Source organism: Emys orbicularis, chromosome 16, assembly GCF_028017835.1.
Source record: "Emys orbicularis isolate rEmyOrb1 chromosome 16, rEmyOrb1.hap1, whole genome shotgun sequence".
Taxonomy (NCBI): domain Eukaryota; kingdom Metazoa; phylum Chordata; order Testudines; family Emydidae; genus Emys; species Emys orbicularis.
Window position 1 is genome coordinate 8,847,000 of NC_088698.1, and position 121,896 is coordinate 8,968,895.

Sequence of the window (121,896 nt, forward strand, 5' to 3'; positions counted from 1 at the left end):
CTGGCTTATATTCCTTCCTCCTTGTTGTTAATATTGTGTTGAGTATTTGGAAACCATTAACCTTTTTAATGAGGGCTGAAACAAAATAGACATTAAACACCTCAGCCTTCTTGATATCATCAGTTATTAGCTCTCCTTCCCCACTCAGTAGACGACCTTTACTTTCCTTCATCTTTCTCTTGCTCCTAATGTATTTGACGAACCTCTTCTCATTGCCTTTTATGTCCCTTGGTAGGTTTAACTCATTTTGTGCCTCAGCCTTTCTGATTGTGTCCCTGCTTGTGCTATTCTTTTGTACTCCTTAGCAGCTCATCCATGTTTCCACTTTTTGTAGGATTCCTTTTTGATTTTCAGATCATTGAATTGGCCCCCTTTAATTTCACATGATAAACAAGAGAGCCAAAGACACAATGAAAAACATTTAAAGATTTTAAATCAAAGCCAGTGAGATTTTCAAAGATAGTGGACTGGACAGTTAATTCCTATTGATTTTAATAGGATTTGGGCATCCAAACCCCTAGCCGGCTTTGAAAATCTCACTCATAAATCCTTCAGTCTTATCCACAGCATCACTCTACTCTGGGCATTGCTTGGCTAGATGGCGTTTCTACCAGATAGGAAAATTGCTCTGCTGAAGAAGCTAACCTCACAGTAAAGGGATTTAATCGCTCAGGGAGGACGTCACTCACCCTTATTCAGCACTTCTTTGGCTTGCCTTTATTCAGAGACACAGAATCAAGCCAGAGCTGGGTACTCAGTTCTAGTACTGATGAAGTCACGGAAGAAGCTGACTTTTTACTTATCTTGTAAAGCACTGCATAAATGGAGCCCAATTCACTGCTAACATGGAATTACACCTGCTTACACCAATGATTAATTTTGCATATAGTCAGAGCTTAATACATAAAATAATAATTATAAATAATTCATGTCAAGGGAAAATATCGGGGCAGTTGGATTGTCTGGGGAAAGGACATTGACGGGCAGAATGATGCAGAATACCCGGGATTCCAGCCTGATGCACAGGGCCGGCGCAACCCTTAGGTGACCTAGGCAGTCGCCTAGGGCGCTACAATTTGGGGGGTGGCGACCACGGCGGTATTTCGGCAGTGGGACCTTCCGCTGCCTCTGTGGGGGGTGGCATTTCGGGGCGGGACCTTCCGCCGCCTAGGGCGGCAGAAAAGCTGGTGGCACTCCTGCTGATGCAGCAGTGAGCTAGTGCGAAACCAAAGGCCTTTCTGAGCCCTGGCATAAGTGAGTGAGACTTCCATTGAGTTCCAGGGGAGATGCATCCACTTGCATCAGGGCTTTTTGAATTTGCTTGTGCTGGAGGTGGAAGGGATAGTTGGGAAAGGAAGATCAAGGAGTAGGTTTGAGGGTGGTGGCAACAGGAAAGAAGCGTCGATCCATTGGAGAGAGGCTCAGAGGAACAGCCAATTTGGGAGGTTTGGAGATGGCAAGATCAAGGAGGCCAGAGGCTAAAGAGGAAAGTTGTTGGGGTGACTCCGAAGTTCCAGAGGATATGGGTCCTGTTTAGCCTTAATCCACTCCTAGAAAGAGGTATTTTGTGGCTGCTGTTTCTCTTTAACAATAATATGCTTCTTTGCTACTGGCTTATTAGGGGTTTAGTGATGAGGATTTTCTCTTGTGCAGGTTTAGCAGCGAGGGGCTTTGGGGTTTATGAATGGGGAGCATAAGATGGTGGATTTCTCCATCCTTAGTTTTTCAGGAAAATAAGCGGCAAAGCTTTTTTCCTAGTGTCAGACTCAGGAAGGCACACAGAATACACAGGATGTAACAGGTTGAATATTCGGTTTGTTGTTCATGATACAAAACTGTAGCCTACTGCTGCGTCAGCCAGCCTCATCCCATATCTGCAGTTCCGCCTCTGGTCCTTACTCTTTTTTGGACTTCTGCACAGCTCAGTGTGAGATCTCCAAAAATCCTATCAACTCCATTTTAATACAGCTAATTAACTACACTGAGACGTTTGACAGAGCAGCTCTGCGTGAACCTAGCAGCAGACAGTGGGGGAAATTATTGGCAACACAGTGAGCATAGAACCAGGCTGGTGTTGCTGGCAGGAAGAGAGAGGGTTTAATTTAATACACTGCCACTTCTAGACTAATAGAGCAAAATACAAATGACACTGCATGCCAAATTGGCACATGCTAACTACACTTCATGCACTGGCTGGGTGTTGAAAGGTGATGTCAGATTATATATTACAAAGCTGCCACTTGCCGAGCACTTTTCATCCAAAGATCCAAAGTGTCCAACAGACATTACAAACTGGTTCCATCCCTTGGGCCCAGCCCTGCTTCCATTGAGGATACATGGGCCGAGATTTTTAGAAGTATTTAGGTATTGCTCCGCTCAGTGCTACAAGGCCTAAGCGATTTAGATGGCTAAGTGCCATTTTCAAAAGTGACTTAGGCCTGGTCTACACTGGGGGTTGGGGGGGGATGTTGATCTAAGTTTCGCAACTTCAGCTATGTGAATAACGTAGCTGAAGTCAACGTACTTAGACCTACTCACCGTGGTGTCTTCACCGCGGTGAGTCGACTGCTGCCGCTCCCCCATCGACTCTGCTTGCACCTCTCGTGGCGTTGGAGTACAGGAGTTGACGGGAGAGCGCTCGGGGATCGATTTATCGCGTCGAGACTAGACGTGATAAATTGATCCCCGCTGGATCGATCGCTGCCCAATGATCCGGTGGGTAGTGTAGACATACACGTAGGCACTTAGCATCCCAAGTCCCATTGAGACTTAGGGCCCTAAATGCCTATGCCATTTTTGAACATGGGACATAGATACCTAAATCACGTAAGCCTTGCAGTGCTGAGTGAGCCAATGCCCAAATACCCTTTAAAACCTGATTCTTGGGAGAAGTGGGAGCAGGCCCCCAATACAGAGAGATCATTTCCTAGTCTAAACTGCTGTATAAAGTTACTATGCATTATTAAACAGCTACCTTGTTCCACTCTAGGGATAGCTGGGCATCATAGGATATAGATAGATACACGCACATATACTTACTAGGTGTAGAGAGAGCGAGATGGTGACGAATTCCATGCCCATTTGACACTCCAGGGGGAATTTAGAGAGGCAATAAGCAATTAGCCAAGCTGGAATTTGCCCTTGTTCTGACTACTGTTCCACTTCTCTAACCACTAGACCATAAGACCAATACTGACTCATCCAGAGATTGGGCCGAGCAGTATTAAGTGGTACAAGCTAACTCCCCTATTCTTATTAACTGTGCCATGAAATCCCTAATGAACATGAGTGGTCAGGACCTGGGGTTTACATCTTACTGTATAAGGAGTTTATCACTGAAGAGTTTCTCTGTAGATGTACGGGGGGAGGGGCCGATACATATTTTGTTCAAAAACAAACATCCTACAGAGCTTGCAAAGTACTGCTCGTCACATATTTCTTCTATTCTAAGTTCTAGAACCATGCTCATCACTACAACATCATAGAAATATAGGACTGGAAGGGACTTTGATAGGTCATCTAGGCCAGTCCCCTGCACTAAAGCAGGACTAAGTATTATCTAGGCTGTCCCGGACAGGTGTTTGTCTAACCTGTTCTTATAAACCTCCAATAACAGAGATTCCACAACATTCCTAGGTAATTTGTTTCAGTGCTTAAATACCCTTATAGTTAGGGCATTTTTACTAATGTCTAACCTAAATCTCCATTGCTGCAATTTAAGCCCACTACTTCTTGTCCTGTCCTGAGTGGTTAAAGAGAACCCCCCTCTTTATAACAACGTTTTACATACTTGAAGTCTGTTATCATGTCCCACCAAGTCTTCTCTTCTCCAGATTAAACAAACCCATTTTTTTCAATCTTTCCTCATAGGTCATGTTTTCTAGACTTTTAATCATTTTTGTTGCTCTCCTCTGGACTTTCTCCTGTTTGTCCACATCTTCCCGAAGTGTGGTGCCCAGAACTGGACATAATACTCCAGTTGAGGCCTTATCAGTGCTGAGTAGAGTGGAAGAATTACTTCTCATATCTTGCTTACAACATTCCTGCTAATATGTCAAAGAATTATGTTCGGGTTTTTTGCAACAATATTACATTGTTTACTCATATTTAGTTTGTGATATGCTATAACCCCCAGATGCATTTCTGCAGTACCCTTCCTAGGCATTCGTTTCCCATTTTGTATTTGTGTAATTGATTATTCCTTCCTACATGGAATACTTTGCATTTGTCCTTATTGAATTTCATCCTATTTATTTCAAACCATTTCTCCAGTTTGTCAACATCCTTTTGAATTCTAATCCTGTCCTCCAAAGCACTTGCAACCCCTCCCAGCTTGGTGTTCTCCGCAAACTTCATAAGTGTACTCTCTATGCCATTATCCAAACCATTTATGAATATATGAATCGGACCCAGGACCAGGGCCGCCCGGGGGGGGGGGGGGGGCAAATGGGGCAATTTGCCCCAGGCCCCAAAGGGGCCCCCATGAGAGTTTTTCGGGGCCCCTGGAGCGGGGTCCTTCACTCGCTCTGGGGGCCCCGGAAAACTCTCACGGGGCCCGGGCCCCCAGAGCTTTTTCCGCTCCAGGTCTTCGGTGGCAGGGGGTCCTTCCGCTCCGGGAGCCTCCGCCAAAGACCCACGGCAGGGGGTCCTTCCGCCCCGGTACCCACCGCCGAAGTGCCCTGAAGACCTGCGGCGGGGGGTCCTTCCACCCTGGGACCCGCCGCCGAAGTGCCCTGAAGACCTGCAGCGGGGGGTCCTTCCGTCACGGGACCCGCCGCCGAAGTGCCGGGTCTTCAGCGGCAATTCTGCGGCAGGGCCCCCCTGCCGCCGAAGACCCCAGGCCCCCTGAATCCTCTGGGCTGCCCTGCCCAGGACAGATCTCTGCAAGACCCCACTCGATATGCCCTTCCATCTTGACTGTGAAACACTGATAACTGCTCTCTGAGTAAGGAGTCTGATGACACCTTAAAGACTAACAGATTTATTTGGGCATAAGCTTTCGTGGGTAAAAACCTCACTTCTTCAGATGTACGTACATCTGAAGAAGTGAGGTTTTTACCCACGAAAGCTTATGCCCAAATAAATCTGTTAGTCTTTAAGGTGCCACCAGACTCCTTGTTGTTTTTGTAGATACAGACTAACACGGCTACCCCCGATACTCTCTGAGTACACTTTTCCAACCAGTTGTGCACCCACCTTGCAATACGTTTGTCTCTAGTTTGTCTCTTTGTCTACTATATTTCCCTAGTTTGTTAATGAGCAGGGTCATGTGAGGCAGTATCCATGTGGCTTTGAGATACATTTTTTCAGATATTGCATACAGCATAAATTAGTGTGAGCAAAATCCTTTTCAGCCAAAACTGAGAGAGAGAGAGAAAGAAAGACATGGAAGGTATGACAATAAAAGATGGTGTACCAAAAAAAAGGTATAAATTAAACCCTGAAAGTGAGCTGCTGCTGGTATATTTAATTATCCCTGTGTGTGGATGTATTTGTGTCCACAGCTCATCACGTGACTTGGAAGCTCACCAGGGGAGTTGGATGGCTCCCCTGTACATGTGGCTGCCAGGAGATTGTGTTATTAGCCAGGATGGCCCCCCACATCTGGACTCTCAACATCATCCCTGTTGTTATTTCAAAGCACAAAGAAAAGTCTTTTTTCTAAGACCAGCATTTGTATTTTTGTCCTTGAAGCCAGGGGAGTCATGGATTCAGCTGCACCCACTGAAATCATGAAACCAAGGATGGAAAAATACCCCATGGGGGGGGGGGGAGGGAGGGAACCCTGTTCGCTCCTTTGCATGAGAACCTCACGTGGCTCCATAGCCCAGGCTCTGTGTCATGGTGACTCTGCTCCCGGCCATATCGCTGTGCAATGATGTCAGAATTGTGTGCTGCTATGGAGGCCCAAAGGGCAAAATCTGCCAGAAGGTGCACTGGGGGGCGGGGAGCGGGAGGGGCAATACCTCTGTGTGTCCCAGTCTCCAGGCAGCAGGGATGCAGGAGCAGTATAGTTATAAACTGAGGTTACCCACTTTTCATTTGGGCAATATGAAGTTTAGGTTAGGTTACTGTACCCACCTCTTTTTTTAACACTACACCACTGTCAGGGCACTGGGCTCACGGCCGGGCCTCTCTCCACTATGAGTAGCTGGGTCCAGATGTTGAGTGGAACAGCCTCCCCCCACTGCGTCCCGGCTGGGGTCTGTCTCGCCATGGTGAGTAATCAGGACTGGCCCCAGAGCAGCTGCGCGGAGCGGACTGGGCCCTCACTGGAACACACATTCCCACCCCCGGGTGCTCCGACTGTGTCATGCTTTCTTTGTATTTATTGTTCTGTTTTGTGTCATGCTGCAATTACACTAGAGTTTAGTATGGTGCACTATGGTGCACCCATTGAAGCAGGAGGCTATATCTGCCACTGCTTGCAGCATACGAGCACTTCGAGTGAGCACAGAACCCCTGTCCTTGTAAGCCTTAAGGACATGGACAGTATAGAGAGGGAATGTGCACAATGAAGATGGAGCTTGCATCCGCTCGACTGAAAATAATACTTTGCATTTCTATAGCATGTTACCTCAGAGAATCTCAAAGCACTTTACAAACAGTTAAGCTTCACAACACCCCATGCAGTAGGTAAGTATCATTAGACCTATTTTATAGATGGGGAAATTGAGGCCAGGGTCACACAGTAAATCAATGGCAGAGCCGAGTGGGAACAGAACTCAGGTTGCCCAACTAAGCTATGCAAATAGTTGCAATTAACTTCAAACTCAGTTGAACTGAGCCTTGGATCTGAGGTTTGGTGGGATTTCTGCACCTCAGTCTGGTGAGCTTGGACTGAGTTTTGTTCAGACAGCTAAGAGGCTGGTAAATATTCCCTATGTCCCAGCCAGCGTCACCAGCTCCATCCCTTCCTATTCCCAGCATTTCCACACCCTAAGAAAAGAAGTGAGTTCCTACATCTTGTTGAAAATGAGGGGACAAATGAGTGGCTAACATAAAGGAGTCAGTTGTAATGTTCCCCTTGGAGGTTTGAGTTTGTTGAGCTCAAACCTACAAGTGAATCTCGGGGAAATTCATTTCCAAAAACTGTGAACCAAACCACACAACTTGGTTCATGAACCTCTTCACAAATTGAACCCTGGAGGAGACAGTATCAGTAGTGGTTAGAGAAGGGGAATGGAAGTAAGGAGGAGAGCTGACTACAATCTCATCCAGACAACTCCCACCTGTTCATGCTCTCTGTATGTGTGTATATATATCTCCTCAATATATGTTTCACTCTATATGCATCCGAAGAAGTGGGTTGTAGCCCACGAAAGCTTATGCTCTAATAAATTTGTTAGTCTCTAAGGTGCCACAAGTACTCCTGTTCTTTTTGCGGATACAGACTAACACGGCTGCTACTCTGATAGCTGCATCCAGTCACACACCATTCCAGCACCTCTCTGAGGGACACTGCCATTGTGTAGAATTTAAAGTTTCAGTTAAAAAAACATTTTGTAGTCCTGTTTGCCAAGAAAACTTTCTGAATGTGACCTGACTGAATCTGCAGACAGACAGAATAGCTGTATATCACTCACATAATCGATAATAATATGACACAAACACACACACACAGTGTAAACATACATCTATCTATCTATCTATCTATCTATCTATCTATCTAAAACCCTACTTTAAAACACTCTGATACAGAGGTCTCCCGAGTAATCACATTTTTATTTATTATTGTTCAGACACCTAAAAATGTGCCAGGCACCTTGCAAACAAGTAAAGATATGATTCCTGCCTCAAAAATCAGTCTTGATTTGACATGACACTGCAACTGAGGGTCACAAACAAACAAGGGGATTAGGAGAAAGGAGGGAAAGGACAATAATATTTTCTTCTTCTTTGGCCTTCCCTTCTGCTGGCCTCTGTGTTGTCATCTCATCCTGTTTTGTCACTAAGGCAAGGCATTGTTTACAAAATCACATGCGAGTAACTTGAGGTCAGTGGAACATAAACACATGCATTTAAGTGCTTTCCTGAATATGGATAGAGTTAAATATTTGCTTAACTGTTGTCCTGAGACAAGGCCTTAGGGTATGTCTACACTGCGAAGTTGTCAACAGCACTTTTGTCTTTCACGGGTACTTAAAAAAGCCCCCCGCCCCCCTCTCCCGTGAAAAACAAAAATGTTGCCAATGCAAGTGGCAGTGTGAACAAGGCTTTGTCCGCAGGAGAGCGAAGCTAACGCTGGTCGTGGAGCTGGAAGTATTTTGTCAGCAAAAGTGCCAAAAAAGTACGGCTTTGTCGCTAAAAGCTGTGTGGTTTAGACAAGCCCTTAGGTTTTAAACTCCGATGGGCAAGAACTAAAATTTCCTTTATTGGAATTGTAAAACATCTATCGTATCTATGGTGCTATATAAATAACAATTCTAATACTAGGTTTCAGAGTAGCAGAAACCAGTTTCTTTAGGTAATCCTCAGTGGGATCAGAGGATAATGGCCTGTAGAATACTATTATCTCTGGCCTTGGCTACACTTGGGAATTCACAGTGCTGCCGCAGCAGTGCTGTGAAGCGCGAGTGTAGTCGTGCCGCCAGCGCTGCAAGAGCTCTCTCGCAGCGCTGCAAGTACTCCACCTCTCCAAGGGGAATAGCTTGCAGCGCTGCGAGCGAGCGTGCAGCACTGCAGGCACTGATTACACTGGCGCTTCACAGCGCTGCACTCGCTGCGCTCGGGGGGAACGTTTTCACACCCCTGAGCGCAGCAAGTTGCAGCGCTGTACAGCGCCAGTGTAGCCAAGGCCTCTGAGTGAGAATAGCGCCAGTCATCTCAATAGGAAGTTAACTCTGAAGAATAATTATGAGGATTTAAATGGCAACGCTATTGATTGTTTCACTGCTGATAATTTTAGCAGAACCATCCAGAATTTAGGTAGTACAAACTCACACAAAGCACAAATCAGGGATTAAGAAACCAGTAGTTTAGCAGGGGGGCTGGGAGGAACAGAAACTGGCTTCTTTTGTTTGATGGGGGGAAAAGATCACAACCAAAGAGCAATGTGGTATTAGTAATTTTTTTAAATAATTAGTTGTGGTTTATTTAATAGAAAAAAAATGTATACATCGATGAACATAGGAGTTACAAAAATCAAGACCAGCCTGATGAAATTGTAGGGCTAGATTCACACAGGGACTCAGGCATTGTGACACTGAGCATAGCAACACCTAACTTTTAGGTGCCTAGAAAATCCCAGGAACCAGGCTAGGATTCACAATGTCTGAGTGAGGCACCTTGGCTCCCTATGCAATGAATGGGGGGAGAGAGGTGCCTAAGCCTGCGATATACGAAAGCTGGCCTACTAGGCGGGAAGCCAATTAAACTAGCCAGTGGGAGATGTCAACAGCTGGGGTATGTCCTAAGGCCCGCTCCTCTCAATGAGATAGGTGCCCAGGAACTGGGAACCCTCCCCTGGAGTCCCGTGGATTAGAAGCCTACGGTGTTTCTTGTGAGAATGTGCTAGGCAGGTGCCTAACTCCACACCCAATGAGCCAGCCAAAGGAGGAGGACGCAGTGGTTGTGGTGGTGCTCGCTTTATAACTTTCAGCCCAGTGGTTAGAGCACTCACTTGGGGTGTGGGACACACTGGTTCAATTCCCCCCTCTGCCAGAGGGAGAAAGGATTTGAACAGGGGTCTCCCAAATCTCAGGAGAGAGCTCTAACCATGGGGCTAAAAGTTGTAAGGGGGTCACCACCACTCCAGCCAGACCCAATCTGGTAGCCAGCCGCTAAGCATGCCTACTTGTGATTCTAGATTGTGAGATAGGTATCTGAACGCCTGTCTTCCCCCAGTTGGTGAATCACTGTAGGGCTTAGGCAGGAGATAAGCATTCAGATGCCTATAGGGAGGCAGCAGGGTGCTTGCTCAAAGGCAGAAACTGAGGTGCCTAGGGAACTTTTATGGCAAAAAAAATTAGGGGCTGAGTGAATTTAGGCACCTACAGGGTGGGGCTGGAGCTTGTGAATCACAGTGGAGCCTAAAACTGGAACTTAGGCTCCTGAACCCCCATCTTAGGTGCCCAAATCTGGGGTTTAGATGCCTAAGTACCTTTGTGAATCCCACTGGCAGTCGTTCAAGAAATAGATAAACTCAAGTGCTAGGACTGAGAGAGCTTTCTACACAGCTGGCTTAGTCTACAGGGACAATCCATATATTCTGGAGGGGGTGGGGAAGAGAATATGGTTATCACAGAACTCTTTAGTGTGACCAGCTGAGAAAGCAGCTTTCCACTGAATCAGTTTTAGGCGTTTTCCCCAGTGAACACCCCAAAAATATTTCTTCTAAGAAAGCATCAGCCTGCCTGGCACTGGGTGGGCATAGGAAGGAATGGAGAGAAGAAACCAGGCAGCAACTTCCACGGATTGACAGCCCTGAAGCTAGTGGGGCTGGGATCTCTTGTGTACTCCGACTGGACAGGGCTCTGGAATCAGGAGACATCCTACACCCATAACCCCAGCCCCAGATTCCGGCGGGGGAGGGGTGGTGGTGAGAGAATAGAATCGTTCTAGAGACCACCCAGTCCCACTCCAGCCCTGCACGGCCCAAGGAAGCAGAGAACCAAAACTTGCACACGTGCCATTCAATTAAATCAGAGGTGCTCAAACTGGGTCCGCGGACCATCTCCATTCAGGTGTGCGCCTGGGTGGCTGCACAGGAAAGAATGAAGGGCCACCCATCGCTAGTGTGGCTCCACTAATTAGGTGCCTGGACCCTGGAGAAGATGCACATGTAAGGTGAGGTGGTGGCCTTGGGGGGATAGAGGGTAGGTGGGAGGGGGCAGTGGGGTGAGAAGAGGGGCTGGAGGGAATTTGAGACATGCAGGGCTGCGGCAGCCAGAGAAAGAGGTGACTTTCCCCAGCTCGGGGGCTGCTGCAGCAGGGGACAGAGGGACAGACCCCCCCCTCCTTCCCAGCCCCAGCTTAGGGGCTGCCGTGGCGGGGGAGGGGAAGATGGAGAGACACCCCCCCTCCTTCCCAGACATCCATCGCACTAGATAGGTAAGACTACTAATATTAAAATATGACTTGTGTGCTTTTATTTGTAGAACAAAAAAACCTTCATTATTATGAAGGTTTTTTTATATAGCGCTTTTATCCAAAGCACTTTACAAGAGTTAGCTAAGGGTACAAACAACATTTGGAAAGATCATTAAGTGGTCCACCGAGACCCTCAGCAATGTTCAAGTGGTCCGTGGAAAAAAAGTTTGAGAACCACTGAGTTAAATCATTCCATGAAAACAAATCCACGTGGGCTATTGTGGCTTGGCAGGTAAAGTGATCCTGACGGTGGCCTGCTGGGACTAAACCTCTCTGCTAGGGGCAGGCAGCAGCCCTGATCCCAGCCCCGCTCCAGCTCTGGGCTTGGACAGCCTAGGAGGCAGGATGAAGCAGGTGAAGTTTCCTCCCTTGCACAAGGGACACAGACAGCGAGGTACTAACCTCCTGCAGTGCTCCCTGCCGTTTTGTCGCTGTGACGAGACACCGTGAGCGGTGGGCGCAGGGGGCTGCCTCCAAGGAACCTGCTCATGCTCCCGTATCTTCAGGGGACTTCAGAGGAGACAGGGCCACCCGATAGCATGGTGCATGTGTGTTGTGTGGCGCGCTTGGCCACAACCCGGGAGCCCCCTCGGTCCCTGATTCTGTCGAATGGACTCTACACGGTCTCAGCTCTTGGCAGCAGCTCTGCGATACTCATCACCCTCTTTTGGGGCTGTTGCAAAGACCGTGAAAAACTGTGTGTCAAACACCTTCCGTTTGGCAGAGCAGCTTAAATGAGTGGCACTGTCCCGTCCCGTGAGCACACACCCACTTCAGAGGGAGCTGCCCTTTGGTTCCAAGCATCTGCACCTGCGTTTTTAACCTGCCCTGGAGTGTACAGCGACCACACAGCAACTCACTCTGCATTGTACTGGGGAGAGGGTGCGAGGTTTCAAGCCAAGGGGTCACCACCGGGTTTATAAAAGGGAAGAGAAACTTTCAGACTAATAACCAAAAACAGCAACAAACTGGAAGCGCCAGGGCGGCTCTTAAAAACAGGGTCACCACAGCCAGTTGCTGGTGGGAATCTGGATCCCTAAAGAGACCTCACCGAATCGCAGCTTGCCCCTCGGAACTTTCCAACAGGGCTGCCCAGAAAGGGGGGGGGGCAAGTGGGGCAATTTGCCCCAGGCCCCGCAGGGGCCCCCACGAGAATATAGTATTCTATAGTATTGTAACTTTTTTTTATGGAAGGGGCCCCTGAAATTGCTTTGCCCCAGGCCCCCTGAATCCTCTGGGCGGCCCTGCTTTCCAAGGCAAAGAGTGAAAGTGGGCTCATGTCTGTACAGGGGGAGCTGGGGACTTGCCGTCCCGGATCGGCGGCGTTCCGGGGAGAAGGAGCAGACCGGTCTGGGGATTTGCTCAGTACAAGGTTTGCTACATTACAAGACAACCTCCCGCCACCTCCACTATCCTACGAGGAGACTGATCGATAACTGATGACACACCTGCCTGTGTCTCCCTGTGGGACAACACAGCCCATGCTGGTGTGTGGCCGTGGAGCAGCTGGAGCCGTCCCCGCCTGCAGAGGCCTGGGTACCCAACTCCATGCCCACCCCCTTCCCGCTCCAGCGTCTACCAACTGTAATTAACAGCGCGGAACGTGCTGCTGGATCCCGTTGCTGGCTGCGGATCAGGCGGACGGTGAGTTTGGCTGCCGTGCCAAGCGCTGACAGAGAGTCCCTTACATCAGCTTCATAAAACACTCCGCTCCGGATTGCAGCGTGCGCACCCGGGACTGGTTCCCAGCCCCCCACCCCGCTCCCGGACTGATAGACGGTGTGTGTTGGGGGGGAGAGGGGTAAAGTTTCCAACCAGATTCTGCCCCGAGGCACGGTGTGGTTTGGGGCCGAGCCTCTCGCCCTATCTGTGCCTCAGTCTCCTCCTCTGTACAATGGGGATAAGGACCCTGCCCCTCTGATCTCCTCGGCTAGTTACCCCACTCTCCTGCGCTGTCAACCGCCCTGGCATCAGCCCCCCTTTTATAAGTGCCCCCGGGCCAGGCGAAGGGCGCGGGTCTCTCCCGGACTAGCCTCCCCCAGCCTGGGGCACCAGCCAGCCCTGCGCTGCGGGGCAGACGGGGACGGTGAAGGAGGAGAAGCGGACGGCAGCGGCTGCAGACTCCAGCCTTTGTCCCTGGACATCACCCCAAGGCTCCCTCCTCCCCCAATAGCTGTTACCGGCCCCGGTTATTTTGCAAAGCGCCCCCCGACGCCCCCCGCCCGGGTGGCTGATTTCGCGCGAGCTGGGTCCCTACCTGTTGCTCTTCCCGGTTGCTCTCAGCTCCTGCCCGAGCCCTTGTCCCTACCAGCTCCTCTTGCGGATCAGCCAGACCAGCGCGGCCACCTGCGTGGCGGCGCACAGCAGACACAGGTAGGTGGCCAGGCTTCTCCCGGCCGCAGCCCGCCTGCTGCTCGCCCTCCGCCACGCGGTCCGCTCCTGCAGCTCATCCCCGACCAGCTTCAGGCGGGCCGCCACCAGCTGCGCCCCGGAGAAGCGCTCCCCGCGCCGGGCGGAGCTGCAGAGGCAAGCGGCGGGGGGCCCGCCGTGCAGCGCGCAGGGGCACATCGCGGCGCTGCGCTGCGCCCGGCCTGTCCAGCCCAGACCCCAGGAGCGGCCGGCGTGGCGGGAACGTGCGCTGTGCTGTTGTTGTGCTGAGCGCGATTATTAATTAAAGTGTCACATGGTGAGGAGGGGGTTACATCATCCTTCCCCATCGGGGCTGCGGGCAGGAGACAGGAAAGGTAACTTTTAACTCTTGCAGCGCCGCGGAGCCGACACAAACCCGACTGTCCTGCCGCTGCCTCCAACTTCGGCAGGAGGGACAGCCCAGGCCATGAGGCGCGGGGATGTTTGATCTCCCCCCTTGGGGGTATTTTATACCCCTGGCTTGGGGATGTTTTATTACTCCACCCCCCCCCTTCGGCTAGGGGATATTTTATAACCTCTCCCTGGGGATATTTTATACCCCTGGTTTGGGGATGTTTTATACCCCCCCTGGCTTGGGGATGTTTTATTACCCCACTCCCCTTCGGCTTGGGGATATTTTATACCCATTTTCTGGAGGCTCGGGGATTTTAAAAGACCCTTCCTGTGACCTGATCTTTATTTCAGATTTTGCACCATCTGATTTCCCTCCAAGCTTTGACTTTGTGCTTAAATACTAGGTTCTCTCCCGCGGCTCCCCTAGAATGTCACGTTGGGCGGTATTGTTTAGTTCTGGGCTCACTCTTTATCCTTGCTGGGATGGGAAGGAGACGCACAAAGCCCAGTATTGTGCGGTGCGGATAAGGAGATGCGGAGGTCCTGGGCATGCCCGTGTATGCCCCTGTTAGACTCCGAATCCACGATGGAAACCAAGACCCGGGTGGAATATTGTGAGCGGGATGAACATACTCCTGCTTTAAACAGCAAGCAGGTGAGTTTAAACGAAGGAGAAAACGAAGCGTTTCCTCTGTTCTGCTTCTCTTTGAGAATCAGCTAAAGCGAAAAGCAAAGAAACAAAAACTCTAAATAGTTTCCCCAGAAATTACTGCTCGGGGCGAGAGGGGATCTTAAGGGCACCCGAGCTCTAGTTTAAAAAAGAAACATGATATGTGAAAATCAGCCACAAATGTTATTATCCTTGATTAAGAAGCTTTGCGGGGGGGGGGGGTCTCTCGGGACAGGAGCTGGGGATCCGGGAGGTGTTTAAAGAAGAGAGAAACCCGACCCTGTAGCAGGCCAGGTAAACCCTCTCGCACCAATTCCCACTGGCTTGTGACACTGTGAACAAGTCACTTCTCTCAACACAGAGCGGTGAGCAAAGAGGCTGGGCTCGATCCATAGAGAGACACGGGAAAACTTCCGCTGACCTGGGAGCAGGATCGGGTCCATCCAGGGGGCCTAGAAACAGTTACTGTCACTGGGGTTTTGTTGTTCTCTTGGGGAGATCGGTGGCCTGCTCCTAACATAGCTCGCACTCTGGGTATTACCCAAACTCTCACCCCCCCTGTTCCTGGGTTCAGCGTTATCCTAATCCCATTGGCCCCAGAAAACAAGCTCTCACTGGATGGCCAGCTCCTTACAGGACCGAGGAAATCTCTGCTTATTCTTGGGCAGCCTTAAAACCGGTGAGTAAGTGGGTTCTCTTTTCCCCACTGGATACACTCGATTGGAAGATGTAACTTTTTTGTTGGTTTTGGTCCCGCTGTAAAATGCAGCTCACGCCTCTTCAGAGACGTCTCCTCTCCTCCTGCATTGCGAGTAGGGTCCTATTCCCAGGAATAAAATACAAGGGGCTTTCCTTTACATTACCCAAAAGGGAACAATTTCCCCTTCACCTGCCAGTTTGCAATGGGTTGTCTGAGTGGATATAACGGGGCTATCCTTGCCCTGTTTTGAAGAATGCCCCTTAATGTAGCTCCAGCCTTTCTCGGGGACTTTTGAAAGAACAAACTGCTCCATTTCCCTGCAGCCTGAGGGCAGCTCCATCCCTGGTGTAAATCTATTGATTTCAGTGGGATTAGGCCAGGGGTGAATTGGTGATCTAGGCTCTGGGCTGTTTCAGATGCAGAAGAATAATTCAGGCTCATCCTTAACTAAAATCTCCCTCTTCTATTCTTTAGTAAGAGCATCCTTCTGTTACAGGGGCAGCTTTGTAATCTCAGAGACTGTCCCTGTGCAAACCCTTCATTTGCATCAGTTTGTAACTACAAGACACATTTTCTGTAGGCTGTAACTTGCCGGAGTAGCTCTCAACCTGAACATGGGAGCCAGGGTAAGTTCAATCGCTTGTGGGGTTTCTGAGTCACAGGAGTCCCTCAAAATGAGGGCTTGGAATCCAAACGGCTTCTTCGAGGTTTGTTCATTATCTTTTAATTGGGTTTTGTAAAAAGCATAGAAAGCAGCGTGCTGCAAAGAAAAAAGCAGCGAGTAATTGCTTCAGCTGCCAATAGAGCAGAACTAAGCAGCAGCAACTGCAGCTGACCAGTGGCGAACAAATGAAGGAAATATTGGAGTATCCCACTCCATAGAGAGAGAATGGTTGGTACCACCCCATCTATACACCCTTGTAACACACAACTTTGCCAACAATTAGTCCTCAGTGAAGATCCATTGTTTTACCAATTTCAACAAATATTATAATTTTGCTAAATTAAAAAAAGATTATTTTGCCTTAAAAGTAAAAGGTTAATTTGAAATCGATTTACTGAGGATTTTTTGTTGTTTGATTTTATTTTCATCTGGTTTCAGAGGACATGTGCAATGGTCAGATTTACGCTAGTCCATACAGCTGCACGTCCTGAAGCAAATGGTAAATGCCTGGGCCATATTTCAGTGCTAGTTTTCAGTCTGCAACTGAAGAATGTCATCTTTAAAAAGCAAATGAAGTATGGATTATTAATCACACACACACAGCACATTTTTTTCCTGCGAAAAAACTCAATTACAGATGTATTCAAATTGGAGCTGGGGAGTTCCCAGGGTTCCCAGTGCAGAGTTCGGGCCCCGTGGGATTCTCTGATATTTCCACCCATTCTCAGTTGGGTGGTGTGGGAGACATTTCCTGATTCTAGGTCCATATAGTGGTTTGCAAAAGGAAAATATATTTTAGAGTCAGGAAACTCATTGATTACTCTGTGGCTTGTGTGGCATCTTTCTGACCAGCTGATGAGTTCAAAACTAAACCTTTTATTAAGACTGGAAACTATGTACAGAAGTCAAGTAATTAAACTTCCTATTATTCTCTGGCTGCAGCCTAGGACTTCCCTTTCCTGGGCTTCTTTGTTTCTGCTCCCAGCAGAAAGTTTATCCCAGGAAATCCCAAGACTGCATGAAGAGTATCCAAGGAATTGTGGCATCTCTACACTTCCTGGAGGACCCACTCTAAAGCACAGGGTGAAAGATTGTCTCCTCCAAAAACCTGCAGGTGATTTAGAATGCACAAGGAGATCTCAAGGATCTTGGTGAATCTGTGCAAGGCAAGGGCCTTTGTGAAGAGTCACAGTGGCTCTGCACTGCTCCCCAGGCCACATCTTCCTTGGCTGAGGTATAGTCAGGGGAGTCCTGGATGTACTGTTGAAGCAGGCACCTTCTTGCAAGCTGGAACCACGCCCCTCATGGCTAGTAAAATGAATCAGGTACCCAATCTGATGCTGGCTGAGATAGTTAATGTCAGTTTCCTTCAAAAGAGAATTAATTAGGACCCCGCTCAAGAAAATGTTTCCTGGAGTACAAAATATACATGGCTGTGGTCCCATCAGTGTGCAGAGGACAGCAGCTCTATGCCTATTTTAAATAAAACCCAGACGATGCAATGTCTTTCCCAGTTGCCTGGCCATGACAGGAAGTGGATGAGAGGAAACTAGCTGACACTTCCCCTAGGCAAGATAGAGGTGATTGGGAAAAGCATCTACAGCAGGGGTAGGCAACCTATGGCACGTGTGCCGAAGGCGGCATGCGAGCTGATTTTCAGTGGCACTCGCACTGCCCGGGTCCTGGCCACCGGTCTGGGAGGCTCTGCATTTTAATTTAATTTTAAATGAAGCTTCATAAACACTTTAAAAACCTTATTTACTTTACATACAACAATAGTTTAGTTATATATTATAGACTTATAGAAAGAGACCTTCTAAAAACATTAAAATGTATTAGTGGCACATGAAACCTTAAATGGGAGTGAATAAATGAAGACTCGGCACACCACTTCTGAAAGGTTGCCGACCCCTGATCTACAGTGTATGACATGGTTGGTTTCTGTCCCTGTGACTGTACATTTATGAACTCCTGATTAGATTATTAGACTGTACTCTATGCACTGAAGACCACTCCTCAAAATCTCTGCTGATGTAAATGGGGAAAAATTCCAATTAAGTCAATGCAGGTGCACCCATTTACACCAGCAGAGAATTTGTCCCCATTATGGCAATGTGCAGGCTACCCTTGGAGATCATTTGGAAGAAATCTGAGGACCGCTGCTTAGCAGGAGTGGCTACCAGGAGCACATTACACCACTGTTTCAACTATTGGATGGGCTTCCAAATGCAATTCAGCACACTAATATTCTGTCTATTTAGGTACTTATATAGCCCCCATCACTGAAGTATATGAATGCTTCCCATGTATGTCAAACCAGAACTAGTAACAATCTCCATCTGTATTTGTTTACAGTTTTACATTCACATGTGTAAGTGCGGGTGTTGTGTTGAGTCTGTGTGTGTGAGGGAGAAGAAAGTGCAGAAGAGCTAAGATGAAGAAACCAGTTTTACATTTAGTTCTGAAAGTGGCAAGACTGATGGTCATCGTTATCTCTGGCAGCAGATAGGCTGTATCTGAATGTCCTCTCTCCTGCATGGAGGAGTCTGCCCTGACTGGCTGATGGTTTTATTGTTCTGGTGGGACGCAGCTGTCTTAGGATGTCACCATGGTCATGGAGGGAGAGGCGTTTCTCAGGTAGTTGGAGCCAACCCCATGCAGTTCTTTGAATATGAGGACAGAGAGTTTGAGCTGCACTATATATTCAGTGGGGAACTAATTCAGAGGGTAGAACATTGAGGTAATGTGCTCATCGCATCCTGTGTTGCTAAACATGCAGGCTGCTGTTTGTACCATTTGGAGCTTTTTCAGGATGTGTGGCTTCATTCCTAGAGATAATGAGTTGTAATAATCAAGGCTGGAAATCATGAATGCATCCATCACCATGGCCTCATCTGTGTCCAATAGGATGAAGAGCAATGTTTTGGCCAGTTGCATTTGGAACTGGGTGTTCTTTGCCATCACGGCTATTTGGGCATGCAGCGTCCTAAAAGACCCCACCGCCACAGACTGACACATCATCCTGGTGCTCTGCTGTCAGCACTGGCTCCTCTTGTAAAAATCAGTATTATAGTTGGCTTATTTGAATATAGTGTATGACCCTTTGCCTGGTTATTGCTGAAATATGGGACAAAGAGCCTCTTGTATTAACTTGATACTGGATGGGGGAGATAAGGAACTGAATAAGGGTTGTCTCTTAAGACAAGGGGCAGTAGTCACCCTATTACAAGCAATTATTTATATTTTTATCTTTTTTAGCACAGTAGCCTCTCCTGGAATCAGGGTCAGGCCCTCATGGTGGGGGGCTCTATAGAGATATAATAAATGCAGCCCCTGCCCCCAAAGAGCTTGCAGTGTAGAGTCCTGATTCTTGCAAGTTGGTATCCTTGGGGCTTCCCAGGCACACATGTTGTGGGTCAAATTGCAGGATCAGGACCGAAGGCTCCCAAGGTACGGATCCTGCAAACACCTAATCCAATATAACTTTACTCAGGGGAGTATGAGCAAAGTTACCCACGTGTCTGCAGGATCAGGGCGATACTAACTACGCGAGGACATCCGGCTCTTACAGAACGTGGAGCAAGAAACGCGCCGTGGGTATTGCGGGCAACAATGGAACGCACCGATAGCCGGAGGCCAGCGATCGGGGGCCCAGCCCGGGGGCGATTTGCCTGGCACGGGCTGGCGTTTGTAAGTGGGCTTCGGGGATCAAATACACGTGGCGCCTGTTGTCAGTTTCATTTGCGGCCGAAGGGCCAAATCCCGAGAGGAGCCGAGCTCCTGCTGACACCAGCGGCCGCTCAGCGCCTCCCGGGACTAGCCACTGGCGCTGTCGAGGGCTCGGCTGCCGTGAGAAGAGGGGAGGGGAGTGGGGCGGAACCTTTGTGCGGCGGAACTGAGTTGCAGCAGCCGCAGTTTCCTGCCCGGCCTGGAATCCCGTGCGCTCCGCAGCGGGGCCGGGGTTGCCGGGACGGGCCTTGCTGCGCGGCGGCTCTGAGGGGCCCGGGCCGCGATGTCGAACGAGCTGGAGCTCTTTCGCCGCCGCTGGCGGGCCGAGCTGGCCGGAGCCCGCCAGGGGAAGAAGCGGCGGCGGGCGGCCGAGCCCGGGGGGAGCCCGAGCTGCCGGGAGCCCGTCTCCGGCTGGAGCAGCTGCGGGGGGGTCCCGCTGGCCGCGCCCCGGGATGGCGGCGGCGAGGAGGAGCGGCGGGAGGCCGGGTACTTCGCACTGGCCCGGAGCCTGCTGGACGGGAAGGCTCCGGGGGTCCGCAGCCGCCGCCACCACCGTCAGCCCCGCTCGGGCCCCCCGCCGCCGCCCGTCCAACCCGCCGCCGAGCCCGAGGGCGGCGGAGACAACGACCTGCTGGGGCAGCTCATCCGGGACCTGGTACGGGACACACACACCCTCGGCCCCCCCTCCCGGCCTCCTGCCTGTCCGTCCCCCCCGCTTCCTGCCCCGCCATCTGCGCCTTCATCCCCCTGCAGCTCCTGGTCTCTTTCGGACCCTCGATCTGCCCCGTGTCTCCCCAGCTCCTCATTCACTTTCCCTTAGTCCCTGTTCTCTGCGTGTCCCTCCAGCTCCTCACTGCCCACCCATGGCCTCTTCCTAACCCTCTAACTGCCCCCTCCCCCGGCCTCTTCCTGACCCTCTGCCCCATCCCCTCGAGCGTCTCATTATAGTAACCCCCCCCCCCACCCCTTCTCTCTTGTGGTTTCAGCAGGGGCTGGGTACCTCCTTGTCTTGTCCCAGGACTCCCTGTGCAGGGTGTGATGCCAGGGGCCTCTGGCACACTCACTGCTCTGGCTTCCGCTGGAGCTATCCAGGCTCCTTCCCTCTCATTTCTTCTCCCTCCTACTGCCAACCAAAACACCAAGATCCTCTCAACTCCAGGAGCTCTCATGGCTGAGTGTGGGCCAGACTGGTCCTGGGGAAACAAGAGGATTTGCTCTTTCTTTCTATGCCAGAAACGTTTGTAAAATGTCATGTGATAACACTAATTTAAAAAGAACAGGAGTACTTATGGCACCTTAGAGACTAACAAATTTATTTGAGCATAAGCTTTCGTGGGCTACATCCGAAGAAGTGGGCTGTAGCCCACGAAAGCTTATGCTCAGATAAATTTGTTAGTCTCTAAGGTGCCTCAAGTACTCCTGTTCTTTTTGCGGATACAGACTAACACGGCTGCTACTCTGAAACTAATTTAAAAGTAGCTTGTTGTTTTGAGGCACCTCATTTTGCCTTCTGACTTGATAAAAGGCCTGCTATATATTTTAAATTTGCCCCCAGTGTACAAAATAGCTCAATTCTGTACCTATCTTCAGAAATTAATAATTCACAAGAAGTAGAATTATAGAATTCTGTTTTTCTTCTTATTGATTTGGTTTAGGTCGTGCGGGGGTTAGTTTACGTCGGTCGAAAAATCTGTAGTTACATTGGACCATAACCAGACTGGACTTGCTGTGTCTGGTGTTGCTTGTTGGCAATTTTGTGATCAATAGCCTATGAAAGTTTATTTTAAAAAATGTAATCTTTAACTTTAAGGTATGTTCAACTTCATGAAAGTGGTAAGGATATGGGATAGGATACACATACATGGAAAAAAAATCACCTCTGGTCATTATCGTGTAGTTGGAGCTGTGCAAGTGGACCCTTGTATCTTTGTTGATGTTCCATTGACTTTAGAGGGACTGCGCACGAGTGCACTTGTAAGATCAAGGCCTAAATCTTTAAATTAGATTCTGAAATGATAACCCCCTTCACCATAATGTTGGATCCATAGTCAGGGGGTGGGGAAAAGGAAGAACAATAACAAGAAATATTCTCTTCTGAACCCCTTGTTGCTCCAGTCAAAGGGGTAAAAGATTACTTTTTGGTACAGGACTGACTTCATACCCCAGATCAAAATTCTAGTCACTTGGGAATTGTGTGTTCCTTTCATGCACACACACACACACACACTCTCTCTCTCTCTCTCTCTCCTCTCAACGAATCATAGAAGCACTTAGGAAGGCTAGTGTGTAAATACTTTTGATTGTAACTACTGAGTTTTTATTTACTCTAAGCCTGTTTTACCATGGCTTCGGACAGGGCCGGCTCTAGGTTTTTTGCTGCCCCAAGCAAAAAAATTTTGGGCTGCCCCCCACCCCAGCCCTGGGCTTTTCCTCCCCCCCCCCCAACTGCACCCTCCTGCCGCCCCAGCCCTGGGTCACTGGTAACTCGCTCCCAGGGCGGGTCATTCAGCAGGAATTTTGGATGTGCACAGAACACAGAACAGGATTGGTTCCCATATGGTTACAGAACTGCAGTAAAGTGGAACAATTTTCAGCTTGTGTGACTGGAGGATATCTGGATGCATATTATAAGACTGTCCTACATAAATGAGGAAAAGTTGAGGTGCCTTGATTATTCTTTTGTTCCATTCTTTGTTTCTATGGGGAATGCACTATCACGATCTTCCTTTTAAACAAATAAAACTAAAACTTAAAAAAAAAAAAAAAACAAGCAATGGCTGTTGAAAATAGCAATTCCAGTCCTAATAACCACTGGGAAGCATTTCTTGCTCAATTTATTCTACTTTTTCTACAGCAAGTTACAGTGGATCAGTATATTTGATTTGGGGGAAATGAAGTAACAGCTGCCCAAATTGAGCTTGAGCACTCCTGAATTTTGAGGGTGTTCAAATCTGGAAGGCAGGTGCTAGATTCCCTTTCTGAATATTAGCTATATCTGGAAAGGAAAAGTCAATTTCTGCTTCCATGGCTCAGAAGTGGAAATCCTCCTAAGTGCCTGGTACTGTATCTAAAGCTGCCCAGGTCCAGAGCCTCCCCTCCCTTACTTTTCATTTTAAATTCTAGTGAGATCCACATACCTCCCTTGCTAGGCTTCAGATAGAGAGGTGCACCGTCCATTTAGTCCCCCCAATTCCTTCTTTGGGGGAGAGCCCAGGGCTGGGGCGGCAGGGGGTGCGGGTGGGGGGAGAGCCCAGGGCTGGGGGAGCAGGGGAGTGCAGGTGAGGGCCAGAGCTGGGGCTGCAGGGGGTGTGGGTGGGGGAGAGCCCAGAGCTGGGGTGGCAGGAGGTGCGGATGGGGGCCAGAGCTGGGGCAGGTGGGGTGACAGCCCAGAGCTGGGGCGGCAGGGGGTGCGGGTCTGGGGGGAGAGCCCAGGGCTGGGGTGGCAGGGGGTGCGGGGGAGGGGGGGGGAAGAGCCTAGGACTCGGGAGGCAGGGGAGTGAAGGTGGGGGCCAGAGCTGAGGTGGCAGGGGGTGTGGGCGGGGGAGAGCCCAGGGCTGGGGCAGCAGGGGAGTGAAGGTGGGGGCCAGAGCTGAGGTGGCAGGGGGTGTGGGCGGGGGAGAGCCCAGGGCTGGGGCAGCAGGAGGGTGCAGGTGGGGGCCAGAGCTGGGGCAGTAGGGGGTGTGGGCGGGGGAGAGTCCAGGGCTGGGGCAGCAGGTGGGGGCCAGAGCTGGGGCAGCAGGGGGTGTGGGCAGGGGAGAGTCCAGGGCTGGGGCAATACAGGGGTGCAGGGTGGGGGGGCGGCAAAAAACCTAGAGCTGGCTCTGTTCCTACCATTCACAGCAAGCTGCAGATTTCAGTACCATATTCTTTCCCCACCCTTTCCTGTTGCTAGTGGCCAAGGGAATGCTGGGAAATGTAGTTCTTTCCCTGCTCCAGGGCTGGCTCTATAGGCAGGGAGCTAACCAAGGAACTACAGCTCCCAGGGCCCCCTGTTGGTTCTCAGCTCCCATGCTGGATTCTTGCGCCCCTTGCAAATCTGCTGCCCCAAGCAACTGCTTGCTTTGCTGGTGCCTAGAGCCGGCCCTGGCTTCGGAATACATGGTCTCTTTATAGCAGCTTTTCTTTAACACCAAAAAGTTTGCTCCTCAGTGTTATGATGAGGTTGCAGTTTACCCATTTTCTGTTAAATAAAATCTAATCTTTTCACCCAAGATAGTGTGTGCTTAATTAGTTTGCCTGCACTAAGTATCTTGCTAAACTGTATCTCAGTGGAGAAGCTTTCCTGTCACCAAGAAACCAATATTAATTGTATAAATGAAGCAGTTAATTTGAAAGTAGTCCTAATTACAGCTCTGAACAAGTTAAAAGCTAGTTTGATAAATCCTTCTTGTGCTCTATCTGCATTACAGATTTTTTTTTTTACAGTGTTGGAGAAATTAGGGGGGAAAGCCTTTGCTTCTTTCTAATTTAACTATGACTAATTATTCTTTTCTTTAAAAAAATAAAAATAAAAAGAGCAGATTATACTTCTGACAGCTAGGCACAAATTAATCTATTTACAGAATTAGTGCTCCATTAGCACACAGGAGTGCAAATCCCTCTCAGAAGGGATGGCAGTATTAGAGTTTTGGATTCATTCCAGTAGACTTTTAGACAGACCAGTGCTGACTTAACATTACACTGTTCCTTTATGGGTTTTGCTTCATGTGCGATGTTGAGCACTCTCCTAGTGACAGATTATTTGGGGATTTTGACCATATGTACTGTTGAACCTGCACTCCGCTTGGCACCAGATATTAGGAGCTAACATTTGTGCTATTTGTCACTGTAAAGGTGATTTTTCCCCCTTGCATTGCAGTAACTAAGTCCCTGTCTGATCTCTGACTCTGTTACAATGTGGCCATAAATACACACTTTAGACCTAGAAATTTTTTGGCTGTTCTCAGTTTGACTTCATTGGGGTGGGAGGTGGGAAGCACTACTCTAAGAAAGCCCAACATTACCCATTTGACTACTTTTTTTGTTCTGTATTTCCTTTGTCAGGGGTGCAGAGGGCATGGACTTGAATGAGGAATTGGCAAGGATGGGGTGATCTAGTATGAAGTAGAGGTGGTGAGGCAAGCTGTGCGCTGCAGCAGTACTATAGAGCAGACGTAGCTGAAGAATCAGAATATGCCTGACTTTGGCAGAGATGATGAATAAATGGGATGTATTGTTAGTTACACTTCAGTAGTTATTTTAAGTGTGAGATGTTATGAAGATGTGTGAGAATCTTGAAGTGTTTGAGGTGAAGGCATTATAGGAACTCAAAAAAATCAGATCAAAATTTCAGAAGGAGTAGGTTTTCTTGAATGTTACGAACGTGCCAAGGCTGCCATTATAACAACATGAAAAATATCTGGAAATTTCAGTTTCAGCTTGTGTGTTAAGCATGAAGTCTGAAGTCGAGAGTTGTGATTGGAAATAAAGCAATTTAATCTTGCTTTAGCCGCAAATCTCAATGCAACCTAATGTGTAGAATTATGCCTTCATAATACAGTAGCTGCAGCATGTAGAGGGATTTTTATTGTTTGCTTATACAGGAAGTAACTGATACTAGAAAATCCTCTTTTTTTCTTTAACAGGATCTGATTTGTGGTATTTACTCAAATTTAAAAGAATTATTGTTTTAACATATTTCTTCTGATAGGAATTGGATACTTTCAGACATACAGGAAACGATAGAGCAGCAGTTCTCAACCAGGGGTTTGAGGCCCCTGGGGGGCCATGAGCAGGCTTCAGAGGGCTGGGCTGGCATTAGACTCACTGGGGCCCAGGGCAGAAAGCTGAAGCCCCGCTGCCCTGAGCCCCGCCATCTAGGACTGAAGCCGAAGGTTGAACAGCTTAGTGGCATGGGGCCCTAGGCAATTGCCCGGCTTGCTACCCCCTAATGCCGACCCTGTCTTTTATATGCAGAAAAACAGTTGTAGCACAGGTGGGCCATGGAGTTTTTATAGCATATTGGGAGTGAGGAGGCAGGTGCAAAAAGAAAAAGGTTGAGAATCCCTGCCATAGAGTATAATCTCATTTTGATCTATTAAGTAAATAAAGATGTTAGGACACTACATTTTTTGCACACACTAGTTAAAACTCTTAAGTGAATGAATGTGTAGCGGGTATATGTTTTTAAAGTGCATTCATTTTAGACTTGTTGACAGTGAAGTTTTGAAGGTTTTTTTGTTAGTAACTTAAACGTCCTGTCTTCAAGACCCCTCTGTTTTAAAACGAGTGTACATGAACGTCAGCTGTCTGTTATTTCATGGCTTTTATTATTCCTTGCAACCAGTATAATCATATGAGTACAAAAAGGAAGTGTTGATCAGGTAAACTAAGATTTGTGTTTTGTTCATGTTTACAACCCTTTCTACTGACTAAAAACTCCCAGTGAATCATCTAGATAGCCCTTCTTTCCCTCTTGCTTGAGAGAGATGTTCCCAAATGGAGCTAAAGTGACTTACCTGATCTGACTGCTAGGATGAGAATAGCTCTGCACCTTCATGCAGGAGTGGCTGCCCGACATTTTGGTATAGCAGGATTGTAGGATGGAAGAGCAGAGAAGGTCGGACTGATTTTAGTTACAACACCAAGAGTACATATGATCTCTCCTTGATTTTACTATGATGATCAGGGCCGGCTCCAGGCACCAGCTTCTCAAGCAGGTGCTTGGGGCGGCGGCTCCGGAGAGGGGCGGCACGTCCAGGTATTCGGCGGCAATTTGGCGGACGGTCCCTCACTCCACCTGGGAGCGAAGGACCTCCCGCCGAATTGCCGCCGCAGATCACGGTCGCGATCGCAGCTTTTTTTTGGCTGCTTGGGGCGGCCAAAACCCTGGAGCCGGCCCTGATGACGATATTACTGCCTTGCCACTAACAATGTGCAATTTATTCATGTATTAGAAAAAGTAACAGTTTCTTTTTCTTTTTCTTCTCAGAATGAAATAAATGAGGTTCCTTTCTTTGATATCCAGCTGCCTTATGAACTGGCATTAAAAATTTTTCAGTACCTGGGAAGGACTGAGCTGGGCAAATGTGCTCAGGTAAGCACTATCCAAGATTTGTTTGTCTCATCCCATGTAAGATCAGCATGGGTGCTCAGCTACTACACTGTGCAGTAGCCCTAAATGACATTTTCCTCCACCAGAGACTTATTTTATAATTCTTTACATGTTAAGACATACTCCAAAAGCTGAAAATTGAAAGCAGTATTAAATGAACTTGATTCATAGTTTGCTTCAGTGTAGTTAACTGAAATGTTAAAGGATTGATAACAGCTCTAAAGGGACAGCATGAAAACTTAAGACCAAAATAAATGTTTGCTTGGATTTTCATTTCCAGTCAATATAGTTGTTTATAAACAAATGAGCATTTTCTTGCAGTGTTTGAAACCCAAACAATGTAGCACTGAGAACCTGGAAATGAAACTGACTTAAAATTGATTTCCTTGTTGAAGCTGATACATAGAAAGTAAACAAACAGGATAGTGAAAAATGGAATCTTAACAATTCTGTCACTTTTAGTAATTTAGTAACCTAACCTAGGGTGAAGTTATTTGTTTAATTTTTTTCCCCCTTCAAATTTACCCTGTTCCTTTTGAGGGATTGTAAACAGGTACTGTTACCAGCCTATTCTCAGGGAGAGCCCATATACTATGTATATAGTAATTCAAATTCATCTGCTTCCTGAGGTTTGGTTTTATTAACCCAGAAATTAAAGAATAGTACTACATAAAGTTACCTTGGCTGCCCCTAGGGTTTCCACCCTAAGACTATTCAGTCCACACCCTTGATCCTCTCTCCAGGGAACCAGTGTTGCCTCCTTTCCACCTAGATTGAATAATGAGCCACCTGCTTCACTGAATCACCAGAATCCACTTAGCAAATGCCAATTATCTTGGGGAATGTTAATAGGGTGGGGTGTTTCGGGCATTCACTCCCAACCTATTTCATGGACACTGTGGGATGTTTTTGGGCCCGGCATTTAGGATTTCTTTCCCAACGTCATGTAGTCACACAAAAGCCAATAAAAACAGCCTTTGGGGGTGGACTTAAACATCCTCTGAAGTGTTTGCAATAGCAATAACAAAGCCTTATATTAGTACACAACTACCAAAGAGTAAAACTGGCTAGTTGAATTAAATGCAAATAGTTATCAACTAGCATGAATGATTAAATTAGACCTTTAACATTTTTTCAGTTTGAATAATCTATGATGTTACACAAGTAAGGATAGCTATTATTTAAAAGTTTTAACTTGACAGTGTCCCTTAAAAACAACAAAAAAGTACCATTAGAAGAAAACGATTTCCTCTTGCAAGCGTTCTGCAAGAAAAGTTTCGGAGGCATTACTTTGTACTAATGTGCTCTGGAGAAGGCCATGAAGCTTTCCCATCTGCTCCTGTTTCTGTCAGCCATCCTATAAAAATGAAACAGGGCTGCATTTCAGAGTGGATTGCAAGTAGGCTAGAATAATTTTTCTGCAGCCGTGACTAATTTACTTTGCAGCATACTAGTACTTGGTAGTGTTAACTACCAAAAGGGCTATCTTTTTAGCGAATCTTCATTTTTTTCCCTTTTATTCAAAGCCCATTTTTATGCTGTTTATCACCTAGACAGAAGGTAAGTGTGAGATGTGCAAAACGTTCTTAGAAAAAGACTGTGGATATTATGTAGTGGCTAACAGCTGAGCAAAGGCCCAGTATTTTTCAAGGATTTCAGAATGAGATGAATATCCAATGCTTTAGTGCAGACCTGGCTTCTTTTAAGTGTTCAACTAAAAAGCAAAGCAATAAAAATAAATACCATTTTCATTTTTCTCTTGGTAATTGTTGTTTTGAAAAAACTCCACCCTCTTCTGTATAATGGAATGTCCTGCTGCTTTACTGTGTTTTGTAGAAAGGTTGTTTTTTTTTTATTAAGGTGCCTTGGGAGTTTAGTGAAATTGGGCCAGTTAGTGGAAATGGCATCATGAACTATGCAAGTGCCTTTGGAGAACACCTGTTTGCTTAATTGTTTATGCCAAATTGGTAACTGACTAATAGTAAAGTAGCCTGACTGCTGAGTCTCTTTGAGATTTAATCACACCACAGACTGCTTGGGAGAACTTGAATTTTATCCTGATTTCCCCTTCCTCCCCCATCCGTCTTTCTTTCCCACAGCTGTTCTTTGATTTCTTAGAATTAATGCTGTGAAAGGCAAAGGTGTCTGTATGATATTTTAGACATCGTAAGGTCATGTGCATCATGTAAATTAATGGTGTCATCGGTTCCTGAACTCTTATGGGTTCACTGAGGTTGTGAAGTATCCATATTGGCATATGCTGGACAGCTGTTCTTTTCTGGTACACGGTGGCAGCTGCATTTTGAGAAGTCACAAAACTTGCCTGTTTTTCCTCATATTGGTAGTGGATAGGAATGAGAAGAGTGAGGCACTTGGGAAGCTACACATGTGGCAGAATTTTAAACAGTTTTTTAGAAAGTGTAATATGGAAGGCCTGATTCTACAGATGTTTGTGAGTACCGTAACTCATGCAATATTTCCCACTGACTTCCCTGCATTTGCAGGATCAGACATTGTCTGAAAACTGTGGGAGTGTGTGTCTTGTCTGTGTTCTATAAAATGCTGTGTGAACTTTGGTACTATCTAAATGTTTTATAGTTACTAATAAGACAGCATTAGTCACTTGCATTTTGTGCTGGAAATGCTCCTATGTGATGTGTATTAAAAGCTGTAGCTAGAGTAAGGTTGAGTTTTGTTTGTAAATATGTTGGTGGGTGATTTGATCTAAGTATGTTTATCACTAATGTCATGCTTTTCATCTTCAGAGTGACTTAGAAATACTAATTAATCAAACTGTGTATATTTAAGGCTCTCACTGGAGAAATTGACTTGTATTTCAAGAATGATAGATCCTGTAAGACAAGAATTTTCAGTTGCATGGTTCTGTCACTTATGGAGTTATTAACCTGAATAATTGAGAACCATCTCAAGTTGTTTAATAATGCTTTGTGTATAGGATATATAAAAAGCCACACGTGGTTTGATGTTGTCTCTTAGCTTTTTCACATACAGTTCTGAAGCATGGATGGATGGGGCTTACCTCTTTTCTTATGTTCAATGAGCTAAATTCAAGCCAGTCAATAGGATGAGAGAGGAAGTAGACAAGCAGATGGACAGAGATTTCCTGAACTTGGTGTTTGGAGGGAACTGATAACTCTTTGGTTAATAACAAAAGCAGTCTTAGTGGCTCTTGATGAAATTATTAGCATTTAGGCCAAATTCTGCAGCCTATACTTCCCCATTAAAGTCCCTGGGATTCATGCTGGGGTGTACATTTGTAATGACTGTGTGCAGTTTGGTGGTGGAAGGGCGGAAACTTAGTGAAAGGGAGGAACAGGTATTTGTTCAACTGGATTTTGGTCAGTCAGAACAAGAAAATAAAGTCTGGAATCTGATGGAAGGAGTCCTATAGATCTTATTAAAATATGCAAATAGCTTTAAATTAGGTAAAATTTCCAAATATATGAACACCACTTTCATGCTTGGCTGTATGTAAGTAAGATGTAGTGAATGCCCCTGTGTGGAGCTGAGGGGAAACAGTATGGAGAGTGACAAGAAGTCTGATGTAATGTGATAAAAAGATAATGGTGACATTAAAGGCAAAATAAAAAAAAATAGTTTCTAGATTCAGGGTAAGCCATGCAAGATATTATTGTTGATAAGCTTTGGAGATTTACATAATTCAGACTTGGAAAATAATTATGGTCCCACTTTAGTTTTTAACGAGAGTTTTGGGGGATTTCGACTGAGCTCTTTGACTAGCCGTTAGCAAGCAGGTTGTGAGCGCATGTACGTGTACACAAATAAAGCCATGATTTTTTGGCTGTCGAGGCCTCACCTGAAATTCTAATTCAAGCTGCGCTAATAAATCTGATTTCAGCCAATAGCTGGTTTTTAATGCTGCAGCTCGCCGTGGTGTTGTGAAGTGAAATGCTTGAGACACTTTTATTAGAGACTTCTTGCAGCTGAGGCTCGCTCAGTGGGGCTTTTACTAGGGATTGTCGTGCCAGTTTTGGTGCATTAAGGAAAGGCTATGTTAGACATCCTTTGGAAATCCATGCTTGTAAACTGGCAAGACTCAATGTAATTTGATTAAAAAAATCATACGATAGGATTTCTTCCCCCCTTTGAATGTTTGTTCATGAAAGGTAAAATGATACTGTAATTAGTTCTAATATTTTTTACTCTGTTGTTTAAAACCAACTTGAAACTGGAAACGTCTCAACAAATTTTGCCCATTTTGGCAACACATAGGGTTTTTTTTCTTCTTCTTCCATATATTGGTAAGAGGGCAGAAGTTGGCATGGCTTGGTTTTGTTTACTTCTCTGTTTGTGCACAAGCCTGCCTCATCAATGTCAGCAGAAATGCGTTCCAGCTAAAGAGACAGAGAGGTTCGTTTCCTATCCGCAGTGTTTGCCCAGAGTTTTTAACTTCTGCAGAACAGCTGCTTTTTTGTCTGTGCCAGCAAAAAATGGTAGCTTTTGTCTTTGTCTAGGCAACAGTGTGTAGATTTGTATTACTGTCAAATAACTGGAATTGAAAGGAGATCCCACTGGATTAGAACATTTTTTTTTTTTTTTTTTAAGTTTTGGCATCAGTTTGATTCTCCTGAACTACATGACCGTGTCCCTTTAGGGATGGAAGTGGTGATGGTCATTGAAGTCCTTGGTTTTTTTTAGTTTTAAGACCGATCTAGTCAGGGAAGGCACACTACATGTTTCCTCACTTCTAAGTGAATAACTGTAATCCAGATCGCTGTCTTGTCTAGTGATGAAAACTAATTCAACCTCTGTGGTCCGTTTGGACTGAGGTCTACAGTCACTAAATAGAATAGTAGCTGTGCTAGAGGTGGGTGCCCAGTCCAAGCAAGAGCAGCTTTCACAGCTACTGACCCTGAAAAGCTCTGCGGGCTATGCAGCCATAGAGACTGGTCTCTCTTCCCAGGGCTTACTCCCCACTCAGTCATGGTTGCATAACTCTTCAAATGTCATGACGCAGCTATTCCTTTTCCAGTACTCTAGCCAAATTGCAGTCTGCTTGTCCCAGAGGGGTTCATGTTAAACTCTCTTCCCCTTAGAGAAATTATGTCCCCATCTTGTAATACACATACAATTTTCTCTTAATGGGATTTCTGTTTGAAAAGGCCTTTTTTTAAAAAAAGAGAGACAGACTAAGAAGCAAGTTACAATAAAGCTGCTAGGATTTTGTGGCCACAGCAGAATTTGTTGATTGATCCTACTTCTCTGCACTTCAGTGCAAGCCACACATAGCAGCAGTTAATATTATTCACCATTGCAACATGTGCCAGTCTGGCTATTCATGTTTTGCAGTGGAGACTTGGTGACTGCATTTTTGCCACCAAATATGTAGTTAATGTCTCAAACAAACTGCAATTTGGTGTTTCTGGCTGTTTGATTCTTATGAGCAAAAATATAACTGCATTTCTATGAAGCATATTTGTTTTCAGTCTGGACATCCTCGTTCTTATCTGGTATATTTGTTGATTGGCAGTGCTCTGAACTGGTGTGGACTGCATGCTATACGTTCTGGGTTACTTGGTATATGACACTTAGAAGTGAGACACAACCTTAGGATTGAAAACAGGCTTATCACTGATCTCATTGACAATAGCATCTCTCACATGGAGCTATTTCACTGTTCTCTTTCATGCAAGAATTGTAGCGCAATCACTGCTTAACGTGGTTTTTTCCTTTGAATCTTTAAAATGGTAATTCTAGGCACACGGTTCATTGTGGTGAAGCAATTCCTTCTGAAATAGACAGCAACTTGAGGCTATTTTAAAATTTTAGTTTAATACTTCATTCTTATTGATGCACATTGTAATACAATATTTTATAAAAAGAACGAGGAGTACTTGTGGCACTGTAGAAATTAACACATTTATTTGGGCATAAGCTTTCGTGGGCTAAAACCCACTTCAACAGATGCATGGAGTGGAAAATACAGTAGGGGTGTGTGTGTGTGTGTGTGTGTGTGTGTGTGTGTGTGTGTATATATATATATATATATATATATATATATATATATATATATAAAATACAGTGAACATGAAAAGATGGGGGTTCCCATACCAACTCTAATGAGACAAATCAATTAAGGTGGGATATTATCAGCAGGAGAAAAAAAAACTTTTGTAGTGATAATCAGGATGGCCCATTTCAAACAGTTGACAAGAAGGTGTGAGTAACAGTAGGGGGAAAAATTAGCATAGGGAAATAGTTTTTAGTTTGTGTAATGACCCATCCACTCCCAGTCTTTATTTAAGCCTAATTTAATGGTGTCAAGTTTGCAAATTAATTTCAGTTCTGCAGTGTCTCGTTGGAGTCTGTTTTTGAAGTTTTTTTGTTGAAGAATTATGACTTTTAGGTCTGTAATTGAGTGTCCAGGGAGGTTGAAGTGTTCTCTGACTGGTTTTTGAATGTTATAATTCTTGACGTCTGATTTGTGTCCATTTATTCTTTTGCGTAGAGCCTGTCCGGTTTGGCCAATGTACATGGCAGAGGGGCATTGCTGGCACACGATGGCATATGTCACATTGGTAGATGTGCAGGTGAATGAGCCCCTGATGGTGTGGCTGATGTGATTAGGTCCTATGATGGTGTCCCTTGAATAGATATGTGGACAGAGTTGGCAATAGGCTTTGTTGCAAGGATAGGTTCCTGGGTTAGTGTTTTTGTTGTGTGGTTGCTGGTGAGTATAACATGGCTACCACTCTGAAACCTGTCACAATATTTTATATCTCACTGCTGTCACATTCCTAATCAGTCATTGTCAGCTTGGCTTTAGAGGGGTGATGCTGACATCAGAGTTATCTTTAGCCTATAAATGTGAAAATATAATTGTGAACATGAATTTATGTTTAATCTTTAATGTGACCTACCTCCTCTCTTCCCACTAGAATTTTAAAAGGGCATGTTGTCACAAAAGTAGGGCAAAATAAATGCATTGATTTGGATGACAATTGGGCCTTGATAATTACCTGATCTGATATTTATTTCATGTCTGTCTGCTTTTAGGTGAGCAGGACATGGAAAGTACTTGCAGAAGATGAAGTGCTTTGGTACAAATTGTGCCAACAGGAAGGGTACCTGCCTGATGCCAGCATCTCTGATTGTTCCGGCTGGAAACTTGCCCTTCAAGACTGCCGTGCCAAAGAGCGCACTTTAAGAACCAATTGGAAGGTAAAATGAAAGGCGTTTTAATAATAGTACTCCGTGATGACCATGTAGAACGCTATAACACAGCTCAAACCAGTCATTCTACTGCTAGTGAAATGTGAGCCTCTTATTGCAGTCTTTTTTGCCAATAAGAAGGTGAAGGCAGCGCAGGGTTTAATGAGCCCTCCTCTCAGATGTTGGTGGCTTGCTTGCCTGTCTTGCTTTCACTTTGAAAATGTGCTCTGACGCTGGACCATAGCTCCTATGCCCTCTATTCATGTAATCACCACTTAAAGCCCTGGTCCTTCAGTCTTTGCTCTTAGGAAGAGTCCCCACTGGAATCAGTCTGTGCATGTGGTTCTGTAACCTTCATCCCATCCCAATTTACCTCTTAATTTGATGAGTGAGAGATGCTTTTAGTCTGTAGCAGTCTACAACTGTCTCTTGCATAGTACAGCAGTGTCATTCTTCTTCTTAAGAGAATACATGGGGAAGTAGAGACTCTGAAACGTATAGGAGATGAGCAGATACTGGATGGCTGTTCTTTCCTCTGACCTCCACTCCAATGGGCAGTGTAACCCATACAAAAGTATTAGGAAGGCCTGGGCTTCTAGGAGAATCTGGTGTTAGATGGACCTATTACAAAAACAGTGTGTCCCTGTATTTCTGTGCAGAACCGCGTCGGTGCTGTGAGCCAGCTGCAGTATGAGTTGGGTAAAGTTTTGTGTGATGTGCATTCTTGTGATGGAGTTGCCATTGCTGGGTAAGTATGAAATTGTTTAATGTTTGTATAGTCTTCCTCATTGTGAGCTCTTGCGTGCTGTATCTTGACTAATTCACGAGCAAATCCAGACTGACATAATAGGGAGAAGTTACGTTTTCCAGCAGGAGCTCTTTTCCAGTTGAGATCTACTGTCACCAAGACGAAAGACTGTTGTAATTCTCTACTGCAAGTCCTCTTAGAAGTGACACTTACATTTAAAAAGTTGACAGTTAAAAATTTCCCACCTGAAGGAGTTTGCAATCTGAGATGGGTAAGACTGACTAAGGCTTTGCTTTTGCTGTTTTTGTGTGTGTTTGTTTGTAGCTCCAATATAAATACATAGTGTAGATGAGTTGCACTGATGTAAAAAGAACAGGAGTACTTGTGGCACCTTAGAGACTAACAAATTTATTTGAGCATAAGCTTTCATGGGCTACAGCCCACTTCTTCGGATGCTGTAGCCCACGCAAGCTTATGCTCAAATAAATTTGTTAGTCTCTAAGGTGCCACAAGTACTCCTGTTCTTTTTGCGGATACAGACTAACACGGCTGCTACTCTGAAACTGATGTAAAAAGTTACTTAGGGGTAAGCTGCACCAAAAGTCACTTTTTACATCAGCGCAGCTTTCCGTGTGTGTGTGTGTGTGTGTGTGTGTGTGTGTGTGTGTGACTTTTTACACCAGTGCATCTACATTAGTGCAGCTACACCATTGCTAAAAACAACAACCCTAAAATACCCCAGGTTCTCCCCCCGCCCTTCCCCCCCCCCCCCCCACACACACACAACAGTGTTGGCAAGCTCAGATATGAGGCAGTGTGGGACCACAAGCGAAGGAAGAGAGTGGAAGGAGATTACACATGCGCATAGGGTCTGAAAGATTCCTGGGTTTTAAGGAGAGACAATAAGTGTAGGAGACTTTTACTTGCAGCGGGGTGCATGATAGTCAATAATAATTAAAAAAAAAAAAAAAGTACCCAATATTGAGAGAAGGAAATAAAGAAAGGAGAGACGGTTGGGAGGAGTGTTGGGAACAAGATAGATTTAGTTAAATCAAACTAATGAAACCAGTGCGATCCCCTAATGCAGATACACTAGGGTGACTTTTCTAGTATAGATAAGGCATAAGAGACAGATTTAAGGATGCGTAAGGCCTTGAAGGTGAGAACAAATGTTTAGTTGGACGTAGTAAAAAACGGTCAATGGATTCAAGGGAGAATGATGTAATGTAAGTGGTGAGAAAGGAAGATAACTGCAGCTGTGATTTTTTGAATAAATTGCAGTGGAGAGAGTTGTGAATGAAGTGGGAGGCCAGAGAGGAAGGGGTCACGGTGACTAAGATATGGACAAGGCTTTCAGTAATGAGGGTAGAAACAAACTGACTGAAATTAAAAGAATGGACTGGCATCTTAATATTCAACAGGAAGAAGCAACATGATTTAGCAGGAGCTGGGATGTTGAGGGAGGAAAGGACTTACCTTCCTTGTTTATTATTGTTGTGCCTATTTTGAAATAGTCACTGCAATACTTAGATACATTGAAAGGTTGTCTAGTTTCATTGTAATTTCTGTATATACCTTTGCATCTTCTGATTAAATACAACTATTTATATTGCAGTAGCACCTGGAATGTGTAAAGTGCAGAACAGACCTATATGAAAATAGTACTGCAGTTTTTGTTACTTCCCCAAAACAACTCTTCCTGAATTACAGGAGAGATTCCTGTGTTTCCTACAGGAAAGAGTATTCCAGCGGGACTATTTTTCTTTACTTCTGGATGCACTTCATGTTATGATGTGACTTGATTTAAGATGCAGACCTAAAGACTTAGTTTTCAGGAATTTCATTAATATTTGATTCTTCCATCTTTATTGGCACCCCTGTTTATTTCTGCTATGATTATTCATCTGTACAGTACTCTGAAAGTGTTTCTGATTCTTAGAACATCCCAGACTTGCTGGTGAGATTACCCTGACTATCCCAATGGATGTATGATTTTAAATTTACACTTGTTATATTTCACAGGTTTCGTAATTATTGTCCCTTTAGAAGAAGTCACACTAGTAAATAGAAATGATGTCGTAGGAATAGTTAGAGGACACCATCAAACTGTCTTAGTCCCGTAGCACATCAGCGTATGATGTTTTATGGCAACACTTCATGTTAATGGTACATTTATGTGCGGTGGGACTAGAGAAAACTGCCTATAAAAATGACACCCCACATGCCAAATACTTCAACTGGTTATAATAAAGGTTGCTCCAGATCAGCTGAGTATGGAGGACTCTTACAAGCTTCCCATGCAAGATGAATTGTATGGCTGTGCGTGTGAGCTGAGATCTAAATCATAAGGCAATGAGTGGAAAGGGGATGTTACGCGAACGCTTATCAGGTCCCTCTTCTGCTTGGGGTTGTCTGTCTTTTCATGGATTTAAAGCCCTCCCCACTCCAGTTTCTATTTGTATGTTCCCTTTTGTAGCCTATTCCTTTTCTTAAACTTCCTTCGTTTTTCTTCTTTTCTCAACTTAGTAATTTTTATTTAATGTCATGATGTCTGTTTCTTTGCAGTTACTTCAACGGTTGTGAGTCTGTCAGTAGCAAAGTAGCTGTGCTCCTATTAGCAGGCCCAATATATTTTGTGATCCCACAGTTGCAGAATTTGCTGTGAACCCACTGCTTGCTGTGCTACTGTGTTCCAAAGTTTATGCTTTGTTGTTGTTGTTTGTTTTTACATGCCTGTTTGAAAGGTTTTCTTCACAACCATAAGCAATAGAAACTGAGTGTAAACTGATGTAGTTACAGCCTCTGCAAACAACCTGTTTACTACTTGCACTTCACTCTTATTTGGAATGTAACCTACCAGAGAACATCGCTTTAAATCAGGGGTGGGCAAACTTTTTGGCCCGAGGGCCACATCGGGGTTGCGCAACTGTATGGAGGGCTGGGACAGCCTGGCCTCAGCCCCCTCCCACTTCCCGCCCCCTGACTGCCCCCCTAAGAACTCCCAACCAACCCCCCCCCCCCCGCTCCTTGTCCCCTGACTGCCCTCTGCCGGGACCCCCGCCCCATCCAACCTCCCTGCTCCCTGTCCCCTGACTGCCCCGACCCCTATCCACACCCCCACCCCCTGACAGCCCCCTGGGATTCCCACCCCCTATCCAACCGCCCTCTGCTCCTTGTCCCCTGACCGCCCCCCACGGGACCCCACCCCCATCCAACCCCCCCTGCTCCCTGTCCCCTGACTGCCCGACCCCTATCCACAGCCCCCCCCCGGGACTCCCACCCCCTATCCAACCACCCTCTGCTCCTCGTCCCCTGACCACCCCCTGCCCCAACTGCCCCCCGGGATCCCTGTCCCCTGACTGCCCTCCTGACCCCTATCCACATCCCCACCCCTTGACAGGCTCCCTGGGACTCCCACTCCCAACCCTCCCTGTTCCCCATCCCCTGACCACCACCCCCAGAACCTCCGCCCCATCCAACCGCTCCCCTCCTCCCTGACTGCCCCCCAGCACCTCCCACTCCCTTACCCAACCCCCCCGCTCCCTGCCCCCTTACCAGCAGCAGGAGCTCACAGCCGCGACACCCGGCCAGAGCCAGCTGCACTCCCCATGCTGCCCAGCGGGACCGGCGGGCCAGAGCGCGGCCCATGCGGTGGCATGGCTGCGGGGGAGGGGCCGGGGGCTAGATGCTCAGGGGCCGGACAGGACGGTCACGCGGGCCGGGTGTGGCCCGCGGGCCATAGTTTGCTTTAAATCGCCACGCACACAACTGTATTCCAGATATCTAATACCATTTTCCAAAAGAGAAGATGCATCTGGCATTCTACCAATGACATTCAAGACCTGATTCTTTCAAGATAGCACAAAATTTCATACCATCCCAGATCTGCCCAGCTGTTTTTAAGAATTGTTGTTGTTTAAATGAGACTACTGGTACTGCTTTCACAACTTGTAATCATGTTTGCCATTTATGCGGTGTCTTCAGCTTCAAGTGTGTGGCATTTTTTCCCCAAGTATCTTGCCTTTTGTGCTCTCCTGCTCTTTTAAAGCAGAGGGTCTGTGGAGCCTACAGTTCCCAGTTCCTTCTGTCTGAGTTTTAAGAAGTTTTATTTCAGAAGGTCTTTGGCCTGGTATATTGATATTTTCAGATTTTGTTTTTCTTTTTTAATAGCAGTGTTTCTATTTAAATGTTTAGACAGACAAGGTGGGTGAGGTAGTCTTTATTGGACCATCTTCTGCTCATGGAAGAGACAAGCTTTCAAGCTTAGACACCATCGTCTTCAGTAATAGTAGGAATAAAAACAAGACAGATCTACAGAAAAGTAGCTGAAACTTACAAGTTGCTAACTATATAAGTAAATAACTTACCATCCTCACATGATGAACAGAAGTACCTAAATATGCAGCTTTAATTGAAATAGGTGGTTCTTGGATTCCAAACATTAAAAAACCTCAAAAAACTTTATAGTATTGTGGCTAATGGCGTCACATCTTTCAGATTTATAAGTCATAAAACTATAATGAATCCAGTGATCAATATTTAGCTGTTGCATCCTAGTAGTAAATGTGTAATTTAATAGCTGAGGTTAACAAAAGTCAATTTACTTCTGGGTGTAAATATCAGTAATCTTTTACATTTAGTGATCGTGTCTCCAGCCCTGCAAACACTTATGCTTAGATTTACACATGTGAATTGAATGGGACTCCTCATGTCCCTAAGGTTCAGCATGTGAGTGTCCACAAGATTGTGACATTAAAGATTATTTTTATAATCTTAAAGCTAATTTTGTTATTAGTGGCATTTGAATCAATATTTTATTGCTTTGAAAACAGTGGCACTTGGTGTGCTAAATGTTATAGCGTCATTTTGTGGCTCAGCATCACCCCTCTGGAAGAAATAAATATAAACTCTAGATGCTTTACTGTACTTTCTCTTGCATGGCAGAAACATGGAATAGTACATCTTTCATTTGCCATAGAGGGTTTTTTAATTTGTCTGAAAAGGAATCTGAAAAAGCTATAGACCGCCAATTCTAAGAGGGTGACTTACCACTATTACCCTGAATTGTGTTTTGCGAACTTTATTGTTAACCTACCTAAACTAGTTCAGGAGTATGCAGTCATTTTGAGCCAAGTAGGTTGAGACATTGTCTTCCTGCTTCCTGTAAGGAAGCAAAACATGAACAGATTGGAACTCACTCTTGTATAGGGAAACCTGTAATTTGTCTCCCTGCCTTCCACATTCTCTCCGTCCTGCTGCCAATACCTAAACCAGAAGATGGCAGAATATCAAGGATTGATTTAGCGCAGCTTGAGCTGTGGGTTGAAGGAGGCTGCTAAGATTTCTTCTTTCTAAAAGAACCTTGCATTTATGGCTTTGACATCAGATAATTCAGTCTGGCCTGTGTGTGGAGCATCTTGTGTTTATCATTAAAATTTTATCTAGTGGTTACGATGCTTGTTTTCTGGGTCAGACCTTGAATTCCTTTTCATTTGAGACAGTGATGTTTGTGGTTACCTCACTCCCAATCAATGTTGTATAGACCAGCCTTTCTACAGTTACTCGTCTCAAAGGATCCACTTAAAGAGACGCCGGCCTTTCAGCCACCCCCAGTGTCTCTCTTGAACATAATTGGAGTTTTTGTTAAAATGTAAAGGTCAAAACTGACCTAAGCAGTAGCTTATCTGTATATGTGTAACTTATAAATTGGCATGGAAAATGTGTTTCACAATTTCTGAATACGTTAGTTTTCAATATATGTTTGACTGTTATGCAGTAAATATCTGTAGCACACCTGAGTTCTACAGCATTTCTTTCCTCCATCATTACAGTATTCTAAAAATATCCATCACAATCATCTAAGCTAATGTATACCTGCACAGTAATCTCTGCATTAATCTCCTTTGCTAGTATTGCTATACCCTCTTTGACATTGTAGTCAGTTGTTAATCACTCCATTTTGCTAGCACAATGAATCCCTGAAGCACAAAAAGTCAAAGCCCTACTTGACAAGTTATTTGGAGTTCATTAGACTGTGGGCTGTTTCTAGGTAAAGGATCCTGCCACTATCACAGAGCACTGCTCTGGTAGTACAACAGCAGTTGTTTTATTGCTGCCTGATAGGCTATATGTGGGATGCTTAGGTGCAGGCATCCTTGAACTGTGTTGCAGGCTCCTTTCAACTTTTACATTTACGTTAATACTCACTTTGCTGTGGTGTCTGCCTCCCCTGTCTTTCCCCGCAAAAAAAAAAAAAACCCCACCAACAAAGAAAACTCCCTGATCTTCCTCTTACTAAGGATTTTTTTTCTCTCTGTGCAGCCTGACACCATGTGTCTGTGGAAATAGTACTTTCTTTGCCATTGCATTTACTGCTGTTGTACATATTTTTGAAAACTCTACAGAACACTCTTCCAACAACTGGGAAGTGAAGAGATGAGGCCTCTGATGTTTAAATTTCTTTGTGTTGGAGAAGGGGTTGTAGAAATGTTTTATCTTGTGAGGGTTACACATACTTGTGTGTGGAGAGTTAAAGACATTACTTCACGTTGCGTGTCACAAAGTTTAACCAGGAGCGTGAGGCATGGAGTCCCTGCATTACATGCAGCACAGGCTGGGTTAGTGTCCAAACGCCACCCAACATCCTGGAGTCGTTCTTTATTTTTAGTTATGAGCAACAAACATAAATCTTAGCCTGAGCTGGTTATTTCTAGGGTTTGTTCCTGCAGGACATCTTGTCTCACCTCCTAGCTTGTTTGTTGCATTAAAGATGCTCTCTTTTTATCCTATCTGCTCTGCTCTAATTTTTGGTTTTGCTGGAAGGTTCAATAGATGCCTCTCAGAATGCATATTGGTAGCTTGTCGCACCTGAACTGAAGGGGCAGATATGTTTGAAAACATAACAAAGATGTTTCTCCAAAATACTTAGTCATTACATTTGAATACACATTAACAAACAAAAGTTTTAAACTCACTAAAATCCCGCCTCCTTTTAATTGCTCAACTTTCACTCTCTATTCTTGTGATGTCACCATTTCAGTAATTCTTTTTCAGGTGGGGCAGGGTCTGAATGCAAACCCCCCCCCCCCCCCAAAAAAAACCAAACAAACAAAAACATAAAGGAGACATTTAATAGACCAAAAAAACTTTCATGTCTTTAGGAACAGGAGTACTTATGGCACCTTAGAGATTAACAAATTTATTAGAGCATAAGCTTTCGTGGGCTACAGCCCACTTCTTCGGATGCATATAGAATGGAACATATATTGAGGAGATATAAGGTGCCACAAGGACTCCTGTTCTTTTTGCGGATACAGACTAACACGGCTGCTACTCTGAAACCTTTCACGTCTTTGTCACTAATTATAAAGAAACAAAAATGGCCCAAGCTTAATATTGTTTCCTTTTGCGGGTCACCTTTCAGAGGGTTGAAAACAAATGACATCACAAGTGCAGATAGGATTACAAAACGTGTGAGAGAGTTCAGGTTACAGGTGTATTCACTTCACTGCCACCTAGTGAAAAAGAGGCTTTCAGGTGAAACTGGCAGGAGAAACCTGAGACTGGCTCTTTGTAGAAGCTCCCACTCACTCCATTTTGCCTGACCATTAAGCTGCTGCTTTACCCAAAGCTTTTATCAGATTCCAAGGAGAGCATGGCTGTTTTGAACAGCTGTGATGTCTAATATTCCCAAATCTGCAACAGTTTACTTCATTTTGTAAAGCACAATTTTCTCCTGGGGCTAGATTAGTTTGTCCTTGCTTTAAAATTATGTTTAATAAAAGAAGCAAATTCATGTATTTCATTTTAAAGTTATAATAACCTTATACCTTCTGGGCTGTTACACATATAGCCTTTTCAATTAGCACTTTCTCCTCTGACATCAGCAAGATATGCAAATTTTAACACACTAGGTAAGAACACATTACTTCATATCTTCTTAAACCGAGCTATCATGTCTCTCTTGTCCCCAACTGAAGTCTGAGCAATTACTGTATGTTTCTTACATTGTATTTTTGTCCCCTTTTGAAACTATTATGCAGAAGTACCAACAGCCCTGCTTAGTGATACTGTGGCAGTGAGGTAAATACCAGCTATGGTTTCAGTGGCTGTGTGGCAGTCCAGCACTATTAATTAAATTGGTTGTCAGGGTACTTTCTTATTCATACCAAGCAAAGATTATACTGCAGTAGAAAACTCACATGCTACAGAAGCCTACTACCTCATTAAAAAAAAATCCTGTTTCTCCTTGGATTTAAAGGAGGAATTATAATCAAATTTTAGAATCAAATTTGCTGTAAAATATTTTTTAAGGGCAGGTTGCTGGCTTTGAACAAGAAATGTCCTGGATGCTATTTAATACTTCTGTTTGTTCCAACTGCCTTGGAATAGGAGCTGCGTGCACTTAATAAATTGATTGAAAAGTTGTTTAATAGTAGCTTTTGTAAATATTTCTGCATGCTCTTTTGAAATGCTATTTTGTTACATCCAGTACAGATTCTCAACAAAAGAACTCTGTGCCTTCTCCAACAGCATGTCATCGGGTGCTATTAATCCCTGTTTTCTAGGGATTGGAGCAAAGTGATGCCCACAATTAATTTGCTGGGTACAAAGTCGCACACACTCTGACGCCAAAATGGTCCGCACTTACCATTTGGCCATACACCGAGACATCTGTCTTGAATAATAAGCCACTCAAAATTAAGTGTGGGATGGAATTGTGGACATTAAAAATGAAAAAGATAATTCAACTTACTCTTTTACCAGTTGCAGGGTTTGCTCCATGCGCTGTTCACCTCCCATCCCCAAGTTTATCTAGCGTTCTTTTAAGTGATGGGACTTACACCATTCCCCTTTCCTGATATTCAGTTTAAGTTTCCTTTTCTTATTTTCATCCTATTCTAGTTATACTCTCTTGTGCCTTCCTAAATAATTCCTTCCCATCCCTGGTGTTTACATCCTTTAAATATCTGTAGACCATTTTTGCATCTCCTTCCTCTTAGTTATCATTTAGCCAAGCTGTTTGTCTGTCTCTCTCTCTCTCTCTCTCTCTGTAGGTATATATGTAATAAACTATGTTTACAGTGGCAAAATCAGTATCCAAAAGTAACTGCTAGTAGAGAAAGCTGGAGCATAGGTAAGGATTGGGCATTGTTATCCCTCTGTCATCTAACCTTACTCTGCGCAGGGTCAGAAGACACTGGTACACAGACCCAAGCTATGCCTAAGCTACAGCTTCCACTGTTTCTGATAGCAGTGAAGATTTCATGGTTTTAACTGTCTAAATATAGACAAGGCCATAGAATGTTTAATCACTGTGTGTGTGTGTGTGTGTGTGTTGCTTTTTGATGGACTCCTAACTTGTCATAATTTTGATGAGGTATTTGGAACTGAGTATATAATCTGTCACCTTATTATATGGGCCTTGTGGAAGGTAATTGTCTTTAGCAGATTGGGCAAGCACTTTAGTCTGTGTATGCCTAATTTATCTATCTGTAAAATGGGTATAACAGCACTGCCCTACATCGTGGGTCTTGAGGATAAATACATTAAAGACTACGAGGCACTCATCTACTACAATATTGGTGCCATATAAATAGCTAAGAAGACATAGAGCAATTTAAGTGAGCAAGGCTGGGGATTTTGTGGACTGGATTTGCATGTTTAATGGAGTCTTGTTCTCAAAAAGAAATCCCTCCCCCCAACCAAAACCGCCTCCACAAAAAACCAAATGCTATGACAGAAGCCACAGAAGCTTCATTAACTTCACGAAGGACTGGTTTAATTACTGTTAGTAGAATAAAGATGAAAGATTTGAGATGTTCAGTGCAGCACGACAATACAAAGTGCTCATTATTATTTAACTTGCTTATCAACAGGCACCTGTTTAAACTCGGTGCTATGACTGGTGGATCATTACTTGAGCAAAATTCCCACTGACTTCAGTAAGAGTTGTGACTTAATAAGGATTTCATAATCAGATCTTTTGAGTATTAACAGATGGTCACTGACTGCCTGAAACAAAGTTGTTGGGGTTGTTTTGTTTTGTTTTGTTGATCACCACAGGTATCTGGAAACAGAACAGACTTTGCCTTCTGGAAATTAAACCTAACTGTGAGGCAATTTTTCCTCCCTTTTTTCTTGCTACATATTCTTTAGAGGAATTATGAGAATAGTAAATTGATTTGTGAGCCTGCTTATCAGAGTTCTGTGGTGTTAAACCATTCAAGGGTAGCTGGTTGCTGTGGAATGATGTACTTGGGGTAGCTCAAATCGAGGATCTATACCAGTATCCTAGAGAAACAGAAAACAAGTGATGGCCTATATGACCTATTTGTTTGGAGTGAAAATCTGTCCTGCCAGCACTGAGAACATTAAGAAGGAAACAGTTTGCCTGCACTGTTGCCATGGCCTGAATGAATAAATTCACTACTGTTTTGAAAATGCTTCTGGTAACAGTTATTCTTTTGTGTATTTGTTAGCTTATGTATTAGTTGCAGTTGTACTTTGCACAAACACTAATTAGACAGCCATCAACACTGAGGGCCAAAGGCTTACTAACAATGCAACTGTGATAGCAGTGTCTTAATTGCTTGAAGGTAATTGTCATTAGGCAACCATAAAGACATCTGGGGCTCTGGAGAGAGATCAGTCTTCCTCCCCCTTCCCCAAATTTGTTCTGGCTCTTGCTATCCAATATAGTTAAGCTTTTTCAGATCTGATTTTGTTTTTGTCCAGTTTCCCAGTTTTTGCCCTTATGAAATTCTCTGCTTCTTCAGTTCCACTTCATTGGAATGGTGTCCAACTCCCACACCTCCACTTCCTTCCACATGTGCTGCATTTCAGTGCCCACTGCTGAGTAAGCATGGAATACCAGCTGAAGCAGGGGTTTTTTTTCTAACCACCTGTCTTCCACTTTCACCACTGTAAAAGAGAAAAAGGAAACTATTGCTTACCTTCTTGTAAAGTTGCTGCCAGTAAAAAGCAGTTAAATTATTGTTTTCTTAAGTAAGCAGATGGGGGGGGGGACACCCTCATTCGTATGGTGTGCATTCAACTTTGACTGTAACACTTTTTGTCTTGGGCTAGTAAGTTAGGCCTAGAGTTTTAAAGGTATTTAGGCTTTGCTGCACTGATCGTCTCAATGCCTAACTGATTTAGGAACCTAAATCCCATTTTCAAAAGAGATTAAATGGAATTTAAACTTCTGAGTGCTTGACTCTTTCATGACAATGAGATTTAGGCTCCTTAATTAGTTAAGCATTACAGTGCTGATCACAGCAATTCCTAAATACCTTTACAAATCTGAGCCTTAACTTCTCTGCCTCTGTTTCCCCATCTATAAAATATGGATGATACCCCTTATCTGCCTCAAAGGGGTGTTTCAAGGATTAATTAATGTTTTGTAAAGTATTTGGATGTAAAGAACATGTTAAATGGCACATGTTCACTGTTAGATTAAAAATAGGTTTAGTTAACACAAGCAAATCAAGCTAGGGTGGTTCTTATATGGTAACTTCCTTGGAGGTGTATTACAGACTGCTTTTCAGAATTATGTAATAGCAGTACCAAACATAATATCAGAATAAATAATATAGTTATGGAAGGTTATGTTCACTATATTCTACAATAAGGAGAAGTAGTAGGAGAAAGGCATTAACACATTCAAAGGGAGAAAAGATTGGTTTTTTAGAGGTATTAAGTGATGAGGTAGGAAAGGGCTCTTCTGGTTAGCAGGAGTTTCAAAAGCAAAGGCTGTATCACCACCATTGGCAAAGTAGTAGACCGGGACACAGGAAGTGGGTGCTTGTTGAGTGCTAGGTGTGGCTGGGAATTAGCTAGAGGAAAGGTCCTTAGAAGTTTCAACAAGACCACAGAGAGTGAATAAAGTATTTGTGATCTGGAACTGGATCTTGAAATGCATTGTGATGTTCAAGGATGGGGAGCAAATACAGAATGTTCTGCCACTCTTTAACATAGGATGCCTTGTAGAATAAACTATTTTCAATGGAGTAGGTGTTTAAATGTCTCTGTTTCATGGAAAGTGAGTATGAATTTGCTACTGAATTCAACAAAACAGCAAGGGTAAAATAGAAAACAGGTGAATGATACCCATACCATAGAAAATAGCACCTATTTATTGCTCTATTAAAAATAAATTAGATTTTTTTCCTGGCATAAAGAAGTCCAGATGAGCTTTAATTGTCATCCTTGTTGGCAATCTCAGCAGAGAAGCCAACGTGTGAATGGGCTTAAGACTTTCTGTACCTAGTCTGTGTCTAAAGGACTTCATTTTGTGGTGCTCTCTGTTTAGCATAAATCATCAAGAAAATTTGCATTAGAACCCTAAAAATTATTGGGGGGGGGGGGAAGAATCTTTAATTATAGCATTCCTATCATCTAGGAGCAGATTATTTACTGTGCAGTTTACTGTTTTGCTGAGCTAACCTATGGTAGGCGAAACAGCCACATGAACATCAGAGGGGTAGCCGTGTTAATCTGAATCTGTAAAAAGCAACAGAGGATCCTGTGGCACCTTTAAGACTAACAGAAGTATTGGGAGCATAAGCTTTCGTGGGTAAGCATAACCTCACTTCTTCAGATGCAAGTCACTTGCATCTGAAGAAGTGAGGTTCTTACCCACGAAAGCTTATGCTCCCAATACTTCTGTTAGTCTTAAAGGTGCCACAGGACCCTCTGTTGCTTTCCACATGAACATGAAACTTTGCCTTGTGCAACAAATCCCTTGATGTAAAAATGAATTGCTTTAAGTAGAAAAGCTGCTTTTCTTTTCTTCTAATACTTGAACAATGTTTATGGAGCTAACATTGAGACTGTATTGTCCTTTAGAATAGCATTAAAGGAAAATTGTTTTAAAAACTCCTTTTCACACTGGAATCTCTGCAGTTTCACTGTTAAGGAATCCAACACCAATCAGCTATTTTTATTCTCTCGTATGTGGTAGCATGTTTTAAGTCCCAGAGTGCTTATCTTGCAGGCTGTGTAGAGAAGTTCGGCATAGTGCTTATAGGAATATCAAATTCTGGTTTTTTTTTTCCTCCTCTGATTTTGCTTAAACCTTCAGCCTCCCACTCCAGTCTCCTGCACTTTCTCTTTACATTCACACATCTGAATAAGTGCCAACCAGTATGCATTTGTGAGGGAGAGATGCTACTGTTTTTCCTTCTGTTAAGCATGGAGGTAAATATTCTGCTGCTCAGTGCTGTCAGCTCTAGCAATATGTGGTATCTCTTAAAGCTCCAGCTCCTGGAGTAATGTGATTACAGGAGAATCATACCTTTCATTTAAAAAATAAGATACGTTTTTAACCCTCATGTTTGGGAGGTGAGGGAGGCTTGGAAACATGAATCCCTAGTGCTCAGACAATAGAAGGGAAATTAAAGACAATGAAGACTTCATTACTTTTCAGATCTCATGATTTGGGGGTCCTGACTTATAATTTTTTAATGCTTGGGGCTGTGAATACTGGCTGCTGCCTGCTTCTCTCATGCAATGGATGAAGATTTACACACAACTCCAGTGCCTCTTTCTGAGGAGTTAGGATTCTGCTGCTGAAAGAAAAACACTGTAGCATCTGTCGTTTGCTGCTTCTGAGTGGGGAAATTCCATTAGCAGGAGTTTCTGTTAGGAGGCATAGGCCAATTATTCTGGGTGCCTTGATTTTTGGGTGCCCAACTCGAGGCCTGTTGTGCATGATTACATTCAGGGATGCTGAGCACCCACAACTCCAGTTCAAGACCATGAGAGCTGCAGATTCTCAGTACCTCTGAAAATCCAGCCCAAGGTGACTCGATTTGGACACTTAAGATCAGTGGACAATTTTGAAAGCTTTGGCCTTGGTGTCTTGGGTCATGGAGACAAGAGAGTCATTTTACCACCCCTCCACCTCCATTCATGGATTTGCTGTCTTCATATCTTCAAGGGGTATCTACTGGAGACGTTCCCCCGCACACATAGTCTGTCTTGGTCATTTGGCTTCAAGTCTTCTGGCAGAAATGGGGGCAGTGGCTCAAGGAGAGGGTGTGTGTAGGGGTGCTGCCAGTTTTTCTCTGGTGGTGGGAGAAAGCTGCTTGAGCCATGATCTCGGTGGAGACCATGTGGGAGAGGAAGAGAAGCATTTGCTTTCTGTTGATTTATATCCAATCACTTGAGTTGTGTGGAACTAGAACAATTTCCAGAAAAAGGAAAAGCCATCACTTGGTCAGTGCCATAGCCCCAAATGGTCTGTCTGATTAAGCTAGAACTTTCAAAAATATTATATTCTGGGCGGGGACTCTTAATGTTACTTACAAATTAATAATAGTAGAAAAATATTTTTTACAATAGCACATAGTGGCTTAAATTGAGATGGGTGCCCCATTCTGCTTGGTGCTGTACAAACACATAATAAGTCATAGTTTCTGTCCCGAAGAGCTCATAATCTGTACAGACAGGGTGGGAGAAGGGAAACTATATTAACCCCATTTTGCACTGAGAGATTAAATGAGTTGCCCAAGTTCACGCAGTAAATCTGTGGCACAGCTGGGAATTCCCCAGATCTCACGAGTCTTAGGCCATGTCTACACTTACAAGCTTACAGTGGCACAGCTGTACTGTTGCAGCTGTGCTACTGTAAGAGCATTTGTGTAGCCGCGTTATGCCGACGGGAGAGCGCTCTCCCATCAACATAATCAAACCAGCTCAACAAGGGGTGGTAGCTATGTTAGCGGGAGACGCTGTCCCGTTGACATAGCACTGTGCACACAGGCACTTATGCTGGCAAAATTTATGTTGCTCGGTGTGTTTTTTTTTTTTCTTTTTTTCTTTTTCACACCCCGGAGATACAAAAGATTTGCTGACATAAGTGCTAGTGTAGACCTGTCCAGTGCCTTAACCACAAGACCATCCTTCCTCTCATTTATCAGTAGTAGTAGTAGTATTTATGTTTCTTAATTATATAGCAGGAAAAGTGTGTCATGCACTTTATAAACAAGGAGAAGCCAAGTCCTCTGCCCTGAAGAGCTTTCAATCTAATGAAAAATTTTATTCTAAAAGAAACTCCTCTGCAAAAAATTAGGGTGGATGTCAAAATTGATGAGAAAGGGGATTGTCTTTTATTTGTAAAACACTATCTGCATCTAAATAAACTTTTTAGAGCTTTCACTGTTGCAGTCCTACTGTGATTCCATATTTAACACTAAAATGCACCGTTCCTTTATTTTTTCCATTCCAGTTTGATACTGTTCTTTGACCAGTAGTAAGGGAGCTGGTGTGTGGGATAGTCCTCTTACATCCTTTCTGCAGACTGTTCCATTCTGCATACAGCATCCATTACTCTCTTCCTCCACACCCCCAGTTTTATGGTTAGTGCCTTAGAACACACCCTATAAAGTCAGGTTCTGTGCCACTCTCAGTTTTGTGGCCTTAATGCATCTATTAGGTATGGCCGGTGTAATCTGAGAGGCCTGTTTGGTTTTTCTGTATTCTTAAATGGAGTAAAACTAGAGATTGGCACGTGTTTCAGCAAGAGAGCTTTCCATGAGAAGGCAGCACTGCCTGGATTCTAAAGGCAGGACTTAATTGTATGAACAAATCAATTAGCCTTCAGGGACTTTACTTGGGCAACTTTGATGCATGGATGAGGCATTGGAAAGCTTGTGCCTACAAAAAGCATTAGTTTTCAGTGTCAGTCCTTTGTGTGTATAAAAATACTGCTGTTGATTAAAAATTTCTGTACATGGCCTTTGCAGTGAAGGCAGGACTTAAGGACAAAAGAGGGTTGATTCATAAGCTACAATACAGGTTTTGCCATTTATAGTGTGATATAATGAGCACTGATTCATTTGTTTCCCCCCCCCCCTGTGCTCATCTCCCTTTACACCCCTTCTAGAAAGTTAATGTATGTTGTTGCCATATTTCTATAACTACAATGGGGATAACTTTAATAGATTTATTTCTAGACTGTTTGAAAGTTGTAATGGACCTGATTCTGTATTGAACAGTGGTGTAAATTAGGAATAACTCCATTGAAATCAGTGGAATTATGCCAGCATAAAACCAGAGAAAGTGAGAGGAGAATCAGACTCAGTATCTAAGTTGTCTTAGTGATGTTGCCATGCAGTGGACTTAAACAGAATGAGTCCCATTGCTGTGGGGTTTGGTTATAAGGCTCTTTTTGTTTCTTCTCTCCTACTCCCATCTCTCTTTCCCCAAATCTTTTCAAATATTTTTGGAATGAATAACATCCTGCTCTTCCAGATATACATCGGGAGATGTGAGGTTGTGGGACACCCGCACCTGGGACTACACGGCCCCCATCCTGGAACCAGTGCATGGCTCTGCTGATCCTGGACCCCAGCCACATGTCTCCTTTGTGAGGATAAACAGCTCTCTGGCTGTAGCGGCTTATGAGGATGGTAAGTAACCACAACTCCCCTCCCTATTTTTTTTTTTTTTTTTTAACAAAAGCTTTACAAAAATGAAGCAGCTGTGCTCAGCTTTTTGTGTGCCTATAATCCTCTGTATACACACACGCTTGCACACACGCTTGCTTTTATGTGAAAAAGTTGGCCAATAACCATAAATGCATTAGGAGGCATTGGAACATAGCACCCATTAAAACTGATGTGTAATTCCTACTGGAACTGCTGCACAGGGTTTGAATGCCAGGCGGAGATCCAACCAAGCCGTCTTAAGCAAATAAATTGTTTGCTGTAAAATATTCTTTCTGCAGCCTTGTTTTTCTTAGAGCACCCTGAGGCATGTTTATGGGAATATGGCTAAACTTTCAGTGCCTGGTTAATCAGAATTCTGCATCTTCACTCTTAATTCCCTGGATAGAATATACATAGGGTATATGTAAAGAACATTTCCTTTACTGATACCGTAATTTTCACTGATGTTGGGTTACAATATGTGGCTAAGAAGGAAAGTTTCTTTTTGTAAGCAATACCAGTTGCTTATTTTATCATGTACACTTACTTGTAAAATAAAACAAAAATTGCCTAATAGTGTGTTTAATGGGAATATATAATCTTAACAATCTATTCCTATTTAGGATATATCAGATGTGTGTGAGTGATATGGAGTTGAGGCAAAGAGTGACTAGACCAAAGACACATGGTGGCAGGTCATGAAAAAAAGAAGGCTCGGATAAGGTGGATTCAAGTAATTGGGATTCTGCCGTAGGAGTATTCCAAGCAAAGCTAACCACCATTGTATCCTCCATTCTCCATGTAACTTGTGATGTGATTTGACATCAAAAAGACCTATTCCTCTCATCTTGTCAGAACCAAAACCTGTTAAAGTTACAGAGCTCTGTGGTATTAGTGCTGATTTTGATGCACTGTAATGTCACCAGCTGGCAGATGGGAACAAAAACGAAGTATGACAGCCAAATCAAATCTATATATTTATTTTTAATTTTTTTTTAAGAACAAACAAGCAAAACCTCTGATAGAAACAAAGTATTTTGATTATAGTATTTGTTGCAGTGTGAACTCTGTCATTGTTTATTGTCACCAGAAACTGTTAATGGAATATTTCCTCACAGCAGCCATTCTGTTGTGATTAACATCTATAAATTGAGCTTGGTCATTTAAGTCACTGGATATTATAGCATAAGGTGGTTTGATCTCTGGCTTTCTATCCAGTTTGTGCAAGCAGTGAAGAGAGCAGAGTTCTCTGGTTTTATATTAGTTTGTGTTTTAGTCTTTCCAGTGACTAAAAGTCTAATTATCTGCTTGTCTCATGGTCGTTGTGTTGAACTGAGTGTTACAATGAGAGAATAAGTTACTGTCATGAGTAAACCTGTATGTCTTAACTCTGCTGGGCATATTGCTTAATGGATTTTGTGACAGGTCAGTGATTATTCTGATTTGAGAGCCTCAGTCAAAATAGCTTAGTTTCCATATGCACTAGCATGTTTTATTGTTTTGCAGTTGTTTACTAACATGAATGAAAATTACAGTTTAGTGGAGAGAATTATTTTTTTATCTAAATGATAAAAACTTCCTGAATTAGTGTGTGCCTTTTGTTGTTGTACTTTTCCAGCTTTTTCTTCCTTTCGTTTTGTACGTTTGACTAATATAGAGAAAACAAACACCATAGTGTTGGAGGTGGTGTTGTCAGGCAAAGAATCCATGGCTAGCAGACTTCTTGAGATAACATCAGTTTCTCCCAGTTCAACAGAACTCAAGCAGTGATGTCCCTGACATCTGATTGCATGGAAGAACTAACAGGCAGATTCTGCTCATTCAACATCTGCTGATAGCACTATGTATTAGTGACCTGGGGGGAGGAATAGCTCCGTGGTTTGAGCATTGGCCTGCTAAACCAAGGGTTGTGAGTTCAATCCTTGAGGGGGCCACTTAGGGATCTGGGGCAAAATCAGTACTTGGTCCTGTTAGTGAAGGCAGGGGGCTGGACTCAATGACCTTACAAGGTCCCGTCCAGTTCTATGAGATAGGTATATCTCCATATATATTTTTTTTATTACAGTTCAGCAGTTGCTAATAGTTCCTAAGGCATACGAAATATAGCAAGCAAAGGGTTCATCTTGTATGGAGGCTGTCAGTAATTTGTGCCTGCATGCTGTGGTATACTCTGGCTGTGACTGCACTGAAGAAAAGTTGAATTGAGAGTCCTGGTGACTGCACCCCTGGGGTATTCAATGGGAGTCAACCACAGAGGAACCAGATGCAAGGAAAGGTAGATGGAAAAACTGTAGTGGGAGAAAATGTAAGTTCTATCCTCCACTCTCTGTACCCAGTAGGCACACTATATGTACACCTGGGGCAATGAGATTTGGCAACTTGATCCACAGTTGTGGTTTTTGAATTCCAACCCACTGGCCTCGTATTTCTTCTTCCTTGTTTCCTATTGTCAGCATTGGCAGTCCTCCAATTTGATTTTACCGCTAATTGTGTTGCACGTTACCGTACTGAAATGAATCAAATCAAAATGCTTTTCCTGGAGCATTAGATAAAGCAGGCGAGGGTTCTGGGTAATGAGCAGATGCTGCTAATGCAGGGACAGTAGCGGCCTTGCCAGGACTCCATCTGCTCCATGCTTGCCTGACTTTGGCCGTAAGCCACAGCTTTTGGGGAACTGAAGTCTACTTAAACTGCCCCCTTTCCCCCAGATTCTCGTAGTTTGACTTGGAAACTTTCTATGGTGTAAAATGAGAACATCCTTTTTGTACCACCTTTAAGACATAAGCTGTTGTGTTTGTCTATGGGTATAGAAGGGAAATAATGTTGCCCCCATTTATGTTAATATTTTGAAACCTAATCAGCAGTAGCTAATAGTACTTGTCATAGGTTGGTATAGAACAAACGAAAGTGACTTCTGCAGTGACCAGAATGCACTTGCTTATACGCATGCTCTGTTATTAGGAATTGAGGCAGCGCTGCTTTTGAACTGAAAACCTGATATCTCAGTAGGCAAGATGGTGAGTGAGAGGCTCTCAGAGCCATTCCCTCCTCCACCAAGCACCCTGTGTTTATAACATCAGAAATGGAGTGTTCTGGTGAACAGGTCTATGTGTAGCACACTTTTAAGTTCCCAAACATGCCACAAAATAGTTACAACACCAAATAGTGTAGCTTGCAGACGCTTTAAGGAAGAAGGATGCCTGCGTAAATGTTGCTGTGAATTTACTGTACCTCTTCATTGGTAAAAGGTATGTAAATTGAACTTTGATTTTACACTTTACAAATAAGACACACGTTTTGATGATTTGAAATTAACTGAAATTTCAAGTTTTCTCTGCTGAACATTTGGCCAAGGTCACTTCTATTTTGCAGTTGCCAAGTAAAGGGGTAAGTATAATTATAACCATTTTACAAATGGGAAAAAGGAGATAAGGAATAGTTTATTGACTCCAACGAGTCACAGAGCTGGGAACGGAATCCAAGTTTTCTTACTTCTAGTTCTATGCCTTATTCACTGAGCCATGATGAGAATCTTAACTTTCCAATTGTATTCAATGTTAATTTCTAGCCCTAGTAGTCTGAATGATATCTGATCTTGCTGTTTATCATTTCAGGCTACGAGTGTTTTTTGGCAAAAGTCTAGGATTCAAGATAACAAGTTTGAGACTTCAGGCCAGTTCTGTTTTTAAAAAAAACCCATGTTTCATTAATGGTTTATTTCCCTATAATTTCAGGCAATATCATACTTGTAGATAGTATAGCTAGTATTCCAGATAATAACATGAGTTTTCAGTTTGTATTTTTTCCTGTTTTCTCCTATTGAAAATAAAATATAGTGTTTAAAAATGAGAAGTTTTACATTAAATTAACTTGGATCAGGATAGGAAAGGTGGGAGTTGGGCTCCTAAACAGAATAGATGAGAATTAACAGGAACAATTGCATTTAAAACCTCTCCCTCCAGCCTCCCCAAAAAAACCACCCTGTAAATCACATTGGCTCCGGCAGTCCCACATGGCTGCGTTGCTTTGAAGCTGAAGTGAGAGAATAAGATCCCCACCACCGCAATGTCCAGGTTCCCTGTTCTAAAATGGAATCATATGGATGATTTTCTTGCTTTGATCCTTGCAGATAATGTACATTTAGACTGGCCTTACCAGCAACCACTAGCTGCGCAGTATTGTCTTAATGAGGAAGAGCTGATTAAGTGAACCCCCAGCATGGGTCATCAAGCAGTATTTCAACCCGGTATCATCAGATTTAATCACAGTCCATTTCCACTTAAACTAATGTGTTAACTATTAGCTGGTAGCAGTAGTAGGCAGTTATCCCCTATTTTGATTAGCTACTAACAAGGAGATGCAACACACACTGGTTTCAGCTGAGTTTACGCTACAAAGTTTTGCTGGCATAGCTATATCAGCTACGACTGTGGAAAAAAATCAGTCTCTAGCCAACATAGCTATGCCAGCAAAGCCCTTTGTGAAGATAAAACTGTGCCAACAACAGAGCGCTTTTGTAAGCTTCGCTAATGTCATTTGGGGAGGTGGTGTAGCTATGTCGGCAGAACTGCTATCAGCTTATGCTGCATCTCCACTAGGGGGCTCTGCCGGCATAGACAAGCCCACACTGGCAGATAGTTGCAATGTAACACGTAAAAATGTAGCTAAGCATTTTGCATGTCTGCTTATGCAGGCCTACCATGTCATGAAATTAGAGCATTGATATGAAAACAGTTCAGATTAATATGGTGGTAAAGCATCGTACTTGGCACCAGAGACACATATATGTGAAACTAAATATAAAACTAGTTGCGTGGGAAGCTTCCATTGCTAATGGGGAGCATCTCACTCAAATTCTTACTCAGGGAAAAACCTATGTAGTTGTCTGGTTCAATCAGGGCTGCATCGTGTGAGGCCCTGTACAGACACAGAGTAAAAGACAGTCTGTGCCCCAAATAGCTTACAGTCTGAGGCATAATGCTGCAAGTGGATGTTAATACTAAGTGATCATCGGGAAGTGCAAGTGCAGTGATTGTAATATCACAAATCAACAGCTACGCTATCTTGCTCTTAACTGACTACTCGCACTTAGACAATCCAACTGAACATCTGTCTCCTTAAGCCAAAAAGGAAAGTAAGTATGCAGTAGTTTCTCAGTCAGTCTGAGAATACTGAACTGTCACAGCTCCACTGGAGCAGAGTTAAGGTTGTGGTGTGACTCTGGCTTGCTGTGGAAGTGCCATTCTTACTCACAATTTTGTGTATTTCTAACATTTGATGGATTTTTATTTTTTAAACTGTAATGTTCTTGGAAGTTAATATGTGCTCAAACACTGCTATGTGCTTGCAACCTTAACTTCACCTTAGCAAAGCTTTTTGTGTGGGAATGAAATATTGGCCACTACTGGAGGCAGGAAGACAGACTGGGTAGATCAATGATCTCATCCAACCTGGCAAATCCTATGCTTTAATATTTTTTTTAAAAAAATATTTCTTTACAATGTGTATCATCTCAGCAGATATAATTTCAACTATAAAAATGGCTTTTCCCCATTTTGTCCTATCAAATACAATGTGAGTGAATAAAGCAAAGGCTGACTTGCCCATTAATTAATAAATTTTCTGGTGCTTTGGAGTGGAAGGACCTGCGCTCCCATTTCTTTGCTTCATAGCAACGCCTGTTTAGAGCTTGTATAATCCATACCTGTTGGTGCCCCTGAGGGAAGCGTTTTCTAACTGTTCCCTGGAACCAAGCAAGCCCTATACATGTTTCTCAGACATCACACACACAGATGATATTCAATTCACTCCTAATGAAAGAAAATACTAGTCAGCTCTTGCTCCCTATATTATTCTGCATTCATCCTCCGAACTGCTGCCTCTGTCATCTTCTGTTCTTGGCTTGACAGTTTAAAGCAAACCTGGAATCCCGTATCTTCACAAAACCTTCATTCTCTGATCTTACCAATGATGTCTGCATATCTCCTTGTGCTGGAACTGGTATTCTGTGCATTTTATTTTTCTGACTTGAAATGTAAGTGTCTTGGGGCAGGGACTTTGTCTTTTAAATATTTGGTAAAATGCTATGTACATTGATGATTAGTTACATGAGATTGTTTTTATACTATGTATGTTTAATTGCAGCTCATAATCCGAGCTCCTTTTCCGGTTTTAATGGATACCATGTGCCATACACATTTTAATGAAATGGTTTTTGCTTCTCAAACTCTGAGACCAAAACACTGAATCCCAGAGTTCTCCATTTTATTCATGGGATAGAACAGGCTTCTGTGTGGTGGGCTTACTTCACGCTGTCTTGCAGAAACCCCCAAGTTTAAGGCAAAACATTTATTTTATGGAGTGAGAAGCAATTCACTCTCTTTCTGTTTTATACTCTTCTCTGACTAGTATTTCAGTGCTCTTGTTTGTAGAGTGCTAAAAGTGGAGTAGGTTTTCAGCAGAAAAATATGAACACAGGGCCCTGCCTAGATAAGTTTACAAATGAAACCGATTAGATCTAATTAAAGGTCTAATTTGGATACTCAGAAATATGTACCTCTTCCTTTCTTGAAAACTTAACTAAGCACAATATTGGTGTACTCAGTAGCTGATCTAAAGTGCCTGAGATCAGACTTCAGCCCAGTTGGGAGATGTGGACCTGCTGTCCACTATAGAGTGAGGTAACCAAAAATCACAAAAGCCTTAAGTGTCTATGATGCACAAGCTACAGTCCCCAAAGCAAACAATAGTCTACACCATCCATTTAAACCTGTTAACTTGTTTTAAGCATGGGTGTGCATGTGGCATGTGCTAACGTTCTATTCTTCAAAACCAGTTCAGCAGTTATTTACCTTTCAAGCAATTAACATAATTACCATTAGGCTAAGAAGTAGTTTTGGAAAGTTCTGCTCTGAGCCCTTACGACTCCACCGGGACAGTTTTAGTTGGGACTTATTTTTTTAATGGAAGCCTAATTGCAGTTTTGGCTTTGGGCACACAAACAGAGGCTGCTAACTATTTAGGCAAATAGCAGATTAATTTAAATATGCATCCCTAATAAAACAAAAATGGTCTCCATTATGGTTCTCATTCCCATGACGAAGAATATAAATATTCTCCGGGAGTGCCATTAGACAGAGGCCTTAAGGATTGTCTGCATTATTTTATAGTGGTAGCACTTTCAAGATACCAAATAATCTTTACAAAAGCAAACATAAATCAATTTAAACTCATTTAGATACCATTTCCACTATGAGCAGTTTCATTACCACACTCTCGCTTTGCCTCCTTTGGGACGCAGGAGAGGCGTTTGCAAACTGGCATGGGTGCCTGTCCACAGCTGCTTGTCAGAGCTTTTATGTCTCCTTTTGAAGTAGTAGCCACCATTAATCATTTCATCATTAATGGCCATGCTCAAGTAGAGGGAAGGCTTCTCCAGCTCTGATCCTGTCTGTCAGGCTGAAGAATTGCTGCTCCGTTTCAATGCAGGGGTAGCTTGGGAGTGAGCTCTAACTCACTTTGTGTGTTCAGCCCTGCTGATCTGTAGTACGCTAATAACTCCAGTTTACTCTTGTAAATTGAAATCAAAGCGCTTGACTTTATGTACTTTACTTTTTAAGTGGAATTCTTTTGATTTATGCCACAAGCCAGTGCAATTGCCAACCTGTTACCCACTGATCTGTACCACTGAAAGGAGCAACATTCCTTTTCCCTAGCCTGGGATACTGTGCTCTTTAGCTTTCAAAAAATGATAATCTTCTCTGCATTTCCCCCATTCTCTGAAACATCAAGATTTGGAATTTACGTGTTGGTTGCAAGCTATATGTAACTGCCCTGCTAGGATCAGACCCTCGATTCCACTTTTTGAAGGGCACTGAAATCTCCCATCCTGTCCCTTTGTGCACAGTCCAAAACTATGCAAAGACACTTTGAGTGAGAGAATGTGAGGGGGAGGTCATTTGAAGCATTTAACCTGGCTTCTCCTTAATAGTTCCTTGCCATTAAGTGAGGGTAAGTGTACAGTAGATAAGTCTTATATTCGCAACTCTTTTTTGGAACTCCTTGTGTTCTTGCGCATGGTTTGTTCCATCCCTGGTGCATTGAGAGGAGCAGGGTTAAAGCACATTCCAATGTTCTCTGAAAGTCACAATGTAAGACTTGATCAGGGAAAGAACAGTTATTACCCACACTAGAGCCCACTCTGCACTACGTTGCAGTGTGCTGGAGCTCTAGTGGCCGTAGGGAGTGAGTCCTGAAGGTGCTCCAGAACCTGCCTCCTGTGTACCAACCTAATTCACTAATACACAGACACTGCCATCCTCAAGCTACTTTTGTTTATGAAATAGGGTAACACAGAATCATTTGTTTTGCCTTTTATATGCAGGGACTATTAATGTTTGGAGTCTCATGATAGGGCGTGAACCTATCCATCATTACCAGCACAATCAAAGGATACAGGCTTTGGCCCTTGGCTTGGAGGGAGCAGCCATAGCAACTGCATCTGGCTTCCAGGTCAAGGTGGAAAGCCCTGATGACAGGGGATACTGGCAAACTACTGCACAGTTTGAAATCCAGAAATTGGTGAGTATTTTCCGGCTGGTCAGTTTGGTTCCAGGTGTTCCAGATCTCCTAATTCTTCCTGGCCAAGCGGGATCTTACAATGACCTTAAAAGGATGTTGCATGAACTATGTGAGAGCATTAGCAGCTAGCTGGTATTGCAGTGAGTTAATGCAGGTCTTTCATCCCTGAAGAGCTAGGATGAAATCCTGGCCTAAACCACAAGTGAAAATGAAGCTGAGCCCATATGGTGTGGGAGGTTTTGTTGTTTTTTAATTATTTTTTGTCAACATTAAACTAAGTTGGCTCATTTGTAGATCAAGGTTTTCTCACATAGAATTTCAGATCAACACTAGCTGATTAGTTCTGAGGCAGGATATCACAAGCTAGCTAATGCTGTCACTTGCGAAGCTGTAACTGGTTGCACAGCTTCTTTAGATTACACCTTCTGTCTATGGAGTGCTGAGGCTATTTTCTCTTTTTTTAAAAATCCAAAGTTTATTATGGGCCAAGTCTGTTAAATGGTGTGAGGGAGGAAGTGAGCGTATTAAAGTATAAATCTTCTGATATCTGATCAGTACAAGAAAACTCACTGTACAACGAATGGCTGTAGAGCTCTGATTAAACAAACCCTAATACGACTTCCCCATCTTCTAAATGGAAATATCCGTAGAATACTTAAAAACAGAACAAAGAAGCCAACAATTTTGACACGTTTTCTAGTAAAATATTAAAACATCAAAGAAAGAACTCCATTGGAACTGGGTCACCCTGTCATGTAGTTGTGAAGTGCTCCATCATGTTTATTTCTGTGGATATACAGAAAGATATCCATCTTCAGTATTCTTTCCCCTTCCTCTGTATGTAATACCAGCAACCCCTCTCCCATTTAGCAGTATAGGAAAAGCAGAGTGACCATGATCCCCCACACCTGAGCGTGACCCCCAGGTTGAGAACCCCTCACCAGTTTCACCAGCACATTACTTTAACCTAGCAAAGTTTCTGTGGTCTTAGTGGTTCTAGCAGGGAACTGAAAGTCAGGGCTCCGTTCCTGGCTCTTCCATTGACTTACTGTGACCTTGTGCAGGTCACCTGATGTAACCTCGTGTTGCTTCAGTTTCCCCATCTGTAAAATGACTCTGTTAATATGTGGTGATAGTTCTTGAGGTGCCCAGAACTGAGAGTCACCTCTTTACCCCCTTGCCTCCAGCAGGAAAGAGACTCGCTTGTGCTTACCTGGGTAACTCCCTGACACCTCCAGTCTGTTAGCCACCCAAACAATCTCCGCTGGGCTCTGCCAGCCCTGACTTTGCCTTGCAGGGTAATAGTAGGTGCAACACAGTTCCTGAGGCCGTTTGAAGCGTTCCCCTGCAGTATCCAGCCCCTTATCCACTGAACACTGACAGAAATACCAGGTCAGCTGTCCCCAGAGGAACTGTGTACTTATCAGTCTTTTTGGTTCAATTCAGGATCAGCTCCTTTGTAACATCACAGTACTGAGATAGATTTATAGTGAAACCAATCGTAAGTTTATTATCAAAGGTTAAGATTTAAGAGATGGTGAGTAAGGATAATGGAAGCGGAAAGGTAACACATAAAACAAAATCATAACACTGATCTTAGAGACTAAACTTAACTTTAACAGGCTAATCATCTGTCTAAAGAAACTTCTCTCACCCTAAATGTCTTTTGCAACATTTCAGCTGAGCTTGGTTAAGAGCTTGTTTTCATGAATGTAAAAGTGCTGTCCATTTAATTCCCCAGGTGCAGGGAAAAAAAATATCTTTTTGCCTTTCTCTTATGTTCCCCAAAGTTCTTTGTCTGACCCCAGAGACAAGGCAACCCCCTGTGGTTCAGTCTTCAGTCTTGTCTCCCAGTTGATTTCCCATCCCCTTGTTGACTTCACATGTAAATGGGGCTTCCATTGTAGTAGCTTACAATGGTTAATTTACATTTTGACAGATACATGTTTTACCTACTGTCTAGAAGAAACCTGTTTTTCTCTTTGGTTGATGACAGACTTTAAAACCTTTCGGTGTCATCCATCCATACATCTCAAATGATTATGAGGATCAGTATGACATAAGCTTTTATTAGAGACCTCACTTGACATCATTTATGGATAAACACTGTGAAAGTGGTGTGCTAGGTGAAGTGAGTTTTTCAGACCCGGTAGGAGTTGCTGTTACACAACAGTGAACCTGTTGGCACCAGTGGGCTTTTGTGTCACATGTGTACCTATTTCCTAGGCCTGTTATGAGACTTAATGAATAATTCTTTAATGAATAATTCTTCTTCTTTAATAAATGTGCACATCCTGAGAGTCTTAGATGAAAGGTGTTATGTGTAATAGTATTCTGTTGTAGGAGTCAAACCTCCAAAATTCAAATAGACCAAAAATCAAACACCATTAAAAAAATAAATAAATAAATAAATCTTGGTTCCAAGAAGGTGGTTTTAGATAGTAGCCACCTATGGAGCTGTGTGTTAATTCATTTTTTTAAAGAGCCCTGTTTAGCATATGGCCATGCTGTGTATTTCTGATGACAATGTAAAGGAATTTTCAACTAAAGTGTAAAAAACTAAGAAATGTCTGTGCTGTTTTAGGTCAACTTTCTCCACCTGGTTCCAGATGTTGTTGGGAGTCCAGTGACTATAGCAGCTGCTGAAGATATGGTCTACCTCCTGAAAGCAGAAGAGTCGGGCAAAGTTCTCCATTCTGTATATGGCCAGCCTGTCACATGTCTAGATGTATCTGCCAGTGAGGCAGCCTTTGGAGTAAAAGGCTTTGGCTGGCTGTTGAATGAGACCAACAAGGTATTTAAGTAGCAAGCAAGGTATTTGAGTCATATAACAGTAAATTTCTTTGTCGCTTCCCCGGGGTACTCAAGGTTGTGAGGCACCTGATCACTACCTCACCTTAGCGTGTAACAGTCTGGTGTGGTTCAGCTTGCTGAAACCAGCGGTCTCTGGCCCCACAAGCACTGACTTGCAGGTTTCCACAGACCTCACCGTCATGGTACAGGCTATTGCTAGGTACACTCTAACCCCCGTGTCCTCGGAGCGCTCCCTGCAGTCTCCAGCCCATCACTGGATACTCATAGTAATTACCAGGTAAGCTGCCCCCAACAAGACAGTGTACACACAGCTTGACTGGCACAACTTGGATCGGGTCCTTTATAATAGCACTGTAATCTACTTGTAGTGAAAACAAATGCTTTTTATTAATAAAGATTAAGATTTAAGAGATACCGAGAAAGAATAATGAGTGGAAGCAGAACCGGTATTGTCACGCTGTGAGGAGTGGCTCATGACTATGAGTGCCTGCCTCAGGGCAGATGGTCAGAAAACAGGGCAGACACCCCAAACTGGTGGTATGTTCTATAATTAGATTTCACCAAGCCAGTGACAAATGTGAACTCCTGGACCACTATACCAGTTTTATCGTGGAGTCATAGACCATCCCCTTAGACTCTCTATTCTATCTTGCCACCCAAACAAACTGGACTTTGTGATAAAAGGTAACTTAAACCAAAAATCACACTACATCAGGTTACTCCCAGTCCCAAGAGACCAGTCGCTCATCCAGGTCAAGTTGCATGCTAGATCTCACACCAAAGACAACACTGGTAGCCAATTCTGTCGTAAACTAACTAAAGGTTTATTAGCGAAGAAAAGGAAATGAGAGTTATTGAGAGGTTAAAGCAGGTAAAATAGATGCACAGGTGAGTCACAGTTTGTAATTCCAAATGGTGGCAGTGATGCAATAAACTGCCAGTTTCCCCAAAGTTTTTTCAGTGTACCCAGATTGTCTCTGGAGATCTCCGCTTTGCATCTGGTATACACATTAAAAAACCCATACCTTTCCTATTTTATAAAGTAGATTCTCTCCTAAGAATTCAATCCTTTGAGAGCTACTGGTTTTCAGTCAGTACCAGGATCCAAGTTTTCAGGAATATCCCCACACCCTACAGAGGGTATCCTCAGTAAATGGATACCAAAATGGTTTTTGCTTCTCCTTATATTTCTCCAAACTCATAGTTTTGACCCCAGAGTTTGTTCTCCGGTATGCTGGCTCCGAGTTGTTGTCATATCTTTCTGTTGACCTGAAATGCAAATATAGGTCCTATTGTGTTTGGCTTACAGTGCTTTATCTACATATGAACCTTGGCAGACATAGAAACATACATCCCTTTGTCTGGCAAAATCAGTTCTTCACCTCTGGTGGGAAATCATATCTTGATAGAGACTATAAGGACACATTTTCAGTATACAGATATAACTTTTAAATATAATCAATATGTACATTTTACAATTATATTAATGACCAGCATGATCCTGGCTTTCATTTAAGATCTCACATGACAGTCTTTATAGATAAATACTATGACAGCAGTGTGTTAGATGTAGTGAGTTTATCGGGCTTAGTAGGAGTTGCTGTTACAGAACATTGAACTCTTTGCCAGTTGGCACTGAGTGGTTCTTAGTCAGAACTTCAAATGGGAAAACCCAGGTCCCTTTGTACAATTAACAAAAGCCAAAAGAATTCTTTATTTTTTTTTGCTCTGTGTGGATGGAGTGGGAGGTCAGTTTCTTAACACACTGCTCTGAGGCTTACGTGAACTGTCAGTATTTCTTTCAGTGAGCATAAAATGAGGAAATGCCAGCACTTTGGTAATTTAAGTACCCTCCTGAGCGACGTAAGTTACACCGACATAAGCACCGGTTTGGACAGCGCTATGTCGGCGGGAGAGCTTCTCCTGCCAACATAGCTACCGCCGCTCGCGGAGGTGGTTTTATTATGCCAACGGGAGAGCTCTCTCCCATCGGCATAGAGCATCAGTGCAGCTGCACTGCTGTATGTGTAGACATGCCCTTGGTCAAAAGGCTCATGCTAGCTTCTGTAAGTATTCTATTTGCTACTCCCCAGCTGCAAGAGAGAGATTTGTATCTTCTACTGCTTCAGTCATCTAGGTGGAATTGTTTTCTTTTCCAAAATAAATCTACCTGAGGCATCCTAAGTAATGAGTCAAACCCTGTTTGTGCAATCCTTGGAGAATGCTATTATTTTTCACTTCAGTATTTGAGCTAAGTTACTTCCAAGCCTGTAAGAATGGTGAGATGTTGCTTTAGGGGGATGGATAAATAATCTTCATATGTCTGAAGCCTTCTGCATTTTGCTACCTTCATAAGCGTCTTTTGGCAGTGGCAGAGTTGATAAGCTGCAGATTCCGTTTTTGCAACTGTACTGAATCTATGCTTAAAAAGCTGATGGCTCAGGCAAGCTCTACAGCTTTTAAAATTATTGAGATTTAACAGGGCAAGCTTTTAATTTTTCAGTGAGATTGACATGTGTCATTCGCTACATCATAAAATATTGATTTTTTTTTCTTGACCTAGTGTCTAGATTAGTCCACTGGACATACGCACCACAGAAACGTTGTGTTGCAGTGTGGGCATAATATGTCAAATATTTTACTGTAGAATTTAAACTTTCACTGGGAAAAAAGCTTCTAGTTCTTCTGATGGTATTTTTTTTTCCAAATGTGAATCAGAACAGGGGCTGTCTTCCAGAGTCTGCAGACAGACTGAAACAGTAGCTCTGAATAGTGTGAATTGCCTCATTCATCTCAATGGAGTGTTAATTCTGAAACTGCACGAAGACCAATTAAATGTTTTAAATTATTTTAATGCTGATGTCTTTATTGGAAACATCCAGCTACTGTGTGTGTTCATTGTGGTTGAATATCACAGAAGTTAGATTGAAAAGACCTATTAGGTATTAATTCCATCTCACTGGCAGTGTACAGATTATACCTTACATAGCCTAGTGTCTAGGGCTTTTCCCAGTACCGTTTTAAATGACTCAGGCAATGGGGTTTCTGTCACTTCCCCATGGATGTTGTTCCTCAGTTAATAGATCTCATTGTTAAGAAATCTTTCCTGGTTCTTTTTCCTGTCTAAATTTTCCACAGATTAATTTCATCGCATTACTCCTACTCAGGTTTGTAGTGAGCTGTAGGAAAGGGGAAAAGGGGAACAGCAACCCCTGGGGGAAGGGAAGGTGGGGCATGGAGCAAAGGGGTTGTTGCTGGGATGGGAACTGTGGCAAGTGGTGCACAAGTGCAGTTCTATCACTTTTCCCCATTTGACAACCAAATAGAATGGGGCAGCTTTCTTTCGGTCTAGTTCCACTGTTGATGTAAATCTGCATCTAAACTCCCCTTAAAGTTCCCTTTTCACACATGAAACACTGAAAGAGCCATAAATACCTCTAGGGGTGAGAGATGCTATGAGGCCGTACTGTCCTTATTAAATCCTTTGCCATCCTAATCCAATATTTTTCCCTGCAGAGGTGGGGGGTTAGAGGATAGAATTGCCTCATTCAAGACCATTACATTGGCTATCGCCTTTGTGCCTCATAAAGGAATAGAGAAATCCACTTAGAGTCCTTAGCATCATTCTGTGGAGTCGGACATATTTCCTAATTTAGTTCTGAAGTATTTGGCATTTGATGGCAGATTGTATTAAGCAGTGCATCAGCGCGCATCCTAATCAGGGCAATGTGACTGAAGTAGTCCAGACGGCAGGGGTATGTTTGACAAGGACGCTTGCTTGGCATTGCTACACCAGCTGACATCACGCCGGAAATTAATTACTAATGTCTATTATGATAATTATTCCCCACACACAGACGTGAAGGGACTTTGCATCGGTTGATTACTTGAGTCACAAGTTGATGGTCTGCGTCTAGAAGAGCTTTAGATCTCAGAAACACATTGATAGTGAATTCCAGTGCTGTTTTCTAATAGCTACAGCATTCCAATGTAAAAGCTGCATCCCATTTTGTTTCATGTGCAGTATACTATAAATTATTAGCTAGTGGCAATTTTTGTTAGTGGAGTATTTTTGGCCACACACTAGTTGCTCAATGTTAAAAAAAAATTTAATATTGAACCTTTTGGCACTAACAGGCCAATGCAGAATGTACTGCTTTCCAGAAATACTGTATCCTTGAAATATCGAGACACGGCCAGAGTGCTCCACAGTCCATGGAATTCAGAGGTGTGAGTAATGGTTTTAAGCATAATGGGTCAAATTCATCCCTGCTGTAACTCCATTAATGTCAGTAGACTTAAACCAGGGGTGGCTTTGGTTCTGTGCATATGGGGGGGAGGGCCATTCTTTAAAAAGATGTTTGACCAAAATTCACTTCCTTTCTTATTTGATTAGCTTTCAGTCTCTCTTCTGGTGTCAGTTTCACTAGGCCTTTGGTTACCAGGTCTTCTAGGGTGAGCAAGTCCTGAAGTTCTAATGTTTTTTTTAAAAGGTAGAAAAAATACTTTGTTTGCCTAAAACCTCTTAGGCCTTCTTTATCCATTATTAAAAAGCAAAGAAACACAAGCCCATTGTTTTTTCTTTACATGTCAGCTTTAAAATCAGCGTACTAATAAACTGGCCTGTTTTTAATCCCCCTGTTTCTGCTCCTTTTCAATGATGGCATTGGAGCTGGCATCCTGAGGCCTGCTGGCCAGCTTTATAAAGCTACTGTTTTAGCTTTTACTATACATTTACTTTTGCCGTTGGCTACCTAAGTACTCCATGCAGTTTCACTTGCGTAAGGTCCGTGTTAACCTGTTGTTAAACAGCTGCTGTTTCACCCTGGAAGTGATTGCATTTCAGTCATGGATGAAAGGTCCTGCAAGTGGATCCACATGAGCACAGGTGTCTGCCCAAGTGGGTCCAGTTGCAGGAGCTGGGCCTTATATTGTAAAGTGTCGGGGTAACTTTGGGGATGAAAAGCACTATTAAAATAGTCTTGTTCTTTTTTGTTATTTAGTATTGATTCCTATGTATAATTGTCTTTCCTTCCTTTTCAAGATACTGCCTTCTAAACCTTGTAATTGTCTTTCTAATTCAAACCTTTAGTAACATCCTAGTACTGCTAAGATGAATGACTTAAGTCAGGAAAACCTTAGTGTGCACACACAGACACACAGACACACAGACACACAGACACACAGACACACAGACACACAGACACACAGACACACAGACACACAGACACACAGACAGACACACACAGACACACACACACACACGTAATTAATCAGTATCTTGCCCAAGAATAATTGAATCTGCCTCCATGATTTTCCATTGAAAACTTGTAAATTGTTTACTAAATTGAAAGAGCCATTCATTTTTGCAACTTTTAATAAAAATTATGCAAAATATTTTTACCTATGTTTCCTAATGAAAACGACAAGCCGCTTTTTATATGGCTGCATTGAGACTTGGCACAACGCTTAGACAAGTATCTGAGATTTTGAAAATGTTGCCCTTAGGATGCATCATGAATATTTAAGGAGATTATCTGCAAAGCCAGGCAAATAATTCATTCCATTTTGAGGACTAACTTGCCTTCATATTACCCATCCTAATTTTATCAGGCAGGAAGGGGGATAAAATAGTGGTTTTTTTCTATAGGGTAGATGGTTTAGTGGACAAACAAAATCCTTTCACCTCTGGCTCCCTGAACTTGTACATCAGTCTTCAGCCACAAGTTAAATGAGTTTTGCTGACCTCATTCCAGTCCCTAGCAGACATCTGTCCACATCACAGAACCATCAAATTTGGCACAATGCTGGATGATTGGCAGTCCCTGCTCAGGAAGGGTCCAGTACTGGAACAGCAGGGGTTGCAGGTGCATTGGCAGAGTTGTGTTGCTGAAGCTCGTACACTGCCTGCCTGCACAATGTCTGGCTCTACTTAGTGTTACCAGCTTTGACTCTATTCAAATAAAAACTTAGAAGGAAAAATAAACCTACATTTAATTGTTTATAGCTTCATAGATAATTTATATGGCAGGCCGTAAGTGTTTGGAGGATTCTGTAAAGAGCATTGTGCAAGAGACCTGACTCTTGCACTGCTGGGAACGCTGCAGACTTTTTAGGTGAATCATAACAATGCTTTCATGGATTCTCTGAGCTGGCCCTTTGAGCACTACTTAGGGTTGGGGAGCACAGCTAAGTGCACCTGAGATAAAAGTTTTTGTTTGCCAGCATAAAGTCACCTTTGGGATGGCAGGAAAGTCAGTTTTCCACATGCTCACAGACATGGTTGTGTTACCACTTCTGCACAATGACTTATATCTGGCAAAGACTTGCAAAATAGTCTCTCTGGCTGATTGTCAAAAATTACATCATATTGGAGTAAACTGCTTTTAAATCAAACATCCATTATTCATGTATATTAACCACTTTTTTTTTTTTAACTGGCTGTTTTGTGTATGATTTACTCTTTTTATCTCTGGGTCTCTTTCTGATTTTTTTCTCCCCTCTCTTTCTCACTCTCTCTCTCTCTCTCTCTCTCTCTCTCTCTCTCTCTCATCTGCTCTTCTTAAATCTTAGCTCATCTTTAAATTTATGGAGCCAGTACACTTGTCTCTGTACGAGTATCAATATGCTGACCTGGCATTTGTTAATAGTCAAATTTCTGATGTTGCAATACTGTGTGTTGTGTTTACAGTAACCACTATAACCGTTCGGTACAATTTACACCAGCAAACTGTCCCCCTAAGGCTTGTAAACTTTTTATATTTTTTCCCACATACTTCTTAGAAATAAAATTCAGAACTTGCAGTAGCGACCACCAGGGGCGAAGCGTAACTTGAGGAGGAGATCTGAATCAAGCATATGTGATAGAGCTGTGTCCACTGTTGTAGATGGCATGTAGGTTGAATGCCTCTTGACCCATGGATTTAAAAAAAAAAAAAAAAAAATCCTCACAAGTTCTGTTCTTTTCTTAAAGGAAGCCCTGACTGACTAGCAATTCCATGAACTTCCTTATTGCTGAGAGAATATTGGTGTATGCAGGCAATGTGTGCAGCAAAATCCAGTGGATAGGTCACAGAACTGAAAACAAAATGATGTATATTCTGTTCCCAACCCTGACACTGAGTCCTTTTGTGACTTTGGGCAAGTCGTGTAATTTTTCTCTGTTCCTCAGTTTCCCGCTCGGTAAAATAGGGTAATGTCATGTGTCTTGTGTAAAGCACTTTGAGACCTTAGCACAGCTCTGTAAGTGCTAAGTATCATTATTCTTAGATATGTCCATTCAAATGAATGGAAAGTTAAGATGTTCCAGGAACATGTGTGCCCAGTATGTTATTCCGTAGTGAAGGGGCCAATGATTTCAGTACATCATTGACCATTGTTATACCTTTTCCTTATTATTCGTATTAATTATTATTTATTTACGGTTACATAGTGCCTCTTATATGTAACCACTGCTGAAAAGAAGCCACTTCTTGGGGTGTTACTGGCAACAAAACACAACAGCTTAGGGCAAGAAGAAAAAACATAGCTGGATTTGCTCTGTAGGGAGTTATTTCACAATGCAATTGCCTGAATTGGCCGTTAGCCAGGACACTGGGATGAATACCCCTGCTCTTGTGAAAAGTACTGCCGGCTCTTTGATAACAAGTGCTTGGGGACTCTGTTTTATGTTCTGTCCAAAAACGGCATCTCCAGCAGCATAGTATCCCTAGCCCCATGCTGGGCTGTTGGATGTGCATGGAAGAGTTCCATCAACACCATTTCCTTCAGCACCTGCGTTGGGGTTTTTTTGTTTTGGTTTTTTTGGAAGTGTCTCATCCAAAGTATTTATGCCATGCTGGACCTTGCTAAGCTATAAGATCTAACAAAGCTCACAGCAGAAGTTGGTCTGGCTGCAGAAGCTGTAATTTTGTTATTTGGTATTCTCTCTGTTAGGTTCTTGGACTGCATTTGTTAAAATTTCCACACACCTGCTGATTTCAAGTTTCCTAACTACAGTAAGTTTTCCATTCTCTCTTTCTCCCACCCCCCCCTTCATTCCTTCTAATAAGTCTGTGAGCCTGTTTCTCAGCACATCTCTCTGAGAACAGTGGCCACAGGCTGAGACTCGCCCAGCTCGTGCAACAAAGAGGGAAATTAGTCTAATGCACCGCCTTAACAAAAGGGAGAGTAGGAGCATGAATAATTAATATCACTAGTCTGTGGCAGTCAGATAAAATGAAGTCCCATTTGCTCAGCCTTATTAAAAGAGAGAGAGCGCGCGAGGGAGAGATGGTAAAGGTCGTTAAGGGACTTGTAACATGGAAAGAATCGCCTCTGAGATGGATAATGTGTTTTCTAATCTCTGTGGTCTTTAACTAAACATAATGGTAAAGGTACTCTTTGGATATTTCTGCCTTGCTGAATTATTAAACATTCTGGAAGATCACTTGACTCTCATCCAGTAACTTAGACTTTTGCATTTGAAAACTGTTAGTAGGTAAAGATTTTGATTTTTGTGGTTTTTTTTAGGTCATTGTACATATATATATATATAGAGAGAGAGAGAGAGAGAGAGAGTCTGCTTAGATATAATGCCGTTCACCCCTCTTGCCCAAAAGTTCTGTTGGAAGAAGGGGGTACCTCAGTAGAGTATTACCTTAGGGTACCCTATTTCACACCCAGATGCTCTAGGTTCACTTACCTTTACCAGATTTATACCCATTAGGTCACTAGTCTTGTGTGTCCATTATAGGATTATAAGTGTCTTTAAAAGGATAATCCGTTTGCAGGGTGCATTATAAGATTATAAACCTCCTAGAGACCTTATGCTTTGTTTGCCCTTTAACATGGAGACCCTTATTTTAACTCCCAAGTGACCAGATATTTTTATGCTTTATCCTTGGCCTTTATAAAGAAAATCCTAGTTACTTTAGGGTATTACAGCAGAGCTCCCCAGAAGTGTTACAGCAACTTCAAAATTGTGTTGTCATTTCATTTATAACCTCCCTATTTTTAAGGATCTTTAATTCAGGTATAAAATTGTATTCTGGTTTGAAGCTTGGTAGACAGAGAAAGCAGTAAAAGCAAAAGGGGTGGGTTTAAAAAAAATTAAATCTTATGAGCAAAGAAAAGGTGAAAATATGTACTAATAACACTGAAGAGTATCTTTTTGCAGACGAAGAGCCACTAGGGCAGAAAAACATATATACGTAACATAAACAAATCCCTAAAAAAAGAGGGGAGATAGAGAGTGGAAAGAGACACAGACGTTATCCTGTCATGAATGTCAGTAGATATGGAAAGTCTGGTGGATCAGATTTTTTTTTATAGTTTTGTTACAGATAAAAAGGTTAAAGCGTTGGGCAATCTGTAAACTACATGAGTGTAAATAAGTGAATATGTTAATTTAAAAAATGCCTTTTGCCCACTTACTACAGAACTGGAAAATTGTTCTGATTTTGAAAATGAAACTTGGCAAGCAATTAGGACAATAATTGTGTTCAGTGTTTGCTAAGAAAAGTTCAAGGTATTTAAATGCCTGCACATTAACAGGTTTTCGTAGATGGCATTCCTGTTCATAATGATACATATTTGAAAACTGCGTTCCAGTTTTATGTTGACAGGATAGATTGGAGCTAAGATCTATTAGGTGAATTAATAGTCTATAGACACTCAAAGTAGCAGCTGCAGGGAGTTTCTCGAGCAACAAGAGGCACTGCCTTATCTCCAGGGGCTAAGTGTGCAACCAGAAAGAGATGGTCTAGATTCTTTGGAACTACAGGAATCTTGATAGGTCAACTCAGTCGCTAATCTTTCTCAAGGTAGATAAACTGAACTCAGTGGAGATTATTGCCTGTGTCTTTCAAATGAGACCTTCAAAACAGAAGTCTGGTCTGCCAAGCATGGCCATTAGTTTCTTCTACAATTTTAATACAAAAAATGGTTTGCCACAGTGTCTTGGCCAAAACGTCTTCTTCTCCGGTGTTGTGTGCAGAGTGCTGATTGGTTGCTGTGCTTTACTTCAGAAAGGGATGCGTTTCAGTGGTGATATATGTGAAATATTAGTGATGTTTGCATTGTTGTTGTAGCCATGTAGGTCCCAGGGTATGAGAGACAAGGTGGGTGATATTACTTCACCCCCCTGTCTCTCTATTATCTATGAAACAGTTTACGTTTATAACCCCCTTTTCACAGGTTCAGATTTTCAAATAAATTCACCTTTTTGGATGATATTTTCCATGCTAGGCCTTTGTCTAAGAATGAATTACTTTAAAAAGTTTAAATAAAAGTTCTTCAGGTACATTTGAGTTCTGTGATGATGAAAAAAATACACACTAAAAATGGCTTAATTCTGAGACATGGCACATCAGTAATATGATTATGGAAGCTGACAGAGGAACGTAGCCCTCACTAAGGAGATCGTCCAGGACCAAGATGGGGAGGTGGTGGGGAGGAGGAGAAGAACTGGTTGGGTAATGATAAACATTACAAACAATTGAAGAAAAATCACTTATGGATCCTTACTGGGTTGCTGCTAATATTTTTAGTAGAGCCTGATGAAAACCCTGTCCTTTTTACTACATCACCCTAATGCATGTTCTTTGTGCCTGGCCTGAGAGGAAAAGGGTTGGGTCAAGCCATTGGCTGTTACTAGGACAATTTGCATGAGAGAAATCTGTAAAACTTGCAGTGATACATGCAAAGTTCACCCTACAAACACTATTGCCTTCTCCTCAGCAACAGGAGAAATGTAGAAAAACGTCAGTCTTTCTGCAATTTTTGCTGTATTCCTCACATTTTCTAAACTTTAATTATTTAAAAAAAACCCTTTCTGTTGCCAAGAGACAGCCATCACAAAAGATGTGCTACTGCTGTACTTCAACCTTGCAGAAAACTATCTTGAGGCAAAATTAGGAGCTCTTCTTGGTAGGGTGTGAACTTGAAAGTCTAGTGAAAGCTGTCCAAATGCTTATCTGCATTAAGCACAGGTAACTTTTTTCCTACCTACCTACCTTCCTTTTTTTTAAAAAAAAAAGCTGTTAATATAACATCAAGGTTGCTCAGTTAAAATTTGAAAGTCAGACAATGCAGGTGTTAAGGTTCTTACAGAAGAGCTAACTTGGCTATGTTGCATATATTGTATATTTCCTGTTTGTTATAAGAAATGATGTAACATTTATTAAGCAACACAGGTTATAACAAGAAAAATCATTGAAAATACTACACGTGTACCACATGGTCATGTTAATGTTGCTATAGAAACCTTTATTTTCCCTTTTGCTTGACATTAACTATGCAACCTCATAGATTTTTGCATTTAAAGGGGACAAACTTGAAATCTAGTTAACTACACAAAATGACTTAAATGCATGTTTAGGCTCTACACCTGTTGCTGAGCCTCCTTGCCAATTTGTATAATTTGACAATCGCATTTTCCTATTTTTGAACATACTTTGTCTCCTGTTGCTATGTGAAAGTCCCGCATAAACAGCTGAAGCTGACTGGGCAGGAGAAACAGTCAAGTTGATTATAAACATAGTGCTTTCAAAAGCAGAAAGTACACAAACAGGAAAAATATATATTTTTTCTAATCTTTGTAACAGTGATCTTGTGAGTTACTTGTAATAGTAGGTTAAAAAATAATCAGACAGAATTGTGATTTAAGTTGAATGATCCTTTAGTCCAGTGGTCCCCAACCTTTTTCATCTGGCAGGCGGCGGACGAGCATCCACCGAAATGCTGCCGACAAGCAACAACGTCAATAGGCGTCGCCGCCGAAATCGGCTGCATTTCGGCGGCGACGCCTCTGGATGACGCTGCTTCTCGGCGGCATTTCAGCGGATGCTTGTCCATTGGCCAGTAAGCGGGCGCACTTAGACGCCCCGGCGGGCGCCATGGCGCCCACGGGCACCGTGTTGGGGACCCCTGCTTTAGTCTGTCTAGTTGACCATCTATGCAAGGGTCTTCTGCAGTGCTCATTGCTGTCGGATCTAAGCAAATTATGTTCCTTTATTTTTCTCCTTTACCATAGTTTGTAGAATCTTTCTCTTGCTGTTTTTCCTTAGATACTCTTTTAAAAGCAGATTTGCTTAGCTTCCAGTACTATTTCAAATACAATCCAAAGTCTGTTCATGAGGAGATTTGCTTTTCAATCTGGACTTCAGTATGACCTGAGCAAACACAATGTAGCTTCCTTTGAACTCCCAAAGTTTGTACCTATCCCACCATGGTTGCCCAGAGCTAGTGTTCAGGCTACATATCCCTAATTCATGACAGTCTATTACAGTGCCAGTCTGGTTGCCTGCCACCCCTGTATGCATTTTATTGCTGCTGTCCTCAGTAGTCCAAGTCTCTGTATCCTGATTACATGCTAGAAGGTTGAGAAGGAGGCCTGTAAACCATCTCTTTAATAAAATCTGAGTGGTAATGACCATGCTCTGGTTTATGCTACAGGAAAATGCACTCAACGTGGCCCTGTTATATTTCACCTTGTGCGTTTTTGTTTTTTCCCCTCCTTCTGCCAGATACTTCTCTACAACCTGGAAACAGGTCAGTGTCTAACAAAGCTAGGCAGCTCGTTGGGTGACTTCACGTGTGTCAACCTCCAGAATAGTCCTCCGTGGATGCTTGTCACAGGCAATAAAGACAGGAGGTATGTACAAGCAAGAGCAATATCTTATCTAGAGCTAGAGTTCACGTTCTGTCCCTCATTCCCTGCTGGCCAATAACTGGATCTGCGAGAGTTCGGTTCTCCCCCGTATACTGTAAGTACAGCCTGCATGAACTTCAGGAACAAAGTATTAGGTAATAGTTGGATGTGGCTGCCGTTTTGCTTTGTTTCTGAAAGCACCATGGGAAGACTTTCTTTTTAAGCCATTTGGTGGACGCAGTTGGTGTACAGCCCAGCGAGACTACTTGGAATATCTTCCATTTCCCCCCTCCCCCCATCACCCACAAAATTAGTTTGGCATTTAAAAGCTCACTTTCTGATATTAAAAAAATAACCTAAGGGATGAATCATGTAGGACGAGATGGGTCCGCCTGCCAAATGATGTCAAGAGTGTATTTCGGAACACTGCAGAGTCCCTCAGGTGACAGAAAAGAGACTTTCATGTGAACAGATTCCAGCTTCTATTTAGCTGATTAACAGCCTTCTCTTTAACTCCTTGGCTTGGCGAGTCGGATTTTCCCTGCATGATATCCGGTGCCAGAAACGGACGCAGTGGGAACAGTCAGTGTGAAAGGATTAAAGTGCTTAAAAAGACCCTTTGAGTCCAATTTTTAGGTTTTCTTTTTTGGCTGGTTATCTGCAGGGTCACTCCACTGCACCAAAGAGATGTGGGATGGCGAGAGGCCAGTCTCTAATGGCTCTCCACTCCATCCCTCCTCCCCTCAGTGCTGGGCATGGGGCTGCAGGTGGTGGTCTGGTTCGGTGGTGGGTATCAGATTGTGAGGCGGATACTTTCCATTGCCAAATCCCAGACCTCTGTCCTGCCAGTGCAGCAGCTTGCAAAAATGATTATTTTGTCAAACAATTTTTTTCTTTTCGGCAAAGAGGCAATGTGAGCAAACTGCCGGCTTTGTCAGCAAAGAAAATACAAGAAGCAGCTTAAGTTTGATGCATGTAACTGAATTCTTGGGATTTTTTTCTTAAATTAGCAGATACGAATTTCTCCCATGTATGCTAGGGTCCTGCGAATCCCAACAAATCTGCTTGTAGTTTTATTCTCTTGTGTAATGTTGTGTCAGTTGTGCAGGGAGAGACAGAAGAGCACGTGCAAATTTGATATCCCTGTTCATGTAAGGAATTGAAAGTAACTCCCCTTATATGAGAATAAATGCTGAAATCCTCTCCTCTCAGAATATGAATACGATAAGCTTTATGATTCTGAATTTTACAGCCCAGGTATCTAGGGGAGAGGCTTGGCTGGAGCTAAACTAACAGGAAAGCAGAAATCCAGTGGTTCAGCAGTTAAATAGGGCCCTGAAAAGAGACCCTCCGCCACCCAAAACAAAGTCAAATTACTCATGAAAGTTTGTTTGAAGGGCATTAGGAGCAGTATAATGTTTTCTCAGCTGGACCCCCCCCCCCCCCCATCTGTATCAAGTGGACTTAGTATCCCCGGATTCCTATTGTAGAACAAGTATTCCCGTTGAGGGATTCACAATATGAATGTTAAGTAATAATGGCCAGTGGGGGAGCCTACTGCTGGATTTAAAATGGATATTCTCAGGATTTCTGGGCCCAAAATTTGACCTCATTGTTATGCGATAGAGAAAGTCCTGTATTCAACATCATCTGTTAAAAAAACCAAAACCCAAACTCCCCAACTCCCTTCCATTGAGGAAAGGAATGATTCTTTTGGGAGCAACCATAGAGCTCAGTCTAGGTGCACTTCAAACACCATCACAAGAATGAGGAGCGCACACTGTGACACACTCCACAGCAGCTACCTTGCTTTCCTTGAAGGCACCTAAAATGGTGAATAGCATCGGAAAACTAAATATCAGGGGAAACTAGCACCTGCCAATGCTGGAAAGCCTTCTGAGGAGATATTGGTTTACATCTACCCCTAAACCTGGCTAGGCTTATTTCTGGAGCAATCAAATATCAGAAACAAAGGCTTGCTCCTGACTCATTTGGACTAGTATAGAACTGAGGCATTCCCACTGAGCATAGCTGTCATGGCAGAGCATGGAGGAGAATGGCAGCCTCTGCGATAGCCGAGGCTCCGATTATTTAGAGCCTCATCTCAGGTTTGTAAAACTCCTTTTCTTTTTAAAACAAACGTAAACAACTCAAGTGTTCTTTTTAATTTTCTGAGGGCATGCAGGATGGAAATGTGCCTGAAAGCTGGACCCTTGCTGATGTATCAACTGGGATGCAGTCAGTTTCATTTCCAGCTGTGCTTACTAATAGAAGAAACCTTAATTATCGTACAGGGCACTTGCAGCCAAAGATGGGAAGAGTGCTGTGAATGAGAGAGTTTCAGAAATATTATACCCTTACACAACGTTCTAATGCACACCAGATGCTCTTTGTCACTGTTGAAGTGGGAGAAAGCTAGGAGCTGTTTTCCCTCTGTCTGTAAGTGTTCTGATGAGTTGTGCCATAGGTGTTGCTACAGAACCATCCTCAGCGTACTCCCATCTCTGTTCCAGCATGTTTTCTTGCCTGTCAGATGGATGCTACCCTGTTGGAGTCTTTGGACGGTTCTGTCTTCTTTTGTTTTAATTGTTGGAATAGAGTTATTTGCAAGCTCCTATGGTGTGGTTTTCATTAGAACAGGGAAAGGGGGAGCGCTTCTTGGAACAGCACAAGGATCAAACCATGAATATTGAACATAGTACAATTTGGACTTCAGTCTGCTTGATTGTTCCATTTCTGACATTTATCAGATTCAGAGGGTCATCTTGCAGCTTCTTTTCAACTGTGGGATCAGTGATTTTCCTTTATTTTCATTTCCATTCACTATATTGTTCTGTTTCCTGAAGCTCTACATTTTATTTTTTTAATCTTGAAATACTAAGTTTTAAAAAACACACACCCTTTTTTCTACTGTGTGCTGGATTTTAATATGGAATGATGATTTCCTAGGCATACCAGGCAGTGATATAGCTTTGTATTCAGCTGAGCTCAGAGGCAAATTTGAATGGGTGTAAGTAACCCTTACCTCACACACAGACACCCGTTCTTACTGGCTCTGTAAATAAGGAAAGAAGCAGCTAATAAACTCAGTTCTTTATCTCAAAATGAGACTTGATGGAGGTTTCTCCCTCTCTAACTAGCGCTTTTCCCTTGGATGGGTTGGAAGCTTTTCTCTCTCCTACTCACTTGGATATTCCAGTCACTATGTATCTAGGTCCTGATTCAGGAGAGCGTCCTTAATTCAAGAATGCACCTAAGCATTGCTTACATTTCCTGAATCGGGGCCCTAGTATTGTAATAGAATTTTCCTCCCAGTCATACGTGATGGTATCCAAACAAAAATCAATAGAGGATTGTAAAGCAGAAGAAAAGGAGCTCTATTCGAAGACCACTAGGATTTTAATGATCCCTTATTAACAAGAAGCTTTAGCGTACAAATTGACTTGTAAAAAATATTATATGCAGTGTTGTTGTTGCCATGTTGGTCCCAGGATATTAGAGAGACAAGGTGGATGAGATAAAATAAAAGATCCAAAAAAAGATATTACCTCATCCACTTTGTCTCTTGTAAAAAATATTGAATTTAATGGGCCTGATTCTGATCTCATTTATACCATTATAAAATAGGAGGAACTCCATGGAAATCAGATGATTTACATGTGTGTAAAATTGGTTTAAGATCAGAATTGGCCCCAGGCAAAAGTGTGTGTGTGGGGGGGAAAGAATAATATAGATACTACCTATCAGCCATTCCCCAGCATTTAAAGCTCTTGTAGTAATAGTGTGGGACAGGATACTGAAATTGCAAAGAAGGCAAAATCTGGAGTGAAATATTACGTGCAACCTTTTTTTGCTAATGCTGATGGTAATGGAAACTTTATGGAATGATGGCCACGGATATGCCTTAGATAGAAAACATGGAGTATTTTGGTTAATTGATCCAGCAGTTGCAATCTCAGGTGTTCATCAAAAGCTCTGCTGCGCTGAATGTTGTTGATGTCTGGTGTACTAAATTGAGGGGATGGCTTATTTGGGTGCTCAGTACTTTCTGAAAATCAGGACTTTTTAAGGTGTCTTAAGTTGGGCAACCAACATCACTAGTCGTTTTTGAAAATCTAGGCCAAAGATATTTAAAGAAGGCAGCTGTTTGGATGCTTGCAGATGGCTTTGTTTCAGTGTTAATGACTCTTTTGCATGTTAATCTACGATTCCCTTGATTTTTCTCTTGGTTGGTGTAACACTTGGTTCCTTGTCCTTTAGCTGTGTCTTTGCTATTGTTCTGGGGTTTTTATGGACAGTGCTTAGATACCAAGGAGACAGGTGCCATAGCAATACCCCAAATAGATTGTCATTTATGACTAACTGCTTGATAGCAGTTCATGAGGCAAACAAATTATCTTCTGGACCGAAATTCTCCTTATATTTCATTGTAATATTCACTTTACATAGTACATGCAAAGAAGCCAAGTTCCTAAAAGCTGGAAAGAGCCCTGATGCAAAATCTTTCAACTGACAGTGGATCTTGCACTGGGAAAATCCAGTGGTGCAAAAAGACCTACAGAAGATCTGTTACTGATTCTATCATTCATGTGTATGGCTGTGTGCTGGTTAAGGGACACTGAACTGGAGTAATTTTAAACACTGCGTAGAAGAGAATTTCATGTTTGATGCTCGCTTTGCCATGAGAGGGGTATTTGCATGCCGGAGGAATTGCAAGGCAAAAATTAGCAATTTTTGTAGCCCAAGTTGGGAATGCATTGACTAGTGTTTAGTATTATATTAATTACTAATCCTTATAGAACAAATCTCCATTCTCAACAGTAGTATATAATCTGTATTATAGTAATTGAAAAGTAAGGCACATGTCTAACATGTTGCATAGTTTTCCAGTGAAGAAACCCTAACAGTCCCAATGGAATCACACCTTGGGGTAGATGCCAAAAGTCCTTTTGGAAAACAGATATAGTATTGGGCCTGGTCTGCTCTTAGAACTTGGGTTAATAATCTGTGGCGTTCAGGGGTGTAAAAAAAATCGACACCCCTGAGCGACACAGCTATGCCAACCTAACCCCAGGTGCAGATGCAACTAGGATGACAGAAGAATGCTTCCGTCGATCTAGTTACTGTTGCTCAGGGAGTTCCTCTCGTGATGCAAAAATTCCTTCTGTTGCTATAGTCTGCATCTGCACTATGGGGTTACCATGGCATAGCTATGGTATATGTGCCCATAGTGTAGACATGGCCTTAGACAGCCAATAGAGCGATGGGCTTAGCTGGCAGTTTTTAGCTGCTGATTTTATTGGATTTCTGCCTTTGCCAGTGAATTGCAGGCTCTTTAAAAGTATTGTGGTGTTTTGTAAGTGTAATGCAACTGTAATCAACGTGCTAACAGTCCAAACAGTGTTTGCATTCTCAGGAGCTGCAGACAGGAGTGTAACAGCTGCCTCTCTCTGTTCTTGATTTCCATTTGTTCAGGGTCAGGGTATACGACCTCCGCAGAAGCAAATCTTTGTGCTCCCTCTATGCCCACCATTTAGGAGTGTCTGCCGTGCAGATGGATGACTGGAAAATTGTCAGTGGAGGAGAGGAGGGTCTGGTCTGCGTGTGGGATCAGCGAATGGGCACCAAGCTATGGGAAATGCACGCCAGGTAACTTCATCTGCTCGAGGGGCTTTACAGCCATGACATTTCCAGATCCAGTGGACAGACTGAGCTGGCATGTTTTCACTTTGGTCCTGAATATCCTATGCCTAAATTTTCGGAGGACAGCATGATAGTTCTGTTAGTTTTCAGTCTCTGAAAACTGAAATCTGGAATCTGTGGTCTGTTCAGTTGGACTCAGATTAAAGAGGATTCCAAATGGTTAATGGTGTGTGTGTGTGTTCTCCATAATTTTCATGGGTGTTGTTGCTAATTTAATTTAAAGGAGCACTGATAAAACAAACTTTTAAGAGACTGGGGTCCTTTAAATAGGCTACTTCTAACACATCATTACTGCAATGAAGGTAACTTTTATAAATCTGATTTATTTTTCATGGTTTATTTTTTGCATTTCTCTCAGATTTTACAATAAATTGTAAATTCATGTGCTCCTCCTCCATAAAAACAGTGTTGGTCCCAGTGAAATTTCTTATACTGGTGTGTGGTGTTGAATTCTGGGAAAGTTGCTTTTGTCTTAGCTTTTGTCAAATCTCACTTTACAAACCCTGAATTTTGGGCAGTTTTGGTTTACCAGTCTTTTGTCTGTTTTACTCTTGTGTTAACTGTTTGTACAGCATTGTCCTATGCCTTTGAGTGGACAAAAGGGAGGACATCATTTAAAAAAAAATTATCAGACTACAGAGATTGTTCCACATTCAAGCACACACACACTCCCTCCAACATATTCACATCCCTTTAAAAAGCAATAATCAGAGGGCCAAAAATGATGCTTCTGCACCAGCAGACTGACCTACCCATCGCTGTTTATGCTGACAGTACACAATGTTTTAATATCTTGGAGATGAAGACAGACCCCTTAGTTGCATGCACCAAACCTTAACGATTTCCTTAGGCAGTTCTTATTCAGGCAAAATTCCCATTTGATTAAAGTTCTGCCGAAGCAAAGACCTCAAGGTTTAGCCTTTGGTAAGTCTGAGAGTGATACCCTACTATTATAAAATGGACAGATATATCCTAAATGTAATGACCCTTTCCCAAGGCTGAGGTGGATGAGACGAGGTATTTACTGTCTGGAGAGTTCAAGTTAGGTCATTGATTAAAACTAGGTGGTCCCCTTCTCTTTTGACCCCGTGAGTTGTTAAGTTCTTTGTGATGCAGCTCATGCATTAGGAACGTTATTGCATTGATTATCTTCCAATGCAACGCTTAATGAGTATGTCAGGGAAGAGGGTTATTTGTATCTGATGGGCCTTTGGGGTGGAGGAGGAAACATAGCGTATGACTGAAGTCATTAGATTTAGCAGTTATAAAATTATTAACCTGTGGATGAGCCAGAAAGGATAATCTAAATGAATAGTGCCAGGAGGCCCTTACTGAAAGGAAAGGCATTATTGGGTGTCTGTGTCCATAACCCACAGTCACAGAGGGGGAAGCAGGAGGAAAAAACAAGCAGGGGAAATGATTTGTTTGTTTGGGAGATGACAGGAGACAAAATCCTCTGGGTGTGTCTCAAATTGAAAGAGTCCTGCCTTGATACAAGGGTTCTGAGGTCGATATTTAAACTGTTCACAAGTGAAGGGAATGATGGAAGGACCACTCAGCTTTGTGTCATACAGTGGCTGTCTGAAGCAGTCACAGCTCATGATTCCGATTGAGGCGTCACAAGGTGGTGGGCGTGGATACAGTTAGCTTTGAGAGGCTTTCTTGTCTTCACATGTGGACGAGTGCATTCACAGAGAAGATAAGCAAATGTGCTGCCTCACAGCATCGCCTGCGATATGCTCTCAATTCCATCTGTGTTCTAGCAATACGCCACTAGATGGTACTAAAAGCTTCATTTTCATACTTTAAATAGATACAGTAGTACCTCAAAGTTGCGAATGCCAGAGTTACGAACTAACCAGTCAACCACATACCTTCTTTGGAACCAAAAGTACACAATCAGGCAGCAGCAGAGACCAAAAAAAAAAAAAAAAGAAGCAAATACAGTACAGTCTTGTGTTAAACATAAACTAATTAAAAAAAAAAAGGAAAGCCACATTTTTCTTCTTCATAGTAAAGTTTCAAAGCTGTATTAAGTCAATGTTCAGTTGTAAACTTTTGAAAGAACCACCGTAACGTTTTGTTCAGAGTTACGAACACTTCAGGGTTACGAACAACCTCCATTCCCGAGGTGTTCGTAACTCTGAGGCTTTACTGTACTGCCTAGAAAAAATGAAAGTCTAGTTTCTCAGCCTGTGACTAAAGACAGGGCGCTGAGTTAGGTTTATCATTGTTCCTATTAGATCATTAGGTGTCTGATACGTGTGTAAGTGGATTCTCCCACCCAGTTCTGCTATTTATTTTCCAGACACCCAGTCCGTCATATTTGGTTCAATACTCACAGCCTCATCACAGCAAACATCCCAGATGAGAAAAACCCCCGGGGTGCCAGCATCATGGATGATGACCTGACAGCTCACCGTAGGTGAGTGAACAGGCTCTGGAGGGCAGAAGTTTCTGCATCTGAACGCTCAGTCTTAAAGAGGAGTGGAGACACTTATGAAAATATATCAGTTCAAAAACACCTTATGCCAAACCAGCAACGAGATAGATGTGCAGCATTTAACAGCAGATAAATCTTCCAAGCTGTTGGGAAGCAATGTTCTCTCTGTTTGCCTCTGAACTCAAGTCTGTTTCCTCCTCAGTAGTGAACACACAAACCCCTGAAGCCGCATAGGGAATGCAGCTCCATGCCTTGCTTTAAATGTTAGTGATGGCATTAGCTCCCAAAGGGAAAATGCTGAAGCCTAAACTAAGGTCCTGGCATTTGCATATCAGTTCAGTTTTCCCTTTCTGATTCCAAGTATCCAGCTATAATATACTGACTTTCCCTGTCCCTGAATCGGATTAGATCATTTATGGGCAGGTAACTGTTATATCTATATATTGCTAAAGTAAGAGAATCAAATCTCATCTTCAGGGCATACAGCGAACACTGCAGGGGTCAGGAAGGGATTTCCTTCTATCTACAATACTGCATAAGTGTTCATGGTGTATTGAGGCCTCCTTTGCTTTCTTGAAGCAACAGGTGTTGGCTGCTTCTGGAAGCAGGATACCAGACTTGTTGCACGTTGGTAAAGGTTTGACTTTGCTTGTAACACAATTAGAAATGTCCTTCTTGTTTGTTTTTTGCCCAGGCATCGAGGAATCATCTATGCCTATGAATTCTCAGTGGACCAGTTGGCTCGAGAGAGCGTCCTTCCTATTTGCCGCTCTTCCTATGATGAAGTGACTGGTTACAACTACAACATTGGCCTTGCTGTCCCCTATGACAACATTTTGGTAACTTAGGAATGGTTTTTCCTTGGTTTTCTATGGTTCAGTCCCCTACCAACCAACATGGAGCAGAAAGGAAACTGGGAATCACAAGAGGTGATTACTAAAGATTGCATTGACTTGTTCCAACACATTTAGTGGGCTGGGCTCTTGCTGAAAACTGAAGGCATATGCAAGAGCAGATTCTGAGGCTGCCCCCAAATGTGTCACTCAAACATACTGATGATCCAAAATGACCTTTGAACCTTTGCTCTGGTCAGTGGAGATTGAAAAATGAGTGGGAGACTTAAACCTGGGGAAAAATGGTCCATTCCCACTGCTCACAGGAAGAGTGTTGGTGACCTCATTCTCATGGCAGATCGATGTGCCATGGTGGGGCAAAGGAGAACCCTGAGTGGCAAAGTGAAAGAGAATTGATACTTTCTTGACAGGATGATAAGGGCACAGAGGAGCTCAAGCATACGCAGATGCTTGGCTGTCCTGAGAGAAAGAAACAAGAACTGGGAACAGGCCTGCTGCAGAGCCACAAGCTTGGGATCTCTTTCCTGCGTGACAAGCTGCCAGTTCTTGTCTCCCTGTGTGTGCTGCAGGCAGGGGAATGTCCAGCAATCTGCAACAGAACAAAGCACAATGCGCTCTGCATAGGAGGCAGCTTGCTCTCATCCAGGCCTGAGTGGCTTGGAGACTAAGCTGGCCAAACAACTCAGAATTATTTTTTTAAATAAGTTTTTTAATTTTTAAAAATCTCTGAATCTATACCTTAAAGGTTCATAAATGTTTGTTATTGTAAGGACTTTCCTCCTTACAGATTTAGGGTGGGCTAATCCCTGTGCACTGAGGTACAAGGCTGGGCAGTGCCTTGTAACTGAACTGCATCTTTCTACTGTCTCGGATGTCGTTTTGATTCCAGGTTGTCTCTAATAATGATTCTATGAACCTTCTTCTAATCACTGAGATAACATGATATTTGAGACTGATCATGCCCATTTAGCAAAGTAGAGAGGACAGAGCTGCCAAACTAGGTGACAACACAGGTTCTGTCTTGCATCCTCTGGGCGTGATTAACTCGTGTTGACTTCTTTGAATTGTATATGGCTGCGTCTGACCCTTGATAAGAAGAGTAGAACTATGGCCTTGTCTACAGACAAAGGCTGCATTGGTTTAACTAAAATTGGTTTAAAAACTGATTTGGCTAAGCTGGTGCCAAGTCCTGCATGGCCATAACTTCCATCAGTGTAAAACTGGGGGTTATTGGTTTAGCTTGTACCTGTACTTCTCTCAGTGCAAGCTAAACCACCATAAATCAGGTTTAAAATGGATTCAGTGTGTCTATGTGTTTTCACTGGATTAACAAAATGGGTTTAAAATCACACCTTTAGTTAAATCAGCACAACTTTATGTCTAGAGCAGGCCTAGCAAGTCTGTTGGTGAAATGGTTCTTTTTGGGCTGTCTCTTCACATAAAAATTAGCCACCCTGGATACTGAAACAATCCCAGGGGATTCTCTCCTGCCTGAGAAAAGAAATCATTTACAATTATTTATTGTATTTGGCTTGTGATGTTTTCCATGACCCCCAATAAACTTCTATGTGTTATTTGGTTGTAACAACCCTGTTACTTTTCTCTAACACACTACGCTAGTGGAAGTGTGTAAGAAAAACTCAGTCAAGTTGACCACACAATAAAATACAGTTTACGTTTTCAAGAAGCCCTGGGTATTTCTGATCTCTGTAGTGTAATTTAACAATCCCTTCCATTTTGGAGAGGTTAGCTCCCTTCCTTCTGCTCTGTGGTTTACAGCCTGGGCATCTGGTTTCGTTCAGGTGTGTAGTAGAAACCTATTGAAGAACATTTCTGCTATAACTAGGCTATTCATTAACTGGTCTAAGATGTCCCTGTCTTTATTCTAACATGAACAGGCACGTGTGGCCAGATCACCCACCTCTTTATTTGTCTCTGTCCCCCATAGAATACAACATGTGACCTGTTGCTGTGTTGTGTAAACCTTTGTTCAACCTCACACCGTGCTCTCTGACTCACTTGGCCACTCCTTACCCATGCCTCCTTGCCCCTAGGTAACTTTGTCCTTCCCTTTGGATGATAACTGAAGCATTTGGCACATTATTCCAACCTGTTTCACAGCTTCTCCCTGGAATCCATCTTAACGTTTTCACATTCCTCCCCAGCCTTATCTAATTTGTTTTTGTCTCACTTTATTATTCCTTAATAGACTGAAGGGGTTGATGGGTTGCTGTGAAAGAGATGCCCTGCATAGTAATTGTGAGTGTGTCCTGTGAAGAATCACTGCTGTCTAATGAAATAGCCTGGTTTGGGGCACTGGCACCAGTTCATGTAGGACCAAACATGGGCTTATTCCGTTATTGGGGGTTTTGCTCTGGTCTGCAATGGGCCCTTAATGCTGCTACTATTTTGCAGTTTTCCATTGGGTGTACTGGAGGGCTATCCCTTTAACAGGACTGATCCTATCCCTGGCATTCATTTAGCAGACAGTGGATTCAGAATGATTTCTGTTAATTCCAGCTGTGCTACATGCCCAAGTGCAAACTAGGATATTGCTGGTGTTAGAAAGTAGCCATGATAGGATATGAGTAATTAGCTTCTTTGCCTGAAAGGGAATGTCCTGCTCTGCTTTTCTGAGTAGTCATTTATACAGTGCTATCAATGGACCTTGTGCTGTACAGATGAAAGATGATTTATTTTCACTAGGATCTGTTAGATGCAATCAACCTACCTGTGTTCCACCTGAGCACGTGATCAAAGCACTCCAGTGCTCCTGCAGCAATAACAGGTACCCACCTGGCCTTTACCAGGGTGAGAACAGATCCAGGATGGCCTAAAATGCCAATATGCTCAGTGCCAACTGCCCTGAGAGCCCCTGCTGAGGGGGCTGCTCCTCAAGCCACAAGGAACAAAAGTGCGCTTTTCTAGCACAGGAGCCTGGCTGGGTGGGGAGTGTGAATCCCAGCACTGGTGCCCGGCAGGGCCTTTCCGGAGCAGGAGCAGCACTTGAGGGGAGAGGGATCTCATCACTGCCTCTTCCAGAGGGGAAACTCTATCCTCTCTGCTGGCTCCCTACTCGCTCCTGGGACAAAGACAGATCAATAATGAGTGATGCATCGTTCTTTGTATCAGGTGGCCTTTTGAAGCGGTGTTAAGTTCAGGGAGCAGTAACAGGGATTGCACAGTTTCCCACAGAGCTGCCCAGACACAGGATCTGGAGTTGGGGGCGCATTGGGCTAACAGGTAACGCTATTGCTAGACCTGGTAGCAAAGGTTGATCCTGATCTTTTTGCTGGGCTGTCCAGTCCTTGAATGGTCTCTTCGAGACTCGGGTTGTGGCCTTGTTGCAAAGTAGAGAGTCACAGGGCTATGTTTCCCTAAGAATCAGGCTAGTTGTAATTAGGTGGGCCACCGGATGGGGGTAGTTATGGGGTAACGTGAATCAGTGAAGGGAGAACAAGACTGGGCTGAGGGATCTCCAGGCATCTTTCTGTCTCCATCCCTGAGGGCAGTGAGGGTGACCATGGGGTCACTTGGTCCTGGTGCTCAGGGATCCCTGGAATTGGGCCGTGTTGGAAGGAAGCAGGAGAGTGCTTGCTGCTGCAGGAGGAGAGGTGTAGCTCTCTTTCATGGAAGAGTCTCCAGCGGATGCCAGGGCCAAGCTTTTGAAGATGCACTAAACTGATTTCTGGCTCTCAGCCCCAGCTGGAAGGAAGGAAAGGGGTGGCGGTTGGGACTGCACAGCCTTGCATGCGCTTGGGGTAGGTGGTTTGAGGAGACAGGTTCGAGGTGCACAGCCCTGGTGGAGACTGCTCCTGAACGCATGTGGATCTACGCAGCCATGCCTTGAATATCCCACATCTCCCCCTTGCAGCGCGGTCTGTTTGGGGTCTCGGTTGCCAGGAAAAGCTCTATGACGCTAATAATTCCAGCATCAGTGTGTACTCCATGGGCTCCCCTATGTCAGTGTGAGCGGTTGGCACTTGCCTTGTGCTATGGAGAGGGCAATGGGCCCCGAGCTGGGCCTGGGCTCTCAGCATGGAGGGGGGGAAGATAACATTAAAACGCTCCCCAGAGCTTGTTTAAAATCCAACACGCCAGCAGAGCGTCTCCTACCAACATAGAGCGGGTGGGGACAGCGCGAAACTTGTGCGGGGGGGGGAAGGGGAGAGGCACTTTTTCACACCCCTGAGCAATGTAACATAGCTACTTAAGTGTAGACCTGCCCATAGAAATGTGTCACCCCCACCACGGCTGCTCCTGCACTAAGAACCCTCCAATGCCCATTCTTAAGAACATGCTCTCAAGTATCTTCAAGGTGCCCAGCACACATTTGCTCACCCTTTAATTAAGGGCAAATCTCTGCTAGGCAACCAAGCAAGCACCCTAGGGCCCAGTTATGTTTAAGACAGATACATGCACTAACCCATCTCTAGTGTACACCCACACACTCCGTGCTGGCATAATGGTTTTACTGGCATGCAAGGGGGCTGTCCTGCCCTGCCCAGTTGTGCCATAGAAACATTTTTGCTTAGGCCACTCGAATTTGGTTTGTGCCACATCTTTTGTAGAAAAACCTATTTAAAAAAACAATCTATAGTTTCTAAAAACAGTATTTTTGCCCCTATTTTTGCCTACCACAGGCTGCCTTGGTGACAGGAGTCCAAAGGAAGAACTATATATAGTAATACCAGCCAAGAAGAAGGTCTCCGTTTGCTTTTTTATACAGAATATGGGTTTTGATCTGCCAGGCCTAGAAATAAGTGAACATCTCAGTGGATATTGGATCTTAGCCGCTTTCACCGGTAGAAAGTTTCCATTTCTGGGACCTGGGGTTGGCAGGATTCGAAACCTGACACTGTTCCATTGCCTACCTGCGTCTCTGCACATTTAGAGATGGAAATAAACGAGAAGAAAAGGAAACTTTTCAGGGCAGGTGATTTTGTTTTTTAAATTGAGGTTATCAACAAGCAGCACCTAGAACTGCCAACAAAGATATGAGCCACCCACTGGGCTAGATGCCATCTCCATAGTGTGTGAGAGATACTGCTTGCCCCAAGAGCTTACCATGCAAACAGCGGGGAGGGGTTGCTTTAAGCTGCTCAGCTGATGGGAATGCAAGAAGCCCATTGGTTAGTGGGCAGAGGGCAGGTGAGTCAGAGTGGCATGATAAATTCAGTGTGTATTGGGGGGGCGGGTATATGAGTCATAGGTTGACCGTGGGAGGCCTGCCCATCTGTACATTGGAGCTGAAAGGTGACAAAGGTCCAGTCTAACTCATTTTCCTGTTACATTAAGCTTGGGTCCCTTCTTTGTTTTTTTTTGTTTTTTTTTTTTTGGCTGCTGTGATCAAAGATCCAGAAAGGACCAATGTGAAAATTGCAAACGGAGAAAAACCACTCCTCACCCCCCAGCCACACGCTTGAGCATATCCTTGGCTGCAAGAGGGCAGGAGAGAGTGATTTGTTGCACTTGCAATGTTAATGGAAACAGCAGCAATTGCTTTCTAGCTGAGGACAACAGCTGCCTATTATCCCCCCAAGAGCATCGCCTCCTTGGCGCTAAGCTTGTTGCTCTGCAACAGGAGGCTCCAGAGAAGCTGCACTCCCAGGTTTCAGGCCACCTTGAAGGGGGAAAAACGTTCCTCGGGCAGAGAGTAAAAAACAAAACTCTTTTATTATACAAAGGAGTCGGCATTTAAGCCCCAGACATTTCTACAATGCAGCCCCTGTGGGAACACGGGGACCTCCTAAGATTTAATCACACACCCCAGTAGCAAAATGACAGACATCTGGTACCCAAAGCATGGACCTGCCATTGGAGGTCACTGGCCTGGCTCCTCTGCCCAAGGCTCCACTCCCCTCGCCCTGCAGGTCAGGGGCTCTGTGGACTGGCAGAGGTCAGTGGCAATGTGCAATAGGCTCCATGTTTAGAAAGCGGACGTGCATCTTGGTGTCGATGTCAATCCCCTGCCACATCTGGAATTGGAACAGGGTTAAATGCGATGGATATCAGGGGCTTGGTCTTTTCCCAGCAATGGACTTGCCGGGGGGCTCCTAAGCGGCAGGAGCCCTTCTCATTCCTTCTGCCCTGAGCTGCTCTGTTTAACACCCACGCTGAATGGCCAAGGATGGTGCCAGCGCTGGTAATGGCTGAACATTGCTACCACCTGACAGCTCTGTGTGAAGCAAGTTCAGTGTCTCCGTCCAATTCATCTGGGGCCAGGGTCCACATCACAGAAACCACTGTCCCATCTGGCCCCCCTAGCTGACAGCCTCTGTCAAGAACAAAGGGGCCTTGGAGACCAAACGCCTCTCAGAAGTGAGCCCTTCAGAACATCACCAAGCACACTGGCAGGAGACAGCGCATGGGAAACCTGCCCAGCCACTGCCTGTGCTGCACCCCGGGAAGCTGTTACCACGTTCCTGGCAGTGTCTGGAGGGGAGAAAAGCCTGGGGCAGTTGTGGCTTTGCAACTAACAAAAGGAGGACAGATGGCAGTGGGTAAACGAGGCCACAGCCTTTGCAGTAGCCCTGGGAGCCAGCCCAGCATGGGAACCAGCATCTTAGGCACATTAGCTCAAGAGGATTAGGTGTTGCGCACAGGTACGTTCACCGTCACTGCAACCCCAAAACGGTTTGGGTAGCAACTACTGCACAAGACAGGTTTGGGGAATGAATTCTCCTGCTGAATTCAGCCCTAGAGCTCCTCCCACCCCAACAAGGCTCCCCGTTTAAAAGTTAGTCTGAGCAACACAAAAGTCTTTGCTAACCTTAAGAAAGTCTTCAAACGTGATTCCCTCGTACACCTGGTCTGGCTCCTACAGTTTGGGAAGAGAGACAGAATTAACTCCACTCCAGCTCTGTTAATAGCATTGAAAAGATTGAAAGAGATAGGGTGGTCTGGGCAGGGGTCGGGGAGTCAGGAGGCCTGCCTCTGCCTTGCCTCGTGCCTCAGTTTCCACACCCCTAAAATGGGGGTAATGCTTAGCTACTCTCACAGTGATAGGGTGCAAAGGATTATTATTACATAAGACCGGGGGGGGGGGGGAAACCCAAGTGCAACCAGTTTGTTGTTGGCATGGGCTGCTCTATTTGTGAGGTGAGACGAGGCTCCAAGACTAACAGAGCTAGAGGAAAAGAACACAGCTGAAGACATTACAGAGCAGAACGCCAGCCCCAAGACAATTGGATGTCTGGGCACTGAGGCTGCTGGGACAGGGACGCCGCAGCAAACAAGCACCATAATACTGACTGCTGCTGCAGCGCCACACTCCGAGCCAGGCACCGTCACCCGCTTCTCAGTCCCAGTCAGCAGCAACAGCTGCCCATTTGATACAGGCCAAAGGAACAGGCACCAAATGCCGCCTCATTAGGACAGTGAAAGTGGACGAATAATTTGTTGTTCCTTTGGTGTTCAGGCCTCTGGACCTCTTAGCAAAGGGAGGCTTGAGAGTTCCAGCCTTCAAGGCACCGAGGCTGCAATGGGACGTAAGCGCAAGGTGAATGGGGCTTAAGTGGAGACTTGTCTATACCCACGCTGGGGTTAGAGCTGGGCCATTTACTCCAGTGGGGTTCGTCTGATGAATTTTGGGTGCACCCATTTTGCTGATGTGCCCAGCTGCAATTGGGATCCGGCAGACAGCAAGATGGGGCAGAGTGACAGCGTCGGGTAGAGCACCACAGATGGCCCTGGAGCGCTCAGCCCAAAAGCAGCGCTGAAGTACAGCACATGGGAGCAGAGTGCATTACACAGACCAGACCGGTCCTGTGCAGCGTGCTCACCCATGGAGCAGCACCAGATTACTCTGCAGGGCCTGGCATCCAGCTACACATGGCGCAATATCTACACATAATTATACCACCCAAAGGGGTCCCACCATTTGTCCCACACAGATGCTGGCAGCCTCCATCATGGCACCATCCGCAATTGACCTCGCCGACTCCTTCTCCAGATGGGGGTTCCTAGACAGCAGCTCCTCCACCACCTAGCGGGAAGCAAGTCGGATGGGTGTTAGGGGTGGCAGTGGTTTTGGGAAAGGCTTTGGGAGAGGGGAAGGCTGGAACAATACATTACTTTTCTGTATTCCTGCAGGGTGATCTTCCCATCGTTGTCCGAATCGTACATGTGAAAGAGAACTAGGAAACAAGGCACAGGAGAGCGACAGGGTCAGTCATGGGCTCCAATGGCTAACAGCCAAATCATCATCATGCACCCCAGAACCCAGAGGCTTACTGCAAATGTAAGGAAATAATGTCTGTGCAGCCCACCCTCAAAAACTGGGGAGCCCTGAGCTGGGGACTCTGGGGAAGTCTCACATTTTAGTTTCTCTTTCCGGAAGTGATCCAGCTGCTCTTCGTCCATGTTCATCTCAACGGGCCTGAAGTAGGACATGATGGTCAGGAAGTCCTCAAAGTTGATCTCATCAGCTAACCCATCCGGCGCCTGCCGTAGGTTCCTGCAGCGGCACGAGATGATGAAGACAAGGTGAGAAATGACAGGAAATGACAGCGACGAAGCTACTGGCAGCGAGCATTCAGCCAGCACGTGCTTTTCCATCGCAAATCAGAGATGAGAGATGCAGCCTGTTAGATCTTCTCCAGCCATGCCACCCTGGTCGGTGCAGGATTGTTCCCTGCTCTATGGGTGCTAGTGCTTTCCCCCGGCTAACATTAAATGTCTGTGACACAGAGGCCCACGGGTGCTTCACCACCCTGGGTCAGCCACTCGTCAGACCTCACCTACTCCCTATGCTTAACTGTACCCTGCCTGGGTGCTTCTGTGCTCTGTAGCTTTGGCTTAGCATCCTGGCTCTGGCAGCCGGCTCACAACAGTGACCTCACCCCGGCTTCCTGACAGGGGGATGCCAACAGCCCCGAGTCTCCCCCAAAGCCTCTCCCCTGCAGTGCTCAGCCCCCCTCCCTGCAGCACTCGCAAAACCTTCTCAAGTTCGCTGCTCCCGTAAAGCGACAGAACACGGCACTAGCCGCTTCGTTTGGCTGAGGGGGTTGCCCTTCAGCTGGCAACCTGAGAGTGAAATGATACCAAGTCGAAGGAAGTGAGATAGAGGTTACAAATGAACAAAACCCACGCAGCTTTGTTTGAGGGCTTGTTCTAGTTTAAACCCCGTGAACGAGGACACATCAAACCTCCTGGCTAGCTGCCAGGGCTGCTTGTCTTACCTCTTGTCGAAAAAGGCACGGACAATTTTTGACCTAATTGGATTGAACTCCAGGTCGGGGATCCTGTCAAAACTCTCCTTGCTGTAAAGGAAACAGAGACACCAACAAAGGGTGGATGAATCGGAGCAGAAGGGAAAACAGGGACTTCAGTTACTGCTTTAAGACAGCCGGGGTTGGGGCAGGGAAGTGGCTCTTGTCCCATGACGAGCTCAAGACTGTTTGGTCACAGATTACTACGCGCTAGCCATTTTCCAAAGCACAAAAGCTTAATCAGATTCAGCCCTGCCACGGGCCCAGCTTCATTAAGTTGATTAACCAGCAGTGCACAGGTACAATGCAACCTGCAAAACTGAGAGAGGACCATACCAATCCCCAACAGCTGTGTGCTAACCGGGACAGCCAAACCTGCCCGTCCCGTGAAGCTGCTGTGCCTTCAATTAAAAAAAAAAAAAAGCCTCCCATCTCAGACGTTCTCTCAGTGATGGAGGATTTATTATTTTAACCCTTCTGGTAACAGGGCATTTACTCAGCGCATGCCAGGCATTGCCCACACACCCTAGCGTCCCATTCAGATTACTCCGCTCAGCGTGGAACTGTCCTGCAGTGCGAGCGGAAAGAACTTAGCACCGAGCAGCATCCCAACTAGCAGAGCTACGGATCCTTCCACCCCCCGAGGAATTAACAGCCAATCTATTCGTAGTCCATTCAGGAAAAGACGGGAGGAAATAGTGTCTTCCTGCCTGTCACTTTCACTGATGCTGCATTGCTCAGTTCTTGTTCTGTTGCAGCTCACGTTATGTTGCCTTCTCCATTTGGCTGCTTTCCCAATCACTCAGCTTTTGTTTTGGCTCTTCTCTAGCGCTACACTCCCTGGTAAGAGCACGGGCCATACAAAGGGTGTCTATCAATACTACTTGTTATGGAAGCAGGGCTGGCTCAGGACCAGCATTGTCAGGTCATGCTATTCGGTAATTTTTTTTTATAAAGCCACAACTCCTGGAGTCATGTGATCACGTAGAAAAGCTTTTAAAAAGATTCTAACCCTCGTTGCAGAGAAAAGCTTGAAAACCTAACCCTAAAAGCACCGATTCCAAATTAAAAGAACCAATATGTACTTTTTCCTTAAGCTCATGATTTTGGGGGGGCCTGACTCATAACTTTTTAGTGTTCTGAGTTGGGGGCGGGGGGGGGGGGCGATTCTGCCAAATCCATCACCTCCTTCCTGAATCTGCAAGTATGCACCATTGGCAGGAAGCAGCCAGCTGGAGAACCAGGGAGTAACAGCCTTTCTGGTGAAATGCTGCTTCCCTTCGTGCTTTGCATTCTCCTGCAGGTGTCACCCCCTGCTTCTTGGTCAGGGAGCAAAGGCTGGCCCAGAGGTGGCTCAGGTGCATTGGGGCAGAGATGCGCATGCACCGCAGGCGTGAACAGGCCCACGCATCATCCCTAGCGATAGCGCCTGCAATTTTCTTACCTGCTGTAACAAGCGCTCACTGTCACTACACGGTGGGTGATCTGCGTGCTCTGAGAATCTCACAGCACCACGGGGCAGAGGGAGGGCTGGCTATCTATGGAGATAGGGAGCTCTCTGAATCAGTCCCTATCTGCCTAAGAAACAGACCTTTAATCGGAATGTTTTGCTCGTGCTACTGGGGGAAGGGAAGTAGCTTTGCAAAATTTACCCCCTCCTTCCAGCTTTCCATTAGGTGCCGGACATGGACCATGTTTCCAGCAGCTGCACGTACAGTAGGAAGGACTTGAATTAAATCACTTAGAACAAGATAATTTGGTCACCTCTTGGGTGCAAACCCCAGCTGGGGCCGGCGGGGCGGATGCAAACCTGCCAGCGCAAACAGTCTCAAGGAAGGAACAATAAGTGGCAAGGTGCTGGGTGCAAGCCGGGGGCTGGGGTCAGGGGACCAGGTCTCCCCCGTGACAGAAATGGAGACTGAGTTGGACACTGGATGTGGCCCGGGCAGTGAGGGAGAGTTCTTGTGTATTGGGTTATTAGAGTCTCCTGTAGCCTGGGTTGTTCTGTACTGGTGGGTGGTGGAATGGTTGTTCCATGTGCAGCACGGGGAGACATGACTCCCCAGCTCGGCACATCCCTGGAAGGGCCGTTACAGACGAGTGGTCTAGTGTCAGGCTCCGGCCCACAGTGACACAGCAGCTTGGCCAGGCTGGAGCCCGGAGATCAAAGGTCACTGCACAGGGAAAAGCCCTTTGAGGAGGAGAAGTTGGGGGGACGGGGGAGGGAAGACCATCCATTGCCAGAGGCTCTCCCGGGAGGTGTACGGGAGATGCTCTGAGGAAGAGGCTCTAGGGAGCTAGTCCCTGGTGGAGGAGGGTTAGACACCCGGGTGGCTAGGCAGCATAGCATCGGTTTGCGGGAGCGGGTCTCTCGGACCCGCCGCTGTTCTGAATAAAGCATATTTGGCTCTAAGGAGGCAGTTTGTCACTGCCCCGGAGGGAACAGGACTGCAGGGTCCCAGCCTCACTCTTGGCACCAGGGGACTGCAACCCAGGGCCCGTATAGAGCGGGGGCGTCATGTTATCCCACCCGGAGCCAGATGGTGGGTCCTGGCCTGAGACCTGGGTGGGGCTGCACTCGACAAGACTCCGAGGGGCCAGAGGGGCAGTTCACCTGGGTACCGCGCCATCCCGCTCTGATCACTAACCCACCTCCTTGCCGCTTCTCAGTGCTTGTCCTGGGGGTCCCTAAGCTGGACGATGGAGGGAGACTGCAGTGGGGAGACCCACGCAGGGCATTGGCAGTGGGAAGAAACTCAGTCGCCTGCTGGTCCAGGGGGCCAGGCTGCACCAACAAACTCCCCTCTCCACTCCCTGCAGAACGAGTCATCGGGGCAGCGACAGCAAGGGCAGCGCTGGGCCTCTCCGTAAGGAATAGGAGTCACCTCCGTGTCAGCCCCCAGCATCCCATAGCCCCTGCTCTGCTGCAGTGACACCAGTTTTAATGAGCCTGTTGCACGCTCGCCAGGACAAAGCAGGGTTACTGCCAACGCTCCAGTGGAGACATTTGCACTGTGCTGCAGGAGGCCCATTTCCTTTGTCAGTCACTGTGACAGCTGCTGTTTGTTTTCTCTCTTGAAGACGTGGGGAGAGAGTGACAGACAGATTATGCAAAGCAGGTTCCTGTGCGTCTCTGTCGTCTGCCCCTGGCACCTTCCTGACAGACAGCTTCCACCACAGAGCGGTGCCACCTTGTCCCAGCCGGGTCTCCACCTGACTGTGCTGTGACAGAAAGGTCATCCTGCCGCTCCGGGCAGGCGGGGCTGACTCATGGCAGGGCCGGGAGAGCGCGGCGTGGCTGGTTACTGAGAGAGACTCGCTATGGAACGAGCAGCTTTACTGAGCGTGGCCAGTCGCCCAGGGAGGGACACAGCACGACAGTGAAGGCACAGAGTCCTGTCCCTGCGGCCAGTGGGTCTCCTGGAGAGCCCAGCATGGCATCTTCATGGCTAGCTGACCAAAGCTTTGGAACAAAGGAAGGGCTAAGACTGTGGTGGGGATCCCGCTGGGACATGTGATGAGTTTCAGATACTGGACTTGGCCGGGAACTCCATTCAACCAGCAAGGGACTTGAGGACTTCAACCAGAGCGCCCTGGGAAGCTCAGGTGTAGGTTACAGTTCTGTACCTAGGGGGGGCGGTGTGTTTTTTCCATGCCCTGGATAACATGTAGCATAGAACCCTCCCTCCACCTTCACCCTCACCAAAGAGCCAGGAGTAAACATCCCCGTTCCTAGCTGGTAGCTTCCGATTCCCCACCAAAATCCCTGTGACTACAGACACCACACCCCGAGGGCAGCATGTTCCTTCTGGAAGGGATCCACCACACTGCTCCCCATCTTGGACCATCAATTTCTAAAATGCCGCTAGTGGCCAGGGCAGGGAATGGAACTGCTAGCAAAGCCCTCTGCCATTCTAGAGCTTTGGGTCATGGCTCCAAGATTGTTCCCATCTCCAGGGCCTGATCCTCTCACTGCCTTGCATCCTCTCGAGTCATTTGCACCTGGGCAAGGCGGGTGGGAGCTAGACAAGCAGGATATCAGAACCCTCCACTCTGTTGCCCTGGTGATAGCAATTAATACCTACTTCCCACAGGTGCAGGTGGTGCCCCCAGCTGGGAGGCAGTGGGGAAGCAGGCCATGTGTCTGGCTGGAGGTGGAGAGAGGGGTTCCCTGTTCTTCCTACTATCCAGGTAGGGGAGGGCCTCTCTGCAGACTCCATGCTTCCTTATTCTCCCCCCACCTGGGAAGTATTTCTGGAGGCTCCATAAGGATAACTCCCTTCCTCACACACATCATTTACAGAAGCGGCTTCTCGCCTCCTTTTGGCCGTGCAGGGGACTATGCCTCTTCCTTTGAAGGGCCTCCCCTCCGGCCTTCTGCAGCCTCACATTCCAATGAAAGCTGATTGCACATACAAATCCCCACCCCTATTCGGCAGACCATGTTCTCAGGAGCCCCAGGAGTTCCTCTGCGCTGCTTCACTTACAAAACAATCTCAGATTTATGGTGCCTGAAACAGTAATGAATGGCCAAAAATCACCAGGCAGCCATCAATTATTCTGAGCCTCCTCTCCTCACCAGGTCCTGGCCTGCATTAACAGGAGCAATTAGAGCGATCCAGGAAGAATGGGGTCCTTTCAGGCTTAACAGAGTGAGGCCAGTTCCTTTTATGCCACTACATTTTTTCTCTGTACTGTGATTCAGTCTTTTCCACCTTCTTGCAGCATTTTGCAAAGTCATGATAAGTGGCTGCGCTCTGAGATAAACATCTGGATGTGTGTAAAACAAGCGTCCTCAGAAAAACCATTGCTTGCTAGAGCCAAATCTTAACAACAGGAACAGGCAATTTATGAGCACGAGATATCCCCATTGGATAAGGTCACTTACAGGACTGAGAGAACCTGTTACAACAACAGGAAATGGAGACCAGATTTCTCATTGTCACCTCCCCTGGTTCTTTTTCTGCTCTCTCTGATACACTCGGTACATCTCACTGCTTTGACATTCCTTATACTGTCATAGGTCACATGGGAGGAAGGAGTATTCTCATAACGCCATGTTTTTAGAATTTGGCTTCACTGTCTACCAGCCAGCCTCAAAGAACCCCACAAAACATTCAGACCGTGGTTTTTGATCCCAAAGCACATGCACACAAACACATCTTTTTTGTTCAAAATTTCCTATCAACATATTTCACTTTTTTGATGAAAAACAAAACTGAAAAACAAGAACATCTTGCTATTCAAACAAACAAAAAAAAGTTTTCCAAAAAAAATTGGGACTTTTGGTAAAAAAAAAAAAAAATTGGTTTTGTAGAACTGAGCATTTTTTACCAAAAGCTTTTAGTTTCCAGGGTTTTTTTTAATATTCATTTTAGACAAAAAGCTATTTTGTGCTGGGGAAACTAGGGCTGGTGATTAATCGCAGTTAACTCATGCGATTAACTCAAAAAAATTAATCACAATTAATCACAATTTTAATCACACTGTTAAACAATAGAATACCAATTGAAATTTATTAAATATTTTTGGATGTTTTTCTACATTTTCAAATATATCCATTTCAATTACAACACAGAATACAAAGTGTACAGTGCTCACTTTATTATTTTTATTACAAATATTTGCACTGTAAAAATGATAAAAGAAATAGTATTTTTCAATTCACCTGATATAAGTACTGTAGTGCAATCTCTTTATCGTGAAAGTGCAGCTTACAAATGTAGATTTTTTTTGTTACATAACTGCACTCAAAAACGTAACAATGTAAAACTTTAGAGCCTACAAGTCCACTCAGTCCTACTTCTTGTTCAGTCAATCACTAAGAGAAACAAGTCCTCTGGAATGGTGGTTGAAGCATGAAGGGACATAAGAATCTTTAGCACATCTGGCATGTAAATATCTTGCGATGCCGGCTACAACAGTGCCATGAGAATGCCTGTTCTCACTTTCAGGTGACATTGTAAACAAGAAGCAGGCAGCATTATCTCCTGCAAATGTAAACAAACTTGTTTGTCTGAGCGATTGGCTGAACAAGAAGTAGGACTGAGTGGACTTGTAGGCTCTAAAGTTTTACACTGTTTTGTTTTTGAGTGCAGTGTATTGTTTTTATGTAACCCCTCTCCCCCAAAAATCTACTTTTGTAAGTTGCACTTTCATGATAAAGAGATTGCACTACAGGACTTGTATCAGGTGAATTGAAAATTACTATTTATTTTGTTTTGTATAGTGCAAATATTTAAAAAATAAATATAAAATGAGCACTGTGCATTTTGTATTCTGTGTTGCAATTAAAATCAATATATTTGAAAATGTTGAAAACATCAAAAAAATATTTAAATAAATGGTATGCTATTATTGTTTAACAGTGTGCTTAATCACACGATTAATAGCAATTAAATTTTTTAATTGTGCTTTTAATCATGATTAATTTTTTTAATCGCTTAACAGCCCATGTTTCAACACAATTTTTTTGTAGCCAGCTCTAGTACTTTAGCAGCTGAGGAATGCAGCCACCTCTGGAAACAGGGCTGATGTTTAACAGCATATAACGACAGTACACAGCAGTCTAGGAAAGAAAGTAAAGACAAAGATACCATTGGCAGCTGAAACTACAAGCGGAACTTAGTTAACTCTCCAGATTGGGATTCAACCTGGACACCGACTTGTGAAAAATGCCCTGGGATCCTTCGTGACCAGAAAAAGGTCAGGACCTTGGTTTGAAAGTCTAATTCCAAGAAAGGGATGCTCCTTCCGCCCCGTAGCAACTCCTGGCACTATGCTGTGGTATCTGTTCCCTTCTGAGTCAGAGATGGTCTCTTCCTGGCATAACAGATTACTCTCACTTTCTCCCTCTCGGGGCAGTTCCAAGAACCAATCACCTGTAATGCATGGTATGATATAACCCAGATAGCGCTCTATAGGGCTCTGTAATCCCAGAGGGAGACAGAGCAAGAGCACATGTGCACAGTAAAGGAACGAGTTTATAAACAACAACCCAGCCAGGGCAATAAACAAAGGACACAGAAATAGAAGCACCCTACCGGAGGGTTGGCTGGTCCCCACTTATCTGCTTGAATCTCCGGTGAAGATGCTCAATTTGTTCCAAAGTGACTGGGAAGAGAGAAGAGAAAGATCATTTGTCACTGACCTCTCCTGACACAGCAGATGAGGCAATAGCTGAAACCTTCTAATCAGAAAAAAGAACAGGAGTACTTGTGGCACCTTAGAGACTAACAAATTTATTTGAGCATAAGCTATCGTGGGCTACAGCTCACTTCTTCGGATGCATAGAATGGAACATATATTGAGGAGATGTATATAGACAGACAGAGAGCATGAAAAGGTGGGAGTTGTCTTACCAACTCTGAGAGGCCAATTAAGTAAGAGGGGAAAAAAACTTTTGAAGTGATAATCAAGATAGCCCAGTACAGACAGTTTGATAAGAAGTGTGAGAGTACTTACATGGGGAGATAGATTCAATGTTTGTAATGGCTCAGCCATTCCCAGTCTCTGTTCAAGCCTAAATTGATTCTATCTAGTTTGCATATCAAGTCAAGCTCAGCAGTTTCTCCTTGGAGTCTGTTTTTGAAGTTTTTTTGTTGCAAAATTGCCACCCGCAGGTCTGTCATTGAATGACCAGACAGGTTGAAGTGTTCTCCTACTGGTTTTTGAATGTTATGATTCCTGATGTCAGATTTGTGTCCATTAATTCTTTTGCGTAGAGCCTGTCCGGTTTGGCCAATGTACATGGCAGAGGGGCATTGCTGGCACATGATGGCATATATCACAGTGGTAGATGTGCAGGTGAACGAGCCCCTGATGGCGTGGCTGATGTGATTAGGTCCATCAACCTTCTAACCAGAGGAGGTCTCAGCATAGGGCTCCCAGACTCTGCCAGACCTTCCCTGGGGGAGCAGCTCTGTACTGGAAGAGGATCACAGGGACTTTTTAACCTTCTGCAGATGCACTGAAAAAGGGTTGGGTGGATTTCCTGGGTCTCATTCCGCCTACGGTTACTGCCCCTCCATCCCTGCTAAACATGCCCAGGACTTCTGAAAAGCACCCTATTTTTTGCCGTCAGAGAAAGCTCCCCCAAGAGAAGATACAACGGGCTGCCCTGGAACGTCTCCGTCACGTCACACCCCCTGAGCACTGGGCGAGGTCAGTATAGGGTTTACTCCCTGGTAAAAGGCACGTGGCCCTTAGTAAACAAACATGTTAAGTGGGGTTCTCTCTCCCCTTGGCTCCTAACCAAGCGTCTTGTCTCAGTGAGCAGAGTCCCCATTCCTTCCCTGCTCCTCTCGTCTGCATGTGCTCCCAACAGGGAACATTTCTGTGGCACCGTTTGCTGCACATCCCTGCAGAGACGCTGGCAGTCTGCGGCACAGCGCTGTGGCTGCAGGAAGCTGTGTTAACCTGGTCTTTATATCTAGGGGCCTTGCCAATGATCAGCCCAGGAGAAAGCCTGGTCAAGGGAAATCTTGCTCCAGAGGACAGCACAGCTGGTGTGTCCCCACCCGTGAAAGTGAAAATCTCTCTGTGCATCAGGGTGTCACGCGCGGTGCCTAGCGTAGGCAATGCTGTTGTAACCGGGCCAGTCCTAGGATCTTGGAGAAACTAGGTGGGGGAGGTAATAGCTGGCAAAGAGTGGACATAGATACACGTAGGCCTGGTCTACACCAGACACTTACTTAGGTTGACCCTGCTACATCACTGAGAGACGCAATTAAACCAAACGAAGCCCTGGCATAGACACTGCGGGGGCGACAGAAGGATTCTTCTGGCCAGCTAGCTCCCCCCTCTCGATGGGGCAGATTTACTACTGCAACAGAAAAGCCCCTTCCCCGCTGTAGCAGGCGTCTACATTACAGGGCTAGAGTAGCAAAGCTGCAGCTCTGCCGCTTCAGCGCTTCTAGACACAGGTCAAAGGTCCAACAGCTCCGCCCCCCCGACTCCCAGCACCTCCCCCTTCCCCTCCCCGCACTGCCCGATCAGCTGTTTCGTGGCATGCAGGAGGCTCTGGGGGGGAGGGGGAGGAGCGAGGGTACTGCAGGCTCAGGCGAGGGGGCGGGAAGGGGTGGAGTAGGGGTAGGCAGGGCCGGTGCTACCATTAAGGCAAAGTAGGCGGTTGCCTGGGGCACCAAAAAGCGGTGCCCCCAGTTTTTTTTTTTACAGCGTTCCTGGGCTGGGCTGCCGGCGGCACGCTGACACGTGCGGCTCAGACTCCCTCTCCCAGCGCAGCAGCCGCTCCACTTCTCCCGCCTCCCAGGCTTGCGGTGCCAATCAGCTGTTTGGCGCCGCAAGCCTGGGAAGGGAGGAGAATTAGAGTGGGGGCGGCGTGCTCGGGGAGGAGGCGGAGCAGAGGTGAGCTGGGGTGGGGAGCTGCCGTGGGGGGGGGGGGGGCGCCTCAGGGCGGAGGGGGTGGGGGGGCGCAAGGTGGAAGTTTCGCCTAGGGCGCGAAACTTCCTTGCACCAGCCCTGGGGGTAGGGCCTGTGGCAGAGCCAGGGGTTGAGCAGTGAGCACCCCCGGCACATTGGAAAGTTGGCGCCTGTAGCTCCAGCCCCGGAGTCGGTGCCTATACAAGGAGCCGCATGTGGCTCTGGAGCACAGGCTGGCCACCCCGGCTGTATGGGAAAAGGCCCAGAACAATGCTGGCTATACCACATCCGCTATAGCTGTATTGTAGCACCTAGGTGTAGAATTATTATTTATTGAAAGCTGCCCATAGTATGAGATCCCTGCCCCAAGGAATTTATAATGTACGGTCCTGATCCTGCAATCTGAGCCACTCAAGCAAACTCTTTATGCCCTGGTGGCCCGTTATCTTGCAGTAAGAGTTTAGACCCAGACAATACAGTTCAGATACAAAGTGCTGAGGTGAGAATCTGGTCTCTAAGTGATACAGAGTTGTCTCGTCCTCCCTCCCCCGTGTCATGTATCTTATATCTGGGGAAGTACCACTAAGAGGTGTCAGTGACATAAGTGCACTGCTGTTGATTAAAAATAAAACATTAAAAAATAAATAAAGGCAGCCAAACAGGCCTTCCTGTTTACTTCAAGACTAGGAGGGGACTCTATGAAATTCAAAAGCAATATATTTGAGAGAGAAAAGGGAAACAGTTTTTGGACTAAGATTTTCAGAAGTAACTATAAATTTTGGATGCCAATTTGAGACACCTTAAATGGACCTCATGTTCAGAAAGCAGCTCCCTTGTCTGGAAATCAGGCCCCTGTACTTAACGAGGCCCCAAACATGGAGGCATTCAAAGAGACTGGTCACTTTTGAAAATCTTTGCCTAGACACTCCATCAGCCTAGAAGTTGTAATTATGCTACCTAGGATAAAATTAAGAGTCATCGATTCTCCTGCTTCAAATCATGATGATGATCACCAGCTGGGCTCAATTCCCCCCTCCTCCCCTACCCCGGGAATAATAATGGACATTGTAGTGGCATATTATACATTCTGAAGTATCTGCCATTAGCTACTGGCTAATATATGGTACCAAGCTAGACAGACCACTGCTCTGCTGCAGTGTGGCAAAGTTTATGTCCCCATGGTGGAGAAAGACAGTGTAGCGGCATATGAAGACTATTTGGGTACAATAATTCAGTTGTCCCACTAATTAATACTTATGGGTATATGCTGGAACTGCCCTGACTGTGCACAGGAGCTGGCTGGGGGCAGCTCATGCAGGGAGAACAGAAACTCTGACATTTACCCCTAACCACAGAGAGCTTAGAAGTAATGATACTATCTTACTCAGAAACTCAATGCCTGGGAGTGAACTCCATACCAGTCATTGGCATACAGAACCATTCATCTGTGAACCTCAAGGAGATTTGCAAGCCCTGATTAAGCCTTGCACAGCACACAGGCAGTGGGAATGATCCCCGCTTTACTGATGGGGACGCTGAGACAAGAGCTGGCTGGCGACTTGCACAACATCACACCGCAAGTCTGACAGAGCCCTGGACAGACGCCAGACTCCCACTCCAATGCTCTAAGCACGCTAAGCAAGAGGAACTAGCCCTAATATTAACCTGCAATAAGCTGTGGTGAGACCGATCACGGATTTGTTGACTCCTTAATCTCTTGGTGGAAGTTATTTTCTTTTCATTGATACCTCGCCAGAAACTCATGTTCATACTTACAGGACTCAAATCAGTCACGGGCTGGTACTTTTCAGACGTGCATAAATATTGACTATAGTAATTATCAGCAGTGGGGAAAGCAGCCTTTGGCTTTGTTTGCACAAGATATTAGCTCTTGTCCATGTGCCCGTTGAGCATCACATTCTCTCCGACCCAGGCCCAGAGATGGGAGACATGGCCTATGGAATCATATGGGATATGATGGAATACAAGCGTTCGCTAATGGGCCTTTCGCAGCAGGGCAGGTAATTCACAAGCACATTAAAAAATCATTGGCAGATCTAGGATTTTAACTACAGTTGCCAGAAGGTATCAGGTCTGTACTGATATTTTTCTAACTTTTAAGTAACTGGCTTTGCTCCGTTTTTGTTGTTGTTTTACAGCCTTGAAAGGGAAACCTCCCCAGTTCGTTGGCCTAAATATTTTACAGGTCTTGGGACGTTCTCTATGCTGTTTGCTGCAGCTTCTGTCTCTCTCTGTGCCCATTGCTGAAGTGTTTTGCAACTTGGTGCAATTAGCCTCATAGACTTTAAGGTCAGATCATGGGACCATCACGATCATCTAGTCTGACCTCCTGCACATTGCAGGCCACAGAACCTCACCCACCCACTCCTGTAGCAGGCCCATAACCTCTGGCTGAGTTACTGAAGTCCTCAAATCATGATTTAAAGACTCCAAGTTACAGAGAATCCACCATTTACTCCAGTTTAAACCTGCAAGTGGCCAATGCCTCGTGTTGCAGAGGAAGGTGAAACCCTCCCAGGGTCTCTGCCAATCTGACCTGCGGGAAAATTCCTTCTCGCCCCCCAAATATGGGGATCATTTAGACCCTGAGCATGTGGGCAAGACCCACCAGCCAGACACCAGGGAAAGAATTCTCTGTACTAACTCAGAGCCCTTCCCATCTAGTGGCCCATCATCGGCCATTGGAGATATTTGCTGCTGGCAGTTGCAGATTGGCGACATGCCATCGTAGGCAGTCTCATCATACCATCCCTTCCATGAACTTATCAAGCTCAGTCTTGAAGCCAATTAGGTTTTTTGCCCCCACTGTTCCCCTTGGAAGGCTGATATTTCCCTCAGTGACTCACAGTAGATAGCTGTTGGGGATGGGACTATTTCACGCTTTCCAGCTGTGGAAGGATGCCATGATCACACATCTATGACTAGCCATGGCTAGACCAGATCCACATCATCCCAATGGCTGACCTGAAAAAGATCCAGTGTCGTGTAACATGATGAAAGGCATGAGACTAAGAATGGGCTGGCCACTAGCCACAGTTTAAAGCTCAGCCAAGTGTCAACAATGCAGCAAAATCTCCTCTTTAGGAGGTGGATGGAAAAACGTGTTTGAGCAAGTAGCCTAAAGTCCACTTCAGGTTCTTCTCTGAGTGGCTGTATTCGAACATCAATTCCAGCTGAGTATAGACATCGGCGCTAGGTTTTCCCCCTCACACAGGCTACACTCAGCACCCACGTCCAGGTGAGCACAGCCATCCAGCTCATGTTCTCTGACTGCTTAAGGCTTCATGAGTGAGTCAATACCAGGTGGGCCCAGAAATCCCGTGCACAGCATTTCTTTTTCCATCCCAAGTGTCTCAAGACTTCCCTTTTTCCATCCCAAGTGTCTCAAGACTTCCCCTCACACACAGGTGTAAATTCCATCGGCTAATACTTTTCACTTTCACCAGGAACAGTTGCACCTGGATTTTCCAGTCTGCCGGCAATGAATTCTGGCAATGTCCCATGTGTGAGTGGGTGAATCTATCATGGAATGGGGCAGGACCTTTATTTTAAAAGCTACTATTAAAATAAAAGTTCTTACACGCCCAGACTGTCAGGATCTGAACCCCCTGTAACTGCTAACATGTCTCCTTGCCCTTGTCCCTGACTCCCAATTAGCCAAACAAATTTGGTGGGGTTGGCCAAGCTGTTTGGATAATCAAGATCCTGCTGTATTTTGTCTCTCTAGTTGCTTAACGTGGGACTCGACCTATTACTCTTACATCTCCACTATAGCCATGTAGTGCTTTTAAAATCCTGCTCTGGTTTATGCTTCGCTGTTTTACTTCTGTTCATGGTTTTCACATAAATGGAAACTTTTCCTACATATTGCTTCCAAAGCTTAGAGGTCAGTTGTTGACCTTTCACATTGCCACTTGATGAGATCACCATTGCCATGGAAACAATGGGGCCAAGGAAGGCTTACACATCTGGAACTTAGTTTTAAATCGAAGTCTTATAAACCTCAGGAAACGCACAAGCGGTGACAAAAATCCCATCTGGCAGCAAAATGGTACCGCTTCCTCTCCCAGCCATCAGAGTGTTCAGAGGGAGTCTATGATTAGCACGGAGGTTCTATTCCCAGTTGGGCCAGTGAATTTGGGCAAGTCACCACTTCTCTGTAATGTAGCTTGCCACATATGTAAAATGGAGGTAGCACCCCCCAGAGGGCTGTGGCGCGCTTTGAGATTCACAGATGGAGGGCACAGTGAGCCCACAGTGCTACTATGTGTACTAGGGACCACTAGTGATCATGAGGTAGCCATGTTACATGCTAGTGAAATGCTTGCACTGCTCTGTGGAGAGGGGAAGGAGCTCTGTGTGCTGCAGCGCGTCACCTCTCCCTTCCAGGTGACTCACCCCACCCATGGTACAAAACAAAAGGGGTCTCTCCCAAAGCCAGGTCTTCCTCCCATGCCACCACTGGCAGCACAAGGCTGGGCCCAGCTCTCCTTTCGAACAGGCAGACGAGCAGTTGCGATCGGACATTGTGTTCAAAAGAATCTCAGTCCTTTTCCAGAAAGCAGCAACACCCGCATGAGTGAAAGCACTCCCCGGGAGAGACGCGCAGGGTCAACACGTCCTGCTCGTATCCCCTAGAAAGAACGTTCGCCTCTGATGTCCCAGGCCTGTGCCCACGTGCAGGCTTCCAGGCTCTAGAGAAAGGCACTGGATTCATTGGGCTCTGTGCTGTTTGAGTCAGAGCCGCCCAATCCTGGCCTCAGAGAGATTCTGAACACCGAGCCATTTTGTTGGGCTCCCTTAACCAGCTGTGTCAGCCCCATGCACAACAATCACCGTCCTAGCCTACAACAAAGCCACCTCCCCGCTCCCACCTCCAACATGAAAGGAGCCTCAGTGACTGAAGTCAGGCTGGGGTAGGTGCCCTGGCATCTGAGTCCCTTCTGATGTGGGGAGAGGCTGAGCTCCGATAGAACTTCTAGTGGTCCCAGGTCCACAAGTACCACTGGGGGCCAAGGTCACCAGGTGAGGAATTAGAGCCAGTGTTTTAAAGGTAATTCAGGTGCCTGAAGACACAGGTAGGCATCTAGGTGCTTTGGAAATCCCACAAGGCATCTTCAGGCACCCAGACACCTTTAAACCACGGGCCTTTGGCTCAGAGTACCAGCAGAGCTGCAGGGTCCCAGCTCCCAGTGTGGCGTGAATACAGTAGAGTTGTGTCTGATGGTTCACACTGTGACTTTGTCCCTTGGCATTATTTGAATTCCAGCGGCACCCAGGCCCAGCGCAATACAAACCCGTCCCTGCCCCAGAGAGATGACATTCTAGGGCTAGCTGTAGTCGTGGGAATCCACTTCCCAGCAGAGTTCTCAGAGCTCGGGTTATACTGGGGCTGGGCCAAACCTACACGTATTTGGCGTCTAACTTAACTTTCACAAACTGCCCCCTCTCCACCCTGTCTGCTAATGCACACATGTAAACAGCCAGGAAAGGCAAAATAATCCAGGGTGATGACCCTTTTAGAGAGGCCAAGATTTCTGTTTTACTCAGACTTAAACACACTTCTGCCTCAATCCATACAGGCTGTGCTGCACAAGCCACCACCCCAACTTATTTAGCTCAACAGAGAATTCTCTTGAGACGTACCTTTTCCTGGCAAGGGCCAGCCACTCCGCAGCCTTCTCTTCAGCCACGCTGCCAAGTGCTTATGCAGGCCAGACCTGCACACTCCCTTCAGAACTCTCTCCTCCCTTCCTGCCTCCTGCTGCTCCCAGCCGGAGCCCTCTCCCTAGCCAACAGCAGCTGCAGTTACATGACAAATGATGGAGGGAAGGCAGCCCCTGCAGGAGAGTACCACTGCTCAAGGAGTACAGAATTTAGGGAAATGCAGATAACCTGCCGCTCACGGTCCCACACAGCTTGCACTCGGAAGGGAATCAGTTTCTGATCATACACAGGTCCTGAGTGACGCAGGAAAGAGGCAAGGTCTCGCTTGAACTTGGGTCTCCCACAGGAAGCACAGCGTCTAGCCCCAGATGATGGGGGCTGGCTATGTGGTACTTTAAATGTGGTTCAGACCTGGAAAGTGACTCTAATAACAACAATGATAATCCCCAGCTCTTATACAGAGTTTTCCATCAAACTGTTTGACAAAGGAGGTCAGTATGATCAACACCATTTTACAGTTGGGAAACTGAGGCACAGAGGGGTGAGGCGACTTGCCCAAGGTCCCCCAGTAGCAGAGCCAGGACTAGCACCCAGGTCTCCTGAGGCCCAGTCCAGCAATCTATCCAGTAGGCCACACTCTCTCTCCTCAACAACTAGCATAATCTGGTTCCTTAGCCAATATTCACTGATTCCGGATCAAATCTCTCTGTTTGCAAGTGAACAGCTGAGGGGGTTTTGTTTTCTTCTTAGCTGCCAGCCCCCCAACGTCACCTTGCAGGGCTCCATATGCAGGCTGAGGGTTTGGGCAGGTGTCACTGAGGGCCTAATCTGAAAACAATTAGGATTTGTACAGGTGAAACTGGGCCTAATCTGACCTGCAGCTTCACTTTCACCTAGCTTGGCTGTCAGAGCCCAGGCTGAGTTCATCGGGCTTGGAGTCAGAAAAACATCTTTTAACTTGCAAACTGAGTAGACTCGATCTGGACTCATTGAGACACAGTGAATATGAAATCCCACCTTGACATTTACACCGAGGCCAAGATCAAAGGTATGTAGGCACCTAACTCCCACTGAAATCAACAGGAATGTGACGCCTAAATACCTTTGAAGATCTGGGCCAAAGCCACATTTTTTTTGGAGGGGGTGGGAAGGAGCCCACGCCATTACATTCCTGGCTATCCGGGCTTGGGACAGAAGTTACTCACCAGCTGATGGTTATGGGCTCCTGGCTTTCCAGACAGGATTGTTCACAGCAAAGGAGCACAATTATGTCAAAGACTCCAATTTGCACTGCAGTCTGATCTCAGCCCGGCTACGTTACAGAGCCTCAGGATAGACGGTTCTGCTCTGGAAACGGCATCAGAAATGGTGCCAGAACTTTGATGGAGTTGGTTTCTCTTATCCAAACACTGCAGGAATTATTTGGGCTTATGTTGGGTCAAGTGTCTTCAATGGAGCTATGCCAGAACAAAGACCGATGGGGACTGGATAACAAATAAAAGTGACCAGGCTGGATTGCTTTTTATTATAAGTGCACTTCATATGAAAATGCAGATCTTCAGCGTGAACTAGTCCCCTTCCCCACTCCCTAACCTCCCTCCCGTTTTAGAACACTGCTCCTGCAGAGACTTACAGACCTTGTTCTGGAACAAGATTTGGCTGGAGAGGTTTGATACTAACGAGGCAGGCACCCATCCAGTATAGTGACTTGACTGTAGTGCCTAGATGCCACAATGATGGCCACTTTAGAAAGGCCACAGCGGTAAAATGGGGCCTTGTAGCAGACTGCCTGATACCAATGGTGCATTGTAAATTTGGGGGCTTGAGTTTTGATTTAGCTGAATAAGCCGGTTCCTGGGCGCCATCATGTGACACCCCCTTGCCTCCTACTGGCTCTCCACATTCCTCTGACTGCTTGGATGTGCACTGTACAGGAGGGGAACCTAAGCTGTATCATTTCATTATTTTTATGCACGTTCGAGAGAGGAATCCGGGCTGAGGATGAGGGCAGTTTTATTGTTGCCTAAGTGAATGTCAGTACCAGAGAAAGGTGCTGGACTGAGAGTTTATCCCGGAAGCACATAGACACAGGGACAGCGCAGGTTTCTTCTCTCCGCTCTGCTGCCGATGTGCCTGTTGTGACAGCTAGTTTGGTACCATGAACACCTGTGCGCTGGAAACAGGCTTGAGACCATCAACTCATTTCACAAAAGCCACCAAACAGCCAGCTGGTAATGAGCAATCACGTCTGTATCGCCCCACCTGGGCAGGGTTAGCATTTAACTTCTCAGGTGGTTAATTTGATATTTTGGCGCAGGTGGCCAGCATGAGTCACGGTCTCATAAGCACACAGCACTGTATGTCCTTAAACGATCGGATTTCTCCTCCAGCCAAAGCCAGGTTGTAAATGCAGCCTCGCTCCCTTTCTGTGTGGAAAGCTGAGATGTCCAGTGCGTTACCATAGTGCTACACTGCCCATGAGCTGACCGCTTAGGCCTTGCAGCCCTGCCCTAAAGAGGCAAAAGGAGGCTGGTTTTGCCTTTAAAGATGGGGCTTGTAAACAAATGATAGTTTGTGTTCCTGTCACCTGCTCCTTAAGAGCTTGAACCTTCGGCTCTTGAAATCTACAGCAAAACTCCTTGTAGCTTACAATAGAAAAAGTATCTGGGCCCAAAGTTACCGTGGGTGAAGTAAACTCTTTTGTTGGGCAGTGGTATTAATGCGTGCGCTCTGTCCTATTCAGACCTCTGCTTTAGAGGGTGAAGGCCTGAGCAGACTATCAGGGACAGTCACATGCCAGTTCATGGGAGTCAGAGACCCTCTGAGTCATCTGGAACATCCCTCAGCTGAAGCAGGATGGTTCCCTAGGGCGTTTACAGAAGTGCTTATCTTGTCGAGTTGCAAACAGCTCCAATGATGTGGCTTTCACCCCTTCCCTTCGGAGACTCTTGTGGTCTGACAGTTGCATCATTAGGAAATATTTCCAGGTATCATCCTAAAATGGTCTTGGTTTGAATTGGGGCCTCTCTTCCCCACCTCACCCCATCCCCCAAGCCACTCTGTGTAATCTTTCCCCCACCTTGGCATTCACAGCCTTAAATACTTCTGGACAATTGTCACATTCACCCCACAGTTGTCGTTAATTTACTCTCTCCTCAACTCCATCCTTCCAGCCCCAGATCGATGGAAATGATCAGCTCTGTGATGTGGTCTGTTCTTTCTAATGACTGGTTAATTCATCATCGCACAGGCCTCTGCAGAACACCAAGCAGGTACCAATCCATGGCTGAGAGCAGCATATGCCAACAGTTCCGACTACGATACCAGAGTCTCTCTCCTCCCTGGGAACTGGAGCCCAAACAGGCAGTGTTGTATTAGCAGAGGTAGTTAGCCTGTCTGTGACTGAATTCCACTGAGGCTAAGGAGTGATAGGACGATACCGCCTGCTACCCTCTGCTCAGACACACAAGCATCTCAGTTTGCAAGTGAAATGTTTTTTAAAACAACAACAACATTGGATTTTGGAGCTTTTAAAACACCTCCCTGTTCTCCTCTCCCTCCCCTTCTCTACCCATGACCCTGCCTCGCTGAGAATGGATTCAGGCAGCAGGAGGCCCACCATGAACACATGACACTGTGAGGCTCGCATATGTGTGTTGGCCATGTCCCTACGCACATCACAGCAACCCCCTACCTGGCAGAGGATAGCTAGACTCCACCTCCTTCAGTCTCCGTGCTGCTACATAACCTGGAAGAGCAACAGGAGCTCGCTAGGCCGTATCTGGGGTTCAGCACTCTGCCTGCACAGTGACCCTGACCTCTGCTTCCATAATGAGAGCCCAAGTTGGCCTTGGAGAACTCAGCTCACCCCGCCCCCATGAGGCAGTTAGTTGTGCTGCCTCTCATCCACCAGCTCAACCTTAGAAATGACATTTCTAAGTTCTTCCCAGCCCAGTAGCAACCATTTCAGCGTCAGTGTTAGACTTGAGCCCACAGGGAGGGGCAGCTCGACCCCTATAAAAACTCCACAAGAGACCACGCTTTGCAATATTTCTCTCCTGTCTCCTGGACTACGTCCGGCCGTGCTCCATTCTGAACCGTGCAAGATGGAATCCAGCCCACTGTCCCTTTTCCAATAATTTGTTTTGACTTTTTTTAAATGACTGATTTAAAATGAAATAGTCCCTCATTCCGCAAACATCCCTTCCTGCTTTGGTGCGACTGAGGCTTGAATCAGACGCGCACTCAGACAGTGAGGAAAACCATAGGCTCCAGCCTCTCTCTCTCTCTCAAATGTTAATCTAATAGATGAAGAGGGGAAGAGTTATCAACCAGGCCAACAGACCCACCGGTCACCATCTGCAAGCACAGACACTTCAAATGCAGCCAAATTAGCCCTTCATCAAGGCCCATCACTACATGAGACGTCTCAAACACAATGAGCACGCTCAGCTTCAAAGCAGAATGCCCTATGCAGGAGACTCAATCTAGGCTCTCACTGGAATGTGGCTGGGAGCTTTTGATTTTAAAGGCATGTAATGGAGGCTGCTGGCATTCCAAAGTCACTCACTGTAGCCCAACAAGAGGCTCGGATAAGAAGGTCGGAGCCACTGTACATACCCCAAGCCTCCTGGGGTCACGTGACTGCAATAGCAAAGGAGTTGGTTGTAAATAACGCCATATCAGACTGGCCTGACACAACCTGCCTTTAGCTTTTTAAAATAAAGGCTGGGTCTTGCCATTGTTATTCCGTTTAGCGCAGCCTCTAGGTCAGGGGTCGGCAACCTTTCAGCAGTGGGGTGCCGAGTCTTCATTTATTCACTCTGATTTAAGGTTTCGCGTGCCGGTAATACATATTAATGTTTTTAGAAGGTCTCTTTCTCTAAGTCTATATATATATAACTAAACTATTGTTGTATGTAAAGTAAATAAGGTTTTTAAAATGCAGAGCCCCCCGGACCGGTGGCCAGGACCCGGGCAGTGTCAGTGCCACTGAAAATCAGCTCGCGTGCCAGCTTTGGCACGCATGCCATAGGTTGCCTACCCCTGCTCTAGAGGCCTCAGTCAAGAGCAGGGGTTCATTGCGCTAGGCACGGTTCAGCTGCACCGTATGAGACAATTCCTGCCCCATTCTAGAGAGATGGGACAGCCAGAGTGGGAGGTGAAAGAGAAGCAAAGAGGGGAGAGGTGATTTGCTCGAGGTCACGCAGCAGGTCTGTGGCAGAGCCAGGAATAGAAACTAGGTCTCCCAGGGCCCTATCCCCTAGATCAGGGGTTCTCAAACTGGGGGTCGGGACCCCTCAGGGGGTTGCGAAGTTATTACATGGGGGGGTCGCGAGCTGTCAGCCTCCACCCCAAACCCTGCTTTGCATCCAGCATTTATAATGGTGTTAAATATATTAAAAAACTGTTTTTAATTGATAAGGGGGGGTCACACTCAGAGGCTTGCTATGTGAAAGGGGTCACCAGTACAAAAGTCTGAGAACTACTGCACTAGACCATGTTGTCTCTCCCTTTTGTCTGTTTACAGCCCTTACTTGTTGCAGTACAAAGCAGACATGACACAAGCTCTTCAGGGCAAGTGCAGTCTCTTCATTTGTCCCTGTGACACACCTACCACACTTCAGCATGCTCAAAAATCAGTCAATGCCTACAGTTAATCCTGGGCTTGCTGCAACCTCTCCTCTTATTGAGCACAGGTCCCAGCCATTCACACAACCAGACTAGGCATGCAAGAGCCTTCTCCTCTGCAGCTCCTTACACCTGGAACAGCTGCCCTGCTTCTCTCTAGCGCATTGATTCTCCTTCTCATTTCAAATCTCAGCTGGCCAGAATACGCTTTTCTCCCTTGTCTGGACCATTGCATCTCTCTCTCCCTATGCCATTACATATTATTCAACTCTGTAATTGTATCAACGCCATAAAGCATCTTACGATGCAATTTGTAAGAAAGACACTTTGCAAAATGAAGTAGTATGGAAGATTTAGGATCTACTGATTTGTAGATCCAAACATCAACCTCTTAGAACTAGATTGATGGGGAACATATTTCTGATGCTGAAACTAATTCATTGCTGCTTAACTTCTGGATGCAGTAGCATTTACAATCTTTCATCTAAAGTATTTGAACATTGCACTTCAATGCACTTTCAGAGGGTTAATATTGTTTAGGTTTCTATTTGTGTTGAAGCTCATGTGTGTGTGTGTGTGTGTGTGTGTGTGTGTTTGCATGCATAATTAATCCCTAGGGCATACCAACTCTTATTAACATTGTGATAAGACCTCCGTAAAGGCTGTGAGGATAGTTTTATGGTGAGTATTTCTCAGCTCACCCCAATACATTATTTATTATTTGTATTGTGGTAGCATCTAGGAATCCTAGTCACAGACCACGACCCCACTGTGCTAGGCGCTGTACAAACTGCCCCACACATGGTCTATCTTTCAAATCATACACTGAAAAACATTATAACTCAAGAACAAAACCAAATGACTGCTTATCAAAGCCAAGAAGTCATCTATGAGTGTTTCAAATTGTGGGCAACTTGTTTCACAACAGAGTAGTGATTCCTTTTGTAACATCTATGTGAAATTGACGCTGTGCTGCTCTCATTAACTCACACTAGGACCCAGAAGGATTACAAAGGAAGGAAAATAACCTCATACACTCCCAAGCTCTACTTTACGGAATGAATCAGACCAACAAACATAGATGGTAACCTGCTGCTTGCAATCAGTTCTTTTATTACACCTACCCATGCGTTCTCGCTTTCTTGCTGGCAGCTTTAGGCTGCAACTGTAGAATGGATGAGTGAAGCAGGTTTCAACCGCCAAGGGAGAAAACCGCAGTGACATCAAAAACCTGCACAAATCACTTACTTAAAACAAAAACGAAAAAGCCTTTTCTGGCACAGGGCTGCCCCAGCAGAACATCCCCAGAAATGGCTCAAGCACCAGCTGGCTCTGCAGAGAAACTCACCTGCTATGATTCTCGAGGTGGGAGGCAGGAGGAGCATGTCCTGCAAATGGTTTCTTTGCGGGCGCGTTACACAGAGTCTCACCCCACTCCACTGCCAGAGCTTTGTGTTCAGCTCCTTTAAATAGGGTTACCATATTTTGAGCCTCCAAAAGGAGGACACTCCACGGGGCCCCGCCCCCAGCCCCACCCCCGCCCCAACTCCGCCCCTTCCCCAAAGTCCCCGCCCCAACTCCGCCCCCTCCCCTGCTTCCCGCGAACATTTGATTCGCGGGAAGCCTGAAGCAGGTAAGGGGGGTGTGGGGGGAGGAGGCGCGGCCCAGTCTGGCCCCCCCGGCGTCTCCAGCCTGGGTCGGCTTGGGCTCTGGGGTGCCGGCCCCGGGCCAGCCCCCGGCCGAGTACCCCCGGCCTGCCCAGCACTGCCGGTCCCCGGCCCGGCCCCCGGGCCCCCGGCCGAGCACCCCCGGCCCGCCCAGCACTGCCGGTCCCCGGCCCGGCCCCCGGGCCCCCGGCCGAGCACCCCCGGCCCGCCCAGCACTGCCGGTCCCCGGCCCCCGGGCCCCCGGCCGAGCACCCCCGGCCCGCCCAGCACCGCCGGCCCCGCATGTCCCGATTTTCCCGGACATGTCCGGCTTTTTGGGATTTCCCCCCGGACGGGGATTTGGAGCCCAAAAAGCCGGACATGTCCGGGAAAATCTGGACGTTTGGTAACCCTACTTTCAAACAAGCCCAGATCTGAGTGAGCCGGGGCCCAGTTCCTGTGGCGGAGCGGCACAAACACTCATGGTTCTGTTATGAAGCAGAGTGACAAGCAGCAATTTTGTTCAATCCCAAAACTCAGCTGATTGTAGAACCATAGAATCATAGGCCTGGAAGGGACCTCGAGAGATCACCTAGTCCAGTCCCCTGCTCTCACGGCAGGATGATATTGCCTCATCTGTTTTCAAACCACCTTGACACAAAACCCAGCCCAGGCCTACAGAGCTTTGGGCACATTTGTAACAATCCCCCCTTCTCTCCCCCCTCCCCCCAACAGGAGACTCTGCATGATTTCAGGATGAAAACATCACATAGCTCTAGTCTCAGGTGCTTCCCAGCTATAAAGGGCAAGTTCATTTCTTGGACATACGCTCCCTGCCACAACAGGTAGTTTGGAAGCACGGAGGTTAAAACTGATGTATGTTCTTTTGTCGATGCACCAAATCAGAGTAAAATTTATTTGTCTCCTAACCAGGCCCCTCTTATGCAACTGGTTATCTTCCTAGCTATAAGTTATAAATTTAATAGCTTAACCATCTGGGTGAGAATCTGGAGAATTGTCCGTTTAAATTAGTCCACGTTCATTTGATTTTAATTAATTGGCCCTGTGTGGTTTTACTTAATTTGTTGTTTCTGCCTTGATTGCAACAGAGAGGCTAATTTTTTGTAAACAAAATGCTTCCTCACATGGCGAGCTATTACCATTTCTCGGATGTGGTGTGTGTTTTGTTTCTAATTAAGAACATTTTGTGTTAAAAAAAATTCTACGAAGGTCTAAGAGCACAAGTAGTGAACTAAGGGCAAAACTGCAACTTTTAAAAGTTCAGAGTAGCACAGAAACACAAAAAGCATCTGAATCTAGAAAACATCTATTATGTTAACCTTCCCCAAACGTATTCATTACAAAATGCATGTATGTGATTTTAGATATTAATATTACACACACACACACACACACACACACACACACACTTACTTTTTAAAAGGAAACATGCTCAAACTAAGACCCCAGATCTCAACATTGCCGTGTTCAGAATCTGAATCCAGATCCAAATGTCACAGTTTGTCCCTCTATAAAAAGCTCCAAAATGGAACTCTTGAGGTTTAGGTGAGGGGGATGAAATCGAGAACTGAATTTTGAAGCTCCCAAATGCAGATTGTTTAGATCTGGTTTAGGATCAGGGCAATGGCTAGCACGTATGTGCTACCCCATGAATTGTCTTTTGGGATTGTTATATTAAACTTATGAATGGTTTATGTGTGATTGTGTTTTACTCAATGGGGGAAGATTACCACAGTTTTCCAGAGACTAGGAAACAAAGGTTTCAGAGTAGCAGCCGTGTTAGTCTGTATCCGCAAAAATAACAGGAGTACTTGTGGCACCTTAGAGACTAACAAATTTATTAGAGCATAAGCTTTCGTGGGCTACAACCCGCATCCGAAGAAGTGGGTTGTAGCCCACGAAAGCTTATGCTCTAATAAATTTGTTAGTCTCTAAGGTGCCACAAGTACTCCTGTTATTTTTAGGAAACAAAGAAAGGGCTTTTGGTATAATGGGATGGGCTTGAACTGACTTGTAGTCTTCCTTTTGACTCAACAAACTGACAGGATCTTAGGGGACCTCCACCCTTGTTGAAGAACGACTGACCCCTACCCGTGTTGGAATTCGGAAACGCTTACCAGAGATCACACCCAAGTGTGGAGGAACTTTTGTTGTTTTTAATATATTTTCTCTATAAAGCTTTTGCCCGAAGAATAAATTCCTAGAGCAGAACTTTTACAAAAACATCCAGTCTTGATTTAAACGTGGTCAGTGATGGAGACTCCCCTATGACCCAGGATAAATTGTTCCAATGGTTAATTACGCTCACCATTAAAATGTGCACCTTATTTCCAGTCTGAATTTGTCTGGCTTCAACTTCCAGCCATTTGATTGTGTTATACCTTCCTCTGCTAGACTGAAGAGACCATTGTTAAATATTTGTTCCCATGTAGACAGATACAGACTGTAAGCAAGTCATCCCTTAACCTTCTCTTTGTTAAGCTAAACAGATTGAGCTTTTTGAGTCTATCGCTATAAGGCAGGTTTTCTAATCCTTTAATCATTCTTGTGGCTCTTCTCTGAACCCTCTCAAATTTATCAAACGTCCTTCTTGAATTGTGGGCATCAGAATTGTGGACACAGAATTCCAGCAGGGGTCTCCCCAGTGCCAAATACAGATGTAAAATAACCTCTCGGCTCCTATTCAAGATTCCTCTCTTTATCCATCCCAGGATCGCATTAGCTCTTTTAGCCATAGCTTTGCACTGAGGAGTTCATGTTCAGCTGATTATCCACTGCAACCCCTACATCTTTTTCAGAGTCACTGCTCCCCAAGACAGAGGTCCCCATCATAGAAGTGTGGCCTACATGCTTTGTTCCTAGATGTCCACATTGCCATGTAGTCATACTAAACTGTATACTGTTTGTTTGTGCACAGCTCACCAAGTGATCCCTGAATCAGTGACCTGTCCTCTTCATTCTTTACCACTCTCCCAGTTTTTGTGGCATCTGCAAACTTGATCAGTGATGATTTTAGGTTTTCTTCCAGGGCGTTGATAAAAAACATTAAACAGCCTAGGGCCAAGAAGCAATTCCTGCAGGACCCCATGTTATCGTGTTCCCACCACTCACTTGGCAAAGGAGAGCTATGCAGAAATTACACATTCACAAGGCGTTTCCGCTTCTGCCTTCCTCAGATGCTCAGCTGTGTCTCACTGGCTATCAGAATGATTGAACAATCAATGTGTGGCTATAGCAGCTCCCATTTACTCGTCATCTAAGGAGTGCAACGCAGTTTACGAACATTAATTCTCAGAGTTTCAACACTCCTGGGAGGTTGGTATTATCTCCATTCTATAGCCAGGGATGTCAAGACACAGAGAGGTTGAAGGACCAGCAGTTGTTATTAAAACACTGCAGGTTTGTATATTCAATTTCTCAGCGCTTAGCACTCCTAGTGAATCCTTCTGTCACACAATCAGCGGCTAGACAGACTCAAAACTAACTCACTCCTTAAAAGGGCTGCGTAGCAAGCAAGAGCAGAGAAAACACGAGTTGTGTTTTGAGTTCACTTATAAAACCTTCCTGCTCAAACCAGCCCTGTCATCTTGCTGTCATCACTTGTCTAGTTTCGAAAGCCACTGTAAATTGCAACAACATAGAGCAACCTAAAGTCCCAATCTCTATATGCATCCGAAGAAGTGGGTTGTAGCCCACGAAAGCTTATGCTCTAATAAATTTGTTAGTCTCTAAGGTGCCACAAGTACTCCTGTTCTTTTTTCTAAAGTCCCAAGTTACTTATGCAGTTAAACCACATTCTTCACGAGTCCCACGCTTAGTGAACCTTGCCGGAACAGCTGGCTATTGGAGATGCATTAGACGAGAAAGAGCCCTTGCCAGATCCACTTTAAAGCCATTCGCAATGATTAAAAATACTACATTGGAAATAAAGAAGCTAAAAACAGAGCAGTACTCACAGCCAGTCTTGTCAGCAAGTTCTTGAATCTCTTCTGGCATAGAGTGGGAGGAACCCATCCCTTTAAACGTATAGAGTAATAAGATGAAACAGCTTAAGCAAAATCCAGTTAATCCAAGCTAGGGTCAGAGGCAGAGATGAATATTAAAGAGCGGTGGTGGTGGGAGGAAGTTGTTTGACCAAAACCAATAAAATAATAAATTGTCAAAGAGAGCAGAGCAGGAAGCAGCCCTGCGAAGGGAGTGTTTTAAGGTGCTGGCTAACAGCAGTGCCAGCCGGACGAATGTACAGTGCATCAGTTTAAATCTTGAGGAAGTGTGAGGCACTAATTATAATACAGTGCTACATACATATAGAGAGAGATCCAGGCTTCCTCAGGGTCCAAGAGCCCTCCAAGTTTGAGAGCTACCTGGTTTAGGACAGCAGGGTGATCATCTGTTGTTAACACACTATATCACTTGGAAATAGAAAGCCACAATACAGCCTATTATTTCTGCATTTATAGCTGCAGTAGAAGAAACTATATTAACAAGAAAAGTTTATTACTCTGCCTTCACCCTCGTGGCCAGGCACTATTGCAGGGAGGATGTGGAATACGCACATTTATTAATACTACTTTGCACTTATATGGCACATCACATCCAATGACCTCAAAGCAGTTAAATTAAGCAAGTCTTACAACACTCCAATGGGACAGGTGTACTGTTCCTATTGCCCCTTTACATGGGGTAAACTGAGGCACAGAGTCCCTAGTGGTCAGATTTACCTCTCCGTTGTGGTTCTAACCATAAGGCAACCTTTCTTCAGGCAAAGACGCTTTCCTGGTCTGAAGTTAGGCATCCCTAAGGATTAAAAAGCTGCATTACACCAACCTGGTTCCAGACGTCTCCGTTTGCAAGAGAAGAAGAAAAAGGTTTTGCTCTCTTAGTACTTATCACCGTTTCTCTTTATTTCCCCTCCTTAATAAACAAGTCACGGTGGGTGTAGATGTCCCCAAGATTTGGCTAGGAACGGTACCATTCTTGGCCTCCGGGGCAATAGCCACACACGAGGGAATTCTTAATCTACCGTTGTCAAGTTTCAGTGGTAACAGCTGTGATAATCTGTCTTTGCACAACATATTAATTCTGTCAGAGATCATGAGCACTCGGTGTCAAACGTCAAACTCCATTTTTTAACATGAGCTTTCTCTGTGGTCTTTTTACCTCCATGTTGGACTGGAATTCCCAGGGGGCAGTGAGACAGAGCTCACGATGGAAGGCTGTTAAACCTTGATGGCCATCTATTCACATGGATGCACCTTGGCACAAAGAGTTGGTTACTTCCCAGGAAAACCAGGCTGGTAAATAAGGAAGGATCATGTCGTGGGGGACTTCGATCAGGAGGCTGATCGGGGGGTCACCTAAGGTTATTTTAAAAAAAAATTCCCGTTGGGCCATTGGCCATTTTGGAGAGTGAGAAAAGAAACCAGAAGCCTGAATACAGAAGAGAGAGAAGACACCGTGCGCGGAAGGCACTGACCTGAAGAATGTCCAGAGTGGTGAGGAAACTGAGGCAGGGAAGGGTGTGTAGGTGTTTTATTGTTTTGTCTGGACCTGTATCTCTCTTGTGCTGTCTAAAGTAAAAAGTAATGATTTAGAATTCCTCCTGCAAAGCCTGTGTACTATGTGTTTCAACTATTCCGTGTCCCCGGAAAGGTAAACTGTAATCCAGAGCGCCCACAAGGTTGGAGCTCAGGGGAAGGGGATAGTTAAGCAACTTGCATGTCGTGGGGGTTAGCACTGGTCCTGGGGGCTGCGGCAGCTGGACTGTGGGGGTTGTAGTTGTCAGAAAGAGGATGCTAGACAGACGAGCCATACCCCAAGAGAGTGTGTGTTGAGACCAGAGGCAGGGCTTGGGCGCCGCTCAGCCTCAGGAAGTTTAGAAGTATATAGGTCCAGCTTGTGAGACCCAAACACAATAGCTTGGTGAGCGTCCGGCCAGAATGTGACAATACCCCAGAGAGATAAACGAGAGGCAGTTTACCCTGCTCAGCGCTATTGGTTCAGGCTTCCTTGAGGCCTGATTCTCCTTGATGCTAAGACTCCTTTGCATCAATGTAAAGGGACCGTCACAGCACTAGGCATGCTCAGTGTCAATGAGAATCAGATCCTTTGTCTTTTGCTGGGCGATTATGTGTAAGGAGATGAGACATGGCCAGATTCTGCCTGTCATTCTATTGTACGCCTCATCCTGGGTGAGCTCAAGGCCCA

At 44.9% G+C, this 121,896-nt stretch overlaps 3 protein-coding genes across 3 annotated transcripts; 1 reads left to right on the forward strand and 2 right to left on the reverse strand.

The window, feature by feature from the left end:
- Positions 1-13,395: 13,395 nt before the first annotated feature.
- On the reverse strand, positions 13,396-13,659 carry HRK (harakiri, BCL2 interacting protein). The gene has a single exon (XM_065417526.1). The coding sequence runs from the start codon at positions 13,657-13,659 to the stop codon at positions 13,396-13,398; it is 264 nt and encodes an 87-aa protein (XP_065273598.1).
- Positions 13,660-14,440: 781 nt separating this feature from the next.
- FBXW8 (F-box and WD repeat domain containing 8) lies at positions 14,441-85,784 on the forward strand. The gene is made up of 13 exons (XM_065417962.1): positions 14,441-14,509; positions 16,327-16,387; positions 19,887-20,272; positions 26,588-26,692; positions 33,749-33,913; positions 34,564-34,652; positions 50,910-51,067; positions 59,469-59,665; positions 62,250-62,459; positions 74,986-75,113; positions 80,586-80,759; positions 83,122-83,238; positions 83,951-85,784. The coding sequence occupies exons 1-13, from the start codon at positions 14,441-14,443 to the stop codon at positions 84,102-84,104; spliced, it is 2,013 nt and encodes a 670-aa protein (XP_065274034.1). The 3' UTR covers positions 84,105-85,784.
- Positions 85,785-89,770: 3,986 nt separating this feature from the next.
- Positions 89,771-119,923, reverse strand: TESC (tescalcin). Its single transcript, XM_065417872.1, has 8 exons — positions 119,646-119,923; positions 100,366-100,435; positions 93,293-93,373; positions 92,429-92,568; positions 92,187-92,248; positions 91,990-92,097; positions 90,883-90,930; positions 89,771-90,088 (listed from the first exon to the last, which is right to left on the reverse strand). Exons 1-8 carry the CDS (start codon positions 119,701-119,703, stop codon positions 90,011-90,013), a joined length of 645 nt encoding a protein of 214 aa, XP_065273944.1. The 5' UTR covers positions 119,704-119,923; the 3' UTR covers positions 89,771-90,010.
- Between the last annotated feature and the right edge of the window lie 1,973 nt (positions 119,924-121,896).

What these genes read in the sequence shown, in the direction of transcription:
- HRK (XM_065417526.1), bottom strand. Translation starts at nt 13,659, where the DNA reads ATGTGCCCCTGCGCGCTGCACGGCGGGCCCCCCGCCGCTTGCCTCTGC.
- FBXW8 (XM_065417962.1), top strand. Translation starts at nt 14,441, where the DNA reads ATGGAAACCAAGACCCGGGTGGAATATTGTGAGCGGGATGAACATACT. An exon ending in CTTTAAGAACCAATTGGAAG is followed by an intron (nt 33,914 to 34,563) that starts GTAAAATGAAAG and finishes ATTTCTGTGCAG; the next exon opens with AACCGCGTCGGTGCTGTGAG. An exon ending in ACAGGCAATAAAGACAGGAG is followed by an intron (nt 75,114 to 80,585) that starts GTATGTACAAGC and finishes CCATTTGTTCAG; the next exon opens with GGTCAGGGTATACGACCTCC.
- TESC (XM_065417872.1), bottom strand. Translation starts at nt 119,703, where the DNA reads ATGGGTTCCTCCCACTCTATGCCAGAAGAGATTCAAGAACTTGCTGAC. An exon ending in CCCTGCAGGAATACAGAAAA is followed by an intron (nt 92,098 to 92,186) that starts GTAATGTATTGT and finishes GCTTCCCGCTAG; the next exon opens with GTGGTGGAGGAGCTGCTGTC. An exon ending in GCATCTGTGTGGGACAAATG is followed by an intron (nt 90,931 to 91,989) that starts GTGGGACCCCTT and finishes CCCAAACTGTAG; the next exon opens with GAGCCAGACCAGGTGTACGA.